Below are 106064 nucleotides of genomic sequence, written 5' to 3'. Positions count from 1 at the left end.
TGGACAATGCCCTTAACATGCTCTGACTTGGGGTCAGGCAGTTGAACTGATGGCTGTTGTAGGTTGCTTCCAACTGAACTATTCTATCCTAAATAGTTCAAGCTTTCTAGAGTAAATATATGCATGTTATGCTCTAACAATAACCTAAATTATCAGGATTTTTTCAAAGTAATCTTTTGAAGAAAATAATTTAACAGCTTTCCAAAATTTCATGGTTGGAAGAGTCTGGCTAAGTACGTGATGATCAGGAGAATCATACTGTTGTTTGTGAGAAGCTGAAATAGCCATACTAAAATTACAATCCAGCCTAAATGGAAAATATTTATGAAAGGAAACTCTTTGAGTATAACTGCACACAGAGCATGCTTCCACTTGAGACAAAATACTAATACTGCAGTTTGCGTTTCTGTATGGTGAAGACATCTAGTGGCTGAAACCATAGCTAGCTTAGACAGTAAAATTGGTCATTAAGGGATGCGTTTCCTGGCAGTGTAATTTCTGCTTGTGTTAATGTTAACTTATCCAAAGTTTATGCTAGAATGTAATATTAGTAGATGGTACTTAATCGCTGTGTTCTTATCAGAACTGTTTTGAGCTGAGTCCTTCGCTACTGACTGAAGCTTTTTAATAAGACAAGGTTTTGTCTGTTCTTTGTGGTGTTTTGAGGTTGGCTTTCTAGGTGGGTAATTCCTTACTGGTAACTTTGTGGAAGTATTCTGAACTGTAAGACAGGTACTGTTGCACATCAGCCTTTTGGGAGAGGTGAGGCGGCGCGGCTCAGAGCGGCAGGAAGGAGCACCTGTTTCTTGTACTGCATATTGCATGTGGCTTGTGAGGATTCTTTACATTTTCAATACTAATGTCTTGGACTCTCATCTATAGTTTTGGAGCCCTTTTCTTAAAAAGGCTTTGGGAAATGTGACTTCTCCTATCACTTCATTATTTCCTTTATCTCCTGTTTGCGCAAGAGTAGGCTTGTGGGGGGATTTTGAAAATGCTGGAAGATGGCAAAGGATCTGAATTTTTCATGTTTTCTTTGTTACCTCCTTGAGACATTCCTGGGAGAGTTTTTATTTTTGTGATATTAAGTTATAAATGAGATCTTTTAGATCTCCAAATGGTAGCTTATATTCTTATTTTTTGAGAAAATCAGTCCCTGAATTTCAGACACTACAATATTCTAGTTTTGCTTTAAAAGCATGTTTCAAAGGATAGTAAATACTAAGTAAATATAAAATAACTATTTACCAAAGAAATGAATGAGGGTCCTAATCTAAAACTGCATAACTAGAAGGAGGAGCATATGCATTTAATTCAAGATGACATGTAATTTGAAGATGGCAGAAAAAAATGTCACTAGGTGGCACTAATTTCCACTCTCGGCAGTAACTCAGTAACTTCTTTGCTATATCCAAATCAGACCTCAGCTGAATCCTAACAGATACCAAGTATTTAAAGAACTAAGAAAATTCAGTACAGTTCAAACACAATTAGCACAGTTCTCTGGGTGTTGGATACTATTTTCTGGAAGAGGCTCAAAAAATATGGAGTAAAATTCAGATAGTCTTAAACACCTGAGGATTGCTATTAATAGAATCTTTTTTCACTTGACTCGGTCCACTTTGTCACGTCTGCTGCTGCTTTACTGAACACATGTTGTGGGGGAAAATATCCCTATGTAATGTTCGTTCCGTTCCACCTCAATTTTTCCTCTGACAAGACAAGGTTGTGTTTTGGGGTTGCATTTTCCCCTGTTCGCAGGTGGTTAGGCATTGGCCTCTGACCACATGGCGAGATAACATCTTTTAGGTAGCGGGCTCCAGTAAGACTGCTGAAAATTACCTTCATTACAGTACATGAAGCTTTAGTTTCTTCAAGGAACAAGACTAATTCAGTCTCCCATCCAGCTCCTTGCCTGTCACTAGTGATCATGCAGCTTACAGCAGTATGTGCTGCTGTGTGAGCTATGGCTGGCCCCTGCAGCCTGTCCTCATACCTTACCTCCCTGTCAAAGGAGGGACGAGTTACTTCATTTCTATGCAAGTTCTTTCCTTTTCTACAACGTGAGGTTCTCTGCATCTCCCTGCTTTTTCCTAAGCAATTCCAGTTTAATGAGACGAGCTAAGCTTTGTTAAATTAACAAACACATCTTGCACCAGGTTCTAAAGTGCAGGCTGAGCGTGGGCCTGGATGCTCTCACAAGGGGTGTCAGTTCATTCTAATAGAGTCAGTTAAGAATCCCCTCGGTTCTGCTGTGAATAAAACACTAAGTGTAAGAATGGGTATTCTAGCTATTAGATTTGTCTTAGGGTAATGACAGGCTTCAGAAAAAAGGGGAAGGAGGAAGCAATTTAAAGCTAATTACAAAAGAATTAAGGTAAGGAGGTCTCATTTACTGCAGTGAAATCTAATACTGAATTTGGGAGCTACTCTGTACACAGAAGGACAGATTAAAAAATGCACTTGAGACAAACCAATATACAAACACCCCCTAAGAACCTCTAAAGCTCCTAATTGTTTTTCTTCCAGCTTGGAATAAAAGTGCTGAATGATACCCTCTCTCCACCACATTACTGGAAGCTACTCTACTGGTTGGGAGAAAATGGAAAGTTTCCTCCTTTTCCTCAGGGACACGATAGTTCTTACTGAACAGAAGGATCAGATAGGAGGAAAAAGCAAAAGTATCCACTGAAAGACAGTAGAAACTTCCTAATGAATGTGTACTCTTATCTTAGAGTGTTCATGGAGCACACCTAATATGCGAGTACTGGTCACTTCACTGCTCTTCAGCCTTCTGATTTTACTTCTCCCTCCTGTGCACTACTAGACAGGAGAAGGCCCACAGAGAGAGCCAAGTACTTTGATACATTTAAAACATGAATAAATTTAAATTGCTTGTGCTTGTTTGGCTCAGCTGAACGTGGGCTTTGCATGCCAACCGAAACCAGTAATCTTCCTCATGTTGTCCTCCAGGCCTAGCAGAAATCTTCTAGCAAAATAGATTTTCTTTTGCAAGACTAAATCTTCAGATAGTTCTGGGTTCTGAAACATAAAATGTCCATGGAGTTGGAACACTCAAAAGCTAAACTCAAAGGAACTGAAGTCACCGTTCAGCAATTGTTTATCATTTCTAATTTATACTTAATTTTCTATTTTATACACTAGAACTGTACTAAGCATACTTAATATGTTAACATTTAGCTTCAGGAGCAACACTGGTCTTGAAGCTGCCCTCTGTCAAGCCTGAAGGACTGTCACAGTAACTCCCTGTATCCTATCTCTGAGCCCGTTACCTTGTGCTTCTACTTGCAACATGTGCTATCTGCTTTTGAATATGAGAGGTGGCCTCTACCACTAGAAGACCCACAAATTCCAAACCCCTTGTAGAAAAAGTAGTGGGATGGGCAAAAAAATAAAAAACCCTTACCTGACCTAAGCAGAACTGCCACAGTTTGTCTATCCTCCAGTCTCAGCTGTCCAGCCTATGTAAATGACAAATGTCAAACCTAATTATCAGTATAAATGCGCCTAAAAGCACTTATGTATACTTTGTCCTACTGCATCTTGGATATGGTTAAGCCACATGATTCATTTAGGAAAGTAAAATATCATTGTAAGAATTTAGCATAGCCTAATTACTAAACTTCAGATACATACTTCACCTGATTCTGCATCAGCTTCCGTACAAATCCTTACCGATACATTGATTTTACAAGTATTATATATGCTGTTTCAAAGAGGAATTGTCCACACAAAAAAACTTTAAAAAAGGGTATGTTTATTTCTATTCTGCTTTTCCATTTGGTATAAAGGCAACACAAAGCAACTTGATCTTAATGTGCTGTGATCTGAAAATGACTGAAAATGAGAAAGTAATCATTAATAAATTCGTGAGTCAAGAGGTCGCATGGGTTTCTCACTGATCCATCGTGAGATGCCAAGCCAGATGATAAGAATTCAGGAAAAGGAACATGTAAACAATCAAACCTACATTTGATAATTTTGCTGGGCCAATGTTATTTGCTCGTTTTTCACAAAGTCCCTAAGGGAGACAGAGATCAAACTGTGAGCTTTCGCAGATAGTTTGGAAAGACCTGATTCTTCTACATTGCAGAAGCCCTTCCTGAAAAGACCTGAAACTTTAGGCAGCTGCAAAATCCTATACCTACAAATCATTTACTGCAACATCAAAATGCATAACCATTATTTCACGTGGTGTTCACTTGCAACAGAAGGCACAATTAGGGAATTTCTGTCACCATGAAGAAAGTCACATACTTGACAGGAAGCAGGAGTTCTGTATAACCAGTCCTGAAAGACTTCGGTGTGATTGTACAGATATATCAACAAACTGCTTCAACATATAGCTTGATATTACCTTAAGCTAGAACAACGGCATATACATTCTTTAATTTTTACTGTCACCATCCATTTCTACGATCTTACATTACCATTATACGTGAATGACCACATGTTCTTTATCAGCTTTCTTGGCAAAATAAGAGATCGTGCATAAATTCCTTGAAAAACGAGTTCCTTTATTTTTTAAAAAAGGACCATTTTTCCATTACCAAGTGAAAACTTTGTAAAGTATTTATCTTCCAGTAATATTTTAATATAGAAACTTAAATCGCTTACTCTGGTCATACTGTTCTAACAGGAAGTCTTGTGGCACTGCAGGACCCAGGTATTTTCAGCCTCACTCTAATATCTAACCATACATTCAGCACTTGTTTAAATAAAACCGTTTCTGTGGCCACTTACCATCAGCAAAACACCCTTACCACCAGATCAAAAATGCAGCATCTTCACTAGCCCAAAAGAGACTAAACTCTACAGCATTATTACAATGAGAAGCTTTGTTAAAAAAAATTTATTTTGAAAGTTAGACACACCCTTAAAATTGTACAAAGACAACAAGCACTCAAATTACACAAAGAGTTAGCAGTGAGTACAATGTGAACACAACAACAGTGAGTCTTGCCTCTCTTTATAAGTAAATATAAATAGATTATCCTTGCCAAACTTCCAGCTTTTTTTTTTTTCTCCCCCCCCCCCCCCCCCCCCGAAAACCGGCTCATTATGCTGCAAAACCTAGCAGAGAGCATTTCACTGTTGAGTTCAACAGAATTGTTAAAAGGGGCTCTGGCTAAAAATAGTCCTTCTATCATGAGAATATCCCATACTTTGCAGAACCAAGTTTCTCTCGCAATTGAAAAACAGCTTTCCCTTTCATTATGTCGAATGTTTGACCTCCTCTAGGGACCTCCAAATTACAGGCTTCAAAGTACTTAAAAATATTAGAACTTGCTCACGTTTTTTCAATAACATGCAAGCTGGAACTAACATGGTGCATACCTGTACGGAGTCACAAAACGGAGAATGTTCCTGTTTGTATTTTAATCTTTGAAAGTGTTGTTCCAAGAAAAGCACTTTGGAGTAATTTTAGCTGTGAGTTGGCTAAACTAGTATAAGTACATGATCAGAGAAGAAAATATTTCTTCTTTTTCTTTTTTTTTTATATTACATTTACAGCTTCAAATATATTAATAAAAGCACCTGGCAAAAAGTATCCCTTATAGCTTGTCCCTACATATATATGTAAAATGAAAAGCAGACCTTGCTACCATCCTCCCTTTGCTTCTGAAAGTACTCTTTACAGGAAATACATGGAAAAAAAAATGCAATGTTCTTGCAGGAAAAAAGGAAAACCCCATGGAGACTGTTAAACAACTTAACCATGGCCTCTGTTCTAGGAATTAGTTCTTACTTAGGTTTAGACATACCAGAAAACTTCCGCTGTAAATCTACCTTAAGATCGATAGCAATTAAACCAAGGTTATGCTTTATCCAAGAGCCACACTGGCAAAATTATGCTCTGAACTTGAGTGTTTGCAGGACACTGTTCCAAGACTGAGTGGAACCATTTTTACTTTTAAAGACAGTAAGTGTAACCATCTTGATGATGATCTGGGTTATGTCCATGAATATAAACTAACTTATTATTCTTTCTAGATGACCTGCAAGTGCTCTATTTTTCATTGCTTTACTTCATTATGAACATTTGTTGCAATGGTTCAGTGTCTCGGGTTTAGAAAAGCTTGAAAAATGTAGCTCTTTTTAAAAAAAAGAAAAAAAAATCCCATTATTAAGACACAGTGTCCTACAAATTGCTGTGCACTGGAATTAATTCAATTCCATTCAAAATCCTGATGACCAATTTTTGCTTCCAAATTGTTATGAGTTGGTAGCCTATGGCTACACTGGTAAGGTTGCTCCACCAGGCTTGTACCCTCTGTAGTAAATCTGCATAAAAAAATAAATTGGTACTAGAATAATTACTGAACATACTTAAAGAATTGTATTAGTTCTGTAAATTGATAGTCTTGTACACAGTCTGCTTTATAAGTAGAGTAAGCTTTTGAGAAACTAAGTGTTCTAATATCGCTTTGCCTTATTGAAAATGACTGGTTTTCTTTTTTTTAACAAAAGATGTTGATGTTGCTAACTTTTATTTTTATGTAAAACGATATATGTGAAAGTAACTTTACCTTTTTTTCCAGTTGTGCAAGAACCTGTTTAACATTACCATTAGGCTTTTCAAAATGTCTGTCAGTTTGCCAGTTAAGGGAGAAACATACAGCATTGAATCCTATATAAAATGGTTATGGAGTGCAGCCTGTGAAACTCCATGTTGGCAAGAACTGAGCTAACTAGCCAAAATTCATACCTGTTAATCATACCACCTTCTGTAGATGCTTTTGTTTAATGGAAGCCTGTTTTCTCAATAATCTGTTGTTTTTTATTTGCTTCAATTCTAAGATAGTATTCATAAGGTAAAAGAAATTAAAGCAAGGATGTTGCTTCACTGTAATGAAACAGCAGCTGTAAAAGAACACTTTCAATTATCGTCAGGACACAAAAGACTATTGGTAGTGTACCTTTCCCTTGGCTTAAGAAGATTTATAAAACAGTTCCAGCCCAAGGCAGTTCATGATCCTAAGCTAAACCCTAGCTTGTGCAATAGCAAATGGTACTTTGGAAGGCCTATTCCGATATCTAGGATTAGAGAAAAAAATTACTACTGTTATTTCTGCCTCAAGTTCTAAACCAGCAACCAATACCATTGACAGGATTGCTATGACTGCATGGAGTCCCGCCAGCTTCAACAGGGACCAAAGGTGCGCCAGTGTACTTAGTACTCGTGTACTGGTACACACGGTAGGCAGCCTTCTGCGTTTTAGTTTCGTCCGCTTATTCAAACAGGTCTCATAGCAGAAGGCTACAAGACATGGTTATAATGTAACACAAGTGCATTTCTGTAGAACCTAATTGCACAAAAAAACCCAGTTTTTCATAAGTATGTAAGTCTCTCTCAAGCCAGCAAAAGAGACTGCCCTAGAAATAGCTAGGGAAGTAGCTACAGAAACAAAATAAGCAGGTTTTATTTTGTCTCTTTTAGCAATTCCTTAGTATTGCTGTAAGTATCTGGAATAAAACAAATAAATGAGAAACAGATACTGTGAAACTCTACTGGGGAAAGGAAGGTGAACAGAACAACTGGCTCCACCTGAGGGAGTTAAAGCATGCTTAAACCCTTGTATCCACTGAGCAGAGGATTTCTGTGCTGCTAGGAAGATGCTCGGCTCCCTGAACCCAGAGCATCAAGGAAATATAGAGCAGGCAGAAGTTTGTCGTATTCCAGCGCTTTGCATGGTGCTCCCTCATTCCATTCAAAAACTTTACAGAGCGCTTACGCTGAGTGGACTATTTGGCATAATAGTTTGGAATAGCTCAGTACCAGTTGACTAGACTTCGGAGAGGGTAACGTTATTGAAATTCTTCAATTTCCCATTTTTCTTTTTGCCAGACAAATAGATGTGGCCTTGGCACAGAGTCAGAAATTCCAGTATAGCTCCAAAGTATACATGCTTTCATATTTGCGCTTACAGGTACTGAATAGCCTTTGCAGTAACTATTTTGAAAACTATTTTAATCACCTTACCTCCTTTGACTAAAAGGCTGAGGACAAGGACAGAGATGTAGAGGAAGCTTCAGGGAAAGACGGAGAAGCCTCTTCCCCTGCGCGCTGTAAAAAAGCTTTCTCAACTCCACACTTTAGTACCTCCCCCACCCCAAATTCAGATTTAGCATCCTTTGTCCTGCTAGTAATAAAAAAGCATTAATCCTCTCTACTGAGATCTTGGTCCAGCACAAGTTTCACTTGCCTGCAGCTGCAATGCAAACCACACTCAGTTACTCATTTGTCTACTCAACTTTCAAAAATTGGCACAGAAACTGAAGGAGACATGTTAAACTGAGACAATGAAACAATGCTTTTAAAAAAGCCAGCATGGTAAACCTGCAGAACTCCTGGCTTTATGAGAATAGTGGAGTTGAGGTCAATACAAGAGACGACTGCCTATTTAAGCTAGATAATGAATGCACCCACAGTTGCACCAAGTAGGGCAAGAGAGCATTCTAGAAGAAAAATGTTTCCCGCTTTAGCACACAAACCTAACTTGAATAGGAATTTGCAATAATCCTCCCACAACAGAGCAGTTATATTTTAACTAACCATTCTACAGCTTCTTGCATTTCAAATGCGCAGCGCTGCTTCTTGGTCACTCGCGGACAGGATACTGGACAGAGCAATCCACTGACATGATTAACAATCCCTATCGCATCGTCTTCCTCGCGTGCTTAGACGCACAGTTTGGTAAGTGAGGTCCTCCATCCAAGTGCCTTTTTCTTAACGTCAGTTACAGCTGGACTGAACACAGATGAGGTGTATGCCAGGTATGCTCCCTGCGTTCATCATGAGCTCTACATCAAGTAGCTCTGATGTCTACAGCAGGGTTAGCAAGTCTGCAGCATACCATTAAGTTCACAAATAGATTGTCATTTCTACAATAATACAAAATAGCTTGTAAAACCAATATGTAACACTGTATATATGCATGAATATAAAAATAAACCACACCATCAATATGTAAAACTTCACAACAATGATGAAAACAGTTTTCTTCTCAACGGTCTTCAGTATTGATGAGCTGGTTCTCATTGTCATACCCATCAGGCAGGTATGCTTTCCTTAGCTGGTCTGACTTGGGTATTGAACTGCCATTCTTGACGTAGCGGGACAGGAAGGCTCGCACAGATGGATGATCAGCCTTCTCAAGTGGAATATTAGCTTCCAGGCACATTTTCACAAAGTCCTGGATGACGCTGGTTTTCTCTGTCTGGGCAGTACTGTTGCACTGAAGGGAGGCAGTCAGAGTCCTTTGCTTCTTCCTGACGTTCTGTTCTTCAAACTCTGCCTTTCGCTTTGTGTGTGTTTTAGACTTGAGGTGGTCATTGATGGCAGACTTGCGAACATGATTCAGAACCACATTGCAGGAAGTACAGAAGAGTTTTCCTCCATCTTCGTGCAGCTCACTGCCAAACTCAGTTACACGATCCTGAGGAGTCACGTACAAAGCCGTCTTCGAGCGGTTACGTGATGGTGCAGACTTCACTCCAAATCGTTCCATCGTTGCCTTCAATAAACTCTACCTGAAAGCTGAAAAAAAAACCAAAAAAAAAACCCCGCCATTAAAGTGTGCTACTGATTTCAAACATATAGTTCTGGATGCAGTCTATTCAATACCCAACATAGCGCTTATTGACACTGAAGAAATAATCCCATGTAAGATACATGTGTGAAACTATTATTGAAAGGTTCTTCATCTTCAAGTCCAAAGAACTTAGGAAACCAAAGCTCCTCACAGGACAGGGTAAAATACTTCTTAGTTTCTACAGCAATAAAGCTCAAGTGAACCCACAAAACTCAATCTGTTTGCCACTGAATGTCAAACAGAAAGGCGTTTTGCTTTTTCTTGAAGAATTTTTATCGCTCACTCTTTAGGGTAAAGGGTGCTTTCTTCTTAGTATTTTCAACATATCTGACAGTTTCTTAGTTATGTTGAATCAGTAGTTTTCTGTTTAGTTCCTTGAAATATGTATTAGTTCTCTTAGCAAAACTTAGTTGTCCAAATATCAGGCAAGGTGGTCATTACTGTCACTTATGCAAACCAAAAAAAAGAAAAAAAAAAACCACCAACAAACCCAAACCAAACCTGAGTTTTGTCAGCACTTGTTTGGGAACACCCTTCGCTTTTGCCCCAACTCAAACCACAACTATTAGATTGAACCTTAACTCAGAGTCAAAAGCAAATAATATTGTCATTGCAACTACAGACTACCAGAACAGCCTAACATTAACAGAAAATTGCATAATTTCAATGCAAAATAAGAACCTGCATTTTCAAAGACGACAGCTTCTCTAAAGAAGGTAACTGATAACTAAGGGTTGGATATTTTCTAACGTCACTCTAAATTCCTCTGCACTACCAAAGCAGGCAATAACCTAGTCCAGTGTGCTAAAATCAAAACCAACCTATTTATTTTTGTTGTTGTTGAGATATAGAGTAAGTGTAAATAGAGTAGGTGTAAATCTCAGCCAAGATAATTCAAGTCCTGTTCAAAGTAAAGTTGAAGTCAAGAAACGGCACTGTTCAGGTTTGAGGTTTTCTGAGCAAAATGACCATTCATGATATCAACCACCCACCTGCTTATCAAAAAAAGAGCAATGGGTGTTTATTTAAAAAAGAAAAATGTATTTTGGTTGTCCAGGCACTTACTTATGGGTACAAACAACCTTGAAGAATTTTGTATTGCCTGTGCTGACAAGGCAGACAGAGACTGGAATACCGCTAGACGTACGGTTCTCTGTACTTATTTTGTCACGCATAGAGTTTGCTGTTGCAACATTTTACAACATTTTAAAAGATCTGCCTTTAAAAGGCCAGGATTGCCAAACTAGAAATTAAGCTTGTCCAGCTCTAAGGACTGAATGGAGTTTCTGCTGTCCAGAATGCCTTTGCTTGCTATGGAAATAGAGTAAAGGAACAGAAAATTCAGTCTTTGCCATTGTCTTTTTTCTTAAACCATTGCTACGTTAAGAGATTACAACCTTTTGAAAAAAAGGAGATAAGGATCTTGCTACTAGCTAATTTCCTTTTAATTTTTTGTGCTATTTGCTACTTCCCAGGACTGTAAGTCTTGACTGATGCTGCACAACACTACGGACTAAGATAAACAATCTTTTTTCAGTCTTGATGGAACTTTTTCCTTTCTTTTTGTTGCTTTATGCAATTTATTCCCATAGCTGGTTTCCTAACTGACTCTTTTCCGAAATCCAGCGGAAAACAAGTCTTAACCTAACATAAACTTGTTGCTTCGGCTTCAGAAACATCCAAACGAATCCCCTACCGAACCAGGTATTTGCACTTAGGCTTTATCACAACCCGTAGGAGCCCTGTGAGTGGTACAACTACTGAAACACAGGATTTTTGGTGGGGGGGGTTTCGGTCTCCAGTTTCGGCACGGATTCTTTGATGCCTCCGACCTCCTTGGCTACTCCTGGGTCCCCCGACGGGGGAAGGTGTGCGTGCCGCCGAGGCACCCGGGGCAGGGCGCCCGGCCTGCCCCCCTCACACCGGCGGGGGGGCTGCCTTGGCTACGAGGGGTCACCGGAGGGGGGACCGCCGCGGGCACCGGGCGCCTCTGGGCGAGCCCCGGGAGCATTTCAGGTGAAGACAAGCGGCCCGCCTCCCCAGCCCCCGAACCGCTTCCGCCGTTCCCCCCCCGCTGCCACCGGAGCAAAATGCGTTTATTCCCAGGGGTTTGCTCGCCGGACTGACGGCGCCATTTAACCCGTACGGGCCTCTGAGCGGCGGCGGGGTCCGCGCTCCGCCGCCCCCCTCCCTCGGCCCCGGCGCGGCGGCGGCAGGTGCGGCCCCGCCCCGCTCCGCTCCGCTCCCTCCCCGACCCGGCACGGCACGGCACGGCACGGCGGGTGTTTCCATGGCGGGGCCGGGAGGCGCCGCCGCCGCCCCCTTCCTCCCCTCCCGGCCCGGTTCCGGCGCCCCGCGAGTGGCGGGAGCGCGGCCCCGGGCGGTCCCCGCCGAGCCACCGCCGGCCCCCGCCCGCGCCCGCGCCCCCGCCCCCCGTGCTGGGCACCGTTACCCGCTGCGGCCGCGCGGCCTCCCCGCCGCTCCGCCGAGGGCCGCCGCCGCCGCGCCGCAGCCAGACGGACCTACCCACCCTGGCGGCCGCGGTAGGCGGGACCTAGCAACCCGCCTAGCGACCGCCGCGCCCGCCCGCCGCCCGCCCCTTCTCCGCCACCACAGAACGGCCGAGCGGGAGAAACCTCTCGGCGGTTGGTTCCCCTTGGCCCGGGCGCGCGGGGATGGACGGCACTCTCGCCCAGTTGGAATTGGGGGGCGGGTGTAAGCGCCGTGATGGAGGCACGCTCGGGCCAGTCGGAGTGCGAGGGGGCGACAAGTGGCGTCTGGCGGACGGGGGTCTTTTGGCCAGTCGTCGGCAGGAGGCTGCGGAGGGAGGTGTAACAGACGGGACGAGCGGCCAATGGCGAGGAGGGGACAAAGTAACGAAGAGACTTTTTCTCCAATCAAAGGACGTTTCGGCGGGGCCGGGAGGAAGGGAGGAGCCACGGGTCAGAGGCCACCAGCGAGCTCTCCGGTCGTTGGCAGTTGATGGGCAGGGCGGCTGGCCCAATAGGAGGGCAGAGTGTGGGCGTGGCCGGACGTGACGGATCGGCGCGGGGCTCGCCCCTTCCGGCGCGGCGGGGCGGGGCGGGGCGTGGCGGGGGCTGGGGCCCGCTCGGTACGCGCAGGGCGGCCGCAGCAGCATGGCGGAAGACGAGAGCGATCAGGAGTCGGAGCGGCTCAGCGAGGAGCTGGAGGCGCTGGTGGCGCCGGGCCCCGCCGCCGGCGCGCCCGCCCTCCTCAACAGCCAGTATTACTGCCGCCGCTTCTGCCAGGTGAGCGCCGCCCCGCCCCCCCGCGCCGCTCATTGCCCCTCCCCCCCGCGCCGGCCAGGCGGCCGGCCGGCCGGCCGGCCGGGCGGGCGGGGGTGGGGCGCCGCGGGGCTTGGGGGCCCGGTTCCCGCGCGGGGAGGAGGGGGATCCGCGGGGGAGGGGGCCCGGTCCGCTCCCGGGTCGTGGTAGGGGAAGGGGGCCGAGGACAGGCGGCCCGCGGTGGGGGGCCGGGGCGCTGCCGGCGCTGACTGACCCCGGCCCGGCCTGGCCCGGCCCGGCGGGAGGGGGGAGGCCAGGCTGGGGCGGGCGGGGAGGTTCGTGTGGGGGAGGGGATTGAGGGGAGGGGGGGGGAGAGAGCGACGGCGCCTCCCGGCGGAGGGGGGGTGGCGGCGGGGTCCGCCGCGGCGGGGAGGCTCTGCCGCCTCCGGGCCCGCCGAGCTGGGACACGTGCGGCGCTGGCGGTGGCGGTGCTGCCGGCAAAACAACTCCGGGTGGCTTTGCTGGGCTGGGGAGTCGGGCGCGCGGCGGAGAGAGGGAGGGCCTCGGGAACCGTGCTCGTAACGGTGGCTAAATTAGACAGTGGGTTTTTTGGTTGGTGTTTTTGCTTTGGTTTGGGCTTTTTTCCCCACCCTTTAAAAAGCAGAGTTTCTTTTTGCTGGCCCGGAATGCTTGTGCTCTTTGCAACCTCTCTATGTATGCCTTGTAAAGTAACGATCGACAACAGGTTGCTTGTCCTAGTTGCTTTCATCAGCACGTGTTGAGAAAACATTAGTTATGCCGGGTGTATTTCGGCCACGCTACTTGCTGTTTTCAGGAACACGGTCTAGAGGGTTTTTTGTATGGATTTGCTTGAGTTCATCAGCTTCTGGGCTGTTTACCTCGCCGCTGTGATTGTTTCCTTCTATTTAAATAAACGTGCTTCTGCGTTCTTATTTTTGTTTCTCCCGCTTCAACATTCAATAAAACATCTGTTTGAAATATTATTTACTGTAAGATGCGTTTAAAATCATCATGGGTAGCATACCGCTCAATAAGTCCCCAGGTTGCTTTTTCGTTTTACCTATCCTTTTATATTTCTTCTCTTCAGTGGTTTCTTTAAATTTGGTATGCATGAAAAGAAGTTGTGAAGCCAGTAAAAGTGAATGTTTTTGGAAGTATGGCGTAAACTACAGTTGTAAGAAGTTACAACCATATGTGATTCAGTTGGCAGGTTGGGAAGATGTTTTCTTCTCTTGAGCACCGAGAGTTTTATCTTAAATATTTCGAGCTGCGCTTACTGCGTGTTGAATTCGTTGTATTAAGGAGGAAGCATGGGTAGGGTGAGAGCTTCATATACTAATGCCAATCCTGTTTCCGAGACAAAGCTAGGAATGGGTAGGGAACAGAAGAGGCTGAGACCAGGGAAGGAATTCTCCTATAAAATAGTTGTACCACAGTTATTAATGGTAGAGTATCGAAATCATTTGACCTTGACTTCTGCAGTTTCTTTTGTGTCGAAGGATTGCCAAGCCCTCTCCCCTACTTTGTTTTGGTTTGCTTCGAGTTTCTGAACTCTCCACGTGGACAGCCAATGTTCTGGGTATATAAAAGGCTTTGGTTTTTTTCTTTTAAATTTCCATTTTAACAATGCATAGTTTAAGTAATCCAGATGAAAATTAGTTAATATATTAACGCTTCATCTCCAGGGATGGTTTTGTTGTTGTTGTTTAAATTTGGCCTGGTGTGATGAGCAGTCATGTGCTCACTCAAAATACAGTCTTCCGTGTTTTGTTTAAGCATATTTTTTTAGTAATGGATTCTTCTACTGGTGATTTAACTACATAAATACAAGATCTTAACTAGTGTAGTGTACTGGTATAAAAATCCAGTAGCTGTGTGACATCTGTGGTTTGACAACAAATGAAGTTGCACATGCTCCATGTTAGCTCATTTACCCTCGTGAGACACACAGTGGTGTAATTATACTGGTCTCTGTGTAAGCCTATTTAGTAAGTGATGAAGCACATTTATATTTCTTGTTCAGAAAGTGTCATGAAGTTTCTCATAACGTTTGTTGGAAAACAAAACTTCTCACTTAAATACTGTGTTGCTTTATTAGATTTAGCTTTGCCTGCTCCCCCCAGATAAGCCTTTTTTGGTGCAGTTTTTCCTTTTGGCTCTAGCTTTTGTCAGAGCCTGTTGCTTCGTGCTTTTCTATCCAGATCTTCTGAAGGTCACATTTGGATGTTGTGCAAATCAAGCCTCTCCACCTCATTCCACTCCGCATTGGTAACACAATTTTGCTTGTTTCGGTGGTTATTTGGCACTTCTAAATGTCCTAGTTTGCCTCCTATGTTTCTGTTGTTGTGTCAAAGTTGAACAGCGGTTCTAGAAATAGCTGCTGGGTGATAATACCTTGAGTTGGAACTACCTGAAAGAAACACTTTTATTTTGAGAATAACAACAACCTATTAAAATATGTGTGTCTGCTTCAGTCATAGCGATGAAGCTTGGGGTCAGCTGATGAAAAGAAGATTGTTTAGATTGCATATTGGTGTGCTACTGTGTGAAGTATGCACGCATCCGCATCTCGGTCTCAGTAAATCGATCAGAAAATGAAGCAAGATCTAAGGCCTTTTTGGTTTGTAGAACCGTTTTGTGTAGATAGAAGGAAAGACCTCTTGACTGATCTTAAAGAGTAAGAGGGTGGCTTAGACCTTGAAAAAGCATTGGCATGCACGTCTTTCATCCTTGAAATATGTTAGAAAGGTAAAATATTGCTGTAAACAGCCAGGTTCAGTGCTCTTGAGACCTGGAGTATCGCAGCTGAACTTGACTTTTAGATAGTAGATTAAGTAACAGTTACCAAAAAATGGCTGGATTATCAAAGCATTTTCCTTAAATATATGCGTAATCACGATTTAGTGATACAAGATAAAGTCAGAATGTGGAATCTCTAGACCCATGTGTAGTTTCTGGGCTCTATTTTTTTACTGTAGGTGTGCATGGTCATACAGAGTCATTACAGCCTGAATCTCCCAAGGCAAAGTAGAATAAAATGTTTTCTGAGATTGTTATTTGAGATTGATGACATGGGGAGAACAAAAATCAAGTTTGCTGTGGTTGGGAATGGAAAGAGACAGTTGGAAGATGAGATAAGTGCCCAGTTTTGCATCTCACCAGCTGTTTCTGTGTTACTTTCTAAAAATTGCTGGTCTGGCTTTTCTTTATGTTTATGAAGTTCATCGTGTATTGAAACCACTTACACGTTGGGAAAATCAAGCCTACTGTTCCCAACTTTGACAAGCAAAGGAACAAGGCATCTGTAATTACTTTGTCAGCTTAAAGACATTTAAAAGGTGGTACCTAGCAGAAACCGCCTCAATCTAAGCATTTGGAAGAGCTTCATGAGTTTCAACTTGCTATGTTATATGCAGAATTTGAAATTCTTTCATGAGATTTCTCAGGAACCAGAGCCGTTGAGAGGTTCCCATGTGAGTGAAATACAAATTCTGAAGGGCAGAAAAAAATAGCGTAGATGGTTGCTTTTTTGTATGAGGGTGGAGGGAGTACTTTTAAAATTGGAAGGACAAATTTCGAAATTCACTTGATTTGAAAACAGACCTCAACAGTGAGCTGGAAAATGGGTATAGCTTACTTTGTTGTACTTGAAGTGGGTATAGTTTTATCTACTAGCTTGACATTTTATCTTCAGAATCTTTTCTCATAATGTTAAGTACTACCAAAATATTACAAGTTACTCCCAGCATTACTGTAGTTGTCCACATGGCTGCATAACTGTACTAGATGTTAATTTAAGTTGTTCAGCACAGACTGAAATAAACACAAGGTGAGTCTGATCTGAAGTAACAAGGTAATACTGCGAGAGGTAAACATTACTTGATCTGCTCTTACTGTGGCATCAGCTTACGGCCTTCCAGTATGATCTGACTTCCTGAAATAAAGATTACCTAGTTTGCTTACATTAATTGGTGGTACCTTGAGTCACTGCTAAAAAAAAAAAATTCTTGGGTTTATAAACTTGAAAGCTAAGAAGTAAAATTTAGTAACGCACTAGAGAAGATAGTGTTTCCTGGATTTATTTTAGTAGACCAAAAAATAAACACAGGGGTATATGACTCAGCGGTTGTCTGTCTTGCTTTGTGGGGATGAAGGTAGAAAAATACGTCTTTGAATGTTTCTTCTGATTTTTGGGATTAATGCATTTTCACACTTTTTGTGATGTGTTTAAGTGTGAAAGTACTTGCTTTTGACTCTTAGTTTGAACTTCAAGTCAATAGCTGTTAAGTTGCTTTTATAGTTTGAACGAAAAAAACCCCACAACAAAAACAAAAGAAAACCCCCCCACAATGACAACAAAAAAATCCCTTTAAGTTATGCCAGAGTTTTACTTTACTACTTTTGGGGCTTTGGGGATCCATATTTGATCTCCATACATAATTTTAAAGTTTAGCTACAGAAATCTTGCTCACATGAGTACTAGTAGTGGAAGGTGATCTCTTCAATTTCTTAGAAGCTTGTTTCTCTGAGAAAGTATAATTTGAAATTTTTAACCACCTATTTTCTCTTGTAATGAGTTGTGGTGTTCTAGGCAGGTTTTTTGTAGCTTCCTGAATAAATGTGCTTGTTGATGGTTCTAATTCTGAGAGCACCGTTGAAAGTCACCTTTGACTTACTTGACTGACGTTTTTCGGGTTGTTTTTAAATGTGTGACATCGCTAGTTACATGAAAGGTTGTAAAGGGCAAACCATACATTGCAGTAACTACATTTACCTGTGTATCAAAGCATACCATAACTACTCGAAATGTATTACATTTAAAAATTAACCCGTTGTTGTGTTCTCTATTTATTGGGTCTTTTTTCTATGCTTGGCTGGTGAAAACAAGCATATTCAATTTACTAGTTAGCAGTTTAGTATTGCACTGCTTGAGATCCAGGTGAGGTTCAGGTTTAAAAGGAAGTCCTTAGAAAAGAGCTGGGGCAAGCACCGGGTCGTGTTTGCTCCCAAGGTGAATGCCAAGCATGAGCCTTCGTTTCTGTTGAGGCTTACTTGCCTGCAAAGAAGGGTGTCCTGCGTTAGGTGGTGACACTCTTTCCTGTGACACTTGATGGGAAACCTGATAACCCTCTATCATGCAAGACTAGGTTGTGGTGTATGTAGTGCATTTGGCTGTTTTCAGTCACCTTCTTGCGAGAATTCACAATAGTATTTGCTTTGCAACCTCTTTATTTGCAGATCAGTAGGCTGAAGGAGTCAGTCTTCGGTGCTTTTCTTGTCATTAACATTATAAAGTCTTTTCTTATTCACATACTCACTTCTCTCTTAGTACTGACTTCTCCTCGCCTTTTGTGCCTGCTGTCCTTTTGGCTTTATCCTGAGAAATTATCTTCCTGTTTTAAAAGCAGAATTAAGGAATTAGTGTTTTTAAAAAAAGAAGCATTGCGCAACCCTACAAATGCGTTCTATACTTTTCCCTTGATCTTTTTAACGTTTTTCTCCTCCCACTTGTTTGGAACTTTTCCGTTTCACACGCTCAAACTTCTTGGTATTGGCTGCTTCTCCAGTTTTTAACACCTTGTCTCAAAGTGTAGCTTTTGTATGAAAATGGCTTTTGAGTTTTGCTTGGAAAAATGTATCAAGATTATGACTTATAAAGGAGTTGCAGGTTTTATACCTAAAAAGAAGGATCTCCATTAAATTAGGCTTCTGTAGTACAGGCTCTCCAATAGCCTGGCTACAGGGGCTTTTTGAAGTTAGAAAAGGCACACTTACGGCAGTAGGTAATGCAAAAATCAGAAAGTTTAAGTAGTGGTTGCTCAGATGAGGGAAAGAAGTAATTGTACTTTTTACTTGAAACGCATCTCAGGTTGCATTTTACCAATATCACTGGTGATCTGGACCTACACTGTCGTGTGTGTACATAACATTGTCAGTTCTGTCTTTCAAAGATAATCGAAGCAATTCCTTAAATTAGTTGACTTCCACTCTAGGGGGTGGCTAGTCAAAAGGTGAGGAGGAATATTGCTTCTTTTCAATATAAATAAGTGTCTTTCAGCCATAAAATCCTGCACAGGCACATTTACTGCAGTGCTACAAGTAGACAAAACTGTTTTTCTAGGATTAATATGTAGTTTTCACTGTTGTGCAAGTGACAGACTAAATATGTACAAAAACTGGCCCTTTGGGTGGCTAAATGTAATGGGTGTATGGAACCCAGTCTTAGGTATTGTTTTTGCCTCGAGCAGGCTGAGGAAATGGATGAGATTTCAGTGATTAAAGGTGGGGGGAGGCATTTAGCTTTAAGGGTAGAGGCTTGGCAGAAACTTGTCTCATAGGATGTGTCACGCTGTTGCTGGGTGATGTTTTTTCCTTTGCCAGGAGTGTGATTATGTTTGGTTACTCCTTATGTAATATTCACATGTGAGTTGCAGTAAAGCCATTGCTGATATCAGGTTTTTTCAGTGGGGTGGTTTTTTTTTTAGTCACACCATATAAAACCATTTTGAATTAGTATCTGTTAAGTAATGTTTTATGTTATCTTAAAATCTTAAGGACTTTTCTACTAATTGGATAATATAATCCTTTTTGTAAGGATACAGTTAGTTTGTTTCTATGTGGAAACAGAACAAAATGCTTGTCATCCATCAAATAGGTTAAAAAGACAGTTAAAAAAGTGTGATTATTTCTTCTGATGTTTTCAGCTAGAGTAAATTTAGTGTTACTCGAGTTCTCTTCTAGAACTGAACTTTGTTATCCAAGCTACTCTGGTACTTCTGAACAGGCAGCTGTGGTAGGTGTTGCTTTTAATTACAGTTTTTAATTTTCAGGAAACTAATTTTTTAAAAAAAAAAAATGCCCCTTTTTTCTTGGCATTTTAAATAATTTTTGGTTCGCTCTATTCTGTGACAAGCACTATATCAGTTTATTATAACAAATGACTACCACTGTATTTGCCAACTAGCTTTCTTTTTCTGAAAACTATAAACAGAAGTATTCACAGAACTGTTGTGGTTTTAATCCTGTGGTCACTTCCTTTGCTGTTACATCTCACAAAAAGTTATGGGAGGAACTTCATTTAAAATCCTAGTCATGACAGAAGTCCGAAATCGGTGGGATTTGTTTATTTTTAGTTTATTTTTGTGTTGTGGGGAGGGACGGGAAAAGCTGCAGCAACTTCAGGCCTAGCACTACATAAAACATTTGTTTCTTGTGTCCTATGTATTTGCAATGTTATTTCTCTTAAGTGTTTGGAAAAGAGCCAAATCGCTTTATTTGTATATTTTATTACTTAAAATATATGTGCATTTAATCAGTTAAAACGTAATAGTCTAGAAAAAATATTTTTCACATTGGTTCGGTTCTTTAATCACTACCGTGTTATTTTCGGGGTTAGCTGCTTTAGTGCTGTGCTTAGAAACTTCTTATAGGAGACTTATCAGTCTGGTCTTGATTTTGCACTTCACAGGACACATCTGAATCATGGATTTTCCTCTGAGTTACTCCCAACATGTTAAAGAAGGGGAAGTAGTGTATTGGTGTGGGAGAAAGGTGGAGTTGAATGGGGGCGGGGCGGGCAGGAAGGCAGAAAGATGTTTCCGCCTCCCTTTCCGTATCTGTATCTGCACTGAGAGAGAAAGGGAAGACAAAAGGCCCCACAGTCCCTTCATGAATGGTGGTAATTTAAAAGGTAAAAAAGGCAGACTGGGAAATTATGCATGGAGAATATTTAAATATGTAAAAATTGCACCCTAATGGAATTCTTGAAGGGAATTGTTGCAGAAAGTCACGTAAAAATGACACCTCCCTTCTGTTTTTCTGCGCTGTGATTTGGACAAGGAACAGGCCACTTTGCTTTGACAATGTGCTGCTGCTTTGGCTGAAGCATTATATTTCAATATAATGACTTCATTATATTGAAATAGTGTGTTTGTTAAAAATGTGCTGATAAACATAAACTTAAAGCATTTAGGATTCAACCAGCATAACCTATCTGATTTTCTGAAGTGCTCCGATGACACAACTTTACAACATGAAGGTGAACACAGGCATTTCCCTTTTTTTGTTTTCCTTGAACAATGTCAGAAGTGGTAAAGTTTTTTGGGTGTTTTTTGGTTTTGGTGGGGTGGTCTTTTTGGTATAAACCTTTACCTATATTCTGGTTTACAGTTTTGTTTCAAAGCATGGCATGTTGAGTATTTTGGACAGCAAAGGTGTTGGTTCTATTATAGGAAAACCTATTCTGTGAGATCACTTAAAGACAGACATTGAAGTATACATAAAACTGTAAAACAAACATATATTATTTCCACTGCCACTTCCATATAGAATGTGTGTGGAGTGTGGTTTGGAATTTATTATTTAGTTTAGCCCCCCCCCCCCCCGCATCTCTTACTGGAGATTGTTGCAAGTCTGCTAAGAATTGACTAGTTTTAGACTTCCCTGCCCCCCCAGACTGACGAATGCGTGGTTTCAGGTGTCCATACTCAGAAAAAAGTATGCTATTCATATTCTTCCTGACCGGTTTGTGGTGGGATTGGGGCTGTTGCTGTGAGTCTTCTGTAAATGCATCTGAGTTGCAGACCAACAGCCTAACTAATGCAATGTTGTTGTTGTGGTGTCTTCCTTTCTGTGCTGCCTCTGGTACTTCGGTGGCAGGCCAGTTCAGACAGTGACTGGTGGCTTTTTTGCGGAGAGGAGGCTGTTATCAGCCAGTTAAGTTCCTGAACTAGTTTGCTTTGGGTTCAGATGAGTGCTGTAGGTGCAGCAAGGACAACGAGGAGGGCTGTATAGGCCTTTATAAAGTGTGGGCAGGAGGACTGCACCTTTCAGAGACTACAGTGTCTAATTATCAGCATGAGCCTTGGTTGTATTGCTTTTGAATTATGATTACTTGCAGAAATAAGATTCTGGTCCTAATATCATTATATTATCAAAAGTTCATATACGCCCAACCAACGAGTGAGACAGGCAAATGCAGTAACTTTACCCTCTCTATTTTCAGTTCAGCTAATTGACTGTAGTTAGTAACTCTTGGTGGATATCTTTTTCAGCTCATGCAGCCTCTTTCAACTCATGTAGCCATTCAGCATGCACAGCATCCCTTTAGTAAGGAGTTGCACGCTGTGTGAAGAACTACCTCCTGAAATTTATTTTGATCCTTGCCAACCTTGCTTGTTGTCCCCCCCGTAGTTGTTATTTCTGTTCAATCTAAAGGGTCCTAGTTAGCTGCATTGGTCCTTATGTGAAATGTATTTTGCTACTTAGCATTTCTTGTCTTCCTTCAAAGATTTTTTTTTTTTTTTTTTTTGCCTTCTGTATTCTATTTTGAGATAGGAACGGGTAGCTAGCAAACCAGCATGCAGGTTTTATAGCTGCAGGGATGTGCTGTGGTTTTGAGCAGTTAACAGTCTGCTTTGCTTTACCTTATTACTCTTCTAATATTTAATCTGCTTTCTTGGCCATTGTGATGAGCATTGAGGTGATTTTTCATTAAAACAGCTGCCATAATAACTCAGTGTTGCTCTTGGCTGGTAATTGTGAGTTTGAAGGCTGCTGTATTACACATTAGGATTGTTTTGTTCCCCAAGTACCACTGCACACTTGTCTATGCTGGATTTCATTGCTTGCTGTCGTAAATTGTTTCTACAGTTCTTTCCAGTTAACACTTTACCAAGAAAAAAAAAACCCAGTATCATCACAAAATGTTGTCTCATTGCTTGAAATCATTTATGAACGTATTTATACTGTGCATCTTGGGTCAATGTATTGTGAAACGCCATGGTGGGAACTAATGTTTTATTTCTACCTTTGTTTGACCATTTGGAGGCAAAAACCACTAAAGGACTTTTGTCCTCTCTGTCTACTTTGTTTCTCCTAAGCCTTTTGTGTTTTCCTATACAAGGGACCTTCTTAAAAGTATTTCAGAGAACTTGCAATAGATGTGTGAGGCAGTACTATTTTATAAAGTGTTTATTCTTTCTTGTAAGAGGAACAGTATTTATCTACAAGTCTGCTAATTCTCTTCCAGTTGACCTGGATATTTGCTGTATTAAGCTAACAGATTTTCAAACGGGAATTATTAAAATAAATTTGGTGGAAAGTCAAAGTCTACTTACAAAATGTAAATCAGTCTCAGCTGTTGTTGGTGAGGAGAAAAAATTACCAGTCCCATTATCAGTAACTCCTTTGCTATGGAGCAGCTATAAACAAACTGTCAGAAATGGGACACTGGCCTGTTCAAGTTACAGAGCCTTAAACAAAGTTAGGCGTGCAGCTTTGGAACTAAAAATGTAGGCCACTTAACCTGACTTATAAGCCCTTTATTTAGGTCATGGGGAATTGGAAAAATCTGTGTGGGATTCACAGACTTTTAAGTCAGAAAGAAATCCCAAAGAGTGATATATCTGATTTTTGGTTTAGTCCATGCTTTGTTGCCCAGCCTGGCTCTTGAGATAGGTGGCCAGGTGTAACTCTGATTGGCACTTCATAGCTTTCTTGAAGCCAGTTACTTGTCTCTTCCATATGCTATGGAGTGCTTTACCTTTCTCTTTAAAGCATGACTAGTGGTGGTGTGTTTCCCCACCTGCTTCTTACTTCCTCGGGATGTAGGAGATCTCAGTTAGGTCACTCTTCTCCATCTGAGGAAACCCAGGCCCTGAAGTGCAGATAGTCTACTCTTCTGCTTATATTGAAGCTGTGCCGTTATGAAGAAAAAAACAGTCCAAGAGTAGGTGAGCAAAGGGGGCCTGACTACAGTGCAATGAGATAAGCTATGTGCCAGAGTGTGGAAGAAATATGGTTTTCAGTCTTTGCTTAGAATACTGCCTATGAGTCATGTCTTAGCTGTTGATTAAAGGAGGAGAGACGACCCAAAGCCCTTGGCCTTCTGCTTGCTGGGAGACTGCAGCATAATGACTAGTCTGTCACAGAATTGGTGGGCGCCTTTACAGACATCTGTTTTACTGCTGTGCTTCATGCTGAACTCAGTGCTGTGTGTTTTATACATGGAGTGCTCTAAATGGACTGGGTCCTTCAGAGGACTTCAGTGTAGGGATGCTCATGTAGATATATCAGGTGGTGCTGGGTTATTGAGCCTCCCAATGTGGGCATAGGCAGTGCCAGAAATTTGCATTCATTGGTGCAAACAAGGTTGACTAGATGACCAGGCAAGGATTTTTCTCCATTAAAATACCTATTTTTCACCTTTGTGTTTCTCTATAAATAGTGATGCATTTCTGTAACTACAACTGGGCAAAACTAGCCTTAGTTCCAACATGTAGATAAAAAAGGCCAAATTTACTTATTTGATCAGATAAGAAAGGGTGACTGGTATGTTTGTGCCTTCCTCTGCTGACATAAATGCTAGGAGACGGCAGGCTAGTCATTCCCCTCTTTGAAAGTTTCAGAATGGAACGTCTGGATATTGTTATAGACTCTCTGATTTGTATGCTCTTGCACAATAAAAGCCTGTGTTTAAATGCAGAGTGTAATATCTGCTGTGATACTATGCAAGAATAAAGTATTTGCTGGCTTACCCTCTGAAAAGAATAGTCGATGGTCCTTTGTGATACATCTGTTATGGTGTAGGTCATAAAGTTTCTATTTATTTTTTCAGTTTGATAACACAAAATGGTCAGGTTTTTTGTTACAAACCCTACTTCTGAGGGAGAAAGAGGGGAGAAGAAGCAGATACGGTATTAACTACTTATTATTTCTGACTAAAGAGAATGAGAATGTTTTCCATTGTAATACATATTTCAATGTTTTTGTCGTTAGGTTGTTGAAGACTATGCTGGAAGATGGCAGGTTCCTTTGCCTCAGCTTCAGGTGCTCCAGACGGCGCTTTGTTGTTTCACCTCTGCCTGTGTATCATTCCCAGCTGAATGTGAGCACGTACAATACGTATTGAGTAGCCTAGCTTTGTAAGTACTTTTTTTTTTTTTTTTATTACTCCCCTTACAGTTTAGACTGTCTGTTACTTTTATAATAACAATAGGTTCTTGGAGATCCTCAGAGCTTTTAAGAGTGGTTCTACCAGCTGACATAGCTACATGGAACCAAGAATTGCTAATTGAGGATAAAAAACCTAGGATTTAGTTTAATCTTTTGATGTCCTTGTTAAATATTCAAGTTACGTATTACAATGCTATGTCATAAGGGTTTTCTGGCAAAACAAATGATCTAAAGAAATAAGTGATCACCACACAGACTTCTTTTTGGAAAATCTTGCTCTGGAGTTTTTGAAGACCAGCCTTTGACAGTACATCATTTTACACAATTAATGTATTTTTACTCTTCTACCTCTAGTGACATAATAAGCTAAGTATTTGTTAAGATAAATTACCTAAAGTGATTAACAAATGAGTCAATCTGAAATCGGATTTTTATGTTTGTGTCATCAAAATGCTTATGGGAATGACTTGTTACACAGTTAACTGACCAAAAGTCATACTCAGCCTAAAGAACTGCAAAATGTTAGGTCATCAGTCTTGCTATAATCTCATTTTTTTCTTGGTCCATTGGTAGTTTTCCCACATGAAGGCTGAAAGTGTCAGGGTAATGATCAGTAGATAAGTAAAAGTCCCATTTTTTTTTTCTTGTTCTAAACCCCTACTTTTCAGGTTTCAAAACCTCAGTGTTGAATGGAGGCAAAAAAATAAATCGTTAGATGTATGAGAGTTAGCGAGTTAGATGTACTTAGCTGAGATGCAGTGTGCTTGATCTTCTCTTAGCAGATGGGGATAAAAACGTAAAAGCTTTATTGCAAGTTTGGTTTGAGTAAATCAGATTTATTTGTCCAGCTGGTTAAATCGCTTTCTTATTGAGCAGTGCTTTCAAATACAGCTCAGTTCAGAATTTTGCATGGAAATGTCTCGCTCCTGCCTCATCTAGTCATCAGAAGTGAATGCTCTCCTAGTCTTTCTTAGTTTACTTGGTCAGGAGGACTGGGTTGTTTATCCTTTACACTGTTCTTGTGCTATTAGTACTAATGATGTAGGAGTCAGAGCTTTGTTCTGTACACTTACAGAGTATATGCTATCTTTAAGTATTGGTGAAACTTCACCAAAGAGATTTACGGGTAGGTGGGTGGGTGAAACAATTTGACATGTGACTATTTATGGAACCATAAGACCATGATTTTTAAAACTGGAATGCTCAGGTATCAGGGAATGACTAGGAGTTACATCAAAATATAGTGACTTCAGGTTTTTTTCACTAGTTATTAGGAAAAAAACATCTTAAAGTTCAAACCACACCTTTATATACTTCTAAATATCACAGCTTGGGAGGAAAAAAAGGTACACGTTCAGGTATTGTTTATATGTAGGGTGGTCACTTCCTGATAATCTAGAAGTGAATTGGTTGGTGAGTTCCTGCCACCTTTTTCTGTATTGGTTTTTGGAGCTGGATTTACTCACTGAGATTTTCTTCCATTCTAGAATGCCAGCTTATTTTTTCTTTTGACTCTGCTTAACTGGCGTGGTTTTGCATGCGATGTCATAAAGTGATCCTGGGACTTAGTAGTTGCAGTTACCTGGGAAACCTTGCTTTGAATCTCTTTTGAAAATCTGGCGTGTATTAAGTCTTAGTTCTTGGAGAGCAAAAATCTGCCTGACTATATTGTCATACTCGAGTAAGATTTCCTTGGTAACCAGACGAACTGTTAACAGTGATGACTGTTGCATTTCCTATACTTGCTAGCCTTGCTATTCATCACAAATGAAGCAGCATGTTATTGCTGTTAATATCAGTGGGCTTTAAAAACGGTGGCAGCGTACTAGTGTTATTAGGTAATCTTCTCATGCCAGTAATATCAAAGTAGTGATGTGATAAATCTACAAGGATCATTATTATAAGCGGATGGATGTAAATGTGGATGTGCAATGCTGCAGACTGGTTTAAGATAACAGGGCCAAGCTGGAACTGACTATAGTAATTTTATCTGAATGGAGACTGGTAATGAGGAAATATAAATCTTTTGATAGTTTCCTTTATTAGTCTGATAAGAGTGTGGAGCAGGTGCATTGATAGGGAAGAAAAACTGTAGTTTACGCTTGTTCACTATTAATTTCCTGATTTTTTTTTCCCCAAGATCCTTTTCTCTTTAAATCACTCAAAGCAAATAAAAACAGATACATACATCATTTTTTGCTGTAACTAGTTTGGTCTTATTATTAAGTTCCAGTTTGGCTGCTTTCCAGATCATGACATGACTCCTGCCTGACCTTTCCTGAGAGTCAAGTTTACTGCAAAACTTTGTTTATCAACATGAAATGAGATAATGTTTTTCAGAACAAAGTACTTATTTGGGTACTGGTTAGTTTTGTTCATTCCATATTTGAGTTGAGATTCAAGGACCTAATATGGAGAAAAATTCCGTCATTGAACATAATGTGTATCTTAAATTTTCTAGGTCTGTTTCTGGCATATCTTATGACTGGTCAGGAAAAAAACTGCAGCAGCGTAATCTAGAGGAAATGTAATTTTTTTACACTTTTGCATTATTCCCATACAAAACCTCATTTTGTTTATGTAAATATTAATATCTTTCAGTGCACAGTGTTTCTGAAAATGTTATTGAGAGAAAATATTGCTTTAAGTCTGCTCTTTAGCTTCTTTTGAATTAGCTTTATTAAGAAGGAAACCTTTTGTAGTGTTAACTTGAAATGTACTGAAGTTTGACCTTAAATTTGGGGATAACTGCAGTGGATTAAATTGTTCTGCGAAAGAGTTCATCGTCCGGCTGTTCATGAAAATCTGCCTTTTGTTTTAAGAGTTGTCACAAGGAAAGACTAAATGCTGCAGTTAGGGAAGAAATTGCTGTCAGCAAGATCTTGACTCAAAAACCTGTAGGTTGGAAGGGTGCTGGAACTTCTTTCTGGAGTCATCTTCCACCTTCTCCCTCTATGCCTTCTTATTCTTCCTGTTCATTTGGGAAAAATGTCTAGAATAATGTTAAAGAAAATTATTTATATCTTATTCTGGTGTGAGACCAAAGCTGTTGCTGTTTAGTCCTGTTTCTGAAACCACCTAGTTGCACAGTTTTTCTTTCAGTACTCTTTCAGTACTATCTTTCCCTCTGAGAGTTGCTTGTTTATTGCCTGCTGCTCATGACTTTCTCAGACAACAATTGCAGATTATGTTAGTGTGGTACTTGGTAGTTACTTGGTAGTTACTTGGTAGTTTTTCCAAATAGAAATTAAATTTCTCAGAATCTTAAGGCAGAGCAATAGCAGGTGCACTGGAGCTGTCTGCAGATCCATGAGATCCAACTACCTAGTTTTTGACTGAATTGACTGAGCTGCAAGTATTATCTGCAAGTATGTTTCTGTAAGTGAAGACCTAAATTGACTTGAGCCCTGGGAAGCTACTTTTTACCAGCCTCTCTGATTCTGCTATCAGGATTGTTTGTCTCAGACACTGTATGAAAAATAAATAAAATGCTAGACGAGTATTTTAAGGTGATGGAAAGTATGGAGGCCACAAGTCAGTTTGAATCTAGGCTGTTGTTGAAAGGATCGGTCCTGCCTTCTTGCTTATCTGCTGTCTCTTTTGAGGTAACGCTTGGGAATTTATGTTGCTGCACAAAGACCTGATTTGCTTAAAAACTTGGTGGTAAAACTGAAGTTTTATCAATTCATTTGAATGCCACACAGAGGATGAATTCCATTTGCCTATTTGCACAAAAGCTCTCCCTTTGAGAATAATGTTCAAAGGAATTTTTTTTGAAATATGAAATTAGTAGAACCTCTAAACCTGTGTCTTCACAGAGAGACTTAAGTGGGCATTACAGCAAGACAGGCTGAAATAACATAAAATGTGTTAGTAGAAAGTGCTTATTGTACTTGAAAATATTGATTGTTGGGAATCTGTATTCATGTGAAGTTACTATTCCTTGAATGTAACTCCTTATACACTATGCATACTGTAGTAATTTTACAGTTGTCCTCTTTCTTCCTCAAAATTGCTGCATATCTGAAATGCTTTGACTTTTGAGGAAGGTTCAGTTTTGTAATTGTGAATGGGGAGCAGCAGTATGGAGGACATAAGAGTTCTTGAGAGAGAAGATCAGGCAGATGCTGTCAGTCTAAATGTCCTGAACTTATGAAAAAGGTACGGCAGAAGGGATTTTAGGTTGTGCTGAAGTATAATCTGTTTTATTACTGATCTGGTTTTGTTAGCTTATCTATAGCTGTATTGTATTATGACGGTGATGCCTGATGAAGTGTGTTTGGGGTGTGTGTGTAGGTCTAACTGCCAAAATCCAGTACAAAATATCAGACCAATATGAAGTTTTTGAAATATGAGTGGTGTTTAGAGAGTGTAGGCGCTAGCCAGGCTTTTTAGAGCAACTCTGGCATGGGCACAGGTCTAGAACTTATGACGGTCCCAATTTTGATTTTAGTGCTGTGAAAACTAATAGGCTTATAGTAGTTTCATTTTTTGAATTAACGTTTTTAGTGTGGTTGACTTGTCACTACTTCTGTTTTTCAGGAGTTTTTTTGAATTGCTGCTGTTCTTTGGAAAGGATGAGTTCTATGAAGATCCTTTGAAAGATATTTTAGGTTCAATCCAGGTAGTGTTGCCCACTTTCATATAAACCTTTAATATTATTTTAGTACATGTAAACACAGTTTTTGTGGATATATAACCTGGAGGAGACATGCCATTATAGTGAAAGAAGGTAGCTGCTTTGCTTACATTTATACCCAAAGGGGAAAAAAGGGGGGGGGGATATATATGAAAGGAAAGTCATTTATTCTTATATTTATCATCAGTATTGCTGTTTGAATCTATTTGGACTAACTAAAATGTACTTCTCTTTGTAATACTGATCTTGTTAAAGACATATTTTGTGCATTTCCCATACAGAGGAGGGAAGCTTTGCTTGTTTGCATCTAATTAGAACTTAATGTCATCCACTGTTGCGTACCAGCTCATGACATGAAACCTCAAGTTTCCCTCTGCGGTTTTAAACAGTAAATTTGAAATTGAAGCTCTATCTTAATGAACTCTTCAGGTCAGCATAAACTCACATTGTTTAAAACTGTTGTACTCTTGGCTAGACTGGGACTTGGTTTTGTATGGCTACAAACTGCATAAGACAAGTTATCCTGGATTTAAAAACTTACCTTTTCTTTTTGCCAGATAAGTCTTTTTGACCTGAACTGGTTTTGAGAGTTGAGTTCACTGAATGGGAACACAAGCACTTGTGCCGCCATGAGAGGAAACTTTGTTGTAGGGAAAGGACATAAAACAGGGTTGTTTCTTCTGTTAATACTGGTGATGGAACTGCCGTTTGAAAAATAGCTATCCTGTAATTATTTTTATGTTGACACTTATTTGTAACTGCTGCTAGAAATTAATGTGTCAGCGCTACTTACCTTAATTATCAAACCAGCAGCAATTACATGCTTGTTTAGAATTGGTGGAAGAATGAGGTCAAGGAGTGGCTTAGCAGCCTCCGGAATGGGTAGGGTCTCTTGCACAAGAGTAATGGGACATTTTGGCAGTCCTGTGATAAGTGCTTTTCAAAAACAGGCTGTAAACAAGAAAGATTTTAGGAAAAAGTGTGACGTATAATGCTTTCTTCTCTGTATTTCTGTACTACAATTCTCAGTTGCCTTCTAAACAATGTATTAAAAGATACCTTTACATAATTTTCTAGATAAGGAATTTCTGAATCAGTTGTGTCGTCAAACTGGTAGTGAAAACCATTGTTTCAGTTACTTAACCATTTTTTACCGTCAAGCACATTCATCTGAATATAAAAGAAAAAAAAAAAAAGTTGAAACTAAAAGAATTTACAGCAAAAAGCATATGTGAAGAAGTTAATTGCATGTGCATAGAAACCATTCTTCAGCTACATCTTTTTGTTGCAAAATTGGATACTTTGTGATTAAAATTCTACTGTTGATTAACATTAACATTGACACTTCTACCAGCAAATAACAAGGTGGGGGAACTTGGTATATGTGAAAATCATGGGTGGCTAAAACATTCCAGGTTATTTTAAGCAAACATAATTTCTGTTATGTAGAGATTTACAGAAAAATGGTTGCTTGAGGGCTGGTGCCTCACATGGTTTAGTTCAGTTTTTCCCTTGTAGAATTCAGACACCATCACTGGATCACAAATCCAGTGTCAACATGTCTAAGCCTGTGCAGGCTAGCATGAGGTGAGGACTTCTCCCACAGCATATGCCAGTAATACCTTTAATTCAAGGAAAGGTGGTTTTGCATTGTTACGCAAATAACAGGTTCTTGCTGCGTGGCTGTAGAAGACATGAGCGTTCTGGCTTCCACCGTTCTGTATTACTATTTTCAGAGAATATAGGTTGCTTTAGGTCTGGTCAATAAAAGACTTTGTAGCTTGAATTGTTGACTGAGGAAATACTTAAACGTGCATGAGTTCTCTTGTTTCTTATCTTTTGGATGGTCTTAACTTTATTTTTAAAAAACATTTTTTTCTTCTTTTAATTGTTTTTCTTTTTATGTCTAGGAATGTCAGAACCTTCTAAGTAGATACAGAAATATGAACCTGGAGCTAGTGACTCGCATCATCCGAGATGGGGGACCATGGGAGGATCCAGTATTGCAAGCAATTCTTAAAGCAAAACCTGTGTCACAGGAATTAGGTACTTCATTTACTACGTTAAGTTTTTAGAGTACTGAAAAATATGTTAAATTATGCCCTTTTTTTATATATTAGAGTCAGGTGGTGTCAGCTGGCATTGCACACAGTTTAACTATTTTTCTGTAGTAAAATGGACCAGTCCCTTTTTTTATTTGAAGGAAAACTAAATTTATTTGCTAATAGTTTAAGTCTACTTCTGTAGTGTAGAGATCAGATTATTCAGATACAAGAGCCTACTGAGCAGTTACTTATAAAACAAATTTGCCAAATCCAGGTGTTCAACCCCTGAAAGAGCATGGAGAGTGACTTGACTTCAGCTAGGCTACTGAAGTAGCATGGTCAGGGGAGGACCTGATGTGTATTTTCTGTCTCATGGTACTCTGACTCATTTAATTTTTCTTTTAAATTGTAAATACTTGGGCTTGTGGCTTTTCTTCGTTCTGTTTAGAATGAGGCTTGTGACTACACCTGATAGCTGCTTTGTGTTGATGTATACGTAATTCCTAGAGTTGGGAGTAGGAGAAAGATTTCTGTTGAGGCTGCAAAGTAAACCAGCATTTTTACTATCGCGTGGGAACAAATATTACCAGGATGTTAATGAAAGTTCATAAGAGGAAAATACCCAATCTACAGTGAAGTCTTTACTAACGTCTTATGCGACATATTTGTTAGGCAGTGTTTACAGAGGACCTCTTAAAAGTTGTTTCTGTTTGATAGTGATAGAAAATACTAGTTTTTCTAGTTACTATGGCATAATGCATGATTCAAATTCATTACTGGGTTTATGACAGTGTGTTCATTCCGTAGAGAGAGGAAGAGGACTACAAAGTCAGAACAGCTGCCTCCTTAACCAGATAAAGTATTTTGATGGCAAAATAACGTGATTAAGTGGGTAGTCTTAGTTGTTTGTCTCTCTTGTGAAGCAAGCACTTGAGCAACATAGTTTACCCATGATTTTTATCATATGTCTGCTAAACTTCTAGGCAAATACCTCCAGAAACAAAACTAAAACAAAGGTTACCCTTGTTTTTTTCTGCATCGCATGATGAACTCTAGAAGTCTTTTGGTGGTTGTGATCTGAAGTTAGGTCTCAGTCTCTATCTCTCCAGCAAGGAGTTAGTTTAGTCCTTTGCCTTGATGATTCCCTTGATCACCATGAAGCCCCAATATGATGGGTAACAGTTTGAGTATTTTTACTTAGCTTTAACTGGCAGAGTAGGAATCAGACTGCCTGCTGTCACTAGATGATAATTTTGTTTCCTTTTGCTGCAGGCCACATCTTTCCCCTCTGCTGAGGCATTCTTCTTCCTTTTATCTTTTGATATCCACACACACCGCCTTGACGTATCTCATCTGTGATGACAAACATTTTGTTTCAGACAGTGTCTTTTGGAAGCTTTTTCTTTCCTGTCTCACATCCTCTAAACCTGATTCTTGTGAAGTCTTACATAAAGCAAACGTTCTGTGCTGCTTTATAGGCTGGTAGTGTTTGGTGTGTATTTTGAAACTTGGCCATATAGTCCCTTCAGGGATCACTATTTTAAATGAGGAAAACTGCCTATTATTCCTGAATCACCAACCATTAATTGTAGAAGTCAGTTTGATAAATATGTGCTGTGTGTACTACATAATCCTGTCTTGGTTACATTAATTACATGGAGAAACTTAGGCCAAGACAAACCTCCCTGTGTCCATCTTTACATGAATTGTAGTATACTTTGAGATGTTGCAGTCTTTTTTAAGATGGCTGGAAAGGAAGGCAGTCTTTGGCTTTAAAGGAGAATAGCAGGGTTGAAATTTACGAGCTATAAACTTCTAGTAGATTAGGGAGAATAAGGCAGCCTACTGTGAACATCTAGAAGGGTATTGTAGACAGAGAGGTACGCTCAGATGTAAGCAGGTAATTAGTTTCTAAGATAGTGGTTGGCATCTAAAGCAAAGCACCGCACATGCTCCCTGGACAAGAATGGATGTTTTCCCCAAGCAGTTTCTAATGTATCACAGACTTGGCTAAATGCTACTGTAGTTAGCAGTTGTCTTTTGCTTGGGGGGGTTAGAAGAGCTGTAAAAGCTGCCGTGGGAAAAGAGGGCATTCCACCGCAGGGAGGGAGCACAATCCTGCTGCTGGTGTAGCTGAAACTTGCAGTTGGTTTAAAAACAGTGTTGGAGAGTGTAGGAGACCCTCTTCCCTGGGAGCTCATGCTGTCAGAAGTGGGATTCTCATTTATGGAGCAGTGGGGCTTACTGACCTAAGAGTTCCCCATACAGATAGTGGGAACAATAGAACAAGTTAACCTGTATTGTGGACTGCAGTCTTCCCTCATTTGAGGGAAAAGGATGTTACAGCCCATGTAGCATTTTCTTAACATTAGCACATAAAAAAAGCTTAATATTTCTGGCCTAATTTTGCAATGTGACTATTCAGTAATCTCCTGGGTAATGTTTGCATATGAAACTGAACCATGACAGGGTTTATTATTGTACATATGTTAATTCAGAAAAGGAGAGGCCTGCATTTGGCTTTAGGGGCTGTTTGTATGATCACTTTTTCTTGCAGTTAGTGACCACTGTTAGACACTGGCTTTTGTTTCAGGCTGCTTCTTTACTAAGTTTGTATCCGGAAGTGCTAATGGATAGTGGGAATGAGATTTTCTGTTATGGTGGGCCTTAACGGTACCTCCATTAGCAAATCTCATCTAAAACCTTATATCACCTTGAATGATATTCCTTAAAGGTTCATTAATATATAACAACATTGGCTTGTGTAAAAATAAAGATGCTAGAGAAATCCTGTTTCTGAGCATAAGGAATGTCTTTCAAACCAGGCATCCTTTAAAAAAAAAAAAGTTCAAGTGAAAGCTTGTTATACAAGTCATCTTTTCAGTTTGGGGGAAAAAAAATTCTCTTAGCTGTTCATATTGTGGCTTTCAGTAACCACTTCTATTTTTTTAATCATTTAAAGTGTCACTTTAAGTTGCTTGTAACTTTATTAATACAGGTTCCTTCTAAGGTATAAACTTCCCATGCTCACTTCTAGGCTTCATTGACTTCAAATTGACAATATATTTTCTTTTTTTTCTTTTTTAAATACTGCAGGTTATGCACTAGAAATCGTGGGAGTTTAACTCTTAAGGTAGTTGTTGAGAATATGAGAGGAAGATCAGGCTGTATTGTCCAATACATTACATAAATGTTAGCACACTATTAACACTTCAGAGTGTGTGTTTACTTGACAAGATGCAAACAATTCCCAAAATAAAAGCAGCATTATTGCATTTTGTACCCTTGAGTGATATTTTAATTTTTAATCCTAAGAAAGACGAGAATCTGTGGTCTTTTGTAATAGAGATCTAAAGCATGTCTGTGTATTTCAGAATTTCCCAATTACTTAAGTGTTAAGTATTTTGAGTATCTGGGTTGAAACTATTTCATTCAAATGTTAGCTTTCAGATTAGCTTTTAGATCTGAAAAACAGATTTACAGAAATTGGGGCCCAGAATTTAAAGGTATTTAGGAATTCAGAATTGTGCCCAGTAGCACTTTTAAAGGAAGAAAAAGTATATTTTTCCACTGCTCCAAGCAAAATCGATGTGTTCAATGCTACTTAAAGCAATGGCATGTGATTTCTGGTTAACTTTTTCATCACTCCGAGCTCTTCCATTTTAATGGGTAATGAGTATCCTGAGTTGTTTTAAATATTTATAATTATAGCGTTGGAAGTTATGTTGATCCTATACTTCTGACAATCACCTAGATTCCAGTGCTGAGGAGGGAGGGAATTTTTTCTTGAAAATGTTAATATCTGCTTCTATATAGTGTATATTTTAATAATTCTTTGCAGCACCTTGTTTTCATCTGTTGGAAACAAAATACTGAATTAGATTACTGGTGTAAGAAAAATAACAATTTCTGTTTCCAAGCAGAAGGACAGATTCTTGATGGTATTTAAATTAATATATGATAGCTTATTTAGCAGAGCCTTTTTTATATTACTTGTTGACATTGCACTATTAAAAACAACATTACATTTAAATATATTTTGTTGTTTGGACTTCATATTCTAATTGCCTTTAAATCTTTCTTTTCTGTACAGTTAACAAATATTTAAGCTCTGAAAATCCACTGTTCTTTGAACTACGTGCCAGATACCTTATTGCCTGTGAACGCATCCCTGAGGCAATGGCTCTTATCAAATCTTGCATAAATCATCCAGATATCAGTAAAGATCTGTATTTCCATCAAGCTCTTTTCACCTGTCTTTATATGTCACCATTAGAAGATCAGCTATTCCAGGAGGTATTGTTTGTCAGTATACATTTTTTTTAATGAAGTGGTACGTTATACTTACTGTATACAAGTTGTCAAGAGGAGCATATGGAACTGTTTTTGTAGAACCAAATGTCATAAAGTCAGGCAACTACACCGGTGTTGCTTAACTTAATGCTGGCTTAAGCTTTGAAAAGTTAAATGTTAAGTGCTTACAAATCTTGTTGACCTAAATGCAATTTTTGGTCAAGTTTACTTATAGATATATTCCCTAGATAACTTGAGTCATTAATATTTTGTAATTTCAGTGTATTGACTATTATACTATTGACTATTATTCTGGCAAAAGCACTTTAGCCTAATTGATGTCAGTCCAGTGTTTTGTACAAGATATAGTTTTGTTAGCCTTAAAGTTTTTTTTAATGATGCCCCAGTATGTGAAATGACAGTCTAGCTGAATGTGGCCCTACTTTTACCACCAGAAGCACAGTGCTTTCTTAACCTTGTTCTAAGAACAAACTGCCATCATGCAAAAAAGTGCTTTTGCGTAGCCTTTTAATTTCTCAGACCATTATTTTGATTGTCATTACTCTAAGAAATAACAGCTCTACATATCTCCAAAATATCTATTTACGGACGTACACAAAAGCTGTTCCAAAGAAATCCTATGTTAATAACAATTCCTGAAGTTTTTGGTAGCTTCTTTAATATAGCAAGGTCTGATAGGTTTTTATTTCATGTTAGCAAATTTATCTAAATTGATTTTATTTTAATTGTATAGCACTTGTTGAGGACTGATTGCAAGAGTGGAATTGAGATCATCTGCAACACTGAAAAAGAAGGGAAGACTACCTTAGCCTTACAGCTATGTGAATCGTTCCTAGTCCCACAGCTTCAAAATGGGGACATGTATTGTATATGGTAAATACTTTATTTCTGGTGAAGCAGCTTAGCAGATATTAAATGCTTATTGCCAAAATGAAACTCATCTAACTTTGAGATGTAGCTGAAGTTTAAAATACCAGATAAAAACATTCTAACATGACTTTTAAACATTCCAAGTACATCTGTTATGCTTGTTGCCTTTTTACGCACAATCATGTACAGTGGTAGCCTACATAATACATAGCACTTACTGTTTCAAAGTAACAGAAGGGTAAGCCTTTAATCACTTTAGGCTGTAAATACCTATAAATATGGCATTTATTATTAGCAATGTGTAACAATATGCAGTCTGTAGAATCTCTGGCAATGCAGACATTTTGCTGTTCTGCTGGTTACATGACACTGCTTATAATAACCAAACTGTTGTATGTCACCAGTATGTCTAAAAAGAGAATATATGGTTCTGAAAATGTGCTATGAATAATGCAAACTTCTACTTCATATCTGAACCATAACATAAATGGTGGTCCTCTAGAAAACAAGTAAGAATGTCTTCATACACACTGAATCAGCTTGATAGTTGGACATTTTTATGGCTAAGAAGCATTTTCTGAAGAGTTGTCAAGACAAATTTCATCATTCTGAGGACTGAAAAATGGCTAAGGAAGATAATCCTTCTGTGTTTAATCTGTATAATTTCTGTACCTAAAGTAACATCTGCATTCCTTGATAAAGTATGCTTGATTTGTTTATTGATTATGTAGTTGAAGCAAAAAGGCTTAGTCAGCAAGGATTTTGGGGTTTTTTTTAATCAATAGAGATCAAATTATTTATTTGTATAACTAATTTTAATATGAAGTTTACAATTCCTATAGGACTTCCTTGTTCCCAGATTTCAGGGAATTGAAGTGTGAGGTCTCTCTCTCTTTTTTTTTTTTTTTTTTTTTTTTTTTTTGGTAGGAATTAATGAAGGTCAGGCATGATAATGCTTGGTTAGATAATAAAATTTTTCTTTAACTATTGGATGAGTAATTGAGTTGAATCAAAACCTTTGGAATTATGTTTATGACATACCTTTATAATACAATGTACTGGTGATACCTAGTGGCATTTTTCATTCAGTCTGTCCAGAAGATGATGGGCATGACTGTCCCCATAGGACAGGTGGAGAAGTTCAGTCAAAAAGGTATATAGTTTGTGTGAGCCCAGTGACCAACCTTGGAATGGAATCTGTCTTCGTTGATTCCTGCCCAAATGCTGCATCCCCTGACTTCTTAGTTATCAGGAAGTTTGCAGATGCAACCTACACATATTAGTTACGTGGTTAGTGCTTTCTGTTTTGGGGATTCAGTCTTCTAAGAAGTGCATTTTAAATATTGGAATTAAACCTACTTATACCTTTTGCTGTAGTAACACGTCAACCCTGCTCTTATCCAGTTGATCATTGTTTTGCATCATCTGTTTTGAAAATTGCTATTCAAAACAAGATGTCTGTCCTTATATTCTAGCAAAGTGGACGTCAAAATGAAATTCTAGAAGAGACTAAAGTACTGTTTGATACCTGCTTATCAAGGAAACCATTTTGGCATTTCTTAGTATTTTAATCTTATGTTCAGAAGGCTCTTTGAAAGAGTTCAGAGCAGTTATGTCTGTGCAACTAGAACAGCTGTTTCATTCCTTACAGATGCTGAGCCTTAACAATTGCGTACCCAACAAGAGAAATCTGCATAATGCGTAGTAGATAATGTATTCTGGAACAAAGCTTGTGATGGCGTGACTATGCTGTAATTCAAATTTCTGAAGACTAGGAGCCAGGTTAAATTAACCCACATAGTGTATTTTTCCTTAGAGAAGATTTTAATGTCTTCAGCACGGCATAAATCATCTTGCCTTGTCTGGAATTGAGGACCTTGCAGATCTAGGAGCAAACACTACTAGCAAAGATAAGATATCAGAAGAGATTAGAAAGCTATAGAGAGCAGATATTTGTTATTGCTTCATGTGAAGCAGCCTATATGAAACCTTCACGCTGAAACCATTAGCTCTCATTATCTCAGAGGAAGATGGACTTTAAGCAGCTCTGTCACAAAACTCTTATTGTTTTCATTGGTGTTAAGAATAAATTCTACATTTAGATGATCTGAATTATTTTTTCTGAAGTGAAAGGCCACTTACAAAATAATCACAAATCAAGCTGTGCTTCGTCTTACTAGAAATACTTGTGTACAAGGTATTGGTAAGAGATCAATCCGTAATGATGTGACTAATGACTTTCTAGTATTAAAAAGTGACGTGTCTTCAGGAAGACGGCCAAAATTTTGATGGAACAGGCATAGCAGAATGGCTTGCCTTCTCTGCCAGGCAATTTTTAAATGCTGTTTTGGCTGTTTTCAAGTGGTTCCTATGCAGTAAATTCAGTAAGTCAATGAATTTTTCCCATATGTTCAATCAGTCTTTAACCTTTAGGTAGTTTTTTGAGAATTGGATAACATTTGGGTAAAATGTGCTATCTAGAAAGATAGGCTTTCTACTTATCAACAGTAACAGAGGTTTTAGATCTAGCTAAGGGAAGGCAGGCTTAACCATTGTTTTATGTTGCTGATGAAGGCATGGATTGCATTTGGTGTTTTGTAGGGGGCTACCAGTCTGGAATAGACAGTTCCCTCTCGTAAAGAGGTACCGAGTTCTGTGATCCCACAGTAACAATTTAAATTGCCCCAACACATGTCCATAATAGTTTAAGCACAGGCCTCAGTGTGAACTAAGTTATACTATTGAGAAGTAAATGTCATTGATTACTATACTACTGTGCCATAACAATCGAGCAAATAGAAAACTACCCCCGCCTACATTATCTCAAGTTTATAATCTGTGTTGTGGTCAGTGACAGGGAAATATCTCAAGTGCTGCTGACTTCAGCATTAAAGTTTGTATGGAGAGCATTTAAGTGGTTGAAATAGAGTCCAGTCAGCTCTTCAAGAATGCTTCAGTCCTTAATGATTATCAAAGTCAGAAACGTGCTTGAGAACAAGAAGCCTCCACGTCTACATGGAGGAGTAAGAGTAAAATCCTGCTTCACATCAGGGTCTAGTCAAATGGTTGTTAAACTGATTCAGGAGCTTGCTCTTCACCAATGGAGCTGTTCCTTCGACTTGGTTTTCTCCATTGTTTTTTCAGCTCTTTCCTTGTGCCAGCTGTCGCACTTGTCTGAACACATGGCAAGCCACTTTAACCACTAATCTCTCAGAAGAATAATTCAAGTTTTCTCAAATTCTCAGGCATTAGTATTGAAATAGCTTGCTCTGAAATGGTATGAGACCAAAGCAGATAATAAGTTGTATTATTTATTTAAGTGCTGCAACATTTAACAGAAGCAATGTTGAGTTCGTTCTTTTGTACTTCGGGTTGAGACTTTTACTCAATTTTTATGAGTGGTTTGGTGAATGAAGATACTAGTTTCAGACTTGTACATGAAGTTTGCAAAGGCTTTCAAGCCTGGTAAAGGCAGAGGTGAACAGCTTGTATCTTTAGAAAACCTGTATGACTAACTTTTTGTGGACAGAGCTGCTTATAGAACTCCCTTTTCACAGTTTCCCCCACATAAGCTTGATGTTTCTTTCAACCTAAGATTTCTTGGGTTCTGAATGAAAGAAAACAATCAAGCTGTCTTGTCTAGCTCTGAAAATATCAAGCAGAATTGTAGAGCTGTCCTAAATATAAAAGCAAAGTTGGTCTTTTGTCATAGGCAATTCTTTCACTTCCCTTCATACAGGCGCTGACCTCACTAGACAAGCTTAATCACACAAAGTTTGTCTGATCTGTATCAAGCACAGACTAGAGGCTCTGGAAGATAAATCAAATATTTTGTCTGTAACTGGGTTTGTTTTCTGAGGGAGGAGGCTAGTGGCATAAATAAAGTGTCTTCCTTCAGAAAATGGAAGTTGATTGGTCCTCTCTTCATTGTAATGTTATGGTGGGGATTTCTGCCTAGTCCTAACTATATCTGCTCCTGTGTAAAAGCTTTGTGCTGGCAAGTTTTCTTGTAACTAAAAGTTACGTCCAGTTGCCTTTCTGAGTCTCTGAATTAAAGTGCGTAGAAATTACAGGCTGTAAATGTCAATTAGCTGTATTTTATACACTAAACACATTACCTGTGTGTGTAAGAGCTCTGCTGCAGTGTCTAGCAATCTATTCTTACGTTTCCTTATATCAGTCAGAAATGTTATTTGTCTAAAAAACATAGAGATGTATGGATAGCTGTAGAGCATGATACTTTCATGTAACTGCTATTGGCTAGAAAGACCTGTGATGACAGCAGTAAAAAAAAGAAAATTGTGTTGTAGTATGCATAACTGGAGAACATCGGTACTTCCTGTCAATGGACCATATGAGGAACTAGCTTTCTACAACACTCCCATTTTCCACATTCAAACACTTCTTTTCCTGAAGGACTCTTCATCCTTGCACTGAAAGTAAATTAATCCCAAGAGTGCACACACACAGAGCTTGCTGTTGAGCCTGATATTTATTGCCTGTGGTGTTAAGGGCTAGATGCTGTAGCGTCTGATTTTATTATGCAGTTCTCTGATACTAAGCTGAATACATTAATATGTTGTTGAATATTTCATTGGCTCAGTGATAGGAGATACCCTGAATGCTTTAACAAAGTAATTAAGTTGCATTTTCCATTGTGCACATTGTGTACAGTTGTGATGTTGATTAGATCAGTATTATGCCCTCAAATATGATTTTAGTTACAGAATATGCAAATAGTTGTTCTTAGTAATACATCATGTTAAGTGAGAAGAGTTCTAAAACTCAATCTAATTGAAATATTTTGTTCTGTACTTTTAGGGACCTGATCTTCATTTGGAGTAAACTGCAGCTTAAATCTAACCCATCAAAACAAGTATTTGTTGACCAGTGCTACCAGCTTTTAAGAATTGCTACAAATGTCAGAGTAATTTTCCCTTTCATGAAAGTCATTAAGGATGAAGTAAGTTTTGTTTGTTTGTTTTACCCCACCCCCCATTCTTCTTGTAACTAGTTAAAGTAAAGGGAACTGATGTTTATATTGTGTAATGGCCACTTTTTGTGGAAAGTTAGGAGGGGTAGGGAATGACACAGTATTAAGAATTGTGTCAAGCTCCAGAATGTGCTTCCATATTATGATTGCCCTTGATCTGTTGTGTGTTTTTAAGATTTTTTTTTTTTTTTACTGAATTCTGAGTTTTTCTTTCTGTCTGCAGTTTGAGGAATGCCATGCTCTATAAATAAATGGGGAAATTAATTAAAAATACATGGAGTAAATGTGAAAAATGCATTAGTTGGGTTTTTTCAGCCTGGCTCCTTAAGGAAATAGGGCTTGCGTAATGCCGTTGTATCCACCTTTCACCGTTGTTAAGTTCTGAATCCTTTCACCAGTTCTAATAAAATCTGAAGAAGTGTTTAAAGTAACATGAAGGAAAAGCTAGACTAAGATAGGAGAAAACATAATTTTGCTTCAGAAAAGTGCACTGTGTTTCATGCTTCAAATGTTAGTCTTATACTGTCCCATACAACCATCTGCAAAAGGTGTAACGTGCAATGCTTTGCACACAGGAGTGTGAGTTGTTTCAAAATAAATGTTTATCATTAACCTGACTGAACAGAGCTCCTTCATATCCTAGGGCCTAAATAAATAATAAATTATTTTGTCATGGGTGCTGCTGTACAGTTCTAAACGCAATTATTTGCTGTTGTTCAAGATTCTAATCTCAGTATGTATTCTGAAATACTTGTGGTAATGTGAATAACTTGTATTTGCATTGAATTATCATATTTTTTTAATAACCCACTACATATGGAGCACTGTATGTGTTTGTTAACACACATTTAAATATAGGTAGGTATTAATTACTTCTAAACTTCCTGAATTTCTTTTTACTTTCATCTGTTGCCTGTTGGGCAGTATGTTTCTGGTCATCCCTCTGAATTACATGTTCATGGTAGGGGCCCCAGCCTAAAGTGTGGAATAGGAATTCAGCTTATTGGAAGGATAGTTTGTCAATTCTGAAAAGTGAAGCCTTTTGGAATACTTGGCCATGGGTTGTTATGGTTTCCGTAGCGGTCATTGTTCAATATTGAGGGCAATATTTTATAGCTTATATTTTGTATGCAATGCAAGTTAAATGAGTTACAGACAAAATGCAGAGTAACTGTCCAATTATAGCGTGAAACAGCCTAGGTAATGAAGATGCAGACAGAGGATACTGTTGGATCAGATACAATTTGCTGCAGTCTTGTTTTATATCCCCAAATAATTGTCTTTAACTATAGAACAGCACGTGGCAAAAGTATCTTTGCTCACTGTAACTGTATAGCTTTCAGCGCAAACCAGATGTTATTTTTGAGCATTTTTGTACCTGTATTTTATAGTCTTGTTTGACCATTATTTTAAAATGTACGTGCCCTTAGGTAAAGTTTACAAGCAGGACGTTTTCTGAACTCCTAACTATTTTGCAAGTATATGAATATAAATACATGGGATGTTGATGTCTGAGTGTTGTTTATACTAGTTCTCTTTTTTCCCGTGGGTCTGATTTTATTTTAGTTTAAAGTTGTAGACTTCTTTGTAAGCCTGTAAGGAAAATACCATTATGCATACTCTATAATTATGTATACTGCAATTTCCTTTCTGCAGGTTGGTGAAGATGGTCTTCAGATATGTGTTGAGATATGTGGATGTGCCCTACAGTTGGACCTCCGTGAAGATCCCAACATGAAAAGTCTTATTTATAAAGCAATTGCTCATTTTCTGCCAAATGACTTAGAGATCCTCAGAATTTGTGCTCTTTCAATCTTTTTTCTTGAGCGCACCTTGGAATCTTACTACACTGTTGAACATTTATATAAATGTGCAGACGAAGAATACAATGAGTGCACTAGTTCTGTTCAAAACCGTGTACGTTTTGAATTGCTTCCAATTTTGAAAAAAGGTTTGTTTTTTGATCCCGAGTTTTGGAATTTTTTGATGATCAAGCAGAATTGTTTAGCATTATTGGGGGATAAAGCCTTTGTTGGCTTAAGCGAAAGTACACTGGAAAACTCTACTGCAAGTACCGAGAAGATAACAGAGTATAGGGCTCTGAGTGAGGAACGTATCTGCTTAACAGATGTAAGCAATGGGGAGCTTGACCCTGAAGACCTCTCTGAAGCCCAGTCCAAAGGTAACACCAAAAAGAACCATGAAGATCTTGAGGCATCTAAAGTGGTAGATCAAACTGTACCAAGGCACCGCTGTGTGATATGCAACAAGGAATTTCTTGGTGGTCACATTGTGAAACATGCACAAGCTCACCAAAAAAAGGGCAGTTTTTCCTGTGTACTTTGCACCAGAAAGTTCAGGCAAAAAGGACTTATGCTGAAGCACTTGAAGAATCATGTCAGGAAGATAGAAAGACAACATCTTGCTGCAGTTCTTGAGGCTGGTCAGCAGGCTCCTGCTCTTAATGAACTAGAATGTTCTGATGTTTCTCTGTCTCTTGAAAACGGGAATTCCGATGGTTCCAAAGATAAGGAACCAGAGATTCCAATAGCTCCAAGTGCTGACCAAGTGGTCCAAGTGGAGGAGGAGAATACTGAACAGGTATTTGATGCGGTGGAAAACCATCTAAGTGACCAGGATGATGCTACTGAAAACAGTAGTGACAGCTGTTTCAATAATGTTCCTGATGCTTTAAGTACAGAAAGTTTGCCTGAAGATGATGAGAGCTCTGCTAAAGAGTCACCTATTCTGCATAAAGTGAATGGAGCTTTTTGCCCTCAAAAAGACATTGATGCTATGGATGAGGAAGGAAGCTTTAAGTGCCCAGCTAATGGTTGCGCTAGAGTGTTTAAAAAGATAAGATTCCTCAATAAACACGCAAGAAAAGCTCATCCAACTGATTTGAAGGTGCAGCAACATATAATGAAATGGAATAAAGGAAAATGCCGCTTCTGCCAGAGGAAATTTGCTGATTCCCAGCATTTTATAGATCACTTGAAGAGGCACGTGTATCCAAATGTTTACTTTTGTTTACACTTTAATTGTAATCAGAGATTTAAGCTGTCAACTGAGCTGGCAGAACATACAAAAAGTCATAGTGTTTTTAAAGCTCAGTGCAATTTTGCAGAATGCTGTGAGCTATTTGAGGAGCTCCCTTTGCTGTATGAACATGAGGCTCAGCATTATTTAAATAAAACACCGGAATGTTCAGAAGATGCAAGTGAAAAAGATTCTTCAGATGATCCTTCAGAACTTTGTACTTACCAAGATGATGATGAACCTCTTAATGAGAAAGACACTGTAGATTTACCAGTTCCAACTTGGAAGTCAAGGAAGGATTCTACAGAACCAAAGACATATATTCAAAGTGTTGAGAAGAAAGCAAATAATGTAATTCACAATGGAAATGAAAGTTCATCTGAGGGTAGTGCTACAGTTTTGATAGACCAAAAGACACCTGTGTTACAGCCAAATTCTGAAAACTGTAATGTTGTTAGCGACCAACTAGTCAATGGGCACAGTGAACCAGATCAGACATCATCAAAGTCATCAGAAATACCTTTGGACAGAGTGGCAGATGAAACAAGGACAGAAAATGGGTCAGTGTTACCTGTTTTACAGAATTGTAATGAAGTACCACAAAATAATGCTGCTGCCTCACAAATACCTTCTAAACCAAATCAGCCAACGGAGAATACTTCATATGGTGTCATCTTAACAAAACCATATGTTAGACCATTGCCTCCAAGTTACCTTGATGAACGATACATTAGCATGCCAAAACGTAGAAAAATTTTGACTGATAAAGTAGATGCTCATTCTGAACAAGATAAATTTTGTAGCAAATCAACAGAAAGATTTAGATGTGGCAACTGCTTGACCATCTACTGTAATTCAGAAGCACTTGAGGCTCACCTTGCACAAAAGAAGTGTCAGACGCTCTTTGGATTCGATTCAGATGATGAAAGTAAGTCTTACGGTCCTTCCGGGTTGGTTTGTTTGGAGGTAAATACCAACCAGAAAATGGTCTTTGAAAACAGGCAACCTGATGGAATAGATAACACGGGCATGACTTCTAAGCAACTGTAGTATGTAAGAACTGAGACAATTAAATCACAATAACGTGCTAAGTTGGAAGTTCAAACTGGACATGCGGTTTAGAGTAAGAAAGAGGTGGTGAGAACTGGTGGGCAATTCTAATGGAGAAGACTTCTCATAAAACAGAAGGGGTAGTTCAGTCCGTCTTTCCTTGCATGTTTGAAACTAAATGCGTTGAAAAATGTAAGCAGTGTCCTAGATTAAAGAATGATTTACATTGGTTAGTCTTTATTTTGATCCCAATGCATTTTCTTTTACAGGTGCCTGATTCAATGTTGTGGGAAAATGTATCAAACGAGGAGTGGTGTAAGAAGACACTACACGAAGAAGCATCAGTTCGTTTCCCAGTTGGCCTTAATCATAAAGCAGTCTCAAATTACTAAAGAAAAACATGACCGTGATAAAGATAAAGCACATTTTTTAGACAAAACTCACGGAGGAATAATAGGAGCTCTGCAGGTCTTGAGTCCAGAAAGGTTGCTACAAAACCCCCAAAGTACCAGTTATCCAAAAAGCCACGTTCATTCCAAATGTGTGATTGAAGCTTAGTGGCACAGTCTTTCTAGCATGAAGGTTTAAGGAAAATAAGGCGTACAGTTGAGCAAGCAGAGAAAGCAGAGGTGTTAATTGCCTTATAGAAATAAAACCAGCCAATTCTGAAAGCTGCTTTAGTTGGAAAATGTGTGATTAAAGGAAATCCATCCAAACAGCTGGGAAGGATTCATTCAAGGTGTTACATTATTATAATATGGATAAGAAACGTGTAGAGGAACTATGCATTCTTTTTTCAAAGTTTCAGTATGTGATTCCATTATCTGCTAAACAGCATGGAACTCATTTAATAAACTTATACTCAGAATCCAAAAAGAGGAATGTAGAAAGAAATCGAAGATGGATGGAATGCTCGAATAGCCAGAAACTTGGAAGTACAGAGCATGCAAGGAAGAGCGAGTTGATGTGGTATTAAGTGTGGAAGTTATGCGCAGTGGAAACCAGATGCATGCAAGGGAAGCCCTTTTCAAGGCTATGGTAAATGTGCATGTTAAGGATGTCCTGTAAAACATCTGTTGTAGGTGCAGGAAGACTCATACGAGCAGTACATGCACAGATTGTGGGGATATTAACAGAAGCAGATTGAAACAAATACAGAATGTGAAGGGGGTTAAGCTTGCATTACAGGGCAGAGTTAAACTAATTTTATGCAAATACAGAGGTCCTTCAGCTGCTGGTATATCTGAAAAGAACTTGAGATGGATTCTGTTTTAAAAAAAAAAAAAGTTTAAAAAAATAGGCAGACAAAAGCAGAGTGTATGTCAAATTGGAAAAAAATATCAGGAAAAGCCTGTTTCACATGTGATACTGCTTAATGGTGGTAGGTCACAACTCAGTACTGTAACTACTTATTTACTGTCTAGAGGAAGGGAGAAAATATGTATCGACTCAACTTTAAGACACATTATTACAACCCTATCTAGTAGCATCTCTTGAAAAGATAGCCTTTTCCAGAAGTTAGTGAAGGAGTTAGACTTAAATGTTAAGCACTTTATCCAAAATTCACTGTTCATAGGAACAATCAGAATGTGAAGACAGGAAATTTGAGTCACTCAGCTCTGTACATAACATTGGAATACAGGACATTTGGAAACCAAAAAGATGCTGTTGTAGTTTTTGATCTTCCCACCCCTGACAGAGGTGTGGCAAACATGCATACTGTCCAACTACTGTGCTAATTTATCCTCCGATTTATCTAACACTGCCATGCCACCTAAAAATGTTTTATTTGGGATCCTGTTCTATGCGGGTAGCTGAAAATTTTAATGTGATTGTAGGCATAGAGGGTATAGTGGTGAAAACTACAGATGGAGCCATCACAGACCTGTAGGACAGCAAAGACCAACCGTTCCTGCTCAGCTAGTTTGCTTACTGACTAGTTTATCACAGTGCGTGTATGGCATAAGAAGATGATCAACTTGCTTAAACCAACAGATCTGTAAAAACTAATGAAGAAAAAATCAAGAGGTACATATAAAAAATCTGTTTGTTGTAGCAATGGCTCACACTTGCAAACCTAAGAGTTTCATTGTAAAATAGGCTGCTAAGTAGTTCTGGAACTTAATAGTTCAGTAATGCCTCTGCTAATAATCCTCTGTGAAATTAAACAGATATCTGCATTAATTCTGCTTCCTTTTCTCTTTCTGGGAGGTAAAAAGAATGCAAATTCAAAATCATACTCTTTTGAATTCTGGAAAATCTTTGCCTTAACTTTGAGTTGGATTAACATAACACAAAAGGTTATAAAATTATGATCACAGGTATGTGTGCATTCCATTACTATTGATGACTGGCCCACTTTCAGAGATGTGAGTGACATTTGAGGCACCAAAGAATTTTTTGCAGTTGCAAAAAAACTGACTTCAATGCATCGTTCATTATATATACATATGTACGCACAGTATATATATATTTACGTATATAAAAACATTAAACGTTTTTAGTCATAAAATTAATGGGGACCTTATCAGCCAAATGCACTTTCACATTTTTTGTTTTCAAGTTGCCAACTAATTTTTAAGGGCCCGGTTATAATCTTGATTGTTCCCAGGTTCCCCTTTCTTTGCTTAACATTGTTAATCTAGTTAAATTTGTTTAAATATATTTGGAAGGAAAAAAAATAATTTTGAAGTATGACAGTTCTAAAAATCTGAAAACTCAGCCAACAGATATGACAAAAATGTTTGTGTAAAGTCTTTTAAATGTACCTTTAATCTTTGGTGCTTTTTTGCCTTTTCCTGGAGCTTCATGTGTTTGAAGATGCTTTAAAAACATGATTGAGACTTGTATTTTCTTTGGTTTAAGTGTGTAGATAAATGCATCTATGTACATGCATAAACTGTGACCATAATTTTTTGTACCTGCATTAAACTCAGTTTTGCTCAAAGACGCTTTTCTTGGACACCACCATTTGTTTATCCCATGTGTTCAGTATATACACTTTGGAGAACTGGAAAGCTGAATTCTGACATAGGTGAACATTAGCATGACCTCACACCTATCACAAATATGCGAAATTGGCTGCAAGTAGCAAGTGGGTGGTAACATTTTGGTTTCAAATAATGATTTTTACTTCAAAAGACATTGCATTTTCTTTAAACTACTTTGATTCCTGTCGCTATTCTGGATAGTTGCAGTATTAAGCAACTTCAATTAAGAGCAAAAAATACTTGTGTAGTAGCAAAAAAAGTGTGTGGGGGATAATGCTACGTGCTTTTTAAGGATTCTTCAGTATGTTGCACGTTACCCTATACTAGGCCTGCAACTTCTAGGGCTGAAAAAGGTTCCAAATCTAGAATTGAAGGGTTTTTTTCCCCAGGCTTTAAGCATTGTATGATACAATTGGAAGTACTTCCAGATGTATCATTTTGATTCAATAAATACTGAAGTACACGTGTAATGTGCGCATGCAAATATCTTAAAGCTGCCTGAAGTTACACATGAGCTTAGGAGCTCTGTTGGATCAGTTTGTGCATTTCACTGCTGGTAATGTTCCTCCAGGTGGCTGTAACTTGGACTTAGACTTTCCTTTTAAGACTGTCTACTCTAACCTGATCGCAGTTCACTGTAAAGGTCATGTAGGTTCTAACTGTCAAAGAGTTGCCGCTTGGTAGGCGCCTTTCACAAAAGAAAGAAATACTGAGAGTAGGTTGAAAGTGGTCATATCTGTGGGGAAAGGTCACTGGTACTTTGGTTATTTAGCCATATTCATTAAAACTATATAAATTGTATAGTTTGGATAATTTATAACATTAAACTTTGTGATTTTAATATCACATTGAAGGTTCAGCTGTACTCATTTCTTGTTTAACACCAGTTGTATGGACAAAAGACTCAAAGGGGGTGGTAGTGTTACTATTTTCTTAATTTATTTGGTACTGTATAACACCTTTCTGATTAAATGCAGTGTATGCATTTTGGGACTCTGTTAATTTGTAAAAGCTGTTACAGGTTCAGCAAGAAAGGAAATTTGTGCTTCCTTGTTGAATGTTAAATTATTTTACTTTGCATTTTATATAAGAGTACAAATTAAAACTGAGCCATCAAACTGCAATAAATCAACAGTAGTGTTTCATTTTAAAAACTTTTTTGTACTGTACATAGATTTGTTCAATAAAACATTGTCTTTGTTGTTGATAGAAATTTATCTTGTCTTTTGGGGAATCGCTCTGAAAATACTGCTGCAATGTTCATAGTTACTGTGTTATATTTGGTGTATGAATGTTGCACAGCACCTGTGTAAAGCTGCCAGGTCTTGATGTTCCAGGCATGTGGTTATCTGGATCTGGCTAGACTGTTCAACTATACCCAACAATACCCAGGATTACCAAGGATGTTAAGACAGAACTCCTGTCTCTCCTTTTTTTTTTTTTTTCCCCTCCCCTTTTTCTTCCTTCTAGCTAATTAACTACCTGCTCTGGTAAACTTGGGACCTCTTAGTTAAATAAGTCTTCAAAAAGTCATAGTAGTAGTACAGATTCTTTACAAATAGATAACTGCTGAAGAGAGAAGCGTGGCTGTGTGTGAGGGAGAGGAATAGCTTTTTTGGTCGCCAGTCTGAGACGCGCGAAGAACATACCTACTGCAGAAAAAGCTTCCATCAGCATTTGAACCTCAGGTGCCCAGCAATCCACTCCTCAGGTTTGACTGGCTCTAACCACCTTCAAAGCACGGGCAACTTTAAGATCATTTATTTAAATAGTCAGCCATGGGCACGGGGAACCAGACTTTGGAACTGGTGCACGTACCGATGTAACGTACAAGCATCCTGCATGGGTCAGGTGATACGCTCCCTGGTAAAGGGAATTGACCAGAACACAAGGGGAAATGGGAAACTGCTCGGTGATCGCCCCCATTCTCGGGGCAGGGCAGACCTGTGACATTTCTGACCCGGTAATGGAGGGCTCGGGTAGTGGTTTTTAACGTGCGTGTGGAGAACAGCATAAGGCTGGCAGGGCAGAGGTGGAGGTGGTAGGGGTTGGGCGGAATAAAGCTTGCAAGGAAAAGTTGTGTGCGGTGTTTCAAGAAATCAGCAGGCCGACGTTCATTTTAATGGCTTGTATGGTGTTTACCCCTGGGGGGCAATGGCTTCAAAACGCAGGGGAGGTTAACGTAACCCCTCTGAAGCTATTGTGTAGGGCTTGAATCCCAAACGTGGGGCCGCAAACAGGTCTGGATGCAGCAGTTTTAAGATACCTCTGCCTCTACCGGTTTGTCCTTTCTCCATCATAAAATTGTTAAAGTTCTCCAGCGGCCCTGCATTACAAGTACCAAACACTGGGCTAAACCTCTTCGGAAGATTGGCTGGCACTAGTGCATAGAGCTGAGCCTTGGGTTTTGCTATTAATGAGCTTGTGTTTGTTTCTGATAATGCTGCTAATAGAGACAGTAACCTCTGGTGTGACACTTAGTTCCATTGCAAATACTCTTTGCAGTCCTGTAAATTCTTGATGTTCTTTGACTGCAGATTTTGATTGTCTCTGCAAAAATTTGAATGGTGGGGTTTTTGTTGTTTGGTTTTTGTGGGTTTTTTTGTTTGTGCAACTTCACAAACTTGCTTTTATTTTCCACTTTGTAGAATTTTGACAAGCTGTTTGCATAAGGAAGTTACGAAGTTTGGGCATAAGGGTAAGCGTTCTCAGATCGCTGGTACTATGGCATATGCATGCTGCAGGCAAAACATTTATCAAAATGGCAATGTGTATATATAAGCTATTTGATAAATTAGTTGCAAAATATATTAACATACAAAATGTAAACTCTTATACCCTGGATTTTGTTTTAATTCCTTTGACGTGCTAACATCTCAGGCAGAAGTAACAATTTCTCAGTGGAACCATTCTCTAAGTTGGTAGCCTCGTGCAGCATTGTAAGTGTTCTCATCGGTGGCCCACTTCACAACAGGTTACTGTGGCTGGTGAGCAGGCCAGGAGAAGGTTGGTGTCAAGCGTTAAACAGCGGGATTGTGCAGAGTAAATACTGAGCTTTGAGCCCAAGGGGAGGTTGGTGTGCCTGGATGAACAAAGCACCTAATGATTAGAAGTGGCTGGACAGACCAAAGAGGCGCTCAAGGGTGCCTGAAGGAGTCTACATAAGTTTAAGACAAATGCCAACTTTGAGGCTGTTTGGAATACAGATGACTTAAAGTACTTGAATTTTGTATGCTGAAAGTTTAAAAGGTCATGTTGGGAACGACTTTTTTCTGATTCTTAGAAATGTGTAAGAAAAAATGCAACAATATTGATGGCAGGTAGGAAGTATAAAATACCAATTCAAGGTTATGAAATAAAAACTGAACGGGAGTACAGTTAATATGCTTCATATGGTAGCTAGCTACTTTTGTCCATTTTTATAATATATTCTTTCAGGCCGTACATGTTGCCTTCATCAGTCAGCATAATCAACGCTATATAAGCTGACTTGTTGGAAAATTTAGTGGATAGCAGTGGTAAAATGAGTTAATGCAGTGGCCAGCGTCATTTAAGTATGCATGTAAATATCCTTAAGGTATTAAGAGTTTATGACTGTGCCCACCTATAAAACAGCTACTTCTACAGATGACTGTAAGATTTATATCTGTGTTTGCTTGTGTTGCAGTCAGTAATTTCTCATTTATTTTGCCTAGCTTTCAAAGGAAGGGAAAAAAAAAAAGTCTGTTAAGTGGTGTTTCAGTTCCGTTCCTGCCAATCCAAATAACCTCAAATATAGTTTGTGCTGTCTTGCTGGTGTCAGAGCATTGCCTGGGCGACTTAGAGCAGTATCTAGCATGCCTGAAGCTATATGCCTATGTATCAGTATCATTATATCCAGTACTTTGCCTCAGTGCCTGACTTCTGCACTGTGCTCATAGATAGAAGAATTTTAGGGATATAATTTGCAGTAAATAAAATCCTAAATAGGGTAGGGGGTACAGGATGGAGTAGAGGGTCACTTGTAGTGAGTGACTCCTTGAATTATGACTGCAGCTTAATGTTACAAGAGTTCTATTCACCTTTTGTTTATATAGCCTAATAATTTTCCTGTTCCTTCCCCTTTAGGAATCCCAGGTTACATTCCTTGACAGTGATCAAAGCCAATTTTGAAGGTTTGAATAAAAACTCTATAGGGAATTCTGAGTTATGGGGAAACAAAAAAATAAAAGCTATTTCTGAGATTTTTGCCTTTTCCCACCATCACCTCCAAAGGGAAGCACTCAGAAGGTATAGTTATAATCCTACTAATAGTGCTGGCCTTCGTTTAAAAGAAGAAAGGAAAAAAATCAGTTCTGAACATTAAAGAGGCTTTTCAGTCTCTGTGATGACAATGCACTTCTCTCAGGATTAGTGGGAATGTGAACATTCTAATGCAGCCTCTCAAAAAAAAAAACAACAAAACAAAAAACAAACAAACAAACAAACAAAAAACACCCAACCAAAACAAAACTGAGAACACAGCAGCAAACATCTGAAAACAATCTAATTTTTTAAAATGGCATCTTGGTTTTCCCCCCCCCTGAATTCTAGAATATTCACTTAGATATTTTTCCCCTGAAGTCTGCAAATCTAAATAGGTTTATTGAAATTTAAGCAAGACGATGGAAAGGTCATTTATATTTCTCAGATGCATTTTCTAATTTTAAGCCTGCAGGATTAATTTTAAGAAATTCAAGATTTCAGCAGCAAAATTACCTTGGTGGCATGTAGGTTGTCCCATTTTAGATGAACCAGTTTTGCTTTGTGAACCCTCATATGGATATGCAGAATTCTGCATTGCATATAGCGGTGGGAGGTCTTTCCTTTAGATGAAGAGTGTGCAAGTAACTGTTCTTACAGAATGTGTAATAGCTGTATGGCAAGGCCGTGTATGTTATACGTGAGGCTGATCTTGTCAATAGAGGCTGTTGCTCACTGCTCTAACTGCTTAAAGAATATTAAATCAGTATACACATGAGGGGAAATTTGGCATAGCAGACAGTAAGCACTATTGTGTTGAATCTTTCCAGATGCTATAGGACTGAATTTTTATCTGAAAGTTAAACTTAAAATTCATGAGCAAAATTAGTTCAGCTGTTTCTGGTTTTTACATTCGTTGCTGTAGCTCAAGAGAATATCTATTACTGTATGTGTGTTGGTTTTCCTTCTGATGAACCTGGGAGATCTGCATGGACAATTTTTTAGACCTCAAAGAGGAAACAATCATCTAAAACAAATGCATAACATGGTGGGTAGGGATATGTTCTGTGTTCGTGTAGATGTTCTGGTTTAGGTTTACGAGATCTTGAAGGCAGGCATTTGTTACTACAGATCAGAACAGAGCCTACCATAAAGAAGTGTTCAGTTGTTATGTCACCTCCTGGCACAAAAGCATCACCAGTAATTTTAACTCCTGTCTTCAAGTGACGGTCTGTGTATCCTTACAGAATCTAGGTCTTCCTGTTTTTGAAACCACAGGCAACTTTAGCACCAAAAGGTGGCCTCCTTATACTACCCATATTAAAGCATGGGTTTGATAAGAGTGCCTGCTTTTTCTGCCACAGTAAGGTAGAGGACTCGTTGCACCTATATTTTTCTCAGCACCAGCTCTCATGTAGCTTATGGTCCTCAGGTCAACTGAATCTTCTGCCGTCGTCTTTTTCATTTTTTGGTCATCTTTCCTCCTTTTTCTTTCTTCTCCCTAACCCATAAAGTGACCATCACTGGTTATTCCACCCTTGACTGAGAAAATACTGCCAAGTGGAGAAACAGCACAAGGTTCAAGCCTCACATGTAGTAGAGATCATGCTTGACCAACCTGATAGCCTTCTATGATGGCATGACTGGCTGGGTAGATGAAGGGAGAGCAGTGGATGTCATTTACCTTGACTTCAGCAAGGCTTTTGGCACTGTCTCACGTAACATCCTCATAGGTAAGCTTAGGAAGTGTGGGTTAGATGAGTGGACAGTGAGGTGGGTTGAGAACTGGCTGAACAACAGAGCTCAGAGTCATGATCAACAATGCAGAGTCTGGTTGGAGGCCCGTAACTAGTGGTGTTCCCCAGGGGTCTGTGCTGGGTCCAGTCCTGTTTAATATATTCATCAATGACCTGGACGAAGGGACAAAGTGTACCCTCAGCAGGTTCACTGATGATACCAAGCTGGGAGGAGTGGCTGATAAGCCAGAAGTTTGTGCTGCCATCCAGTGAGACCGACCTGGACAGGCTGGAGAGCTGGGCTGAGGGGAACCTCATGAAATTCAGCAAAAGTGTAGGGTACTGCACCTGGGGAGGAACAACCCCATGCACCAGGACAGGCTGGGGGCTGACCTGCTGGAAGGCAGCTGTGCTGAGAAGGACCTGGGAGTGCTGGTGGACAGCAGATTGACCATGAGCCAACATTGTGCTCCTGTGGCCAAGAAGGCCAACGGTATCCTGGGGTGCATTAAAAGGAGGGTGGCCAGCAGGTCGAGGGAGGTTATCCTCCCCCTCTACTCTGCCCTAGCGAAGCCACACCTGGAGTGCTGCATCTAGTTCTGGGCTCCCCAGTTCAAGAAAGACAGGGAACTCTACTGGAGACAGTCCAGCAGAGAGCTACAAAGATGATCAGGGGACAGGAATATCTCTCTTCTGAGGACAGGCTGAGAGACCTGCGTTTGTTTAGCCTGGAGGAAACTGAGGGGGAATCTTATAAATGCTTATAAATATCTAAAGGGTGGGCAGGAAGAGGATGGGTGCCCTCAGTGGTGAGGCAACTTGCAACTTGCACCACCACTGCCATCAGTGCTGCCCAATGACAGGACAAGGGGCAATGTGCACAAGCTGGAACACAGGAAGTTCCACCTGAATATGAGGAAAAACTTCTTCCCTGTGAGGGTGACAGAGTGTGGCACAGGCCGCCCAGGGAGGGTGTGGAGTCTCCTTTCCTGGAGATATTCAAAGCCCGCCTGGATGTGTTTCTGTGCCCCCTGCTCTGGGTGTGCCTGCTCAAGCAGGAGGGTTGGACAAGATGATCTCCAGAGGTCCCTTCCAACCCCTACCATTCTCTGAGTGTGTGAAAAGCAACTTTGGCTTATAGAACTTCATTTTCGTAGGCAGGTGCTGTGCTGTCAGGTTTCCCACTCTTGTGGACACATGGAACTTACTTGGCATTAGTTCCCAAGGTGACCAACAGCCCCCTCAGTCACAAATGGAAAAATTACTCAAGGCCCCAGTGCTGCATCTCAGATATCCAAAGGGAGTCTTTGGATCTCATGTGGTATATCAGACATATATATGGCTGCCCTACAGAGCCATATATACAGACACAGATCTGCCCAGCTGAAGTCACCACTGTGGATGTTACCAAAACTTGAGGCCTATCAACAGACTTCCAGAGGCTGTCTCCATGGAGAGCATGTGCCTGACCTCAGCAGGAGCACTGAGCTATTCCCCAGAGTGCAGCGGCGGCCGCTGCACACAGCTGGATCCTCTTGGGAGCCTGCTTTGTGTAAGGCCTCTATCCCTGAGCAGGCTGTGACCCCAGAGAGCTGCTTGGGAATACTGAGGGGGGAAGGCGTTGGCTCTGTGTCAGCAATGAAAAACCACAGTTGTAAGTGCACAGCTGTGGGACAGCCACTTTCTGCTGGGCTTGCAAGTGAGCAGGAGGGGAAGTCAAGGGGCCCAGGGACGCAGGCGGATGCACTGGAGCTCTTTGTCGCCATGATGTGCTGGCTGAAGGGGGGAATAAAATTAGCATGGCAACTTCGTGATCTGATGGAAGGGGAAGGTGACACTTAGTTATAAACTCTTCATATATATAATGTATGCATTTAAATTCACTTTCTTGTGGCTTTTCTCCACCCATGGGCTGGGCTGCAGCTATTGGGTCCTCCCCAGCCTGGTACTTGCTCTTCGTGGCCAACTGCAGGCCGGGGCAGGGGTGCCCGGCCGGTGCGGGTAGGCTCCTCCCGCCGCCGGGGAGAGGCCGGCAGCTCGGCGTCGCCGCTCTTTCCGCCGGCGGCGCCCGGTCCCTGTCGGGCCTCGCTGTCAGCCACCATTTCTACCCGGCGCCTATAGGCCGCTGCGCGGCGGCACCGGGGGACTGCTTAGAGCGCCGCGCAGGAAGTTGCCTTTGCAACTCTTCTGGTCGGGGAAGCGGCCGGGCCGGGCGATGGCGTCGCTGGGCCTGAGCGAGTGCGAGCAAGCCGGGTGCCGGCAGCTCCTGGAGCTTCTGGAAACCGAGGAGCTGATGGCGCTGACGGACACCGTCACGAACCGCCTGGTGCACCCGGAGAGCCGCCAAGGTGCGCGGGGCCCGCGGCGGGACGGCCCGCTGCTGTGGCGGCCTCCCTGGCCCGGCCCAGCCCCGCGGCAGGGGCGCTGGAGCCCGACCCGTTCCGCCCCCACTCCCCCTTCCCCGCTTGGCCGCGGGCCCGGCGGCAGCTCGGGGGCAGCGGGGGCAGCGGGGGCGGGTGGGGGGCGGAGGCGGGGCCGGGGCGGCGGGCCCGTTCCTGCTCCCCCGCCGCGGGCTGGGGGAGGCGGGCGCGGCCGGAGCTGCCCGGGGGGATGTTCAGCGCCCCGGAGAGCTGGCAGCGCCCCGTCCCGCCCCGCCGCGGGGCCGTGGTGGAGCGTGCTGCTGTGGCCCGTTCGGGGGTAGCTGCTGGGAGCCTCTTCCTCCCGTGGGCCTGCCGACATCCGAACCACACCGGGGTCTGGCTGCGGGGAGTGTGGGCTTGATTTGGCCAAGGAATGTGCGGCTGCTAGTGGCTTTTTGCAGATTTTCAGATGTCAAGCACTGCTTCTCTCTTAGAGCATCCTCCCTGCTCCTCCCCACGGTGAGCACTGCTGTGCCCCTGCTGTTGCCCTGTTAGTGTTTAAAAACGTATTTAGAACCCGAGTGTATCTTGCTGTTTGCATTAATAACATGCTTTCAGGTTTTGAAAGGGTAAAACATAAATCAAATGTTGAACTTATTTAATCTTAGAACAGAGCACTTTCAGGTGTGACCATCCCCCATCACTTTGTAGATGTCGAGATTTGTTTCATAAAACTTTAATTTTGTATGTGAGTTACCTGAGGCCATTCCGCACATTGCCCAGGAATACCCTCATCTGAAAACCTTGAATGTGTTTCCTGTGATATCATTCAGACCTGTTAAGATTTGCCAAACTCATTTCTTAAAAAGGTCCATCTGTAGTAGTAGTTCTTGCGTTTTTTATCTACTTTTTGCAGTGGTTGTAGGTTAGATTAAAAGATGATTTTTCTTCTTTTGTGTTTTTTTTTTTTTTTTACTTCAGCTATTAGTCTTTTGTATAAAAACTGCAAGTTTAAATGTAATGTGTTAAGTACCCAGCATCAGTTCACGTGAGAACTGCCTAACACAACTACTTTAAAAGTGAATTTCAGATTGTCATGTTTTCTAATTTTGGCACGGAACCCTGTAGCTGATTTTTTTTTTTTTTGTATTGTTACATTTCAGTGCACTGCCATTGTGCTGTGATGCATGGTGTTTTCTTACAAACTGGGGAGTAGTAATTTTATTAATGTGGAAATAAAACAAATGTCATACCATTTCTGTTGCTTTTCTGGAGCCTATGTGGAACCTCATTTTCACAGACTACTTTGTGTTGTCTGAAAAACTGCAAACTTCTGGTACTAGAATTCTTGCTCAGCATATGAGGCATTAGTGATTACCTTCATTATCTCTGCATTTCTGTCACTTTTCTGTTCACAGGAAACAGTTGAAAACTTGCATATTATTAAAAATGTGTTCTCTGACTGAATTACATGAACTACCCATTTGATGCAGAAATTAAGATTCATGTTGCATGTTCAGAAGAACCACAAAAGATTTGTCTGGTGGTTCTTTCTCTGTGTAATCTTGCTTCCAAGAAGACAGGTGGATGGCTTATTTTGAAATATCCCAGAGCTTTTCAAATGGAGAATGAAACCAAGTTCAGTTTTTGCTAAGTGAAGGTGGTGTATGGTGACACGAAGCAGGAACCACTAAATGATTTCATGCTAAATGAACTTATTTTGAAGTTAAGGCTAGCTGCATCTCATGAAATACAGGTGAAAGGCATTGTGTGCAAGAATCTTTATACTTCTTGAAGCACTTGGAATTTCCAAACAGCTTGAAAATACTTAACGAATATTGGTAGCTTCATTTGGAAGGAAAAGTTGCATCCTTTTCATCAAGCTCAAATTATACATACTAATTCCAAGCAGTCTGGAAGTAGGGATTGCAAGGTAGCAAGGTATTCAGTAAAAACAGCACCACTGTTTAAACATGTTCCCAAGTCTTTGGGTATTTTCTATATTTAATATGATTAGGTCAGATTTCAGCCTGCAAACAAACTTTTAAGTCTTTGAATTTCATTTATGCTTGCTTGTACTGTGTTTGGAGGTGCTGGTCAAGAGTTTAAGAAATGACAGAGGTTTGGGTGTTAATCGTGAGTGAAGCAACTGCTAACCTAAATTTCTTTACTTGCAGAAGCCATTCATGCCATCTTGGTTTACAGCCAAAGTGTAGAAGAACTTTTGAAACGCAGAAAAGTCTATCGAGAAACAATTTTTAAGTATTTGGCAGCACAAGGAATTCCAGTGCCTCCTTCCTCTGAGAAATGCCTACTCATTGATCGTGTAAAGCGGTACTGGAGAACACAGCTCACAACACGTGCGTCAGAGTCAGGGGAGAGAAAACCACGCACAGAGGTGAGTCCTGCTTTCTGAAAGACCTGAGGATGCTTAGCATTGCTTTTGCAGGACAACCAGTGTAAATGTTCTAATGTACGTCCAAAATGTGGCTCTTCACCTGCATTTAGGAAGGTACTAAATCTCTAACTCTTGGTTTTTTTGTTTTTTTTTTTTTTTTCCAAATTACATCATTTAAAGGCGGCTGTGCCAACGTACCACATGCAGAGCAGTCTTCTGCTCTGTCTTGCAAAGTATATTAGTGCGTTTGAACCCTAATGTGTGGGGTGTTCTCCATGCTTTTAATTTTTAAGTTGTACTGTTAGCTAAAATAGGGTATTCACAAATAATTATGTGGATTCAAGGACAACTAAAAACTCTTAGTGGTACAGAAACCCTGCATAGCCCCTTGTCACTTTTTTTAATGTAGTGGATCTTCTTAAACTTTTGGTACAGATCCAGGATTTCCAGCCATCCTCCAGCCACTAGCAATACCATCGGTACGGTTCTTCCCAGAGCAGGGCAAAGAGATGCTGTCAATAGGGCAAAACCATCTGTCAGACTGTGGTCTAAAGTGTTGTGGGGGAGGGACAGACTGAGAGAAAACGGCCATCTTGTCCATCTTGATCTGCTTCTAGAGACAGTGCAATCAAAGTAGCACTGTCTGTAAGCTGTTTTCCTTTTCACCTCTTGCAGTTAGCATGCAGAATGGATTTTAGTGAATTCTTATATCGTTGAAATGTGAAGTTTTTAGCAGCGCCAGGTCTGTGTAATTTTCTTCCCTCGATATTAGTAATACTTAATACAGTGTAACTAAATGTGTTTTGGCAATTACAGGTTATTTTGAAGTTCAAAATTTGATGTTTAGCAAATCCGCGTGGTGTAATGAACTTTAAGTGTTTTATTAGTCTTGGATCTTTACCATGTGGTTCTAAATAGCCACCTTGCTCTTTCAGGTGTTCTGCTTCTGAGACCGAATGGGCAACAGCCCCACCAGCTGGACTGTTACAGCTCTGTAGCTGTTGATAACCTATTGCACTGAGCTTTTTCTCAGGGATTAACTGATGAGAATTATTATTTACTGAGAATTGTTTTCAAAACGATATTTTTGTGTGCATACTTTGGAAAAAAAAAAAGCACAAATTTTGCTCTTGCAAGAACATGTCACAGGTATTACCCCATAGCGAAGTTTTATGATTGAAGGCAAGTAAATGAAATTCTCTAAAGTACTTAAATCCATTCCCAAAGAATGACAAGTTCAACTGATTTATTTATCACATACATCTTTTTTTGCCTTTGTTTTCTCTTTAATTCTTGTGGCCCTCACCATTTTGAAAAAATGGGTAACAGGAACCTATGTAACAGAATTAGAATTAATTACAGTTTATTGTGAAACAAATTTAGCATTTCTATATAGAAGTCTCCAAACTTTACATACTTAATTACTTAATACTTACTTAATACTACTAGACTTCAATGTTAGCAAACTTGACATTTCATTTACCTCTAAAAGTCTTGCCGTGAAGTCAGAAATACTGAGAAGCCCTACAAAATAACTGTACGTTTAGTTCTTGTTCAAAAAACACATCACCTTACAGTTGGAGGTCACGTATCTTTACATTAGAAAGTTTGGATGATTTTTCTTAAGTAAAAAATACTACCTATTGTAAGAGAAAGCAGAGGATAAACAAACTACCTATGTACAAATTAAATAGGCTCACAGGACTGTTACTTGAGCATCTGATTGTTGCCTTTTACAGTGGCGCCTCCTTTAGAAAGAAGTGTCCTCTAAACCAAGTGTGTTTTTATAGTAAACTTAAAAACCTGTCTTAAATATCTCATTGCAAAGCAGCTTGCTTCCCAAATGTTTGTGCTTAGCTTTTGCTATTCTTCTGCACATAGTTGTAGACATACCAAGAATTCAACTGCAAGGAATAAATTTTGTTTTTCTTAGCCTGACCCATAATAGTGTCTAAAAAAATCTTGCTGCTTACTTTGTTGCAGTACATATTTAGTGATACAACACTTGGAGTGGTTTGTCACCTTCTTCTGATATGGTTTTAATAACATGCTGTTGCTACTTACTGTGAATTTGGCTTCAAAATTTTATACCCTCCACTCTGTTGTCAGTCTCAGCAACCCATCATTAAACATAAATATTATTTTGAAGTATTTCTTTTCCTCCTACATCTTAGATGTACTTCAAGAGTGTGTGCGTGTCTGTGTCATTTTCTGTAAAACACAGGAAAAAGTGGCTTGTGAATGACCTGTGGGCAACTAGTAGGTGATGTGTTTTGAGTAGTTTCATGATTTTTTTCACTGATCCATTCTTCTCTGAAGCATCTAGACAAGAATCTTTGAGCTTTTCCAAAGTATTCATTGAAGGTTTGGCTGTCTGCTAGTAAAGTTCACTTTGTCTCACTGCTTAAAAATACTTTCTCAGCAGATTCAGTGTTGAACAAAGGATTTTATGACAGTCTAAAGGAAGGATTTTATGACAGGCTAAATGGAGTTGCCCTTATTCCCAGAGTAAGTCTATGCTGCTATGTGAAAATTCATGCAGCCCTTCTGTCCCAGCGCCATATTGTCTCAGACTGTTTTAAGCGATCGGTTGTACAATTAGAAAGTTACTGAGATTCCTCAAGACTTTTGTCTATCTTGGAGGAGCAAAGGTAACATAAATTATTGTTTTCTTTGATTTGGACTCTTTTCCTGTTAGAAATATGGTGAAGACTACAAACATCACTCACAAAAGTGACCAAACATCTTCTGGGTGATTTTTGGCAGTCTTACTGCCAAACAGGGCTAAATTCAGGCACGAGATCTGGTAGAGAAGAGGCTCTGGAACACGTTAATTCTTGCAGTTTCAAGTTTTCCATCTGACTCTCTGTGTGAGAATCCTGGTCTCATGAAAGTTGTTCTAAAAACTTTCCCCTGCCCTTTTCAGCAGAACCAGGATTTTCCACTTTGTTTATAAATTGTAAACCAAGACAAAATGGAAGGACTGTTCTAATTGTAATTCAACGAACCTACTCTGATTCTCTGGATGATAAGATAATCGTGATCTTAAAAATAAATGAGATTTTACTTTGTGGTTTTTCTTCAGGGACTCTGTCTTAGAACACTTGAAGATGACTTAGAATGTTTAAAATAAGCATTTATATGATTTTATGTTGTTTATAAGTGGTAATCTTGCATGTTAAGGCTAAGTAGTTCTAAGAAAAAAAAATGTGCTTGATTGCAGAGTCAGAGAGAGAGGCAAAAGGCACCACGAGATGACATTCGTGATCTAGGAAAAGAATTCTGTCAGTGGTTCTTTGAACTCCTGAATTCTCAACATCCCTTGGGAGTAAAATCTGATGGAAGATGGGGACCACAGCATTTTTGGGAGGATGCCAGAATGAAGTTCTGTTACAACACATTAGAAAACAACATGGAAGAATATGTTGGTGCAGAAATGGTGAGCCTTCGTCTGCTTTCCTTGGTTAAAGAAGAATATCTTCTATTCAACCCTAATCTGCATGCCAATGGACTGAAATGTGCCATGTCTCACCATGGGTTAGTACTGGTAGCAGTGGCTGGCACGGTACATAGAGACAACACTTGTTTGGGCATCTTTGAACAAATTTTTGGACTCGTTAGCTGTCCCGTTAAGGAGAACACCTGGAAAGTGAAAGTTTTGAGTCTTAAAATAGTTGGACAGAATGCTCTGGAGCCTGGGATGCAAAATGAAAAACCCTCCATAAAATACGAGTCAATCCAACTACAAGAGTTGTATGACGGGAAAGAACTGACTGTGTTTGAACCTCAGAAATTCTGAGCAATTCTTTCACAACTGAGTGACTGGGAGAGAGGGGAACGGACAGCACTTGTAGTGCATAGCTGGGTATTGAAATGGTTGCAGCCGTGTGATGCTGTCTCTTCTTTTGAGTCAGATTTGCTGGACGACGAACTGAGATACAGGGTCTGAACTATTAATGCAGGTGATACTTCTGGGCACCTTTCCAGAGCTAACAAATATTTCCAAGTATTGCTTTAGATTTTGTACTGTAGTTAGGAATGGAGTTAGTTTACAAACTACTTGTTTCTTCGTTACAAAACATGGTTACATTTAAATGTGGGTTGGGGGCAGTATACAACGAACTATGTGACGTGGGGTTCACAAACTGCACGTTGCTCCTCTTCAGGTCACAGGTTCAGACTCTTATCCAAGTTGTAACAGGAAGTCATTGCTTCTGGCTTTTTTAATATTGGGTTCGGTGAGTGTCTAAATGGACATCTAAGTCCCAAGAAAATCCTCTGCCACTTTAGGAGTTTTCGGAGGGAACAAAGTGATGTGAACACTGCTGGTTATGTTCTAAATGTGGTTCTGTTACTGAAGAATAGAAGTAGTTTAATGGGACCATGCAGGGAGTTTGGCATTCTTGAAGTCTCTTTCTCTTGGGGTTAGTAGCTTCCTTTCCTTTTACCTTGTGGTTCCAACTTTGTAATGAATACAGGCAAACTCTGTTGTTCTGTCTGTGTCCCCGAGAAGACACATTTGAGATGGCTGCCCAGGCATCCATTTCTAGCACTGACTCTCTTGGACCAGGTGGTTGATTTCATGACTTACAGCAATACTGTGTGAACCAGTTGCTTTGATAATTATTTTGTATATACTTACACCAGAGTTTTTAATATAACAGTTGTGACTTTTGTGTGTTTTCTCAAAATAAGAATTTTATCTACTCTGAGCTGCTTTATTACATTGACTAGAAGTCAATTTGTTAACACTGGGCAGTTACAATAACAGGTGATATCAAATAAATCCAATTACTGCTTAATAGCTGAAACTATTGCTATTGCAGAACTTGATTTTTTAAAAACTTTTTTAATTTATAAAGGATTAGAGGTGAAATGAGATGAAAACTTCTTTTTCCACAGCTTGCTTGGATTGTTTGTGAGTTTTTTTTAATTTTGTAGCTTCAGCAGTACAGGTTGTGAAAATGGAAACATTCCCCATAACATGGGAACAGTTCTTCTGATTTTGATATGTTTGTCAAAGATGACAAATGGTAAAATAATGGGTTAGTGACGGGAAACAAGAAGATTCAGGTATGCACAGAACTGATTTTTATGAACAGTCTAAATCTCAAGTTCTCTTTAAAAATTTCTGAAATAATTTCTTTTCTAATCAAAAGATCAAATACTCTGTTGGAACATTCTTTCCCAATAAACAGTTGTGGCTTCTTCAGCTACTGATGTATAATAAATAAAAATCAACCCGAAATGAGAATTTGGAAGAAGCAGTTTCCTCATATGCGTTGAGAATGGCATTCCTCTTCAGGTGAGGACAAAAGCCTACCCAAAGGCCGAAATGGGTATTCAGCGTTGGGTATGACAGTCTGTAATTCAACCAAGTATTCTGTCCTGTGCAGAACTGTACTTGGTAACTGGCAGCCTAGCTGTTACTTTAGTCAGAGTGTTAAACGCAAGCGTGACTAAGGGTGTGGTTTTCATTACAGCTTTAAACTGATGCGGTGCGGGCGGTCCCCGTCCTCGGCTCAGGTACCTCTCCTGGCCTCCTGCTTGTATCGCCGTTGAGGCTTGGGCTAACTCTGACACAAGGGAGCGGGGACTGATCCCGATGGAAACTAACTCATTGTCAGAAACCCTTCAGGCTGGTTAGCTCTGTAAGAAGGCTGGCCACAGAGGTGCTACTGTCAGCTTAAGGAACAGAGATGAGAGAGAATTTGCCTTTTTTTTTTTTGGTGACAACCTGAATTTCTGTGGGATTAAGCAAGTGATCAAATAGCAGTCTTTGCTAATTCTTACATTCCCAGTGTTTATGCTTGATAACTCCAAAATACTGAATGCAAGAAGCGTTGTGGTAAATCAGCTTTTTACTAAGGCTGGTACCTAATGAAATTGTTCTTAATCCTTCAGTTCTCCTACACAAAGTGTGCAATAAAATGTTAAATTTTCAGTCTTGTGACCTCTGTGTAAATCCCTATTCTGTTGCAGAGTGAGTGGGTGCTCTGATGTACCTGATGACCTGTTGGTGCAGTTGCTGCGCTTGCATTGTTGATCAGGCCGCTAAGAATCTGCATAGATTAGCCCGTGCTCGTTAGCTGCTAAACCCTGAGTTTTGCAGAAGCTGATTTCGGGGTGTGCTTAAGGGCTACTTCAAATTGTAGTTACCAAGGAGCGGCCCATATCAGCAGTTGAGCAGTTGATGGTGGCTGATGAGCAGCAGTTATTCCAGGCTGCTGCTGCAAAATGCAGGAAACCATACGTAGTATCTGCTCTTTACAGTCTCACCACCTGAATGTTTGGTCGGCACTGACAGTCACCTAATGCTGAGTAACTGTGGTTTTGCAGTTATTAACTGGTATGCCTTTTTATCCTGTGACACACCTTTCTCTTTTTCTCCCAGACCTGCATTCTCTCTTTCAAAAGCATACTCATCCCTTCTAAATGCATTTTATTTCCACTTGGAAAAAAGGATTCCGGCTCTATAATGGTTCTTCAGGCGCTCCATCTTGCAAGGAGACAGAATTGGGTTTTGAAAGCTGCTGCCTGACCAGTCGGCACCGGCTGACCTGTTTGCGGTGAGGTTGTAGGGGAGGCAGGGAGGCGGCGCTGCCTCTGCTTGATATTTCGTGTATGTTGAAGCATATTCATTTTGTGCTGTGTGAGAGTTGAGGTCATATGTTCTACTGCACCGCAGATATCACAGATATTTTTCTGGTGTTCTGATAATTGTTCATAATAAATATCCTTACTGGGAGTTCAGAATTCAATTTTCAAATCATTGTCACATTCAGAATTTTTTTTTTTTAAGAGCAGAAAAACGCTTAACTGCAGGGTAAATTTGAGAAGGTACTGTTAACTGACTTTAGGGAAAAAGTTAGGACTTGTTTAAATGGAGTACAGCCAAAAAACTTGAAATATTTACGGAAGTGATTTCATCACTCCCTCTAGCTGCTGCTGTTCAGAGCTGAGGCAACTTCTAGTTGGTTTACCTTTGGAAACAATGGCCATTTTAGCTGCATGTAGGAAATTGAAAAAAATGAAATAAAACTTCTTTAAAACTGTTTTCACCACTCTTCCTCTGTATTGCTATTTAGTCAAGGCTTAAAACAAATATTTTCAGTAACAATTTCTTATGTCTTTCACTACTACTTAAGCTGAAAAGCCAGATTTGATTTTGTAGATCGATCTCTGGAAAGTAGTTTGATAGTAAACAAAACACTGATTTGCCACAAAGCAGGCAGAACTTTCTGAATCATATGAATGTTAAACAGCGGAAATCGTGACCCTGTTCTAATCAGCCGCTCCAGGCAGATTTAATTTTTTGTCGCTGAAGTAGGAAGCCTGAATGTCTTGAAGCAATATATGAGCGGAACCTCTATATTCACACAGGCCAGCTACCTTACTGCAGGTTATGCTGTATTGTTTTGGCTGCTCTTACTCTCCTTACGCAGAAGAAGAAAAGTAATCACGAGGAGACCTTACACAGAGCATTAAATGAGTTCTGACTTGTGTCTAAATATCCAGCAGTGCTCAATTGCATGTTATTTTATCAAACTTGTAATAGTCATGAAAGAAATGTGCTTTCTTTGGCTGCTCACTTCCTCCACAAAATGAAATTTTTTAATGTAGTTAGGAATTTGTAAAAGCTGTCTAATATTCTTCATCTCTGTCCTGTGTGTCCTAATCTGAGGAGGAAATCTTAAGGCTGATGACTAGTCTTCATTGAAATACTTGTATTTTTTCCCCTCATAAATTGCAAAGGTAGATGAACATTGCCTTTGCAGACTTCCCTGTCTGTTCTTCTTAGTGTTTAGTAATGCATGTACCATTAAGCGAGCTATCAGTTTGACTCTGTTTCCTATACCCAGTTCCCTGAGCTTAAAAACCCCCAATGCTTATTGCAGGTATTATTTGAAAAGGTGTGGATTGTTCATTGCTGGTGAAAAGACTATTTCACATCTCAGATTAGACCTAGTTTATTAGTTCACGGATTTACTGTAATATATTCTGGTGGTGGGTGCAGAATTAGCTCAGTTGTTAAACCATTGGATTGACGAAAACAATTTGTTAGGAGTTGTGATATTTTTCTCACCTGAAACGTTTGCAAGCGGTAGCTTTTCTCATGTTGGCTACCGCATACCTGCAGTCCTCTTTGTGTATCTTAATCAAAATTAGGCAGGATAGAAATTACGAAGTTTCCCTCCTAAGCACTCTGTGAAAGTGCAGGCTCTTAATTCTGGCGGGTGGGTCTGGGTGCCTTCAGATCTCCGTATTAGTAGTTGTTATTTTGAAATGGGAAGCTGACAGTACGTTGGTCACTAAATGCTGCGAAGGGTCATGCTGGCTTTGCAGATCAGAAGTAAAGCCTGCTGTAGGAGGTGGGGGCAGGCAGACCTCCGCAGGAGAATCAGCTGTGCTAACCCACCTTCTGCTCCACTGTTGGACCGGATGCCTGTGCTGTGGTTTTTTTTTCCAGAACAGGCTGTGGGAAACGGTCTTAATGCAGTACACCTCATAGGCGTGGATTTTAGGCTTCTCAAATAGTATGAATTTGACTTTTTGTAAACTCTTTACTAACATTTTTTGGCAGTTGAAATAACTTGCATAAGTCACGTGCTTTTTGTGGCCTGTAGCTGAAAACTGATTTTGTATGAATTATATAATTGTTTAAAGAGAGCAACGGATCTAAAGAGGGTGATGGAATGTGTAGAGAACGTTCATCCTACAGAGCGATGCCAGCCAGTACCTGGTGGCAGAAGAAATGCTGGTGTTAGAAAATGTGAAATGCAGAAGCACGACTGTATTGTTGCAGAGTACTCTTATCTTTACACTCTCTGTGTGTTTTAGTAAGTGTGAAGATCTAACATTGCATATAATGCGCTTACGCGGCTACTTTGCCAGCATGACATTAGTGGGAACTGCACTGTTTCCTTGTATCAGTACTCAAGCACCACCTGCTGCAATATTCTTTTTTTAGCTTGTGACTGATTTCTTGATCTCTTCAAACTAAACTGAGAGAATTTGGCAGATTTAACAGTTATGTATGAAGAGCTGAAGGAGAAGAATGTGTGCTTGAGATATTGATTTTTCTTTAATTCCCAGTTATTTTGGACAAATGTCACATACTTTTTATAAATTGGTTTTAAAGAGTCACAGATATTTACTAGAGCGGAGTCTAAAGATGGGTAAGTAATGCCACGTCCTTGTTAATTGTTTCCTCTAATGCATGTTCGTACTTGAAATTCAATGTTGAGGCACTTCCAAGACCATGAATGACATAAGCAGCTAAAGAAGGCATTCCAGGTGATGAGCTTTAGCATTTCTTTATTGTTCTGCTTTTTTTTCCCCTCTTCTAATTGTCTTCGTTATGGCAGGAATTTCCCATGTTCCCTTGTCACAAGACGCTTCTGCTTCTTTTGCATTGCTTGCTGTTTCATGCAATCCCTTGTCTGTCTTGATAGCTTGTTCTTTTTCCCCTGCATGATTGAGAAGGGAAATTCTGCAAGGTGATCATGCTCAGTAAAAAGAGAAATAAAGGCCTTCAGTAAAGAGAGCAAAAATTATAGGATTTGGCCTTTAGCTCATGCAATGTACTTTGGTGTTCAAAGGATTTTGTTTTTGAAGACTTACTGCAGGTTGAAGGTTTCTTTTTTCGGGAAACAGTAGAAATCCATAGTTAAATGTAGTGTTTCCCCCACAGCTTGAAATTAACAGGAACTGCTGTCGACAAGTATTTTTCCAGATGTATTATATTCTGAATCGTCAGGCTCTAGCTTTCAATCTGATGTGTTCACCAACGCAGAACATCGGCTCTCCTGCCTTCTGTGCAGTGATGACACACTTAGAGTGCAGGTGGCAATTCAAATACTACTACTAATAGCAGGGACCATGGTACCCGGAGACAGGGAAGAGGCAGGCTCATTTAGCCTGCCCATCAAAAGACTGATAAAGGGTGGGTAAGTAAGGCAATTCATGTGGGCCCATGTGCAGGAAAGTTGGAGGATGAGCAGCTGGCAACTGATCGCTGTGACCACAGCGGTGCTTCGCTGGAGTGCCTCATTGATCGAGAAGGGGAGGACATTAAAGAGCAGGATTTTGTGTATACCGACAATATTTCCACCACTCTGAAAATCCTTAGTCTGAGATTTTGAGTTTCAGTTTGTGACTGATGTGAAGTTAAGCCTCTCTCTGGAAAGGTTAATTAGCCTGCATGCCATGTAGGTAAACCTGGAATGAGCAGAGATGCCAGTCGATTGCAAAGAATCCTCTTGTCTTTTTAAACTCGTTTTCAGCTCTTACTAGTAGAAAGGAGCGGCCTCGTGTAACTGTAGGGGTAACAACAGTGCTAGACTCATCCCTGCCCTGCCTGCAGGAAATCCAGAGGCTGGGTTTACGCTCAGCAGGCGTAACAGCCTTTTGGTGACATCTGGTGGCAGATTCATTGCTTGCCAGCAGACGTACCCTTGACTAAAGCGTGCGCTGATGCAGGCACAGCACTCGAGGCTTGCTCTGGAGGCAAGGGACGAAGTGCCTGCTTTATCCCTTTCCTGGCTGGCAACGAAACGACCTGACATAGCCAGTGGCTCCCTTGCCTTGATCAGAAGGAAGGCCTGAAGGCAATCTGATCCGTCAGCCCTTGATAAGGATCTGAAGCGTGTTTTAAAGATCTCAGCACATCAGTGATGTCACGTTGTGATATTCAGGAAACCTGTTGTTCTTGTTCTAGGGTTGTAGAGGGAAACGTGATGGTGATCAGGCGGCTTCCGGGCAGTAAAATTTCAGCTGACTTGTTAACAAATGCGTTTATTTTGGCACCTTCATCCCTGTTGTTTTTTTTTTGTGTGTGTGTGTTGGGTTTTTTCTTTTTTTTTTTTTTTTTTTTTGTTCCCCCAGAATGTCTCCCTCGAGTGGCTGGGATCCTGAAAGCAGAACAGTTGCTGTTTCTCAATATAGCTTGTAACTGCAAATCTTAATCACCTCTCAGGCCCAGTGGAATGGGCATCGCCCTCAGTCAGAAGTAGTCTGTAGCCCCGTGCGTCATGCTGAGTTCAAACAGTGTGCCTTCTGAGTTGGTTGGGGGTTTTTTGGTTTGTTTTGTTTTGTTTTTTTTTTTTTCAGATTCCCCTGTCCTTATTGAAAATGCCAAGGAAAACAGCCAGATTAAATATACTGGAAAGTATATTTGAGCAGAGAAGCTAGACGTGGCCAGCCCATCACATTTTGCATAGAGTAGAATGAGAAGGAAGAAGCTTCCTATCTTCCTTTCATAAATTTATATGGGGAACAGAAATATGAAATTTACTTGACTTGTTGCCAGTAGTAGTTGCCCTTACTGGGGCTCTTCAGAGACATGGATTAGAAGAAAGCAGAGGTTTTTGTGACAGCCTTATTTGTGCAGAGAGGCAATGGTTCAAGCTGTCCTGACTTCACTTGTAGAATTTCAGTAAAGGCATCCAGAAAGCCACTAACCGTCATTAGCTGTTAAAGGAGCTGTAGTTGTTTCTCATATAGGTAGCTGCGGATCTTGCCAGGCAGGTTTATGCAGTTAGAAAGGAGAGGGGGAGTGGCGCGCAGCCTGAGGGTTCCTCCACTCTGCTCCATGGTCTGGTTGGCCCTGCTCTGGAAGGGGCAGTAGTCTGCTGGAAGGAGCAAGGGACACGTAATTTGTGCACACCCACCTCTTTCCTGCGCTCTGAGAGCGTATTTGCAAGAGGAATAACATCATGGTGTACGTGCTGCCATAGATCACTCATTTTAAAACCAGTAAAAGCCGAAGCTTCTTATCTAGATGAGGTTTTGGTGCCTTGCCAGCATTTTCCTACATAAGACTTTTGAGAGAAAGGAAATGACAATTTTTAATAACTCGACTGTGATTTAAGAAAACAAAAGAAAGGCTCATCTTTTATCACAGAGCTTTCTCCCTCCTGAGCTGCTTGCTGAAGTCTGCCACAAGCATGGTGGCTTGTGTCTGAGAACCTCGGAAGAAGCAAAAGAGTAGTGACTGTCCCTAATAATGGGCAGGAGCAGCTTTCAGGCGAGGAAGGAGTGAACAGACCAAGTCTCCTCCTCTGGGAGGGGTGGCAGCAGGGAATAGTAACTCCCCACCTCCTCTGCTGTAAGAATCAGCAAACAGAGTAAAACCTGCAGGTGGCAGGTAGAAAACAGTGAGGTGATGCTTCCTTCCACCTAGTCAACTCTCAGGGAAGAGTTTTCAATCTTTGTATATTTCCTTTTAGCTTCTACACTTTTCCCACTTATTTTGTTTGCCTCTCATATTTAGCCGGATCGTGGTATCTCAGCTCTCTGGACAGGCATTTTCATTCCTCAGAGGTACTGTGACTTGTTTGAGGAGACCTAGTGCTCGACGTCCTTCCAGCTACACAAACAAAGCTGGGGTGGGGGGAGCGGAGAAAGCAGCTCCTGTGGTAAAGATAATAATGTCTGTTTATGACAGCTATCTTCTGTATGTTGGCATTTCCAGCTCCTTCCTCTCAAGTTACTCCTCAAAGATAATAGGTCTTCTCTTGTAATATACAAAGCTTTAATCTCCTGTGAAGAAGCGTGTCCTGTGCCAGTGCAGATCCTATCATGATGTGAATCTGCTCTTTGTGTCACAACTCGGGCACCTGGAATTCCCTTCTGTAAAATGCCAGGTGTAACTAAGGAGCAGTGAAGACATGCTCCTTATTGGTGGGATTTGTCTCGGTTTGCTTTGGAAGCCTATAGAAAATTATTGGAAGCTTCAGTTAAAGCTGCCTGGCTAACTCCAAGTGCACTATTTGAATAGCCATAATTCCAAAATAGCAAACGAAGTGTTTGGTTTTCTGGTTTTGTTTTTTTTTTTTTTTTTCCTCTTGGCAAACTGCAGAAGCTCACAAGCATATGGAAAAAGCTGGTTTTATGTTCTGTCTCAACAGCTATTGCAGCCCTAAAAGCTTATTTTAGATACCCCTTATTGTCACAGGATCGGCTAGGTAATGTGGGTGGGTGTTGTACTTGAATTTCTGCTATGCCTAGCTGGTTTCGTCCTAGAGTGAACCATCTACAGCATTCTGAGTGCTTCCACTGTAGAAAGATTTTTAGGCCAAGTCAGGAGGTTGTTTTTGAAGAAAATTTCATGTTTGCTGCCTCACACACGATCAATGTGTTTTGATTCGCATTACAGAGTGCCCTTGGAGCATGTGCTCTGGGTTCCCTTCAGATGAAGCCAAACTAGAGAGATGCTCCAGCCTTGCACCTAAGGTACCCTGCCGAGTGCAAGGCAGCCAGTCTGCAGCACCAGCCTGGAGCTAGCTGGCTGTAACCCCCCCAACATAGGTACAGTTTGTGTGCTGGCAGCATCTCAGTGACAGCTGTTTCATGCTCCTGTTGCACAGCACTGTTTGCTAATGTAAACACAGCTTAAGGGTGTTGAAAATGGTATTACAGCCTCCTTAGGACTAAATTAAATTAGCTTTCATCATAATACATTTGTAAAATGTCTGTATATATGTACGTACATATTTTTAACAAGTCTTTCACTTTCCAACATTTCCCTTACTAGAATTACATTTCAAATGGAGTAATTGTCAGTCCCTCTTTAACAGCAATAAGCATAAGACATCATGTCAGTACTTGTTCATCTATTCCTTTTTCTCAGTTCATTAATATTATTTATTGCATGGCTAGATTTCAAGTATTAATGAATTCTTCTCAGAGTTTGCATTTTTTAATTGAAATAAATTGATCCTTCTAATATCTCTTCAGTAATTATGGGTTTAGATATATTGGCACAGTACCGTAACTCTAACAAAATTAGTGGTGAGAAAATCCCATTCTGAAGATTAGCGTGATATATTGAGTTGAACTTTAGGATTTTAGTCTGGTGTTTTCATTATGGAGGTTTATTACAGAAAAACACTTTGTCTTCAATTACTTGCTAGCTGATGTGCATCTGAAATGCTCAGATGAATAGCCATGGGTTTTTTTCTGAAATTAGAAACTTCAGCTGATGAAATGCAAATACTTTAAACACTGCTATTAGAAGTAGTTGTCATGGCACTAACAGGATCTCAATATTAAGTTTACAATTCAGTTTTTAATTTTCTCTGCGGCACGCGCTGTCGCATCTGGGACAGACTGACAGTGATCAGACTATGAGTTCTCTGTACCCTTTGCCTGTTGCAAAGGGAGATAGTGGCGTGTGCATCCTCATCGGCTACAGTTTCGGCAGAGACCGCAAATGTATGCGCCCTTTATCCCTCGGCTAGAGCGGTTATAAGGTCTGAATTTACCTGTTGCGCCTCAGCCAGTGACTACTAAGGTAATGTAAAGGAATGTGAAGTTGAAATACTTTACACACCTTCCTTGTTGATGCCCGATTTTGTTGTCTGGTACTTTTTCTGTTAAATTTGCACCTCTGTAAAAGATCTGTATACAGTAGGATAAAATAAGCTGGAAGCCTTCTACGGTAAGGGCAGCAAATTTAACTTGTGATTTTGTGTCACGGGTGAAACTGTTTTGACTTGACAAATTTTTACGTGATTGGATTCACTGCCAATTAACACAAAGTTGTAATTGCTGATTTGAGGGTTGAGAAGAAAGAAGACAAACAAAAAACCCCCACTTGGGTTTTTTTTTTTTTTCTCCCTTTCTTCTCCCTTCCCCAGGGTCAACTTCAGTCAAACACCTGCCCGGTCTCCCCTTCCCTTGCTTTTGCCGTGCGTTACCCTCAGTCCCTCAGGGGTGCCCCTGCCCTGGCGTGGATGGCCAGCGAGCCACGGTCCCTCAGGGTTGTCTCTACCCCGCTGTGGGCTGCCTGCAGTCTCTCAGGGTTGTCCCTGCCCCAGCGGCGGTCCCTCAGCTGTGCCCCCCTTAGGCATGGGGCACCCCCTTCCAAGTGTGCCTCCAGCTGTGTCCCCATCAGTGTCTTCTTCCATGGGTCTCGAGCACCTTCCAAGGTGTTGCCAGACCCTTGCAGCTGCCACACTCTGAAATGCGTCTGCACTGGGGTGCCGTGGGTTCCCCTGGCTGCCTGCAGACCTATTTCTACATGAAAACCAGTGTTGGTGCTGCTGAGCCTGTGACAAAAACTGATACCTGAGTGCTACTACGGGGCATGTGACTTTTCAGCTGCTCTAATAATCGTGAAAGTCTCTTTCCAGTTGTCTTCAACAACTGCTTTCCCCAGACATAAAGGGAAAGGACTCTGCTGAGGGCAGGAGAATAATATGCATTTTACTGGGATGTCAGTGAAGGGTTAATAGTGAAGACAAGGGCTTTCAGAGGAACAGAAGGGCAGATTTTTCCCCAGGTGAGCTGAATTTCAGTGCTAGTTGGTCTTCCATATTATTGGGATAACTGGGATTTTCTTAGGAATCTGTCGAGTTTTCTAGCCGGAGCCCAGGATGCCCATCTCGTGAGCTTGCTGAGTGCCACAGCACAAGCGAGAAGGAAGTGACTGACAAGACAGCGCTTGCTTCAACCCAGCGTGACACCCATTTACAGCTGGCTGCTAAGGAAGGACCTGTATACATAAGTGGTGTCACCGGTATACTGAGCAGCGACAGTGAAACAATCAGATCCTAAAAATGCTCTGTTTAAGCATTCTAATTAAAACATGGTTAGAGGGTTTTGTATCAGGGAAAACGAGCCACAAGCAATTCAGCACTGGAAACACCAGCATGTTTGCCCTAATGCTTTTACATACCTAACAGAGGGCTTTGATTCAAGCCCAGAGAAAGTTGGATGCTCTTAAGCTATAGCTGACAAACATTGGCAGGCAGCTGACACTGCTAAGTATGATGTATATAACATTTTTTTAAACCCTGTTATGGAAAATATCTGGCTGCAGGCTCTGAGTAATCGAAGGCTCCGCAGCCTGTCTTGTAGATGACTCCTTTTGGTGGTCCTGTGACACGAGAGACTGCCCTGCAGCTCCTCTGAAAAGACCACCGACTCAGCCCCAGGCAGAGGTAAGAGTGGTTATCCTAAAATATGTTTATCGGACATGTGACTCCACATGCAGAAAGTTGACTAAGCAAAAGTGTTCTGCAGCTTGATTGTAACACACTGTTCCTGCCGCACGGAGAAGTTGCGATTTCTTGTGTCCTGGAAGGCAGAAGCACTCTGCACACTTGGAAGTTTAATTAGTAGTTGTGCCACAGTGCAATCGCGTGGAGATGGTGCAGTTACCCAGCTAGTGTTTTGGGACAGCTACATGTGTCTAACCCATTTGTACACGTAGCACCCTAAATCAGCGCTTCATTTCAGAAAGCACATGGTGTAGCCCACCGTGTGCTTCCCTTGGCCTCATGCGCCCCTTGGAAGACCAGAGAGAATTAGAAGCCCTGTATTTTCCTATCTGCTTACAGTAACTAAAACATTAAAAATTAGGGAATAGCCTTAAAATTATTTTTACTTCCATTTTCTTCTAGTTCTCAGCCCTTTAGCTTGCATGCTGGATACATTTCCAAGTTGTTCCCCACACTATGTGGTTTTGTTTTTTCTCCTCAACGCAAAGATCACACTGCCCCATGGGTGCTTAGCGCAGCGTTACTAACATGGAGGGTCTTCTGTTGCACGATGGACTGTAGCTCACTCTAGTAAGAAAATGGCTTGCATATCTGTCCTGGATCCATTTGAAAATAAATCCCATCATCTAAATGGAGTATTCTTTTGTGTAGGAGATGGTGGTTGCTCAAGTCACCTGCCACACTTCAAACCTTCGATGTCTATTTTTAATGTGTCAAACCCTAACTAGGTTAGGTAGACTTGTCATGTACAAAGGTGAGTACTGTATGTGCTACTGTCTGCAGAGATATGCTTTTTGTCGTATTACAGTGTGTGAACAGAAGTAAAATTGGGCCAGAAATTACAGCTCCAGATCCGAGGCCAAAAGTGAAGGGCTGCTAGATTGGATTTCTATTTGTAACTGCTTTGTCGTGGTGTAGTTTGATCTCTGCAGGTGGGAGTTATCAGGTGAACTTTGTGCTCCTGAATGTATGGTATTTCGTATGTTTTAATTTCAAATTCTCATTTTCTTGCATTCATTCTTTTCTTTGGGTGTATATATGGCCTGCTTTCTGGTTTTCTTATTGACTTGCATGTTGCCCACTGACCTACCCTCTAGCGTTGGTGCTTTGTGGAATATCCCAGCTGCTGAGCACACACCAGGCAATGTCCTCAAGGAACCGTGCCTGACTGAATATTGCAAGCTCATTAGGGTTTTGGTTTGGGTTTTTTTTTCTTTTAAATCCAGAGGTGTATTGCAAAACCTGAGGTGAGTAGAAGAGGAAATGAATTGCCTCTTGTAGTAGTGCTGGTAATTGCTGTCTTGGTTGTTAAGTCAAATATTGCGTCCAAATGCATTTGTTCTCATGTTTAATGTACAGACAAAAGTGATACTTTGTCTTCTAATCTGAAATAATATTCTGCATTGATCAAGTCACTTTATTTCTCTAATTTCCCTGCTACCCCTGAACAGTTATTCACACAATTCCTTGCCTGACTTTTTTTTCTCAGGGTTGCTGATGTATCTCTGACAGCACTGTTCCCTCTGTATTTCTTTGATGGGTGAATTTGAGAGCAAAGAAAACCTCGGTACCTGTCCTTCAGCAGCACATGAGTTAGTTGTGCCTTCTGTATGCACCCGGGGCAAGAAACCCTCTCACAGCGTTCCTAATGATCCTGCAACATCTTTCTCACTAAGGTGAAGCTGCTTTGTGAAGGTGTCTGTTAACCTGAAAAACAATTATTTGAATGCTGGAGTGAACCTGACTTAGGTGACCTGGGCAGTACAGAGAAGTTTATACGCCTGCAATTGTAATATTCATCTAATGCTATTACTGTGTGTGCACATAATGCCCCAATGCAGGGAGGCGAGGTCAGGAAAGCAACTTTTCAGCGTGAACTAAGTGGCTTTCCCTCAAGTCCCTGGTGTGTGCGTAGGAGAGAACTGCTAATGGCTGTCCCAAAAGTATAAACAGGCTTTGACACGCAAACCTTATGTTAATGCTGTCAGTAGCTGCAGCAGGGAGTCTGTCTCCCCCGGCTGCTCTAGCAGGAGAAAGCAGGCACGGGAAGGCAGTCCATGCGTGCTTTCCTGGTGATGCTGGTGTACGAAGGAAGCCAAGGCTTTCCCTGGAAGCAGGCTGCTTGGTCAAGGAGTCAATCACTGTCTCGAAGAAACAAAGTGGCAGCATAACTGTGAGGGGACCATGACCCACCGTGGCCTGAGGGTGAGGGGATGGTCTCCTCTGCTCTGAGCTCTGGGGACACACAGGGGCCAGGGAGGTCTCCTTGCCTGTGACATGCACCTGTGGAGAAAATACAATAATACAAAAATATAGTGTAAAAAACTTAAATACTAGTGACCTTGATTCTGAGAAGTCAGGGAAAATAATATTTTCAAGCACTTTCTTCTGTGTGGCTTCTTCCATACTTTCTAGTTGATATGTGAGCCAAGATTTGGACTCCATAACAACAAGTTTGGGGTGTTGGGGTTTTTTCTTCTTTTTTTCTTTTTTTTCGGCTTTGTTTCACATTAGGATTTTGAATACTCTGCAGAGACACAGCTCAAAGCTGGTAAAGTTGTGCTGCTGCCTTTGGCTGGTTCTGTTAGCTCCAGCCGGAGGGTGGGGAAGGGTTGAACTGTTTTCCAAGGAAACAGATTTTTTCAGACAGTGTCCTATGGGAAGAGCTGTGAGTTAGAAGTGCTGAGCTGAAACAGGAGTGCTGAGCTAAAAAGATTTGTTCTATTTCAAGTGGCGAAGTCCACCCAGAGGAAGGTGATAGCTTCTAGCTCCGTTGATGTGTAGGAGCAGAGAAAAGATGCTCAGTCATCTTCTCCTCCACTTCCAAGTAAAAACAGGATTAGAAGAAGCGAAACAGGCTTGTTCTGTAGCTCCTAGCAGCAAAAGGGTTTGGCTTTTGCTATGCTCCAACCTGTGTTCATGTTTGTGTGGCTAAAAAAATAAAATGTTTTCATTTGTTGGATTGTAGATACAAACTTGTGACACTACCCTATTAGGATCATAGAAAGTGTGTGGCTTTTGTTGTGAGGAAAGCTTTTACAAAAATCTCACATGTCTGGAAAATTACACTGAAAATCAAACTGCAGTCCAGTGCAAGTGATTGAGTTACAGCCACATTATATACATTATGGAAGAAAATACGTCAGTAGGGTTATTAGCTGATGCTAAACCATATCTCATAATTGGACATGTTTCTCTTGTGTTGTATTTGCCTAATAATGCAGATGACTGCATTCTGGTATGATCAAACACCTTACTCAAACCTTGCGCTGTAAGTTGCTGCACAGCATAAATGCTCCTCAAGTCTGCTTCCTTTGTCAGTAGGTGGTAATGGTGACAAAGGGTATAAAAAAAAAAAATTAGTCTTTTTGCCTGGCAACATTAGGCTTCTTTCTGCTCTTTGAAATTCATTCTAATGGCCGTGGCGTCAGTGGCATTGAATGTGGCTCTTTGGGTGGTAATGGAGGTGTAGAAGCAGTAGCAGCACAGGGGGTTGGTATTGAGGAACTGGAAGGAAGAGAGTAGGAAAAGATGATGATGGAGCTGGGGAGAGTCAAGTGGGACAAAATGGCATTTTCTGATCATCCTGAAACGTGGTAGGTATCAGTGATCATGAGAGTGGTAGGCAGAAGCAATGGTTTTCTCAAACTGGGCAGCTTCCAAGAGATAGTTGGAAAAATATTCAGAGGTAGATATCAGAATTCCTGCCAACGTTCAGCTACATACTTACTCAGAGCTGAACTTCTCAACAGCTGCAGTTATAATACTGTTTTGCAGATCTAACACTTCCAAGATGTGGAAAATAAAATTCAGGATGAATTTTAAGAACGTAATAGAAATAACTAGTGTGGCAGATGTAGGTTTAGGGTATTCCGCACATTCTGAAGGATTTGTTTTTAATGTGAAGCATGTACCTTCACACTCTGTAACATGTGCTCTGATTCACTGACAGATTCGTTTTGCACAGTCCCGCTGGAATATTGGCACTCATGCCGTCTATAAACAGACAGTCAAGGTTTGTGTCTGTCAGGGCTGTACTTCATTTTATTTACCGCACGGTCTTTGGGGGTGGGAAGAGAGGGAATTAATCAAAAGAAGCATGCAATTCTCCCTCACTCCTTCCCTTTATTTATTTATTTTTGAACTTGAAAGCTTTCTGAATTCTTTATTCCCAGAGTTCATTTTTTATTCTTTTTCCCAGTAGGAAAGCAGCTGATCTCAGCAGGTGAGGGGCAGGGCAATTAGTTGTTGCGGTCAAAAGGCAAATCAAGGGGTCATTGCAGAGATAAGGAGCCCCCCGGTGATTACCCTGGCTGATTGGGTGAAGGGAATAGGGTGCAGAGGAACTGGAAGGGTGAGGATAGAATCATAGAATCATTAAGGCTGGAAAAGACCTCTAGGATCATCAAGCCCAACCGTCAGCCCAACACCACCATGTCTCCTAAACCATGCCCTGAAGGGCCATGTCTACATGTTTTCTGAACACTTCCAGGGATGGTGACTCCACCACCTCCCTGGGCAGCCTGTTCCGAAGGCATGGGGCTTGAGCTTCTAGGGGTTGTAGCAAGGAAATTTGCCTTAGTACGTGTAGTGTATTATACCCCAGCGGGGTGTGTGTATCTATACATGATTGCCTTCTGTATGTGATTGTCTGGCAAATGTCATGAAGACAGAAACTGTAGTGCGTGTGATGTACCAGCAGTATTTCTGGATGGGATACTTCATTGCTGCCAGCTTGTAAGCAAGAAAAAACCCTACAAGCAGGAGTCCCTTAGCACAAGTGGTAGGAGACAGCATGGAAGTCTGGATTCAAGTGATTATACATATTAAAGGTAATCTATAATCTCTTTCAGGGCCAGTGAACTAACATCCATAGTTCCTGACCACCAGCACAGACAATGTCGTGCCATGCAGCAGAAGTTCACTTTGAGGATGTGCCAAGTAATTGCCTGCAGAAAGCTTGCAATAACCAAATTTCTTCTACAGAAAAGAACCTCTTTCCAGGAAAGAGCCTTTCAGCTGTAATTTGCAATAAAACAAGTGGGATTACAAAACTACAATGATTAAAGTTAGGAAAAGAAATGCCCCTTGCAGTAAGGGGTAATTCAGAGACCATTTTCAACAGACGGTGAATTAGAAAAAGGGAAGTTCACCCCCACTTGCTAATTGCTATTTGTGATTTATTGGAGTTTATCGTACAACCGGGGCCTGCAGCGGTTAGGCGGCAGCCAGAGCTGCCAACCCTTGACAAACCAAATCTTTGGCGTTTCCGCAACCAGCAAAGAAGTGAGAAACAGAGAAGGCGAGAAAGCGGCGGGGAAGAAAGCCTGGGAGAAGGAGCGAGGCGCGGGTGGGAGGCGGCGGCGCAGGGAGCGCACCCCAGCTCCGCTCGGGCGTCTCCCGCCTCGCCTCGAAGCCGCCGCGGCCAGCCGAGAGCCCTTCCCTCCCCCGCGCTGTGGGGTGCCCGCGGCGCCCCCCTCCACAGCCTGGGCGGGCGAGGCTTTGCGAGGAGAGGGCTGCGCCCCCGCCCCTCCCCGACCCCCCGCCCCAGCCCTTGCCGGCGCACTGCGGGCGGCGGGCGCGGCGCGGCGCTGTTGCCCCGCCGTGGCGGCGGCCGGGCGGGCGGCGGGAGGAGCGGGAGGGCGGGCGGCGGGGGGGCAGGCGTTGCCCTTCCCGCTGCTGCCGCGGGGGGGGTGGCTCCGGCCCCCCCCCGAGCCCTCCGCCGCGGCCCGGCGGGGTTGAACCTGGCGGAGCCGAGCCCTGAGGTGGACGCGGAGGGGTGCGGCGGGGCTGCGGCGTCCCTTGCCCCCCCCCCCCCCCGGCTCCTACCGAAAAAAGCTGATTTATTGCCGTTAACGCACGGAACAAAAAAAAAATCTAATCTGCAGCGCAATTACAGCATCTGCCACCTACGCTTATTGATTAAACCAACTTCTCTGCCGTAACTAAGAAGGGCAGGAAACGGTGTTTTTAACTGTGCCCTGTTGTGTAAGGGCAGTTGCTCTTGAAGCCGCTTCTGGCTGCGTTGCCTGACCCGCTTCGGGCAGAAAGCGCTGGAAAGCGGGAGCGTCGCCCCCTCCTCCTGCCCCCGGCGGCGGGACGACTCCCGGCAAGGGGGGGACGAGTTTCCCTGACAATGTGTGCCACGGGGTGACAGCAGCAGTACACGGAGCAGCACGCTGGCATCCCCCTGCTCAGGATGGAGCCTGTCACAGGACCCCGTCCGCACGACCGGCATCTTCCACCTGGCGACGCCGACGCGTGCCCAGCCCGCCTCCGGGGGCGCCGGCGGGGAGCTGCCTGGCGGGGCGGCACCCAGGCCTCTTTGCTCCCGCCCGTGTAGTTCGGCAAATGCACCGGGCTTTTTGAGCCATCGTCCGGCTGCTGCCGTCGTCGCCTGAGCTTGTCGGTCAGCGCCGCGCGGGCGGCTCGGATGCGGTGGGTGAAGCCTGCGGGAGCCAATGAGTGTAATTCCCTCTTCCCCTTCTTCACCCCATGTGAAAGCAGAAGCAACGGCGATCCTTCAAGGGGTGGGTGGCTGAAGCAGTAAGAATTACTGACCAAAAAACCAAGCAGTTCTGCCCTAGAGTCTGGAGGTAAACTCAGGAATGAGGGTTGTCTCATCACAGATGCGTGATTATTTGAGCAACAGGTATCAGATGCACTGAGGAGGCGGCAGAAAAGCTGTTGGCGATGCTTGTGGCATACTCGTAGCGAAAGCCAAGAGAGGATTTTTATTGTTGAGGTGACTGGGAAGGGCTTTGGCTTGCCAGTAAAGTCAATGCCTGCTCTTGTGCAATTCTTCCCGCGCTTGGGGATAAGCCGTGTGAGGACTTTCCTGACTCCATCGCCTGCTCCTCCTCCTTAGGGACATAGCTGGCAAGACTCCATATCTGACTAATGGCTCAAGCTGAAAGAGTAGTGGTGCCAATATCGGTCATTTCTAATATTCCTGCTGAAACCCTGGCTCTACAAAGCTTCATTCTTTTGCGGTCCTCACCCCATGCAAGGATATTTGCAATTCAGCAAGTCTCACTCAGGTCTGCTTTTCTTCTAAGCTCAATAACTACCAACACAGGGAAGGGCATCTAGTCTTGATCGGAGAAATTTAAGCAAAACAAAATAAAAAGCACCCAGCTTCACCCCCTGGCAGTTCATTTCAATGGGTAACTGTTAAAAATGTGTACCTTGCTTCTCCTTTTAAATTACCTGGATTTAGCTTCCAGCCACTGCCTGTGATTATACCTCTCCCTGCTAGGCCGAGTCACCCTTCGCTACCTGGCATTTCCTCCCCTTGACGGCTCTTTAAATACTGTAGAGCAGAGTGACTGAGGACTGTTTGCATTAGAGACACATTGCTGGCCAAAACCTTGGACTGAAGTTTGTTTTCCTTCATGAAGAAACAATGTTCGTGCTGTTGGCGATCCCCATCCCACTGTAAAACCCTCATCCCGCTCCTGCTGTGAAGATGACAGGCTCCAACCTGCGGCAAATTCATGGGAACAGTGGTTCGGAGGGCAGTGGCTCGCGCTTTCACGCTGGAAAAGCAGCATTTGCTAGAGGGAGTGCGGAGCTTTTACCTTGGCTCCAGCCCACAGGCTTTCTTCAAAATATTCCTTTCACATGGAAATTCCTGCCAAGTGAAGATTGCTAGCTCTGGCTGGCATGTCAGCCATGGCAAGAGACACAAAGGTTTTGTATCATTGGATATACGTGACACAAAGAAAAGGAAAGAGGTTAGTTTTGTGCTGGCTACTGTAGCCAGCGGCACGCAGGGAGTCTTTGTGGAAGGGGTGTGAGAAGGGGGGAGTCAGTATAGGAAAAGAAAGCTAGATTTATTAACATTAATTCCAAATAATCAGTTTTCTGCTGAAGGCAGACTCACTTATCTCAAATTTCCCTGCCTCAGAGCCGCCACTTCAGTCCCTTGCCTGCTCCACGTAAAGCCCCAGCCAAGAAAGTACACCTGCATTAACTCCACTGCACGTAATTTATTGAGCCAGCTTCACCACAATACTTTTTTTGTTTCCCATCACCAGCAACACAGAAGTCATTCCTAGCATGACCATCCCACACGTTGGTTTTTAATCAGCGTTACACTGTGCAGACAAGGCAGATGCTGCTCCATGGTACCGTCCCTGCCTGCACCATGGGTGTCTTTGGAGATTTTTCTCTAGCCAGAAGACTGAGCAGGAAGGTCTTAGAAGTGCTGCCCCCATGCCAGCAGGCAGCAGGTTATCTCCTTGTGGAACCTCAGCTGCGGACCTCTGGGCAGCTGGTGGGAGTGGGTGCGATGCCAGCAGAGCCAGCCAGCTGCTGCAAGTGCCATCGCAGGAGTCGCCAGTGAAGGCAGGGGATGAGAACAGCCTAGTCAGCTGAGGACTCCCGGTATCACCATGGGAGCCCTTCAAAAACATGCAGCAAGTGAGTGGGATTTGAACAAAGAGTTGAATACACTGGAAACTCAAAGCACATGGCCCTGCTGCCTGGGAAGAAGAGATAGCAATGAATTTGCAAAGTTTCTTTTTTTCCTTTACAAATATTAGCTCCCCCCCCCCCCCTTTTTTTTTTCTCCATTCTGTTTGTGTCTCCAGGACATCTCCGTGAGCTCTGAGATGTTTTCTAAAATGCTGCAGCACATGCAAAGCCTCATAGGGAGGACCAACAGCTATGGCTGCCTTTTGCCACAGGATGAGAGCAGAGGAGGGGGATGTCATCAACTAATATCATGGGTCCCTGGGAAAATGGGAGGTTTCTTATGTCACATTCCCAGACGGTCCTAGGAAATCAAATCATACCATATCTTGTGGAAGAAAGGTGAAAACAGAATGGCCCCACTCTGTCTCACCTTTGGGAAGACTCCTTACCTCGAACCTGACAATCAGGCCCTGAGTATCAAAAGCATATGATATGAGCAGAAGCAAATTCCCACCTTAGGCGTCTGGTCAGTCTTCAACACCTCACAGGAACCCTGAACTTTTCTTGAAGAAGCCAAGTTATGTATCAAGGGAAGAAATATATTCCATGCTGGACCCTGTGTTTGACCACAGCGCACCTGGAACTGTGGAATCATTGCAGCACGAACGAGGGGAAAACTAAGAGTGATCCTTTTCTTCTGAACCTCCTTGGAGACACTGTGGGGGGTCTGGTAGCACTTGCTGAACTTCCTTTCTCTGTGGATGCCTCTATTTTGTTGTACAATCACTTCCATCAGGTTATCAAACTTGAGCCGGTGCAGCAGAGGTTCCTCATCATCTTGCTTGACAGGCTTCTTGAGAACTTTGCTTTTCTGATTCTTAGAAACTTTCAAATGGTTACTTTAAAATTTATTTGTAAGTTACAACAATCTGATTTTGTGCATGTATTGTCTTAAAATGAAATGATTTTTATCTTTCCTTGAAATTTATATTCTTGTAATTTTTTTAAAAAACATACTAAACAGGAAAAAAAAGGTGGTCTTATTTTGAACCTAGTATTTTTTTACAATTTCCTTTTCTTCCTTCTTGAACACAAAGTGAATTTTATCCACATCTCGTTTCAATTCTGTGGATGTCTGGAAACTGATAGAGAATGAAACCTGAGCTATTCAATTTGATGCATTTTAAATGTCTGTCAGCATCAGCTTCTGGTCTTTGCTACAGGCTCACATGGTGCTGCATGGCCATGGGCAACTTGCAGTGAGAGAGCTCACCACACCTGAAACCTTCTTGATAAGAAAAGGCAACTGTTAGTGGGCACAATCCTTTTCCTTTTTTTTTTTTTCCATAGATCTCTGCTGTCCTCACTTTTAGGTAAACATGCCGTACCCTATTTTCTATCATTCATATTTCCTTTCCTCTGTGTTGCTCACATCGTCATAAAGCTGTAAATGTCTCTCTTGCTACATCTCACTGTTCATTAGGGTATGTAGGCCTCTTCCAGCTGCTCCAGCTGGGTTTTTTAATTGGAACAAGGATGCCTGAGGGTGAAAAAAAGAAAAGAGGAGACAAGGGAATGAGTGAGGGAGAAAGGTGTGGTTTGAAAGGGCAGAATACAGACTTTTTACAGCTGGGAGAGGAAGGAGCTTCCCTGCAAGGAAGCAAGAGTTCAGCAAAAGAGGAGGGGAAATGGAAAGGAGGGAGCTAGGTGAGAGGCAGGTAAAAGGCGTTTAAGAAATGCTGATTAGTTAATGTTTGTAAAGTGTTTCTGAGAGTGCAAAGTTATACGTATGTGCTAATCTACTAATTACTATTTTGTGGAGTGTCTTGGTTTATGCAATCATTTATGATTAATTGCAGCTGACTTGTCAATAGCAATGAATGATGGGAGTGTAATACAAAAATTAAGCAGCAATTAAGGTCAAGCTCTTTCTCTTTTCCAGAGCAGAAAGATTTTTTTCTTGAGGCTTACTTTGAGTTTTTAGAAGACAGAGTATTTGAGTGGAATGAGCTCTTTCCCCAGTGGAAGAACCCTGTGGTTCTGCCCCAGTGCAGAGAAGGTTGGTGAAAGTGGGTGAGACCCTGTCATGAAGAGAGGTGCAAGGGTTATTTCTGTGATGCTTTATACCAATATCTCATGGCATAGATGAAAATAACAGAGTAAAGAACAACAATTTCCTGAACTTTCAGACAACCCTGTCCCATGGCATGTGTCTTGCTTTAGATGGTATAAAATCTCATCTCACGTTGTTTGTATGAATTTATTACAGAATGGGGAAAAAGCAGTGCTGGTTAAGAATGTTTCTGAGCGCCCTATGTAGCTGCCAGCCCAGGTTGTGTGAGCTGGACACCTTGCGCTTCTTCTTGCTCATTGGTCTCTCAGGTGCCCCATGGGTCTGGTTACCAGAATTGACATGGTGACAGCAGTAATGGCCAGGGAAAGAGATTATTGCTAGAGGGAGCCTGGTCTTTTTTAGAGGTAGAAAGAAAAGCTGATTAGACATTTTTTGTGGTGAGGTATTGGAGCAAACTTTACAAGTGTAGCTCAACAAGCTGGTGGCTGCACTGGATGGAGCAATGACCTGGTCTTCATTGTCATGGTGAATGCTCTTCTTGAAGTGAAGTGGCCTGACGATGAGCAGCTGCAGTAGCTTTTGTTCTCCCTCTACCTGCAGAAAAAAGGGAACTGAACAGTGACTAGCAGCACTGAGCTGAGGTATTATGAATTTATTCAGAAATTACATAAATGAAACTTGGTCTTGAAGTCTTATTTCTGGTGTATTCTAAACACAAAATATTCTGTTTAAAATCCTCTGAATTTGAGAGGTTTGAGGACATGCTGTGAGAGATACCTGCCTGGGAGTAATGACAGTAAAGGCTGCTATGGCGCTCTTGAACACAGCGAAGGTCTGGGTTTGTTAGGTAGTGGCTGCTGAGTTTTCTGCTATTGTCATGGTGTTGCTGAGTATGAGGCATTTTTGATTACGTGCTTTGTTTGGAAATGAATGTAGCCTCTGTTTGTATTAGTGCTTTTACACAGCTGCTGACCTTTCTGAAATACCTTCATGCCTCTTATGTACCGTCTATAAGTCCCTTTGTAGAGTCTTGGCACTCTCTTTCTCTCTCCTGCTCCCATCCCTTCGTTTCTGTCTTCTCTTCGTAACTTTAATTATGAGTGGTATTGCTCAAGATCAAAACAATCTCCTTTTTAAACAGAAAAAGAACTGAGAATCACTTCTTGGTGTAAGAGGAAGGTGAGAGAAATCAGAGTTGAAACCTGCATGCTAACCTTCATCTATTGCTTTTCTATTTAAAGCACGAGCTGTGAAAATAGTGGCTGAAAAGTGCATGTCTTTACAATAGATGAAGTACAACTCTTTGTATTAGTGCCTGAAAGTTGTAAAATGTTCATCAGAGCAGAAGTTGCTCATGAAAGTTTTGGGGCCTTCATCATAGCCAGGTTCTGGGTGGTTTTACTGATATGATATTATGTTAGTGGCCTGGAAAGGTGAATTTTGTAGTGTAGGGTAGAAATCAGGACAAGGGTGGCATACAAGTGGTAACAGGAAAACTGTCTTCTGTTTGTAGCAAACACAGATTTAAACAAAGCCATTTACGCAGGTTCCGTTGTAAGGGTGTAACTGGGACACCCGAGTTTGCAGATGTACTAGAGTAGCTGAGTCAGTGTAGGGGAAGGTGGTAATGACATCCAACTTCATCAGTGCTGGTAACAAGGTGAGGAAAAAAAACCCAACCCTTGCTACTGTCTGTAACTTTCTATTAAGACTTTCTTCATGCCTGTAAATGCCCGTGATGCTAGCAGCACTGCTTCCTTGCATGTTTTCAAGGAGTTGTGAAAGGAAAGCTGTGTGTTTTGGATATCATGGTGACTGAGGTTCTCCCCCTGTCCCTAAGGAAAACTTACTTCTCTAGGGGAAAATACTAAATGTGTCAAAGGAAAGCAGTGAACTGTGGATAACATAGTTTTCAGACTCTCAGTGCTGAAGGGAACTGGCAGAGCTGCTTTTCCTTTGGGGGGAAAATGTGGATGATTGACATAGTTTCCAGGGAGGGGAGATGGAGAATGAAATATTCCTTTTTGGAAATATCAGATGCAGAAGTCCTGAATGGTGACCAGAGCAGGAACACTTGGAGCCTCCTAAGCCTTCTTTCTGGGGAAGGGCGCTGTTCCCACAGCCACATGGGATCTCCATGTTCACTGGCAAAGAAGGGCATGTGAGGAGTCAAAGCAAAAACCCGGGAGGCCCTGTCATGCCAGAAAGCCTTACCATGTTGCAGCTCCTGCTCAACCAATAAAGAGTATCCACAGAGCAACATTCACTGGTTTCTTGCTAATCTGCCTAGTTAAGCGCTGCAGAGGTGAACCCTCAGCTGTGAATCTGCTGAATAAACATCAGCTGAACTAAGCATCTTCATCTTCTTCAGCTGTGAAACTTAATTGGTAATTGTCCCATAGCTTGGGTTTCTCTGACTGTGTTACAGTGGAAATGGTCACTGACGGTTTTTCCTCATTAAAGTGGCAATAAAAAATGCAAGCACCACGTACCTGTACTAGTCTTCTATTATACAGCGATACCAGGCTCTGGGTTTAGTAGTAGTATTCTGGGCATTTTGTTCCAGGAAAGAAAATTTACAAGATCCCTGTTCTAGCTAGTGTTGATGGGAAGGCTGCTGAAGGTCACTGGGTCAGCACTTGTAGTTTCTATGGCTGACATCCAAGCCTGAGACAGAAGGGGACCCACTAATTGAAAATCACTATTATTGTATTTGAAAGATAGTATTTTCTTCTGCCTCCATTGAAAAGACAACATAGGGCAACAAGGAAGCCGAGGAGGCAGGGCTGATGGGAAATAGGGAGCTTTCCTATACTGATGCTCATGTACATTAATGTGAGATGGAGTACAGGAGTTTAACCTAAGCAATTTGTCAGGTAAACCTTTGGGATGGGCCTGCTGTTGGAAAAAAAATGAATTGCTGGCAGTAGACTGCCTAGTTGTACCCCTGGCATCACGGTGATCTGGCTCGCAAGTTACTTGCCCTACATAGTATGACCTATATAGCAAAAGCTAAACCAAGGTAATTATACACACTTCCACATATAATGTGGAAAAGCAGGTTCTTTAAGAAGTTCTGTTTATCTGGAAAACCGGAAATGTCTATGTTGTGTTAAGGCTATTTTAGGGAAAGGAGAAGATCCTGGAGGAGCAACTTAAAAACCAAAGAGTAAGAGTTCAGACTGCATTCACCGTTACAGTAAATGCACCGATTTAAGATCGACTGAAGGAAGATGCATTCTATTCCAAAACATAAGGCTTCATTCTCTTTGCTTTCTGCATCTTCTCTCCTCACTTCCTCGCTCTTCCTTCCAAAGCCCTGTTTGGGGAGGCTGTTGCCAAGCAGGGCACTGCTGTGAGTCCCAGGGCAGGATGTGCCAAGGTCTTGCAGGTTGCTTGAATCAGTTTCTGGAGCTGACATCTGGCTGACTTCTGACCTTAAGCAACTCCTTCAAGCCTCTCCTAGTGGGGACTTAATTGAGATGTTTTAAGATAATGCATTTACAAAGGTAGATGTCAGCTATATGGTGAAAAACGTGCAACTAATTCCTTCTGACCATCCTTCTATCCCTTCTCCCACTATTTCATATGGAAGCTACATACTGAGATGGTAGCAAAATCTGGACAATTTGGCATGGAAGGTGGTTTGGATACTGTGCTTGGGAGTAACACCTTTTGACTTACGTTCTTTCTGTGGTCTTCTAGAAAAGTGGTCTCATCTCTTCTACATCAAAATATACATTTATTAATGGAAATATTAATCCTAATTATTTTCTAAAATGGAAATAAATGTCACCAGAGTTTGTCCACCTGAAAGTCTGTACACATTAATCTTTAACTGTTGCTTTGCTTTCTAATGATATTTTTGAGGAAATATTATCTAAAATGAGTGTGGGTTTGTCGTTTTGGGGGTTTTGTTTTTGTTTTACAGAAATGCTTCAGGTTGTTACTTTTAATCATTGTTATGCTCAGTTACTCAAAAATGGGGGGAGGAGTACAAGAAATCAGAAGGGGCAAATCTACAGACTTCTTGGGAGCGCACCTCTATCTTAACTGGGACCAGGATTTCATCTCAAGTAAGTGTTGAAGTTTTTCTCTGATCCTCACAGATTCTTCTCTAGCTTTAAAAAAAGTTATTGAATTTCCTCTTGAATGTATGGATTTTTCCTTCCAGTTTCTCCTTGCCATAAGCCGCTGAGGGAAGAAGGGAGCAGAATTATTTTTAGTGGCAATCTAACAATTTCAGTACCAAAAAAAGTGCACGGATATCAGACATCTGTTTCTTCTTCTCCAGTATTTCACAGGGAAATATTCCTGGAATGCATTTTTCTATGAAGAAATAATTTAAACCTAAGTCAGGCTTCTTCTGTAGCGTCTGTAAGTGATCCAGGGAGCTGATCTTTTGTCTGTCTGCACTGCCAGCAGCCTTGGCCAGCTCAGACATGCACTTTCACTTATTTCAGGTGATCCGCATAGCCTGCCTTATAATTCATTCCATCTTCCATGCAGGACAGCAAAAAAAGTTAGTGTCTCTTAGCACAATTTGACAGGTGCAGAAAATAGCATCAGGAGAGAGACAGAGAATGCCAGCAATTGCTGCTTGTGAAATGTTTAGTGGATTACTTGGATTAATTCTTTCAGCTTAATTTTTTGCTCTGGGTTTCAGGTACCTGTTCTAGGTTCAGCAGTAGCAGGGTCTATGAGTAGGTGCTAACTCATAGTTAGCTTCTATAGGGTTTTAAAGCATTGTTTGGATGGCACAGCCTCAAGCCTCTTCCATAATTTTGTTGCAGGATTAGGGCTGTTTGATTTTGCACTAGTACATTTTTCTGGATTCAGCATAGACGGATTTCTGGGATCAACAAATACAGCTAAGAGAAAAATGTCTAGGCAAACTTCAGGAACTTGAAGCGTATTTTAACAGCTTATGGTTATGAATGTTCAGCTGCTCCTCAGTAATTTTGCATTACTTACTATGCATAATTACTTCCAGTTCTTTGCTCCTGTATGCGAGACTTTCCTAAACCATTCCTGATACACCATCTCATATGTTATAGCTACTTTTTTTTTTTCTTGTGGCCATATTGCATAGGTAGCTCCTGTGTAATTTGCTGTCTGCCTTAATCTTCAGACATCAGCCATGCAACAGAGCACAGAAGAAAAATGCTAACTCACCCTCAGTTTCATAATGAAAGGACTTTTTTGACCTTCCTAGCATTTAGCATCTGTCTCTTTCCCCAAGTTTCTTCAATGTGAAAGCTATTTTCACTGGGGAGGGGGAGAATAAGGAAGGAGGGGAGATCTTGGAATTAACAAAAAAAACCCAAAACACCCAAAACCTGCATGTATCAAATGATAAAACAAAAATCAAGGAATTGGTAAAAGACAAAATCAGTCTTTGACTGAAATAATGTGTGTCATATATGGCTTGAGTCACCAGAGCATCATCTAGTGATACTAAATAATGAAAGCCAAGATGGATCAGTGTGGACTTGGTCATGGTATTGTAATTTTATTAATGGTTGCAGAATGTTATTACTGTTTTGCAGAATATGAAAAGTAGGCAGGATGTCTGTGGATGTGAGTGATGTATAGCTCATTAAGCTTTCATATGATTTGCTTAAATTCAGTAGTTTTTCTACAGTAGTCTTCAGTGTTGGCTGCGCAAGCATGTGAATCTCTCAGCTTTGTACTTGGAGAACAATAATAGAATTATTGGCAATTCCTATTTGGGAATTGCAAAAAATATATCAGGAATTACGTAAAAATGCCAATAACTTGAAAAAGCATGTGCATTTTGTGACTTTAGAGCTATGAAATAACATAATCTGTGAAGCCTTAAGTCCAAAAGCATAATATTAAAAAAGGGGGCTTGCCTAATGGGGACAAAAAAGAAATCGTGCTCTACTACAGATTAGATCAGAGGCAAATGTTGAAGAGGGATCTCATCATTATTCTCTCCTCTAAAAGAAGAGAAAATTGAGGGACAGCAGCCTTGATCTTATTGAGAAGAAGATTGAAGTGAAAGACAAGGTTGGTTGTTCTCACTTCAGAAGGGTCTGAAAGCTGAAATTGCAAAATCAATTTACTATCGTTACCGCAACAATTAAATTGACGTGATGAAAAGATGGAGGAGGAGGATGGATCAGATAATCCACCCCCACAAAATATCTGTCTGTGCAGGTGGCAAGTGTTAGAGCTGCCAAGGGTAGAGCTGCCACGACTGTCTCTCCTCTAATGTGACAGGCAGCTGCCTCCTCCCCTTTCTCCATCTCGTCCCCAGGTCCGTGCTGGCTTCTCTGAACACCTCGCTCGCCTCAGCAGAATTTCCTCCTGTGGCAATTTGTGGGTTTTTTTTAACCCCCCAGTTCTGTTTCTTGTGTGTCCCTCAAACCCGAGTGTTTTTGCTGGTGTAGGCTGCCATACTGCTAGTATTTGTACGATATAATAAGACATCTGCTGCCCACCAGCACTCATCTGCACTCCGGTGAAGCGCTGCAGTTGACTGCTGTCCTATTTATATTAATTGAACATGCCGTATTCTGCATACGCTGCTGATTACCCTCATTTATTTCGTCTCCTAAAGACCCAAGGATTTCTGTTGCTCGCCCTTACAGCATTGTTTTACTCATTTGGCTCCAATTAGCCTCGGCTAATGAAAATACATTAGACTGAACCTCTTGTTACCCGTTGCTGTTTCTAATGACATAATTTGTGAGTTTTGAGCCTTTTCAAGTAGAGACATTAGGAATTACGTTACAGTTTCTTCGGTGGGGTGGAGAAATATTAATTGCAGGCATCTGGGTTCTTTCCTTTAAAGAAGACTGGTGATTTTTACTTAACTAATAAATGTTGACATAATCAGGGAGCTATCAGCACCATATGTTGGCCTTTTGTGAGATGCAGATCTTATCCCTGCCCAGCTGGGTAAGGAAATGCTTCAGTGTTAACACTATGTCTTGGTATATTTTTAAAGCATCACTCAGCACAGGCAGATTGCTGTGAGAAAGAGATGAAACTTATTTTTAAAAACAGGTAGGCTGTTTCCCCAGCCTTTCAGGTGAAGCTATCTTTAATGATAAACAGATGCCAAAAGCTGCATATGCAACTGCGCTTATCTAGCATGGTATTTGCAAAGCCCCTTTCTGTTAGCAGAGCTCTGCCCTGGGGACTATTACTGTGGGGGTGGAGGGGAGCCAGATCCAGCAGTCAGCCGTCTGTTCTGTTCGTTGGGGGTGCACTCGTCTCTCCTCCCTCCCTTCCCCTTTCAGGGACATCATGTGCAAACATTGGACCCTAAGGATGCTATTGCAATTAATGAGATTTGAGGGTCAAATCTGAAGGAGAGGTGTCTGCTGCCCTTTGTGGAGGGATTGATGTGACTCTCCTGCCCAACCACACCAAGGAATTAAATGAAGAGTTTTTGTTAATTCAGGAAAATGTATCAAGATTAAAAAAATAACTTTTGTAGATGTGACATGTCAAAAGGCAACAATAATGCTCTATTGTATCTAGCCCAAGCTGGGTTTTGGCACAGTATGCTTCAGCCTTGAAAGTTATGCATATCCTCTCTCCTAGCTCCTTTGTTACCTGTTGACTAACTTTATTTTAGGCAGGGAAGCTTCACAAGACCTTCCTCCATCTTGCGTTATTCTTTGGAGGAGTTTCTTTGGCTTGAACCCCGTTGATTTTTCTGAAAACGTTGTATAGCTCTGTTTCTGAGAGAAGGTGGAGGTGACCTGGGGAGAGTTGCGTGGATAAGGCTGCCATGCCTCAGGGATGTTTTTCCACTGTCAGTCTTCAAAGCATGTAGAAAAGGAGGTTGTTTAGTGCTTAAGTAGCTGTTAAAAAGGAAGGGTGGACTTAAGCAGGGGAATGTGTGGGGAGGCATTATAGGCTGTGGCATGATTTGAGTGACTGCCTGGTAGTGTTACACATAGACGTCTTTGTTTAAAGTAGTAGTTGGCCGCCTGACAAGGACTGAGTGGATCAATTCTTCTCTATTAATCACTCTGCTTTCCTTAGCTTTGGTGCTGCTCTGGGCAGGAAGGATCGGTTTCCCCCAATGTGAGGAGTCCTGTTTCCCCCACTAATGCGATCAATCAGCCCTCCCCAGTTCTATGGGCATGAGGAAGCTGTGCAGGGTGGCAATGGCTCGCTGGCTGAGTCTCTTCCAGCTAGGCACAGCAACTGTAAAGCAGCATAGGCTCTGTGGCAGTGCCTTGTCCTTGTCCCAAGGAGCCTACAGCTGGTACGGCTCAGGGGGATGCTGACTTGGTGGGAAGGACAAGTGGTGCAGCTGGAGTAGGTGCCCAGGGTCATGAAGTAGACTGCCTTCTTGTTACCACCTTTCAGATTTTAGCAAGAACATGCAAACATCTGAAACCTGAATTTATTTCAATTGGTTTTATGGAACAGGGAAGCCTAATGCTTTGCTCTTGACTCCCTTTAAATCACTGTGGGTGCTCAGAAGAAGTAAGGTGGGTTGCTTCTGCATATATTCTGCTTCTGGTTTTGCACCAGCAAAACCAAGAATTATTTAGGAAGCCATTATCTTTATGCACTCCAAAAGCATACAAAAAAGATGTGTTTACTTGATTTGTTGGTTAATATTCTTTATTCCTTGCCTGAAGGCAACATGGTAGCTGACATGCCAAGAAGACAAGCTGCAGAGCTGTCTGAGATTTCTTTTTTTTTTTTTTCTTCTCTAAAATGGTGCCCCCTCTAGTAACTAGTCCCATTTTTGCATTAACTGCTGGCACTTCCTCCACATGCATCAGAAACCCAGGGAAATTCAAGCCTATAGTGTCTCTGGAGGTAACAAAATGACAACATTTCTCAGCAGATGGGAAGTCTGGTTAGGGAACAGTCCTAACTCTAATCCTCTATATGAGGCATGTGTTGTCTTTTCAAAAGAACTGCCAAAGAGAGTTAGGTGGTATAAAAGAAGCTTTTAAGAGGAAGAAGCGTTAAACAGAAGCTTCATAAAAGTCCTGTAATACAATGCAGCACTAAAATACTGAGCATGACAACAATCCCACACGTCTTTGTTAGGTTTTCACTATGTTGTAGTTACATCCCTTACTGTCCTGCAAGTTTAGTTTGTTGTGCAATTTGCATTTTGTTAATATTCGGCCAATACACACCCAGTGAGAGCTTAGACTTGTAATCGGCACAGCCCTTCAGCTGCTGCTCTGAGTAACCATGACTTACTGCTTCCCCTGTAGGGCCTGCGTTAGAAAGGCTGCTAAACTGCTCACAGTATTTTTGCTTCAGTCCCTATCTCCGTCTGCAGCCGCTGAGTGCAGCAGGGCCCAGGAGTGGCGTGTGGGGAGCTCTCCTGTGCAATCCAACCTCCCTCGCTGCTGGTATGCAGGGGACACCCTGACCCATCATGGTCTGGACTTCAGTCCTGTCGCTACGTCTCTGTGACCAGCCATCTCCATCGGTTTTATTGTGCATTTAAGTGTGTGCTTGAGGAAAATGCCCCAGCTGTGTTCCTGCATGCTGATGTCTGCTTTTGTCTGATGCTAGTCCCAGAGTACCTTTGGGCTCCTTGCTCTAACAGGTAAACTTGTATTTTCCTGAGTGTTAGAGGAAGTGGCGAAGTTGTTCACCCATCTTGGGCAGAGAGATGGGCGATGGATGGAGGGGTAATGGTAAATTTTGTCGTTTTTTGTGGTGGGGGTTGTCCCCTGGCTGAGGTGGATTGGTGTCTCTTAGCAGGCGTCTCTGTGGCCAGGTTTGAAAGTGGGGACCTGCTGGGGGGGCCTCAGTGGCAGGTCTGGCTTTGGAGCTGGGGGTGCTTTTTGCTCTTCTCTGTCTGCCAGTGTGTTTATAGAGTGGTAAGTGACTGAAGCTATGTGAAGGAGGACAAGAAGAAGGTGGTTGAGGTGCCACTGGAAGAGATTTGGCATGTGGAGGGGGACAGGGAGCCAGAAGGGCTTGTTCTCCTCTGCTGGCAGAGTGACTCTGAGCACATGGAGCGAGAAAATCTACTTGAAAAATGACTTCTTAGATGAGAAGTGTCATTTAAGTAAGAAAGCAGTATGTGACTGCTGTTGTCTATTGAGATATGACACAGGCATTACCCTACAAACACGCTTTGGAGTGTCCAGTGCGACATGACCCAGTTTCTTCTTGATTATCTCCCCCTCTCCCCCACTGTCTGTCTTTTTTTTTTTTAAAGGGGACGCACATAGTACTTAGAGTACAAGAGGAGAATGGAAATCATTGGTCAGTCTTCAGGTAATGCATACCATACCTTTAAATAAATCCACCCTGCCACAGAGTGGAAGCCAAGTGGGGCAAGAGAAAAAGAGCCAGTAAGAAGATAGGCTTATTGATCATGTAATGAGTAGTCTTGCATTAATCTGCCTAAGGCAATATCTAAAGGCATTTGGCTTGAGGTAGGATGTGTGAGTGTAAATTCATGTTTTGGTGACTTTTTCTGCCATGTTTTGATGTGCTGGCTAAAACATTACAGCTAGGTTAAATCCAAACTGGCTGTGTTGGTTTGTCTTCTCAAATCCCATCAACAACCTCCACATGTTTTTGAGGACAGCAGGAGATTCTTCTTGGGGATATTTGATTCAGCCCTTTTTGACAACAGAGGGACATGGAAAATGATTATGGTAACTCTGTTTGAATAAGGTGGTTGAAGAAACAGGTTTAAAGTGAACCTGAATAAAAGGCTTAGCCAGCTGCAGAAGCTGTCACTGGTGTACCCTGGAGATTTTTTGATGAGAGCCTGTCTGTGCATCTGGGCCAAGACCTGACCTCTGTGCAACATTCCACATGACAGCTGGTAATTCTGAATGCAGATCTAAGACTGTGTCCTCTTTACTTTTTATTAAGGATGATGGCAAAATCCTTTCTATGTTAATTGGCCAAAATCGCATCCAGTGTAACTGGGAGGAAATCCAGGAATATGGTGGAGTTTATCTGCTTGCTCAAGGCTAAAATCTGGCCTAATGGCCTTTATTTGAATGGGGATTGAGTAATGTCACCAACAAGTTTCAGTGCAAACGTCCGGGGGTCGCCTTCTTGATTAGACGTTGCATTACCCCTCCCTATTTTTAATTGAGGGTCGCTCTGTCTGGGCACACTTTACATTCTTCAGTGTAAGAATAAAAAAGTTTTGAAGAGTTTATTTTTCAGAGGTTTAGAGTCACTGTTCCTGCTAGATTGATAATCTTAATGGGATATGTTTGGAATGGTTCCAAATTCTAATTTTGGAAATTGAATTGTTTTAGTGATTAAACAAAGTAACTGAGGGCATCACCCTATTAAATAAGATATTTCATGCATGTGATTAATTGTAATCTCAATATAAATCCTTTTGATTTAGAGATTAATGTTGATTCTTTGCTTCAAATTTACCGTCCATTTGTTTTCTTAATTAAAATTAAAGGTAGAAGACAGATAGCAGAGGAACCTCTTCAGGATGTTGATGTTCACTTTGTTAAATAGAACATTTTTCATTAGGAAGCTCAGAAGTAATAGGCTTGGTATAACTATATTAACCTTCAGACAATAGAGGATAGATTGTATGGGTTTTCTATTGCTGGGTAAGCTTGTCATGCTTCAGATCACTTAAAAAATATTGGTAGCTGATCTTCTAGCTTGAATGCAGTCCTTTTCAAAATTAAATGGTAGCATTTGAAAAATAGCTTCCTGCTTTTTAGAGAGGAAATTTCTCCATCATGCTGCTTGGAGAGTGTGTATTTCAAATTATATCATGTTCCCAAGTCAAAATAAAATAGTGTATGGGGGTAGAGGGAAGTGTCCTATTCCCCATCACTTACTTTCGCACAGGGCATCTGTACTTGGTTTTGGTCCAGATGGATCCAGTATCATATCAAGTTTTATAAATGCTTATCTTTTCATTACTCAGCTGTTAACCTAAATCCACTGGAGTGTGTTAATGTACTGTGTTATCTCTGGGTATGAAAGCCAGAAACAGTACAAGGGTAGTATTAATGCAATACTTGTGCTTCCACTATACGTTAAGCAATATGTTGCCTCTGTGTACATGCAATGCTTTATAATACACAAAGAAGCTATAGAAAGGATTTGTCATGCTCACGTGGAGAAAATATAGAATAGGTAACTTAACATTTTAAGCTTTTTAGTGCAAGGACATTGGGCTTTTCCTGAAAATCCATATTACTGATAAAGGTAATGCAAAGCAGCTTTGTAATGAGGTGTGTCATGATACAATATGATCTTAATTCATCTTAATAGGAATGCAAATTATTGCAACAGCAAAGCATTACTGAAAATAATTTGAGATCAAATAATGACAAGCAGTTCCCGTAAGTTGCCATTCTCATACCTAATTGTGGCTTGCAGCTGCAACATCTCATGCTTGATTTCTAGAAGATCTTGAGATGGATTGATAGAGGTACAAAGATGGAGGGATCCTGAAAACAAAAAGTAGTTCACCAGAGTGCAATCAAGTATACTGAAGTCATGGAATCACAGACTGGTAGGGGTTGAAAGGGACCTCTGGAGATCATCTTGTCCAACCCCCCTACTTGAGCAGGGACACCTAGAGCAGGGAGCACAGGAATGTGTCCACGCGGGTTTTGAATGTCTCCAGGGAAGGAGACTCCACAGCCGCCCTGGGCAGCCTGTTCCACTGCTCTGTCACCCTCAAAGGAAAGAAGTTTTTCCTCATACTCAGGTGGAACTACCTGTGTTCCAACTTGTGCCCATTGCCCCCTGTCCTGTCGTTGGGCACTATTGGAAAGAGCCAAGTCCCATCATCCTGACACCCTCCCTTTACATATTTATAGGTATTTATGAAATCCCCCCTCAGCCTTCTCTTCTCCAGGCTGAACAAACCCAGGTCTCTCAGCCTTTCCTCAGAAGAGAGATGCTCCAGTCCCCTGATCATCTTGGTAGCTCTCCGCTGGACTTGCTCAAGCAGTTCCACATCCTTCTTGAACTGGGGGGGCCCAAATGGACACAGTACTCCAAGTATGGTCTCACTAGGGCAGAGTAGAGGGGGAAGATAACCTCTTTCGATCTGCTGGCCACCCTCCTTTTAATGCACCCCAGGATACCGTTGGCCGCCTTGGCCACAAGGGCACAGTGCTGGCTCATGGTCAACTTGTTGTCCACCAGCACTCCCAGGTCCTTCTCAACAGAGCCGCTTTCCAGTAGTTCAGCCCCCAGCCTGTCTTGGTGCATGGGGTTGTTCCTCCCCAGGTGCAGGACCTTGCACTTGCTCTTGTTGAATTTCATCACGTTCCCCTCAGCCCAGCTCTCCAGCCTGTCCAGGTTTTGCAGGATGGCAGCACAAACTTCTGGCTTATCAGCCACTCCTCCCAGCTTGGTATCATCAGCAAACTTGCTGAGGTTACACTCTATCCCATCATCCAGGTCATTGATGAATATGTTGAACAGGACTGGACCCAGTACAGACCCCTGGGGAACACCGCTAGTGACAGGCCTCCAACCAGACTCTGCTCCATTGATCACAACCCCCTGAGTTCTGTTGTTGAGCCAGTTCTCAACCCACCTCACTGTCCACTCATCCAATCCACACTTCCTTAGCTTGCCTGTGAGGATGCTATGGGAGACAGTGTCAAAAGCCTTACTGAAGTCAAGATAGACAACATCCACTGCTCTCCCTTCATCAACCCAGCCAGTCATGCTATCATAGAAGGCTATCAGGTTGGTCAAGCATGATCTTCCCTTGGTGAATCCATGTTGACTGTTTCTCATAACCTTCTTGTCCTCCAGGATGAACTGCTCCATCCATTTCCAGGGACAGAGGTGAGGCTGACTAGGCCGATAGTTTCCCAGGTCCTCCTTCTTGCCCTTTTTGAAGATTGGAATGACATTTGCTTTCCTCCAGTCCTTGGGCACCTCTCCTGTCCTCCACAACCTTTCAAAGATGATGGAGAGTGGCCAGCTCCCTCAGCACTCGCAGGTGCATCCTATCAGGGCCCATGGATTTGCGAGGATCCAGTTTGCATAGGATCTGACTCAGTCCTTCTCAACCAGGATCACCCTATCCCTTTCTCCAGATTTTCTCTCCCTTTCTCCAGATTTTCTCTCCCTTTCTCCAGATTTTCTCTCCCTCTTCTGGGGGCTGGGATGCCTGATGGCCAGCCTTTACAATAAAGACTAAAGCAAAGAAGGCATTCAGTAACTCTGCCTTCTCTGCATCCTGCGTCACCAGGGCCCCTTCCTCGTTCAGCAGTGGGCCCACTGTATCCCTAGTCTTCCTTTTACCGCTGATGTATTTAAAGAAGCCCCCCTTGTTATCTTTGAGATGCCTTGCCAGATTTAATTCCAAGTGGGCCTTGGCCATCCTCGTCACATCTCTGCATACCCTGACAACATTCCTATATTCCTCCCAAGTGGCCAGCCCCTTTTTCCACAGACTGTGAACCTCCCTCTTCCATTTGAGTTTCTTTAGAAGCTCTTTGCTCATCCATGCGGGTCTCCTGCCTCCTCTGCCTGACTTCTTCCTGGGGATGCACCGATCTTGAGCTCAGAGGTAGTGCTCCTTGAATATTGACTATCTCGCTTAGACCCCCTACCTTGTGGAGCCCTAGCCCATGGGATTCCTCCTAGCAGGTCTTTGAAGAGGCCAAAGTTGGTCCTCTTGAAGTCCAAGGTTGTAACCTGACTCATAGCCCTGCTTCTACCTCACAGTATCCTGAACTCGACCATCTCATGGTCACTGCAGCCAAGGCTACCCCCAACTCTCACATCCTCAACCAGCCCTTCCTTGTTTGTTAGGATAAGGTCGAGTCATCTTTGATGGATGTCTGACTCATCTGATCCTTAAATGCTTCTTGGTTTTTGTTTTTGTGGGTTTTTTTTTGTTTGTTTTTGTTTTCTTACAGTATTCTTTCCTAAGATCTGGTTTGCATGTCTTTTGATGCAAGTGAAAGGTGGTCTGTCCTTGAATGTGCAGATCATGTGCCCTATAGCATAGTGGAAATCATCTGGCTAATATCTACAACCTCTTGCATTGTGCCAAAATCCTTTGGTCTGCATTCTACTGCAGTATCAAGGTGATACTGGTGAGAGATCCTCTCCTTGTGTAACTGCTAGTGACCAGAGGGTATCAAGCCATTTTGTAGTTATAAGCTTTTGGAGCTGGTGTTTGTGAGCTACAGCTTTAATGACTTTTTTTTTTTCTAAGAAATGAAAAATTTCAATAAGCTCAAAGAGACTATAGTGACCATTTCAGTTTAAAACGGTTTAAAACCTAGTTTACTAAACTGTGAATGGTTAAAAAATCAGTTCTAATGCACTCCTGATATTACTCATGTAGTGAATGTTGTTAAGCATGCTTAAAGCATAAACTCTGTCCAATGTTTTCTACCTACTATCATAAAAGTGTATTTCTCTTATGAAAACTGATTTAAGATAATATTTTCAAAGAAGAAATATAGGGAAATCCTCCATCATTTTAATTTGCCAGAGTTTAATGTTTGTTTAAAATTTAAGAAACATTTTCAGGAATGACCCCATAATGTTCACTGGACGTGCAATGCATTAACATAACAACTCATAACTCTGCATCAGTGAGATTCAAGATTAAAAGCAGCTTCTAGTGTCTCAAAATGTGCTTTCTCACATGTCCCATATGACTATAATTTTCTTAAAGGTCTGTTACTGCTTGTACTTTACCTCCTAACGCTGTTTAAAATTTTCTTCTTTGTTTTCCAGATGTGCGTATACTATGTGTTTATGAGGCAAGTAGGGTTTGGGCTCTGGTCCTGAGTGCAGCCAGGAGACCGCACTGGGTCCTTTTCAGTTGTGCAAACACAGCTGGATTAGAGATGGCAGTTAAATGTTTCCTCTCTGTGATTTGGTTTCCCAGAGAAGTCAAAGATAATGATAGGGGAATGCTGTCCTAATTTAGGTTTTATTGGAGCAACCCTACCACTTCCTAACCACTACAGAAAGAGATGTGCGCTCCTACAGGTCCAAGCAGCATGAAATTTCCTAATTATCCTATATCAATGAAGAAGTTCCCATGGAGATCAAGTAGATGCTGAAGAACTGCAGAGAAGTACCTGTGTATTTATCCTTTCAAAGGCTTTGTATAGGAGGGAAAGGAGAAGAGAGGGAGAAAAGACTAGAAACAAGACTTTTATCCTGTTGTCATAATTAATTTAGGTATGTAATTTCTGCAAAGCTACCCAGCTTGGTTGGACTCTACCGAATGAGTCAATCTCATTTTATCAAAGTGACATGCCTCTCTAGCAGACCAGACGTTGGTCTTCCAGTTGGTCTGACAGTGGAAACCTGCCCCTTTTGATCACGCCAGGCACCAGGTATTGAGAGACCCAGGTTTTGACAGAGCTAGGGTTATTTCTGCAGTGGCGTTAGGCTGGGCGATTGACTATACCCATACAAAGGGTGGGTGCTCTTTCCTCAATGCAAGTTCATGCTGCGTTTGCCTGCCTCCAGCCCTCTGGTCTCTGTGCCCTGTTGTCTTGTAAGGGTGCTCCCGCCTGCTTTGGAGATTGCTTCCAACGTCTTCCAGGGGAATGTTGTTCATGTCTGACAGCTTGCGTGATACTCGTCTATCCAGCCCTCAGTCTGCTCTCCCGTTAGTTACCCCATGAGGCTGAGGATGCTTTCCCATTTTGGTGAAGTCTGTGGCAGGAGGGAGTAAATGCTTCGTCAGCTTCTCTTTAGGAAGAAGGTCTTGCTTTCCTTCGTTTCCTCTTTTCATTTGCCAACAAAGTTGTACTTGATGCATTTTATCCCTTTCTAGTTAGCTTTGTGTCTTGTCTTTAATGCACTTTGATTAATGTTGATTCTTTTGTATTCCTCAGTCATGTATACTTGTTTTTGACATATGATTTATGTTTTGTTCTGTTTTGAAGTGCCTTAAATAACTTATGGCACAGCCTTGATGGTCTTGCTATGCATTCTGTTCCTCTGTATCAGAAGAAAATCTGTTTTGCTTAAAATAATTATGTATGTATATACACATGCTTTTTTGATTGTTTTAATCCAAAGTGTTATTTATTACCTCCATATGTCAAATTCTGAGTTGGTACGCTCGTATTAGTCAGGACTGGAGCTGAAATAACTCCCCTCTAGTACTTCCTCTGTGATTTTATTTGGGGGGGCTGGGGGAAGGGGAGATTAATCAGCTGAAAGATTATCCCATTGAATTCCAATTTGTCAGTGTGGCACTGTGCTGCTTTACCAACATACCTAGGTGAAGTTCTCTGCCCTATGCATCAGGATACAGTGGCTTCCTTCCTGATGTATTTCTGATCTAGCTTTTGATCTAGCCATGGTAAGACTCCTACAATGACATCACTCTTGGTGTGGTTTTTCTTTTTCCCTTTTTTCTTTTTTTCTTTATTTCACTTTTTATATGTGGTCTTGAAATTTAATGTGATAAGTTTCTGCTTTCTCCCTACAAATAAGTTATCCTCAGCTGTACAGAGTTTGCTCAAGAATATCTCTCCTACTACTGGCTCAAATATTAGAGCTTCTAATTCTTCCCTTTCTCTTTTCCACGCTCATAGGGTTACTATATAGACATCTAAGTAAGTTTCCCAAAATGTCTCACTACTACTTCTTCCGATAGACTCTATTACAGTTTCTTATCACTTCCCCACATTTCAGCCCTCTGGGCCAGATCGTTGCTTTTAGAACATGAGAATTTTGTTATCCACCACTATTCAATCTGGCTTAAAATCTTTCCCACTTGATAGGCAAGCTGATACTTCCTACCCTGCTTTTCTTATCTCTGTTCAGAGACACTTTTTCATAGGATAACATCCCCTAGTTAAAGAAGCCAAAGATTTCTTGCTGGTGCCATCTGTACAGCTATGTGCTTGTTTCCGAGAGGCATCTGTCTCTGTCACTAGCAACCCGTGGGCTTCACGCCTGGGCTTCACGCCTGGCCTCCTCCCAGCCACCATCAGTCGTAGGTGAGCGGGTGACTGGTACCCTCCAGCTCCTCTGCTGCAAATTGGTGGGCTGGTTTGGAAGAAGTGGGGAGGGGTGAAAAAAAAGCTTGCTATAAGTATGGCTTCAAGACTTCTGTTCAGTATTAAAATTTGTAAATGGAGGTAGTTTAATATTAGCACGATGTAATTAGAAAAAGTTTATTAAAAAGAACATTAAGTCAGAGAGGAAATTAAACTCTTTTAAAAACTGCCTCAATGTGGAATGCCTAATCACTGAAGAGGATAGTGCTTTTTCTGACCTGCAACTCTCCTTAATGCTGCTTTTCTTATGTAGGAGGGAGAGCACTTAGAGTAGGAAAGCCGGGTTTTTTAATCAATTAAGCATGGTATATTTATTTTATATATATATACACACACATATTATTTTTTTCCTTATGTCACTGCTTATTAAACTGAAATCCATTATCATAATTTTTCAATGTTTTGTAATTTAACCTTATGCTCTGTGTAAATATTCAGTTTTCCATATAGCAATCAGAAGAAAGCCTGGTGAAGCTATGAATGATGCAGAATTTAATGCAAAATACATGCAGGAGATAATTGGTGAAGTGACCTTTCATTTGCGGCAGTAACTTCATACTCCTGATTCAGAATTATTTCCCCCCTTCCACCTCTTTAAGCTTGTTGTTTTGAATAATGATATCTCTCAATTGGCAGATACCAGATTTGTGGGAAAGGCAGTTTTCAGGAGCTGAGTTATACCCTGCGGACACACTTCTGCCTAGGGTGGAAACGTCTGAGAGAGCCTGTCCGTAAATGAACCTGGGCCGCAGTGCGTGCTCTTGCAACTGCCTGAGAAGCCTGTTTCAGAGGTGTGACAGCAGTGTGAGCACGCCCTAGGACACTGTCTAAGCATTCTTAAGCTTTTAAATATTTGTAATGAGTAGGAATGGAAGGTGCTTGTGGTGTTTCAAGGGTTGCTAAGTGCTGCCAGACATCCAGATTTTTCAGGGCTGTCAGTGAAGCAACCATGACAAAGAGTTAAATCCCAAGTCTGAAGACTTGCGCAAGCACAGCGTGCGGATCCGGGGACAGGTGTCTGTCTGTCATGTGAGCTGAGCGATGTGAAGTATGCCTGGAGGTGGCTTCCAGCAACTGAAGCTTGGGGGCCTAGCCTGTCATGGGAGCCCTCCTTCGTAGGAGCCACTCTTTGCCAGCTGCTTTATCATGTAATCGTACTCAGGTAGGGGGAAGCAGACGTTTCTGTCCCTGACGAGTCGGTGTGGAGAGAGGGACAGCCTGTCTAGGAGTTGACGTGTGAGGCCAAGGGTTTGTTTCTGATTTCTGCAGAAGGAAGAAGGAACCACCTCACCTCCTTTGTGAGCTTGGCCCCATCGGCTGGAGTCACCGTGGTGAGGAATGGCAATTCATGAGAAATGTTAATATTTAAATGCTGGATGAGAGGAGTGTGTTTCTAAGGAGAGGCTATTCCCCACGTCCCTGGTTTTCTAGCTGTGGTAAACAGGGAACTCCTCCCAGGATTTCCCGAGAGCCGAGGTTCCTGGAGGCGGCTGTGGCTGTGGGCAGCACTCCCTGCAGCCCAGCCTGGCTGTGCCCTGGGGACAGGCTGGCCACCTGCTGTCGGAGAACATGGATGCTGCTTTAGAATAGAATATCTTCAGTTAGAAGGGACCTACAATGATCATCTAGTCCAACTGCACCGCATCTTGCTGCGGTGTCTCCGTTTCCACAGCGCTGTGTGCTGTGCTGGCAGTAGTCACTGTGCTTGGACAAATGTGATCCAGTAATGCTTACTGACCGGCTTTAATAAAATGCGATGAGACCTTTGTATAAAAGCAACTACATGAGCATGAGCTCAGGAAATGGTGCATCTCATAGGCGATTAGTGTATTCAAATGAACAGAGACTTTGCATGCCTTCTGTACTTGAGGAGATACTTGGACACTGCAGTTTGGATAGTTGAAGCTTAATTGTTCATCCCTATCTGAATATATATTACTGGAAAGCATATTTCTGAACTGCTTATGTTTTGCTTCAATGGTGTAGGAAGCTGAATTTTAGAAAAATTCGGGAGACAAATGTCTGAGTCCTGAAAGCTGTAAGAACCCAAAAGATTACTTGTAGGACTAGAAATATGAC

At 41.5% G+C, this 106064-nt stretch overlaps 3 protein-coding genes across 9 annotated transcripts; 2 read left to right on the top strand and 1 right to left on the bottom strand.

The window, feature by feature from the left end:
• Positions 1 to 3864: 3864 nt before the first annotated feature.
• Positions 3865 to 12202, bottom strand: CGGBP1 (CGG triplet repeat binding protein 1). 2 transcript variants are annotated; one of them, XR_012662319.1, is made up of 3 exons: positions 12070 to 12202; positions 8579 to 9562; positions 3865 to 4042 (listed from the first exon to the last, which is right to left on the bottom strand). XR_012662319.1 is itself a non-coding variant. In XM_075103693.1 (2 exons), exon 2 carries the CDS (start codon positions 9531 to 9533, stop codon positions 9030 to 9032), a length of 504 nt encoding a protein of 167 aa, XP_074959794.1. In that variant the 5' UTR covers positions 9534 to 9562; positions 12070 to 12202; the 3' UTR covers positions 4858 to 9029. The 2 variants fall into 2 exon arrangements, 1 of the variants encoding a protein (XP_074959794.1); XM_075103693.1 differs by lacking the exon at positions 3865 to 4042 and having other exon boundaries at positions 4858 to 9562.
• Positions 12203 to 12676: 474 nt separating this feature from the next.
• ZNF654 (zinc finger protein 654) lies at positions 12677 to 48735 on the top strand. 6 transcript variants are annotated; one of them, XM_075103559.1, is made up of 9 exons: positions 12678 to 12886; positions 24662 to 24807; positions 29381 to 29462; positions 31388 to 31523; positions 35616 to 35818; positions 36570 to 36709; positions 41528 to 41669; positions 43356 to 45666; positions 46058 to 48735. In XM_075103559.1, exons 1-9 carry the CDS (start codon positions 12755 to 12757, stop codon positions 46063 to 46065), a joined length of 3300 nt encoding a protein of 1099 aa, XP_074959660.1. In that variant the 5' UTR covers positions 12678 to 12754; the 3' UTR covers positions 46066 to 48735. The 6 variants fall into 6 exon arrangements, with proteins under 6 accessions (XP_074959708.1, XP_074959660.1, XP_074959687.1 ...); XM_075103566.1 differs by lacking the exon at positions 12678 to 12886 and adding an exon at positions 20166 to 23819; XM_075103586.1 differs by lacking the exon at positions 29381 to 29462 and having other exon boundaries at positions 12755 to 12886.
• An 8022-nt stretch (positions 48736 to 56757) lies between these two features.
• Positions 56758 to 65437, top strand: C1H3orf38 (chromosome 1 C3orf38 homolog). Its single transcript, XM_075103545.1, has 3 exons — positions 56758 to 57083; positions 59273 to 59493; positions 62717 to 65437. The coding sequence occupies exons 1-3, from the start codon at positions 56951 to 56953 to the stop codon at positions 63290 to 63292; spliced, it is 930 nt and encodes a 309-aa protein (XP_074959646.1). The 5' UTR covers positions 56758 to 56950; the 3' UTR covers positions 63293 to 65437.
• Positions 65438 to 106064: the final 40627 nt, after the last annotated feature.

The sequence above is a fragment of the Phalacrocorax aristotelis genome, chromosome 1 (assembly GCF_949628215.1).
Source record: "Phalacrocorax aristotelis chromosome 1, bGulAri2.1, whole genome shotgun sequence".
Classification (NCBI taxonomy): Eukaryota; Metazoa; Chordata; class Aves; order Suliformes; family Phalacrocoracidae; genus Phalacrocorax; species Phalacrocorax aristotelis.
The sequence above is the reverse complement of the archived record's forward strand: the minus strand, read 5'-3'. Positions and strand labels throughout refer to the sequence as shown.

What these genes read in the sequence shown, in the direction of transcription:
- CGGBP1 (XM_075103693.1), bottom strand. Translation starts at nt 9,533, where the DNA reads ATGGAACGATTTGGAGTGAAGTCTGCACCATCACGTAACCGCTCGAAG.
- C1H3orf38 (XM_075103545.1), top strand. Translation starts at nt 56,951, where the DNA reads ATGGCGTCGCTGGGCCTGAGCGAGTGCGAGCAAGCCGGGTGCCGGCAG. An exon ending in GCACCCGGAGAGCCGCCAAG is followed by an intron (nt 57,084 to 59,272) that starts GTGCGCGGGGCC and finishes CTTTACTTGCAG; the next exon opens with AAGCCATTCATGCCATCTTG. An exon ending in AGAGAAAACCACGCACAGAG is followed by an intron (nt 59,494 to 62,716) that starts GTGAGTCCTGCT and finishes GCTTGATTGCAG; the next exon opens with AGTCAGAGAGAGAGGCAAAA.
- ZNF654 (XM_075103559.1), top strand. Translation starts at nt 12,755, where the DNA reads ATGGCGGAAGACGAGAGCGATCAGGAGTCGGAGCGGCTCAGCGAGGAG. An exon ending in ACCTGTGTCACAGGAATTAG is followed by an intron (nt 31,524 to 35,615) that starts GTACTTCATTTA and finishes TTTTCTGTACAG; the next exon opens with TTAACAAATATTTAAGCTCT. An exon ending in GGGGACATGTATTGTATATG is followed by an intron (nt 36,710 to 41,527) that starts GTAAATACTTTA and finishes CTGTACTTTTAG; the next exon opens with GGACCTGATCTTCATTTGGA.